At 37.9% G+C, this 144,179-nt stretch overlaps 2 protein-coding genes across 3 annotated transcripts; one reads left to right on the top strand and one right to left on the bottom strand.

Annotated features, from left to right (window-relative positions):
* The first annotated feature begins 26,177 nt into the window (after nucleotides 1-26,177).
* Nucleotides 26,178-44,899, top strand: CSRP2 (cysteine and glycine rich protein 2). Its single transcript, XM_030323284.2, has 6 exons — nucleotides 26,178-26,261; nucleotides 36,736-36,848; nucleotides 39,755-39,923; nucleotides 43,136-43,265; nucleotides 43,953-44,046; nucleotides 44,592-44,899. The coding sequence occupies exons 2-6, from the start codon at nucleotides 36,737-36,739 to the stop codon at nucleotides 44,666-44,668; spliced, it is 582 nt and encodes a 193-aa protein (XP_030179144.1). The 5' UTR covers nucleotides 26,178-26,261; nucleotide 36,736; the 3' UTR covers nucleotides 44,669-44,899.
* A 5,694-nt stretch (nucleotides 44,900-50,593) lies between these two features.
* Nucleotides 50,594-140,105, bottom strand: ZDHHC17 (zinc finger DHHC-type palmitoyltransferase 17). 2 transcript variants are annotated; one of them, XM_030323282.1, is made up of 18 exons: nucleotides 139,922-140,105; nucleotides 118,844-118,939; nucleotides 115,466-115,569; nucleotides 107,896-108,018; nucleotides 99,628-99,705; nucleotides 98,899-99,043; nucleotides 93,885-93,949; nucleotides 93,081-93,243; nucleotides 85,160-85,285; nucleotides 73,442-73,584; nucleotides 71,998-72,098; nucleotides 63,848-63,972; nucleotides 62,701-62,763; nucleotides 59,696-59,789; nucleotides 58,494-58,577; nucleotides 57,089-57,246; nucleotides 56,305-56,399; nucleotides 50,594-53,499 (listed from the first exon to the last, which is right to left on the bottom strand). In XM_030323282.1, exons 1-18 carry the CDS (start codon nucleotides 140,012-140,014, stop codon nucleotides 53,361-53,363), a joined length of 1,995 nt encoding a protein of 664 aa, XP_030179142.1. In that variant the 5' UTR covers nucleotides 140,015-140,105; the 3' UTR covers nucleotides 50,594-53,360. The 2 variants fall into 2 exon arrangements, with proteins under 2 accessions (XP_030179142.1, XP_030179143.1); XM_030323283.1 differs by lacking the exon at nucleotides 118,844-118,939 and having other exon boundaries at nucleotides 139,922-140,104.
* Nucleotides 140,106-144,179: the final 4,074 nt, after the last annotated feature.

The raw sequence follows: 144,179 nt of genomic DNA, 5'->3' as shown, positions 1-144,179 counted from the left end.
TATTAGCTGTGCAGAGTACACAAAAAATAGTATTCCAGACAATGCTATTAACTAATACAGAACTGTTCAATTTTCTGATCATTTTTATCTCAATGTCCAATAATAACTAATGATGACTAACAGTCCAATCAATAGCCAATGATCTTATCTCTAGGGTAAAAAAAAAAAAAAATTCAGGATTGCACCATTTGCTATCATTCTAGTCAAGGCTGGATCCCAAGGAGACTCACTGGAGGACACTTGTCCCCATAAATCCACCATAGTCCGTGCTTCAAAGTATCAGAGGCCGGTGTGGCTGAGTCCCAAGCACACACATTTTGTCTGAATAACACAGTGTTCCAAAATTGTTTGAGCAGACATTAAGAAATATATAGGCACTTAAAAAGACCTGATTTGGCTTCTCTTTAAAAAGAGGAAAATCTGGCAACAATGGATACTGTGTACTCCCTCTGTTCTCCCCCTCTCCATGCCTCCCATTCTCTGTAACAACACTAGTCCATTTTGTTTATTTAGATTTCCTGCCTGGCCCCATTGGGACAGTTTTCTACCACACATCACAAGACTGGTAGTGTCTTTGTTTGGATTTCCTTTATTTACATTACATTTTAAAAGGTTTTCCTGCTTCTGAGTTTTTGTCTTAAAGTCAATACAGTATGACCACCTTAGTAGTCGAAGGCTGGAAAGGTAGACACTCTCTACATATGTATAGTGGTATAAATAGAGAAGCTACAGAGAATGAAGGCATTAGAAGAATTGTGAATAGAAAAAATATATGCAAAGTTAGACGAAAGGAAATTTCATCAATATGCTCAGACACCCAAAATCTATTAAATGAATCTGTGGTTTAAAAAAACCTGAATCTCATTAAGCTTCTAACTTTGAGGAACCAAGTTTATGGCGATCCTCTTAAAATACTCATTTAAAAACTTGTGTGCTCGTTTAACTGTTACATACCATAAACCAGTCAATGCTGGGGCTGTAACAACCACAGTGAGGTTCTAGTTTGCAGATCAAGAGTTCCTAAACCTGGGGGGCACCTGGGTGGCTCAGTGAGTTAAGCGTCCGACTCTCAGTTTCGGCTCAGGTCATGATCTAGCAGCTCTGTGGGTTCATGCTCCATGTTGGGATCTGTGCTTATGGTGAGGAGCCTGCTTGGGATTCTCACTCTTCTCCCTCTCTCTCTGCCCCTACCCCCCTCATGCTGTCTCTGTCTCTCTCTAAATAAATAAATAAACTTAAAAATATTAAAAATAAATAAATAAAAGAGTTCCTAAACTTGGAATCGCCTTAGAAGCTTTAAACAAAAATATCACTGTCTAAATCCACTCCAAGAGTTTTAGGATGTAATTGGTGTGCAGTGTGGCCTATACAGAGATTTTTTTAAAGTTCCCCAGGTGCTTTAACATATGACACAACTTTAGAAGCACTGCTGTAGACATTACGTCAGCTATACTTACATATTAGGACTATTGTTGTCCTTTTTTTTTTTTTTTTTTAACATTTATTCACTTTTTGAGGGACAGAGAGAGACAGAGTGCGAGTGGGGGAGGGGCAGAGAGAGAGGGAGACAGAATCTGAAGCAGGCTCCAGGCTCCGAGCTGTCAGCACAGAGCCCAATGCGGGGCTCAAACTCACGAACCACGCAAGATGATGACCTGAGATGAAGTTGGACGCTTAACCCACTGAGCCACCCAGGCGCCCTGTAGGACTATTGTTTCTTAAAGCCAATCATACCTCTTAAGAGCAAAGTAAATCATCTGCTTTTCCCCATAGCTGGAAGGAGAGGGTCTGCAAGCAACCCTTCCAAAAGGGTGTATCAGGTCATCAAACTAAGGATTTGAGACAATAGGAGGCCACAGGGCAAATCTTATCACAAAGGAAAATGTTATCTGATCCATCAAGGGACCCTCTTCGCTGTCCTGGACTTGAACTAGTTAATTCCTGGACTGAGCCTTGATATCCTCATTTGTAAAAGGAGACAACAATCTCTCCCTTTGAAAGTTGTTCTAAAGGTGAAATAAGATGAAGTATATGAAGCAATAGTTGGTTCTTCCTAAGTGGTAGTTTTTTTTTTAATCCAGTATTCAGTGATTACAGTTTTTCCTCAAAGCCATAGTCAATATTTCTAGCTAACATTAATCTCTCCCCTTCCTTACAGCAATCCAATTTCGAATGCTTTATTTTGTACTGTTCTCTAATTGTTCGATGAATGTGGTCTTGCTGGATAGACAAAAATCATTTGCAAGAAAGGGAAATTAGACCATTTATCAGCAATGCTAAAACTTGCTCACTTCTCACACAATATCACCTATTAAGTTGAGAGACCTGACTCTCAAGTTGTTAGAAGAAACTGGCCGTGAAATTTAAAGTGAGATCTAAAAAACCAATGGGTCAGCAGTTGGGGAGGGGGTTGTGGAACAGCAGTTTCTTTTTTAAAGGTAGAATAGCCCATATTGTCTTACTTTGCCACTGCAGCTGTGACAAATTACCACTAACTTAACAACACAAACTTATCATCTTACAAGTCTGTAGTTTACGAGAGGTAATGAACTATACTGCCCCAAAATGTGCAGCTTTGGCATACTGGTTATTTTGATCTGTAGGCACTTGAAAAAGAGCAGATGCACAGAGAGGCTTTCTCTGAACTTCCCTTATCTCCCCTTCCTCCAAAAGGAGCTCAATTGTTATAAAACCCCTTCTTTGGCGTTTCATTAACCAAGGAAGCCGACTCTTATCACTGCTGAGGCCAGAGGTAGACACCACACCCAGACAGACTTTGCCTCAGACTATCTTACCTCCCATCTATTCTTCTAGACAAAAATCATTTGCAAGAAAGGGAAATTAGACCATTTATCAGCAATGTTAAAACTTGCTCGCTTCACACACAATATCACCTATTAAGTTGAGAGACCTGACACTCAAGTTGTTAGAAGAAACTGGCCGTGAATTTTAAAGTGAGATCTAAAAAACCAATGGGTCAGCAGTTGGGGAGGGGGTTGTGGAACATTCTTCTTTCACAAACGTCATTTAGGAGGTATATATCTACCCTTCCTTTCCCTATTAAGATGGTTTTTAATCCCAAGTTAACATCTAGCATATATACATAAAGTATACATGTTAATAAACTGTGTTTTTTTTTTTTTTACTTCTTGTTAATCCTTTAGTACAGAAGGGCTCATCCATGAACTCAGAAAGGTAAAGGGAATATTATTTTTCCTCCCTACAGTTAGAAATATGACGTGGATCCCACTGGGCCAAGAGCAAGGTACTGGTAGGGTACCCTGCTTTCTGGGGGCTCAAGAATAGAACCCTTTACCTTGCCTTTTCCAGCTTCTAGAGTTTGCCATCCTTCACTCCCAGCTCCCTTCTCCATCTTCAAAGCCAGCAACCAACCAGAAGCAGAGTCCTTCATGCAACCACCTCTCCAGTTCTCTTCTCCACAGTCACATCGTCCTCCAACCCTGACTCTTCTGCCTCTCTCTTCCACTTTTTTTTTTTTTTCTCTTCCACTTTTAAAGACCCTTATGACTAAAATGCAACCATCTGGGTAAGCCAGGGTACTCTCCCTATTTTAGGTTAGCCAGCTGGTAATTTATTCCACCTGTTCCCTAATTCCCCTTTGCCATGGGACATAACATATTCACAAAGACAAGCTATGGAAAGAGAAGTCTAACTGGACTGCCAATTGTGTTGCAATCAGTGATCTTTTTATCTCTCAGTTCAGTCAAAACTGTGATCCCGATTCCAGGGATGAGAATGTGGACATCTTTCAGAGTTGTTATTCTGCCTATCACATTTTAAACTCGCCCTAGAGTTTGTAAACAAGTAGGGCCTGGTACAAGACAGATTAAGATAGCCATTGACAAAGGCCTGCACTCACGGGCCATCACACCTGCTCTCTACTCCACCTGATCTATGGCAGACATTGCTAATCAACTAGGCATCATCATTACCTTTTCTGCAGGGTGTACCGGGTCATCTCCAGCACAGTCGATCAGAATTGGGTATCTGTTTTCCATCCTAAATCTGAACAATTGTAAAGGCAAAGGACTTTCTCTCAGGGCCTTTTTGGCACAAGGTGATAATCCGGTATTTTTAAATTGATGGATAAAATTAGTCCCAGCTGAGCTAAATAAAGAAATTATAACAAGACAGTAAAATAAGCCAACTAATTAATTCAAAACTTGACAGAAATCTGTGTTTCTATGATACCTTGTAGAGAATCCATACAGTAACTAAGAAAATCTGCATTTATTACTGCCCCTGCCTATACAACACAAAGCTTTCTCTTGAGACTTACTATAATGCATCCTTTTTTTTCCAAAAAGATATTTTGCTTATAAAAAGATTTGAATATATGTTTCTATTTAAGTATTTGAAAGCTTTTATTATTCAAAATAGAATGCCATGAACTTTTACAAGTACATTATACAAGTAATCCATGATCATAGTAGAGAATTTAGGAAAAACAAAGAAGAAAATCATACATAATTCTATCTGCCAGAAATAAATTTTGGTGCTCACTCTGTTCAATGCATTTACATTCATTCATCCAACATATTTTTAGGGAGCCTCTCTGCTAGGCACTATTCTAAGCTTTGAGGGTACAGCATGAAGAAAGAAAACAGACAAAATCTATGCCCTCAATGAGCTCAGTTATGCACCAAGAAAAAAACAAAAAACAACAAAACCAACAAAAAAACCCAAACCAAAATGATACTATACTTTTCATATTGTCAGGCTTTTGTAATTTTCCCAGTAGTCTTGACTACACCAAAAGATAAGATGATCAGAGATTGCTACATGACTGGCAGTCCAGTCTGACTTCTCTTTCCATAGTTTGATGCTAGGTGATCAGAAGGAAAACTTCCAGAAAACAGAGAACGCTGTGAATTCTTCTACCACAAAAGACCACATAGGGAATTGAAGAGAACCTCATTCTATTTGTTCCAGTTATTTATTGTTGCATAATGTATGCCCCTAGAACTTAGTGCCTTAAAAAAACAACATTTTATTATTATTTGACGCTCACAACTGTGAAGGTTTACTTGGCTATAGGGGGCAATTCTTTCTTGGAGTTTTTTTTCTTATGCAGTCTGACAGTTTTTCGTACTGAAGTCATCTTGAAGGTTTCTTCATTCTCATAGCCCGTGGATTCTGCTATTGGCAGGAAAGTCAGTCAAGGTTGTAGTCCGAACACAGCCTCTGCCTGTGGCCTGGGCTTCTTCACACATGCCTATTGGGATTCAAGATCAAGTGACCCAGAAGCACTAGGCAGAAGCTATCTTGCCTAGAAATCACATACAGTCACGGCCTCTGGGTGGTTCAGTCGGTTAAGCATCCAACTCTTGATTTCTGCTCAGATCATGATCTCCCAGATTCATGGGATTGAGCCCTGCATCGGGCTCTGTGCTGACAGCATGGATTCTCTTTTTTTCTCCCTCTCTCTCTCATGCCCCTCCCCTGCTCGTCCTCTCTCTTTCTTTTCTCAAAATAAATAAACATAAACATAAAAAAAAAATCAGAGTCATTTCTATCATAGTCACAGGCCCATCAGATTCAAGGGGAGGAAAGACAGATGCCACCTCTGAATAGAAGCAGTATCAACATCACATTGTAAGGGGTGGGATATACTGTGGTGACCATCTTTGGAAAATACATTCTGCCTTGTATCTCAAATCCTTACACGATTAATTTGTATGGTTAAAATCAGGGACAACAAACATCCAGAGGAACTGTAAGGTTAAGAGAACAGTTCTAGCACTATCCAAACTTTCTCAAAAAAATACATCTTGGGTCTCCTGGGTGGCTCAGTCAGTTAGGCATCCAGCTTTGGCTCAGGTCACGATCTCATGGTTTGTGAGTTCGAGCCCCACCTCAGGCTCTGTGCTGACAGTTCAGAGCCTGGAGCCTGCTTCAGATTCTATGTCTCCCTCTCTGCCCCTTCCCTGCTTGCACTCTGCGTATCTCTCTCTCTTTCTCTCTCTCTCTCTCTCTCTCAAAAATAAATAAACATTAAAAAGTATATATCTCGAAGATACATTTTAGGGGCACCTGAGTGGCTCAGTCAGTTAAGTGTCCAACTCTTGGTTTCAGCTCAAGTTGTGATCTCATGGTTCACGGGATCGAGCCCTGTGTTGGGCTCTGTGCTGACAACTCAGAGCTTGCTTGGGATTCTCTCTCCCCCTTTCTCTCTCTACCCCTCCACTGTTCACACACACTCTCTTTTTTTAAAGTTTGGGAATTTCTTTTTTTTTTCTTTTTCTTTTTAATGTTTATTTATTTATCTTTGAGAGAGAGAGAGAGAGCACAAGTGGGGGGAGTCCAGAAAGAGAGAGAGAGGGGGAGACACAGAATCGGAAGCAGGCTCCAGGCTCTGAGCTGTCAGTGCAGAGCCCTATGTTGGGCTCAAACTCACGAACTGTGAGATCATGACCTGAGCTGAATTCAGTCTCTTAACTGACTGAGCCACCCAGGCACGCCCCCCCCCAACCAAATAAATGAATAAACATTAAATATATACATATATATATATGTATTTATATACACACACATATTAACAAAAAAGAACTGATAATTGAATAACCAGCTATTCTTTTTTTTTAATGGTTATTTATTTTTGAAAGACAGAGACAGTGGGAGAGGAGGAGAGAGACAGAATCCGAAGCAGGCTCCTCATTCTGAGCTGTCAGCACAGAGCCTGACCCAGGGCTCAAACTCACAGACTGAGAGATCATGACCTGAGCCAAAGTTGGTTGCTTAACCAACTGAGCCACCCAGGTGCTCCTGAATAACCAGCTCTTCTAATTTCCCCTATATATATCACATAGATTCACATTTAAAAAAAATTTTTAAATTTATTTTTGAGACAGAGAGAGACAGAGTATGAGCAGGGTAGGGGCAGAGACAGAGAGGGAGACACAGAATCCGAAACAGGCTCCAAGCTCTGAGCTGTCGGCACAGAGCCTGATGCTGGCCTCGAACTCAGGAATGGTGAGATCATGACCTGAGCCGAAGTTGGACGCTTAACCGACTGACCCACCCAGGCACCCCCGACATAGATTCACATTTATAGTATTAGTTGATGATAAAAAAAAACTTGATCAGATTTTTTCCTCTTCAATTTGCAAACCTTGCCTTGAGAATGTGACATATAGAGAAACAATCTTTCCTATGTATGAAGCATGGGAAGAACCACTAATTTGGGCATCCAAGGCTATTAAAATTATCATATGAGCTAAGGAGTGCTTAACTGTAATAATAAGAAGCTATTAAATGATTTCCAGACATCTGTGGGATCTCTATGTACATCATTGGGAAGGTATAAACACACTGAGTCATATCAGGTTACTCTTACCAAAAACTCCAGATAAGAACTTAGAGAAACTTTAAAATAAATGCTCGCTAAAACTAATCAACATTTTATCCTTTTACTTCAACACTCAATGAGCACCTATGATATATCTGGTACAAACAAATGCTATGTACTCATAGTATACTAGCTACTAAGGATATACATTAGGACTTACATATTTAGGATATAAGTAATATTTAGATGATCGACACTATCACTTTAATAGCACACATGAAATCCTATTATAATAAACACCATTATCAAGAAAGACTACAGTGCAGATCTATAAATGTCATAGCAGAATACCCACAATGTCAGTGTGCTATTGATCTGACCACAACACTCTCTTCCTGTTGTTTGACAAATAGTTTTTCATGTCTCTCTATAAAAAAAGAGTTACTTTATAGTTTCATAATTGTTTCCTGTAGAGGAGGGAGTCAAGCTGGATAGTAGCTAAGGGCACACATTTCTTTTGTCCCAGTGTCAAAGAAGCACCTCACTTCTTCCTATGTTGTATAAATTCTCAAATCCTTGCTCCAGACTTTAACATGAAGAAGGAAACATTTCCCTGTTTCTGAGTTCAATCTTTCAGACCTGTTTTCTAACCATGAGTTCATTGACAGAAAGTTAATGTTTTGAAATTTTTTATATTCTCCAGAGCTCATTATACTGCGAGCCAACGCCCACAATTTCCAACAACATCATGCATTGGTTAATTGATAAAATCAACCTAAGAAATCTGAGATTCCTCTGCATGACAATGCTCAACTCTGTGAACTTAATGGGTCATTTCACCTGAGGAGGGGCAGGGGAAGAGGAACAAATGAGAGAAGACTGTCAGAAACTAGCAAAGGAAGTCTTGTTTTGCTCCCTATTTGCCTTTTGTTTCTCAGGCCTGGGCTTGGCTTGGGTTTGTTCTTGCTGGAGAAAAGGAATGCTTCTGCTCATTCCAGAAGCCTGTTTACCAGCACTGTCCTGACAAAAAAGATGGCCCAGGCAAAACCACATTTTTCTGGAATCACAGCCTTTCCTTCCTACCACTGAAGATGGTTTAGACAACTCATAGCATTCAAGTCTTTTTCAGAAAACTCTGCTTTCTTTGTTGAATCATATACAATACTTAAGCAGGGAGAGGAAATGATGAAAACTTTTCTTCCTGGTCTTGGAATAGACTCATTGCTTGCATGGGTCCATGAGTAGGGATTAGAATCACTTGTGGGCTTTTTAGGATCTTTACCAGATATTCATTTCTTTGTCGTTTATAAGTGACCATTTTAAATAACCTAGAAATATAGCTTATGTGACTTGAACTTCTGCCCTACCTTTTGATACTGTAACTACTATAGAGCCCTACGTCTTTTTCTCTAGATATTGCAAATTCATAAACTATATGATAATGATATGTTAACCACTACTCTAAGTCTTTTTTTTTTTTTTCAACTTTTTATTTATTTTTGGGACAGAGAGAGACAGAGCATGAATGGGGGAGGGGCAGAGAGAGAGGGAGACACAGAATCGGAAACAGGCTCCAGGCTCTGAGCCATCAGCCCAGAGCCCGACGCGGGGCTTGAACTCACAGACCGCGAGATCGTGACCTGGCCGAAGTCGGACGCCCAACCGACTGCGCCACCCAGGCGCCCCTACTCTAAGTCTTATACACAAGCTTAGGCCTTCTTAGGTCAGAGAAGCATGCATGAAGTAAAAAGATATGATCACTTTTGATAAGTAGAAGAGAAGAGAGGAAAATAGAGTAGTGATGATTACCTGATTCATTCCCAGTCTTCTAAATCTGTCATAAAAACCAAGGTTTTGGGGTACCTAGGTGGCTCAGTCGATTAAGTGTCTGACTTTTGGTTTTGACTCAGGTCATGATCTCATGGTTCCTGGGTTTGAGCCCTGCATCAGGCTCTGCACTGCCAGTGCTTGGGACTCTGTCTCCCTCTCCCTCTGTCCCTCCCCTGTTTGAACTCTCTCTCTCTCTCTCTCTCTCTCGAAATAGACAAATACATACATACATACATACATAAACATTTTAAAAAAAACAAAACAAGGAGGTGCCTGTGTGGCTCAATCGGTTAAGTATCTGACTCTTGATTTCAGCTCAGGTCATGATCTCACAGTCTGTGAATTCAAGCCCTGCATTGGGCTCTGTATTGACAGCATGGAGCCTACTTGGGATTCTCTCTCTCTCCCCCCCCTCTGCCCCTCCCCTACTCATGTGCATTCTCTCTCAAAAATAAGTGAATAAACTTAACACTAAAAAATTAAAAAATATGTAAAAAATAAAAACAAAACAAAACAAGTTTTCATTTCATAGGCATTGCATATCTGGGAAATCAAGTTACAAAGAGTTAATTGGCCTTTTCATGATGGGCACATAATCCCTTGTTGTGCTTTGGGTTTATATCTTTTTTCCTGTATTTGTTCATTCATTCTACCAACATTTGTGAAGTACCTTATAGATGCCAAGGCTCGTGCATTAGGCTGAAAGCCTAAGATAAATGAGACAAAAAAATATATATACGTTATATATATCATATTATATATACAAAAGCCCTTAGAGAGCTTAAAGTCTAGCAGGAAAACAGACAATAACCAGTCACAAAGATGCCCCTAATTATTTATCCAATGAATACTCCAGACACTGTACAAGGTGATAGGGATACAGTAGAGAACAAAAAAGACACAGACCCTGCCCTTATGAAGTACAGTCATGGAGACAGGCCTTAAACAAATGTAACACAGATATAAGTTGAATGCTGTGTAATTTAGACTTTCATCGGTTCCAAGTGGCCAAAAACTCAACTCACACTACCATAATAAAAAAAAAAAAAGTATTTATTGGTTTATGTAGTTAAAAAGCTGAGGGCTAGCTGAGGCATGGGTTGGTGTAGGAGCTAAAACAATGTTACCAGGACCTCCTGTCTCACTTCAGCCCTGTTCACCTACACTTCAGCTTCATTCCTATGTTAAAACCCAGTAGTAAAGGAAGTATTTCTCTTCCCTCAGCAAATATCCTGGGCATGGCTCTCCCTGTTCAAAGGAGAACTTATGCATACTCCCTAAATCCATCCTGGCCAGGGGAATGTGGTGCTCTGATTGGCCAGACCTAAGTCACATGCTCATCCTTGGGCTTGGAGGTGGAGCCAATTCCAGGAGAAGCCCATGAATTGAGATCCGGGAAGAGAGTTGGTGCTCAGAAGAAATTGGGGGTGCCTTACCAAAAGGAGGGGGGTGGACAATGGCAGCCAAAGAGCACTAGCCACTGTCCACTAATATGCCCCATGTGGTCTAGTCTGTCTGTGCCCTCCTATTCCTGTAGTCAAATATAGCAGCCAAAATTCCACTGAAAGCAATTTCTCTCCTTAACGGTGCCTCTCAATGATTGTCAAGGGGATTCAATTCATAGCCACAGACACACATCTTGATATTCTGTTTTCCTTCTTTCATTCTCAATCTCTCGCACACCCCACGACGTCCCAGCGCCTCTCTGCCCAGACTATTAACCAGTCTCCAACAAAACTCTTCCCAGCCCCAGTTCACATCCCTGCTGTCCTTCCCTCATTTCCTGTGCCTCGATTGGACAAGGCCCGAGCCTGGAGGGAGGCAGGAACTAAAAAGCAGCAGGTGTAATGAGAGGGAGGGAAGCAGGACACAGCTGAGGCAGAGGAGAGGCCCAGGGACTCCTCAAGCAGTGGACTGCAAAAGAGCAGACCCCACTGACCAAACAAGAGAGTTGGCTCCAAAAGCCTGCAGAGTTTCCTTGAGTCTCAGGGGAACAAAGGAAAGTCCTTTTAATAGCGTTCCTAAGCCCCAGCCTTGTGAGCAATAAATCCCTTTCAAGCCCTCCATGCCTGGATCGTTACCCTATAGCAAACTGAGTTACATAAATCTCTGTGAAGTAAGAAATGAAAAGTGCCTTCAGCAGTGTCTCTTGGCTGAACTTGTTAGACATCTTTCTGTGATATGCTTAAGTTCAGAAAGGAATCACTGCCAAGATCATTTTGCTATTATAACCACGATTAGTTCAACTTTCTAATCTTTCACGGCACAACTTTTTGAGAGAAATTTAATGCTGATGGGAGATAAAACTTGTTTATTTGCCTAAGACTTATAGGCAAAAAAAAAAAAAAAAATCTTGTTTATGTGTCCAAGTATTTACTGATATGGTGGGTTTCTAAATCCATCATCTTGCAGTTTGATTTTTATTTGGCCCATCTGTTATTCTCTCTTTTTTTTTTATATCTCTTTGCTCTCTTTTGGAATATTTTTATGATTCCATTTTCTTTCCTTTGGTGGCGTGTTGACTGTAACTATTTTATTTTGTTTTAGTGGTTGCTTTAGAGTTTATGGTGTACGTCCTTATTCTATTACTGCCAACTTTCAAGTGATAATATACCACTTCATATACAGTATAAAAACCTCACAATGGCACACTTCCTTTTCCCACCTCCAGACCTTTGTGCTCTCAGTGTCATACATTTGACATTTGATTTCCACATTATGAACCCTACAATACATTGTATATGTTGTATTTTTTTTTTCTGTTAAACATATAATTATCTATTAAGCAGATTTTTTTAAAAAGGCAGGGTGGGGGAGTGTTTTATATTTACTTATCTATGTACTGTTTCCAGTGTTCTTCATTCCTTAAGTAGCTCTAGATTTCGTTCTAATATCATTTTCATTCTGCCTGAAAATTTAAAAATTTCTGCATTCTTTTAAAAATGTGTTTTGTTTCAGTCTGTTGCTGTGATGAATTCTTTTAGCTTTTATATGCCTGAAAGAAATTTTATTTAACCTTCATTTTTGAAAGATTTTTCGATATTGTTCCACTGTCCTGTGGCTTACATTGTTTCCCGCAAGAAGTCTGCTGTAATTCTTACCTTTTTATTCACCCCTCCCCCCAACCCCCACCAGTCAGCCCCCACTCCACATATTCTGTGGCATTTTATCCTCTGACAACTTTTAAGATTGTCTCATTATCACTGATTTTAAGCAATTCAATCATAATACACCTTGGTATAGTTTTCATATTTCTTGTTCCTAGGCTTTGCTGAATTTCTTGGACTTAGACTTGTTTTCATGAAATTTGGAACATGTCTGGTCATCATTTTCTCAAATATTCTCTGTTTCTTTCAGGAACTCTAAGCACATGTATCAGGTCATGTGAAGTTGTTCCACAGTTCACTGATGCTCTACTCACTTTTTTTTCAGTCTTTTTTCCCCTGAGTTTCATTTTGGGTAGTTTTTGCTGCTGTGTCTTTAAGTAATTTATTTTTTTATTCTGTTGCATCTAATAGCAGTTTTCATCTTACACATTGTACCTTTCGTCTCTAGAAATTCAACTTAGGCCTTTTTGATATTTTCCATGTCTCCATTTAACATGCTCAAGCATTTCTCTACCTGATCATATGAATGCAGTTATAACCATTTTAATGTCCTTTTTAATGGATTTTATTGTCTGTGTCACTTTTCGATCTGTTCCTATTAATTGGTTTTTTTCCTCTTCATTGTTGATTGTATTAGATACCAGTCATTGTAAGTTTTCCTATCAATATCCTAGAGCTTTGTTCTAGGATGCAGTTATGTTATTTGGAAATAGTTTGATCCTTTCAAGACTTTTAAGTCTTATTAGCCAGGACCAGAACAGCCTTTAGTCGAGGGCCAACTTTGCCCCACTACTAAGGCAATACCCTCTGGGTATTCTACCAGTGCTCTGTGAATTAGAAGGTTCTGCCTCCAGATGGTGGGAACACAACCTATCCCCAGCCCTGTGTGAGCTGTAGGGATTATTTCCTCTGCTCCATTTGGGCAGATCTTTCCCTCAGGTAGTTTCCTCAGACTCATGTTCTGATCAGCAATCAGCCAAAGACTTGGGGGGGGGGGTGCTTTGCAGCTCTCTAGGTCTTTTTTCTATGTAGCTTTCTCTTATCTGCTATTCTGCCCTGAAAAATCTAGCCACCCAGCTCCATCTCCTTAACTCACAGAGATGGCCAGGCCTTGCCTGAAAACCCTCCCCCTGACTTCAGTCTGGAAACTCTGTCTAGGTAGTAAGCCAGAGCAGTGATAGGGATCATTTCACTTTTTTTTCCATTTCTCAAGGATGACTATCCTGAACTGCCTGATGTCCAATGTCTGAGAACCATTATTTCCTATCTTTTGTTCAGTTTTTCAGTTCTTTCAGATAAGAGGATAAAAGCAGAAGTCTTAAACGGTATTAAACTGACGTTTCTCCAACTTCAGTGGGCTATCAGAATTAACTGGAAAGCTTGTTAAGACACAGATTGCTAGACTTCCCTCAGAGTTTCTAAGTAAGTAGATGTGGGACCTGAAAATTCGCATTTCTAACAAGTTCTCAAATGATGCTGAAGCTTCTTGTCTAGAGACCACACTTTGAGAACTACTTTGTTAAGCTATTCAGCTAAGAACATATCAAGTATCAACGTATCACCTATGAATAAATAACACAGTGTAAACCACTCTGATAATCAAGGCAAAGCTTGTCAGTCATAGAAACACAATCATCAGTAAATATACTGTTGTTTGAATCCATTCGGAGGCACATATATCAAGAACTAAAACAACTGTTCATGTTCTCTTTTCTGAGAAATCCAGGAAACAAACTCCATAGAAACCACATGGACCAATCTTTCTCAAACAATATTCCTTAGGAAATTAATAATCTGTGACTTGTTATTAGGTTCTTTGTGAAAGGTTTCTATGGTCAAATAGGGTTAGGAACCTGTAATATGTTAATGTATTTTATGAATTATCCAAGAGAAATATAGAACATGAAGAGTTTCCCAAACTTATTTGACCACAAAACTGTATTATTTTGTAAAACATCCATTAGCAACTTGAACTATAATGCTCCTTGGAAGCCAGTTTCAGAAATACTGGAGCAAACTCTTGGCATTTGTAAGATTACCATTTTCAGAGTTAGCTATTTGGCAGAAGACATTCCATTGCTGTAGTAATCTGGGATTCTGCTGGGACAAGATGGAGGCTGGGGAGTGAGTCACCCAGCTAATGAATGAGCTCAGTCCATAGCCCACAGCACATACCCCAATGTGGCTTTCTAGTTTTCTGCTCTTTAGGCAGTAGCTTTCATAGTAATAACAAACTGTTTGACTTGTGAAAATGGCCCTGAGGAAAATGTCAACTGATGGTTTTGGTGATGGAAAGAAATTAGTATGAAAAGAAAAAAAGGAGGTAGAGATGGACGTGATATTAGAAAGGGGGTCTTAAGCGAGAAAATAGAAGTTTTGAGATACATTTTAAAGGTGGGCTCCTAAATTTGGCAGGGACTTGGATCTCTATGTAAATGAGCTCATTCTGTAACCTATATGGAAACCATAAAAAGTGATTCATGAACTGTTTTAATGAGAGACAAAACTTAACAAGATAAAATACTACACATGCAACTGCTGACCAAAATGTAACTCGAGAGAAAGCCAGAAACCTGGGCAGGCGTTTCTGTGAAGCCATCTGAGTTGAAGACACTTACATGGTAAATTAAGTTTGCTTCTAGAATTTAAAGAGAAGTTTCTTTCCGTATTATGACTTAAAAAAAGGGAGGTGTGGCTTTCACTGACCACATTCCAAGGAAGTGAAATGCATTTCATCCTAAGCTAAAGACCCCACAGAAGAAAATATCTGGGAAATAAATTTCATGTCTCAGGACATGCAGAAAGTTGTAGAGGAGAAAGTGCGGCTAATCACAATGATTCTTTTATAAAACCTAAACTCAATTCTCCTATTACTCTGTTCACACCATGCTTAGGCATATTCTCCCATAATTTGACCAACGTTACCCAGTATCAACTAAGGGCCAGATGGAATGATGGTTACAGAGGTTTTAAATGTAAGGAAGCAGTGCCCTGAATGCCAGGACCTCATAACAGTCAGCGGAGGTCCCTGCCTGCTCTCCCAAGGGTGGAGGCCTTGTGAACTATTGTAGACTGATCTTCTGTAAATGTGTTTCAACAGCGTCCCCTACTAAATTGTCAGCTTCATAAGGGCAGCTCTTGCTCGTCTTCATATTGTAGAATACATACCTACTGATTAAATGAATATTCCTTAGAATGAAGCTTGAAAACAATCTAGATTCAGGCACACCTCATTTCGTTGCACTTTGCATTATCGAGCTTTGTAGATATTACAGTTTTTAGAAATTGGGAGTATTGTGGCAACCCTGCTTTCAGCAATTCTATCAGCACCAATTTTCCAACAGCCTTTGCTCACTTCATGTCTCGGTGTCACATTTTGGTAATTCTCACAATATTTGAAACTTTTTCATTATTATCATATTTGTCATGGTGATCTGGGATCCGTGATTCTAACTCGCTGCAAGCTCAGACGATGGTTAGCATTTGTTAGCGATAAACAATTTTTAAATTGAGGTACGTGCAATTTTTTTAGACATAAAACCCACGAATTAAATCATGTCAAGGAGAAAAACAAGTAAAATGGAGTTAAAGCAATTGTATCAACCAGCTAAAGTATCCCAAACTTTGCCTTTCCCAGGTTTAGGCTCTAGACACTCCCTGTGTTTGGAATGGCTTTTCCCTGCCTCTGTTGACATCTGAGGCTCAGTTGAAACACTACATCCTCCCTGAAGTATCAAGACTTCTGCATCCCTCTATCAGAATTAACCTCCTAGAAGATGCTGCTATTTCTCACCCATATGCCTCTAGCTTTACCTTCAGCGCTCACGGGTGGGCTTCCCACCGCAGGGGCAGCACGTCTTTGGTTTAGAACCTCCCGCAAACCTGGAGAAGGCTGTTCTGCCCATGCTTGGCAGTCTGGAAGTGCAAAAGGAGCAACTTCCGCTGGAAATCCCCTGCTCCAAGACTGATGGAAGTTGGCTGTTTTAGTGTGCTCAGCCTGCCATAATGAAATATCATGGACTAGGTGGCTTAAGTGCAGAAATTCATTTCTCCTAGTTCTGGAGGCTGGGAAGTCCAAAATCAAGATGACAGCTGCTTTGGCTCCTGGTGAGGCTCTCTTCTTGGTTTGAGACAGTAGACTCTTGCTGTGTTCTTACATGAGGAAGAGAGGGAGAGGGCAAGCTCTCTGGTGTCTCCTCCTGTAAGGGCACTAATCCTGTTGTGACCTCATCTAAACCAAATTACCTCCCAAAGGCCCTATCTCCCACTACCATCACATTGGGGATTAAGACTTCAACCTGGTGAATAAGCACCTCATCTCCTTTGCTCCTTGGGTGTTACAACTTTGAGGTTCTGTCCATATCATTTCCTGGGTTCCTCAGGGTTTGAAGCTCCCTTTGCCCAGAGTGGTGACTGGCTTGATAATGCATTTTACGTCCATGACTTTCTCTTATCTGCCTCATTTCCCCACTCACCTTCCTTCTTATACCTTCAAAAAAAAGTCCCTGTTCTTGCATCCTTGTGTCAGGGTCTGCTCCCCATCTGGGCTCCGGTGTTCCCATGTTGTAATATGTCTCACGTTATGCTCTTTATTGCAGGGTTTTATAGATGTCTAGACTCTCGTAACTAAACCTTAAACTCTTTGAGAAGAGAAATTTTCTTTAAGTGCTGTATCCCCTAAAGCCTAACAAAGTACCTTGCATATAGCAGGTGCTTTAAAAATACTAGATTAAGTAACTACATTAATCACATCAAGGATTTTTATAAGAAAGGCACTATAGCAATCTAACACCTAAATAGTTCTGGCACTATATTTTCTCTGGCACTATATAAATCATATGATTTAAGCAAATTTTTATGAATCACATTGATTTAGAAATCTCATAAGTTGTTCCAAGTTCAAAATGGATCTTCAAGTTTAAGCAATAGATTAAATATATTTTAATATTTTCTGGTTGAAACAAAATTCAGCACTCATTGAAGGAGTTAGAGGAGATAAGATTTGAATCAAGTTTTATTTCTTAACCTAGCACTCAAAGATCCAAATAAATAGTGTATCTAGCTCTCACTTCCCTTCCCAGCCAGCTGTATTTCTGTGTGTGCAGTGATCTGTATTTCAGGTTTATCTTTGTTAAAACTTCATAATATGGCAGATCTCACTTCATAAGAAAGTTTATCATTATTTTAAAATGGGCAATCAGATACATGCTATTAGAAAAAAACCAACTCCCCCAGATAATAATGCTTTCTCAGATCCCACTTTGCTTCCCTGTCATTACTATATTGTTTATGAGTCTTCATTAAGAAACTGACTCAAGGGGTGCCTGGGTGGCTCAGTAGGTTGAGCATCTGACTTCAGCTCAGGTCATATCTCATGGTTGGTGGGTTCAAGCCCCTCATTGTGTGGAGCCTGCTTAGGATTCTCTCTTCTCCATCTCTCTTTGCCTCTCTCTGGCTTGTGCTTTCTCTCTCTCTTGAAAATAGATAAATAAACTTAAAAAAAAAAAAAAAGAAAGTGATTCAAGTATCCAGAGATTTGGTAACACTATCTGAATTGGGATAATGATATCATGACCTTCAACCTATTTCCAAGGTCTAATTCTGTGAGCCTGTATCTTGAAGACAGATTATTTATAAAACACAAAGAGGCAGTGACAGCATCTCTATTTCGTATAGAATCACAGGAACATAAACAACAAGATCATTCTTTCAAGAAATAATACAAGTAATACTCATTCATGGTAGAAATACCAGTCAGGAGAAGTGAGTAGTTATACTTTTGATCAAAGCAAAACATTACTAACATTTTAAAAATAATATGTATTTATTTTCAGAGAGAGAGAAAGAGAGAGTGTGTGTGCAAGTGGGGGCAGGGCAGAGAGAGAGGGAGAGAGAGAATCCCGAGCAGGTTCCATGCTCCAGTGCAGAGCCCCGTTCAGGGCTTGAACTCACAAACCATAAGATCACGACCTGAGCCTAAGAGTCAGATGCTTAATTGAATGAGCCACGCAGGTGCCCCAAGGTTACTAACATTTTAGCGAATACCCTTTCAACATTTTGTGTAGTATTTTAATAGACATCTGTAAGAGGCCCCCTTTTCGCACCCAACAACGTAACACAGTGGCAGACACCATAACACCCACTCATACTTCTGACATGGCTTCCTGTACCCAGAGGCTGGAAAGCTAAACATTTCCAAACTCCCTTGCAGCTTGGGTTCCACACGTAACCAAATTCTCACCGAGTCCTAACGGTTGATACATACCCCGAGTGTGTACCTGGAAAGCAAGTGAGTAACATGAGGTGCCGGCCATGGTCAGGGACAGCAGACCTTCCAGTACCTGAAGTAGAAAGCACACTCTCAGGCTCTGGCGTAATATACACTGAGAGGCAGGCCTGGGCAGCAGAGGGGTCCCCTGAAAACTGCATCAGGCTGGGGTCGGGCACTGATGCCAGTTCTATCATATCGTTCGCTTTCCTGCTTCTCCTGGAAATTCTGTTATCTGCAAATACCTGTTGCCTAACTAATGTGAACACCTTTCCATGTCAAAAAATATAGGACCATAATATCATTTCGTTGCTGCTAGTAGAATCATAGAATTTTAGAGCTAACGGGTCCATAGTGATCAGCTAGACTTAGAGGAAAATGAAGCTCTAAAAAGTTAAAGAACTCACTGCTTCCTCAGATGGATAGAGGTGGAGGGAAGGCCACATGCCTGGCTCCCACTCCGTGTAAGGAATTCATTTCATCCTTGTGTCCCAAAAAGGGGATGGGACAAACATGGCTGTGCCCCAATTAAACTTTGGTGTTTCTGAATTGCCTAGTATGCTCATCCATCATTTGGCAGGCTTTAGCCCAAACCACTCATGTCAGACTATGATGCCCTTTTATTTATTTATTATTTTTGATTGAGAGAGCATGCAGGAAAGGGGCAGAGAGGGAGAGAGAGAGAGAATTCCAAGCAGGCTCTGCATCATTAGCACACAGTCCAATGCGGGCTCCAACCTACGAACCGTGAGATCATAACCTGAGCCAGATGCTTAACCGACTGAGCAACCCAGGTGTCCCAGAGTGTATGGCTTTTTAATGCATTTCCTTCCTCTTTACATCCACCACCGTTTCTACCCCTCCCAGACGAGCACAGGCCCCATCCCCAGACCTGCCTCCCCTGGTTGAGACCAACTAGGCTTATTCCTGGAGCCACTTCTTGTCGTAGCCTTCACACCAGTCAGCCATGGCGTGGAGCATGTCCGCAGACTGCAAAGGTTTGCTCTTGCTTTGCCTGGCTGAAGACTTGCTCCCAAGGAGCTAGCAGTCCTTGGTGCTGTCAGGCAAAATTACATTTTTGCTCTTCTTGTATGACAGGGAAGAATCATTGTTGAAAGCACCATTTGGTAATGGAAAGAGAAAGAGGTTTGGATCCAGGATGGATTTGAGCCCCCGTTCTGCCACTTACTATGTGGCTGTGGGACAAGTTATTCACTTTCCATGAGCCTCACTTATCTGTAAAACGGAAAGAAAGATGATGACCTTCAAAGGCTGGTGTTTGGCCCAGAAGAAATATTCCTATTACGTTTGACATGCAAGGGACATTCGGTAAATGGTTATTGTTATTGGGGCGCAACATATGCAGTCAGCGTGAACAACAGCCAATGGTGCGTACTGTGGCTGTTCCCCATTTATGGTTTTGCAGCTGAATTCGGACAGGAGGCGAAGATCGCTCCCGGGTAGCCCAATGCCCTTTCACAGAGGACTCCAATGGTTTTGCAAGTCCATGTAAACATGCATATTTGAGCTCATACCCAGCCATTCCCAGGCCAATAGAGTTTGGTTCTGCTCAGCACCTCAAGTCTTCTGTTGATGCGAACACAGGGACAAATAAATCCAAAACCTGAGTCTTTTAACACATGGCATTATTTAAGAACTAGGAATGGGAATTAGGTATTCCCACTATCCTTTTTGGAACAGGGTAGGTCAATAATGTTTAAAATAAAATCTAAGTCAGCGTTCCTTATAAACATATACAGAATTTATAGGAGCTTTTTTTTTTAAGTATTAACCTTTTGTCTATAGCTCAACACTTTTCTTATGAGGTGAGAGATGCAGAAACATGACAGTTTTTCTTTTCTTTTACAAGAGAAGTTTCATTTTACAAATGACTTTTAATCCCATATGTGAGCATTGCACAAAAATCCTGGCAGGCATTTGCTTAAATAATCAAGTGCCTATCAATTATAGCAACTGTGCATTGTTTCCAAACCCTGTTAACCTTCCTTACATCACTTCCCCTAAAGCATTACATATGTGTATATATAAATAGACACATGTATATTTATACATGTATATGTATACACACATGTATATACATAAATGTGTGTGTATGTATACATATATGTATATATTTGAATGATGTTTTAAATGGAAATTTTTATGAGACTTTCTCTGTTCAGTGATCAAAATACACATGGAAATCTTATTTAACTACATTTGAAATAAATTATATACAAATCCTAATTTTTAAATCCTAAATTAGACTAATTTACTTAGACTTTTTCTGTACGGGGGGAGGGGAATAAAAATTCTTTGATAAGCCCTACTGCAAATTCTAAAAATTTTCCTTGAAATTTAGCGGATAAAATATACATTTATTTTTATGTAATCTGTAGCCCAAAAAAATCTGTTAAGAGTTAGGAAATTTATATTTTATTTTCCTGGAAGTGTCTGGTGCTTCTTGTGACAAGTGAGATAATAAACTATTCAATACGTCCTCCAGTATGCTCTATTCCTCACAGTACAATTTTTGGAGGGAAGAAATAAGTTTCCTAGTGATTGTGACTTTGAGAACTTATTCCCATTTCTCATCAGAATACTATCGTAAGACCGAAGTTAACATGTGTGTGAAACCTCAGAAGTGTGACCTTTCTTTTTTTTAATTTTTTTATTAAAAAAATTTTTTTTAATGTTTATTTATTTTTGAGAGCGAAAGAGAGAGAGAGACAGAGTGCGAGCAGGGGAGGGGCAGAGAGAGAGGGAGACAGAATCCGAAGCAGGCTCCAGGCTCTGAGCTGTCAGCACAGAGCCCAACATGGGGCTTGAACCCACAAACGGTGAGATCATAACCTGAGCCAAAGTCGGATGCCCAACCGACAAAGCCACTCAAGCGCCCCGAAGTGTGACCTTTCTTAGAAAATTCCATTCTGTGCATATATACACGATCATATACTTATTCAGTGTTGTCCCATAACCAAGAGGTTAAGTAGGGTAAGAACTGAAAAATGGTCATGGGTTTGGTAGCTAAGGACTTTCTGATGACCACAGTGAGTTGCTCAGGGTCTCTCACAAGGGTGCAAAGTGTCAGCACTTTCATTTCAAGGCTTAATAAGACTGTAGACTCACCTTTCGATCTCACTTATATTTTTGTTGGCAGATGGCTTCAACTTTCTGGGGCTGTTGGCCAGAGGCCTCTGTTCTTCATCATGTAGGCCCTTCAAGGCCACTCGAGTGTCTTCCTGACATGGCAGCTGGCTTCCCCAGAGCAAGTAATGAGACAGAGAGAGACAGAGACAGACATAGAAGGGCACTAGAGGGATGAATGAGAAGGCAGTCACAATCTCTTTTTTTACTTAATCTTAGAATTGTACACTTCATTCTATTTTCTGGAAGCAAGACACTAAATCTAGCACATGCTCAAGGGGAGAGGAATTAAATTCCACTTGATGAACAGAGAAATATGGACATAGAATTTGTGGACATAGTTTTAAAACACCACAAACGGAAGTCCTAGTTGCAAGTAACAGAAAATCTATCTCAAAATCGAATAAACAACAATGGGAGTTCAAAGATCCTGCAGGTAGATGAACTTCGGGAGCACTTTGTTCAGAGCTCCGGCTCCATTTCTCTAACCTCTCTGTGTTGAATTATCCCCAGGCAGGTTTCCTACCAGCAAAAATGACTGCAGCACCTCTGGGCCTCATGTATGCACACAGAACTTTCCAGAACAGGTAAACATGGCTCTGTCTCAGCATCCCCCAGAGTTCAGAGATTCACTCTGATAGGATGGGTTTAGGTCACATGACCCCACCCCATCCAAACCAGGGTTGGAAGGCCTTAAGTGACTCCAGTACCCTATCTCCGAACCAGGGCTTACGGAGGTACATCCCCAAAACCACACAGACATCAAACAGAAACCTGGGCCTCTGGGAACAAGGAATAGATGCTGGAGAGGCAATCATGAATGCCTCCTAGGAAAGTCACGGAAGTTTTGCCAGCTTTTTTGAAAACACGGAGTACATGGCATTTTTGTAATATGAAGGCAAAGAAAGCTGTAGAGACTGAGAAATTGAAGAGCAAGAGAATATAACAACTAAGAATGCTGAAAAATTGGATCAAAGGCACCAGCACAGTGGATATTCTAGGTAAGGGGTCAGAGAACCACCTCTCCTTCTGACATAGGGGACAGCAAGTGTAAATAAGGGAGAAAACATCGCCAGTTAGAGGAAGTGGGCTGACCGGATGTTGGCTCTGGTTATGAACGCGAATGAAGGAGGAGAGGTCACTAACTAAACATGAGGGAGAAAAGTGTAATTGGGCATTTATGCGGTTAGGTTAAGATGGGTGGAATAGACTGTCTTGGAGATTAAGGTTAACAATATTTTATATGCTTGTTGGGCTAGAAAAATCTGCTGTAATAAGAAAACATAAGCACAGCTAGAAAAGCCAGAAAACTTTGATAGAAAAACAAAAAACATCAATAATATTGTAACAGAAGTGATAGCACGGAAAGAAATAGTATTCATTGGAGAAAGAAAGGTGAGAAATAATGCCAGTTATGAGAAGTGGGAGTTACAAGTCAGTTTAGAAAAAAGCAACTATGGCAAACATCAAGAATAAGGAACTTTAATCTACCTTTCAAAATTTAAGCATACATGACTTGTATGACTCTTTTCTCTGCCAGAAAATGCATCACAGTCTATTAGGATTGAGTATGAGTAATTTTTAATTCCTACCACTGCTGTTAAATCTTGGCTAAGAAATACGATGGAACAGCTGCTACTTCTTCTTCTTCTTATTTTTTTATTAAGCATGTAGATTAGCAGAGTGAGAATTTATTTTTTCCTTTATTTAACATATACTAAAAAATTCCTCTTCACCATAGCCTAGCTGGCTTCTGGGAAGGAATCCTTGCCCTAAAATAAAACAAAGAGGCCCTATGTTTATATTCACACTCATCTGGTTCAGAGTTTTGTTAAGAAAAAGTAGCATGAAATAAAAATAATAAAAATATTTGAAAAATCTGAACTTGAGCACAAGGTCATGAAGAAAGGCAACCTTGGTTCAACTTGCCTCAGGCCAGTGACCTTGACAAAGAACTTTCATTGGAAATTGTTTAATGGATTCCAGAGAGTGAAGGAACTGTTACAAGTATAACGTGCATTTCTTCGGAAAAAGAAACATCCTGCTGGACACTTTTAACCTTCAATTTTGCCTTTTATAAGATTGAGGGGACCAAACCGACTAGGACCATATGGAATTAAGAAGGGCTTATTCTTCTCCACGAGGGCAAATTTCTCCCACTAGCTCTTCCCCAGACACACAATTTACTTTCTAGTAGAAGGCTCCTGATTGTATTAGAAAACACATAATACCTTCTCACTACCAAACCTTTCATTAGGCAACATAAGATGAATGCTCACCAAAACACAGTTTCTATTTCTTTCTCAAGGCAGAAAAGGACACCAAGATAGCCTTGCTCAACATAACAACCATCATTTATTGAGAATTTACCATGAGCCAGGTGCTCTGCCGGGCATTTTACATACATAATCTGATGTAATCCTCCTAACAATCCTACACACTGCGCAGTATCATCATCTTACAGATAAAGAAAAGGTGTGAAGAAATCAAGTATTAGGCCAAGCTCACAGAGCTACTAGGTGGCAGAACTCTATGTTGAAACCACATCTGTTTGATTCCAAAGCCCATACTCTCTTTTTGCACCATTCTCTCTAATATCTGAAAGACTGCCTTAACATTTACAACAAAAAAGCGTCAACAGTTTAAAGAAATGTTTAAAGGCAAATTAAATACTTTTTAAAAAATGTTGATAATTAAATACAAACACAGACTTATCTAAAATCAAATGTTATACATTATCCCCAAACTCGCTGTAAAATACACTGAGACAAATACACAAAGGAACAGATAGTGGAAATACTTTTAGGTTAGAAGTAAGCCCAACTTCAAATGATAGGATGAGGCTGTGAAATTTAGGGACCACATGAGCCTGTCAGAAAGCAAACAGGTCAGGTCCCGGAGGCATCAAGAACCCAAGAGTAGGGGAGAAAAAGCAATGGTTTGCTGAAAACCAGCACAGCAGAAAAGTTCATAGCGTTTCATTCAGTAGAAACACTTACAGAAACCTATCTATGCAAGACAAAGTAAGTATTGTAAGCAACAGGGCTACAGTGAGTGTAGAATCTCAAGGACAGGATTTTCATGTCTGCCCTAGGAGTCATGTCACTTTTACATTAGCTGATGCCATGAAAACACAGATTGACCATATTTAGAAAAGCTCACAGCAGGCAGGAATACTTCCAGACTCCGGCCACAGTATCAGGAGATGTCAGTCATCACTAGGTTTCTGCACAGTACTTGGTGGACAGAGACTATAAAGCTGCTATTATAATGAGTTTACCCTGGGTTAGCCCCAGCATATGAAATAAAACAATAGTAATATCATATATATACCAGGGTGGTGGTTCTCAACCAATGCCCTCTGCTCTTTCCCCACAGGGCATTTGGCAAAGTCAAATTGTGTTTTTGACTCTTACAAAGTGGAGGGAAGGGTGATATTGGCGTCTAGCGGGTGGAAGCGCCCTACAACGCACAGCACAGGCCCCCAGAGCAAAGAATCAGCCAGCCCCAAATGTCAGGTGTTCAGGTTGAGAAGTTCTGGACCAGAGCAAGCTCTTGCATTTGTGGTTTGAGGGATAGTTTCAGTAACAGCCTTTTTTGAGGTCCCTGTCCCAGATAACAGTTCTCAGGGATCATGGCTTCTGGCACAGAGGTCATCAGAAGGCCTAGGATGTGAAACGCACAGAGCCGACATTATTTTTCTTTTCATCTAAAACAATAAATCATCCTGCAGCTCAAGTATGAGGTCTCCTGCGTTGTCACTGGCATCTTTGGGCCCTTAGGTGCCCTGGTTTCTGGCTGGGTTTATGTTTCTTCCCCCCTGTGTGTGCAACCGTGCCCTTGTGGTGGGAAATGCAAAAAACACTTGGGGAATGAGGCGTTTTCGTAACGTCATTTATTTGGTCTAGATGAGATATTTTGCTCTTTAAGAACAGGAAGGTTGAAGATTCCCAGAGGTTGGAAATCGGACCAGAGACTATTTGTCCACTGGGGAAGTTAAGCACGTTGAGTTTACTTATAAGGATAAGGCAAGGGAGCGGGTGGTGGAAACCCCCGATCTGGCGGATTTTCTACTTGCGGCCTTGGACTGTGGCCTCCTGAAGGAGACCTGGTGCCCCCCGTGGGAAGGGTACCTCACAGGGTGGCGGGGGCTATTTCCCGACGGGACAGTCTCGCGGCCCGGTCCCTCTGTAAGGGTAAGAAAGTCTCCTTTTCCAGCTGCTAATCACTTCTGGAAACTGCCGGATCCCGTTAGGACGGAGAGGGGTAAGGGGTAAGAGGAAGGGTCCCGGGACGTGGGAAGATGCCAGGCGGGCGGGAAACAGCAGGAAGAGGCGGGATTCTGCCCTTTGTCTCGCGGCCCCCTGCCTGAAGCCGCTCGGCAAGCAGCCCCCGCGCTAGACTCCCCCGGCGGTCCAGAGCGGGTCCGGGAATCGGCCGGGTGCGGCGGGGCGGGGCGGGGCGGGGCGCGTAGGGCCACGCCCATCACGGAGTCTTTAAAAGGTGGGGGCTCTGGGTTCGCCGCTATTCGCCGACTCGCGGAGCTTTCCCAGGGATCTGGCCTTGCCGCGGGTGGTGCGTGGTCCTGCCTCCGACTCGAGTGAGTAACTGCAGTGGGGGCGCCTCCGCCCACCCCGGGGGAGGAAGGTTCCCACAGCCTCCCGGGCTCCTCGGGACGTCCTGCCGGCGCCCCCCCCCCATCTCCGATATCCCCATCTCGATCCCCACTTGCCCTCCCCTCCGCCATTCTCCTCACCCCTGCCCCCCCCCCGGTTCCCCCACCCCCCTTTCACACACACCTGCCCCGCTCCCCGTAGCCGCGGCCCTGTCCTTGGATCTCGGGCCCTTCGGGCAGATAAATAATCGTGCGTGACCTCCCTACCAGTTGCTTCACACCGGTTTCTTTGGGAGAGAGGCGGGGCCGAGAGTTTCGCGTTGCTGCTATTCCGCCTTTTGGTAGCATTGGGCCCCCTCCTCCAGCAGCCGGTTTTCTTTCCAAGAAGAGGGTGGGGTGGGTTCCGAGTCTCGGGGTCTCCTCTGCCCGGAGGAGGTCTCCTCTGCCTCGCTGCGCTGAGGGCGACCTTACCAGGGGCTGGTTGGGAGTCCTGGGAGTGAGGTGGGGGCTTCCACAGTCCGCCGAGCCCAGGATCCTTCCCCTGCTGCGGTGCAGATTTCTGGCATCCCCATTGTTTAGTGGTCTCTGCCCACTAAGCACTGAACCTTAAATGTTGAAAGAACAGCAGTGAAACATCAGGTCGAGCTTTTTCCGGAACTTTCTACGATTCAGGTATAAACGGGAAAGCAAGAATGCTTGGTTGTGAAATTCTGCAACAGGTCCTGAAATCACATCCTGAGTTCCAAAGCTCCACGTAGGCAGTCCCTGGGGGAGGGGGTTTCTAAGCCGGGAGACGCTCACCTTCCTCCCCCACTCCCAAGTCCGGACGTTTGTTGAAGGATATTTGTTTAATGGTTACCCAAAATGTGGTCCCTGTTTTATTTGCCATCAGCAGATTAAGCACATTTTCACCTTTGATATGCTTTCAATATGGATAATATTTTAATTTGGGGTAGTAATTTTTTTTTAACTCAGGCAGTAAAAATGGTGTCATTGGTTCTTTTCTAATTAACCTGTTTTAAAGCTCTACTTACGAAATGACAAAAATTCAAATAGGACAATCACAAATTTGTCTCTAATTTGACTCAGGTTTTTCAGGAAAGAGATGGGCAATGGATTAAATGAATCACTTAACTTCAAAACTCTGTACCAAACCATAAGTGATTTTATGAAGTCCACCCTGGTCTGCCCTCACTATCCTTGGTCATTGCTGTCTCAGGTTGATTGCAGCTGGTACTTGATCAATATTTCTCAATGTTCTTTCTACTCTGGTGTCTAGTTTTCTTTGCTCTTTTAGAGTGAAAATTACAAGAGACAAGATCTGCATCTCACGAGTCTTTGAGACTCACAGTACTTGCCTGCGTGCCTTGAACACAGTTGGACCAGAGCCACTATTGGTTAATTGAATGAAGAAAGGAAGGAGTAAGATTGCAATTGTGGGGGACAAATATTTAATTGAACTCAGGCAGTAGGTAATATTAGCAAATTTGACTTAAGGTTTCGATTGTAAATTTTTAACGGTTGCTCCAAATGTATTCAAATACTGATTGATACAAATACCAATGTGCTAAATACTATGATGAAAGCAATACTCATTGGAGATCTGATGAAACTGGCAATAACTTGGATTTTGGCAAAATTGCATTTTATACCAAAACAGCAAGAATGTTGGCATAGAATAGAGGGGGTGGCAATAAATGAGCTTTAGAAGCCTCAGTCCAGCCTCAACATTGCCACTAAATGGCCATGGAGATGTGGACGTCTAATTGTTCTTCTCTGCCAGAAATAAGGTAAATCAGGAGAGCTGAGGAGAGCAAACCTCCTATGGAGAAGGAGTCCTGGCCTAGTGAAAACGACAGGACTAAAGCCAGCCATGCCCCAAGTCACATGCCAGTACTAGCACCCATTGGTTTGATGACCTTGGGCATCTTTACTGTCTGGTCTTAGTTACTTCACCTAATAAAATGGATGTAACAGCACCTACAACAGGGTTGTCATAAGGCACGTTGATTGTGATCCTTGTACAAAGCCTGGCTCAGCCAGGGAGAGGTTCCTTGTAATTGGACACTATTGTAAATTTTATTGAATATATAGGGAAATGGTCATCAGTGAAAGCCTCTTCCAGGAGGGCACTGATGCAGACTTACCAGTATCTATTAGGCCTTGCCATGAGGACAGGTTTCTTCCCTTTGCTGATATTCATTGGTTTCCTCAAGGTACCATATTATTTCCTGGGCTGGTATTTGCATGGCATCCTTGGGGTTCTGTTGGGTGGGGAATCTCTAGACTCCCTTGGGGCCTTGATTACCCACAATTGTGATACTTAACTGTTTTTGTGTGGTGGACCCTTCTGGCAGTCTGGTGAAGCTTCCGAACTCCTTTTCAAAATGTTTTTAAGTGCATAAAATAAAGTACGTGGTACCAAGTTCATCAGTCCCTGCTATTTCAAGGAATCTGTGGTCCCAGTTTAAGTACCCTGACTTGGAGTTTTCTCCAACTGGATTGTGGAAGAACCCGGCACAAGTTCTGATAGTTAAAAATTTTAAGTTTTGGGGGCGCCTGGGTGGCTTAGTCAGTTAAGCGTCCAACTCTTTCAGCTCCGGTCATGATCTCAGGGTTGTGAGATCAAACCCTGAGTTGGGCTCCATGCTGAGTGTGGAGCCTGCTTATGGATCCTCTCTCTCCCTCCCTCTCTCTGCACCTCCCCCGTGCTCACATGCGTGCTTGCCCTCTCTCTCAAAATAAAGTAAAAATTAAAAATTAAAAAAAATTTAAGTTTTTGTGTAAGTCAAGGGAAGAACCAAGTCAGGGGAACAAGTACATTGTGAATCATTTGCAAAGGGTATCAGTTCTCCTTGCTCTTTTTTATTATCTCATTGTGCCAACAGTAACTACTAATTGTCCTTCACTAATGAAAAGAGGACAGATACCATATAATACATTAGGGCCAAATACCTTCCCAGTTCACTACAGGAAAGAAGGTTTCATGGTGGCTTCATAGTACTTCTAAAAGAGAAGAGTGAAGAGAGAATTCAGTCTTCACATAGTACAGGAAATGCCCAATTTGAAAAGAACCTGTGCCAGAGCCTAGAAGTCACTACTATATTTGTGTTGCTAACAGTGGTTTAGTTTTAGCAAAACATCAGTGAAACAAACTCTGTAGTTCATTTGAATTTTATTGGTGTTCATTTTTCAATTGAAATGGTAATTTTGCTTTGGTTTCACAGTTATGAGTCACTTGATCTCTATACCTCAGCTTCTCCAGCCATAAAATGGGTATAATGATAATGTCTACCTTAGCTGTTAGGAGGATTAAGTAAGTTAACATAAGTAAACTACTTAATATAAGTAGCACATCTAGTAAGCATCGGGGGGTTTAATGGTAACGTTTGTGAAATAAACACTGTGCCTGTAATACAGGCAAAGAGCTTGTATTACATGAGTATTTGTGATTATTGTTACCTTTCACGTGGCAAGCGCTATTCTAAATGCTTTCCATATACTCTTTAATCTCAGAACTAGTTTATGGTATAAATAAGCATTATCTCCATTTTTTAAAATCAGAAAACCAGCAGATCAAATAACCAACCTAAGATCACTTGGCATATAAGTAGTAGTTTTGGCATATAAATCTCGGTCTGACTCCATGTAAAAATCACACCAACATTAAATTATTTGAATAATTAAATATCTTGTGGATCGCACAGATTGTGGATTGAGATGGCAGATGCTGGGGGTCGGTGACCAAATCTATAGCCTAGTTGCATTCTAATTACAGTATGTGACTTGGCAGGTAGTACTGAAATCTGTGTCAAGGATTTTGCTGTACTCCACGTTGAAGACATGAATGGAAACAGGATATAGAATTAGTAAGCAATGGTGGCGCTGAGGTGAACACAGGACAACTTACTGGAGAGAAGGGCGGATTTCTCTGTAGCGAGGATAGACTTAGGGCAGCAGACAGGAGTGACACAGAGCTTTCTGGTCGAAAGTAGCAGTTTGGGGGTGAGCCAGGCACAGAGAGGACACTCACTAACCGGTAGCTGGAGGGTTGAAGATTGGTCAGAGAGGAAGGCGTACCTGTGCACAAGTAATTTGGTAACCAAAGGACTGATAGTTCTCAGGTGATCTGAATGGTCTCAACCCTTCAGTCAGATATGGGAGTTTGGGGAAGAGATTGTGGTTCTGGAGTTGGACAGGAGTGGGTTGAGCCGGGCTTTGGGTGTTTGGAGGTCATTGACCTCAGCAAGTCACCTAACGGCCGACCTTCTGGTAGCCATATTCAGGCCCAGCAGCGCTGCTGAAGGAAGGGGAAGCCGGCGTCTGTGCAGCGCAGGCTCTTTGCCAGGTACTTCACAAACGGTATCTCATGAAATCCTCCAACCACCTGACGAGCGTTCTCATCCGTTTCCAAGGTGCAGCTGAGGATGTCGAAGTTAAAGAACTTGGCCAAGATCACAGAGCCAGTAACAGACTTTCAGCCTTCTATCTCCACGCTCTTTCTCTTATACTAGGAACATGTTAGAGGTGGCACATGCAATGCATTTTCCGTGGCAGACGTTATTAATCACAGTCGTCTTTAATGCAGAATCTTGAACCTGGTTCCAGGAGCCCACTGTGAGTAAATCTATGAGATGAAACTGTTTTTGCCATCCCTGAGACCTTGCGGACTTCCTGAATCCCTTTCTACCTGCTTCTGTGTCATGGCTTCTACTGTATTGCCTTTTGTTCATGTCATGCTAGCACCAAAGCAGGACCTCCTGAGGAACAGGCACCCTTCCTTAGGACCAGCTATTTTAGCCTCAGTTCCTAACCCAGGATGTGGCTTACAGAGTGCGTAATTAATACATTTAGACGAAATCTCCATGCAGTAAAGCATTGTACAGTGGTTATTAGCTGCCCTTACCCTAGAAGAATTACTTGAGATACAGGAAAGGAATTCGGATTTAGCTGGATGAGGGAGGGCAGGAAGTCAGTTGCCCTGATGGGGAGAGGCAGGGGGATTAGGGGTATAATGAAGGAATGGCTATCTGAGATGTGTAGATGAGGACTGATAACAAAACATCATCTCTTGAGTATGTTGAGTATATCATTCTACACAGACTGCCTCCGATAAGCATTTCTTCAACCTATTCTCTTAACTCTGTAACAAAGGCACATTATCCTCCTTTTACATATGAGGGGAATGAGACTGTGTTGACTCCGAAAGCCATGCTTTTAATGGACTGTTAGGCCGAGCTGTCTTGAAGTCGTGGCTTTGGTAGAAGGAGCCAAATGGAACATGTAGCTCATCACTAACATGTAAAGTCTGTGCTTGGCTCAGTGGTATTCACTTAGATAAGGGAAGTAGACTAACCAGATTGTTTGGTAAGCAGAAGGAAAAATTTTTAGAATGGGCACGGAGTGGAGCTCAATTTCCAATTAACTACTACTCTCAAACTCTGGCTCTGTTAAAAAATCATTGTAATTCGGGACAGTGCTACTAATTTACATATTCTTTAACTAGCGACCCCTCTCCATGTGTCTCAAGATGAAACTGGTTTATAATGAATTCTCCCTTTCTGGAAATTGGATTCTAGCCAGATTCCAGTGTCCTAACAAAACCCTGTATGTAATAATAAAATGTCAAAGCTTCTGGAAGTATTTAGAATTCGGGTTTATAGACGGATTCATTCCAAACCTTTGCTATCAGAGCGAGTGACTGAAACTGTGAGTGGCGACATGTAGAGTCTAGATTCATGGATTCAAGACATTCAGAATCTAAAAGAAGATGGTAAATGCAGAACAGGTAGTGTGAGAATGATCTGTGTGGCCACTTTGTGGTTCTTGCCGGTTATCTGGAGAATGAGGTAACTTGACCACAAGTGACTCAGATTTAGACGACAGTAATTTTCTCCTAGGGGTAAGTCTTAATGAAATTCTGGGTGGTGTCTTTGCCTGGGGAGAAGCAGCAAAGAGAAATCGCATACAGGTGTTCAGATGTAAACCAAGCCTTTTAATCTAACACAGTGCCCCAGTATTAGAACTCTTTCAGACACTGAAAAACAAAGAGTGGACTGAGAAACCGAGAATAAGCCTGTTTGGCCTCTTTGGCGAGATATGTGTAAAGTGGGATTTCTTTTCTCCTCTCACCATTCTGTAAATTAATGCATAGGATTGGGGAGAGGCACGTAGCCCAGACTGCGGAGTGCAAATCCAGTCTGCTGTGATTAATGTCAGCTGTTGTGGAGTAGTACGGCCAAAGGCCTGTAGGGAACATGAAGCTTTAGAATTTTTTTCTGTGCAAAGCAATGCCAAGAGTGACAGAAATGGAAGATCATCACACTTCCTCCTGCCAAATTCAGGGAACGTCCACAGGGGTTCACCCCAAAAGTGTAAATTTGAACTTCATTTCTTAGTCACCATAAATGGAACTATCATTGTCTGCAGTGCGTATTAACATCCCAGAAGAAGGTTTATGAGTGACTAACCAGCTAAGTTTTTTCTCTACCCTGTTTTTTGCTCTGAGCTCTGTTCTTCTGTAGGTGCCAGCCAGTGGGTTTTCCTACTGGAGTACTCCTGGCAGGATGGACAGTTAGTTGATGCCCCTCCATTTTCAAGCAAACAGTTAACTGGACAGCTGCCAATACATTTTTTTACCCCCTTTTATCTTCACAGTATCTCCACTGGTTAGAGAGGGCTGCTTTTCCCTATTTTACAGATGAGAAAACTAAGCCCAAGGTTGCACAACCATCTTAAGTAACATCTTAAATAATAGATCTATCCAAACCAACCTTCCTCCTTCCCTCCCTTCTTTCCATTATGAAATATTTCAGACATACAAAGTAGAGAATAATATAAGGAACGCCCAACTACCCAGTATCCAACATAAAAAAATAAAGATTACTCCAGCTGAAGCTTTGTGAGGATGCTCTTTGTATTACACCATGTGCTTGGACCACAGAGAGGGTTATTCAGAAATCCTTAGGAAAGCCTTGAAACTGGATGGAAATTTTGAAAAGTTAATGACTTGGAAATTTTATGTAGAATCAAAAAATGTGACAAAGGGAAGTAGACCAGTGCTACCTTTGTCTTGATAAACATAAAATCGAATTGGGAATTGTACCATTTAAAAAAGGAAGAATTCTTTAAAACAACAGACATTATTTTGATAGGTGCCAAGCACTCTGGTACATGGTATGGGGAATACAGAAATGTGGTCCCTACCCTAGAGGGGAAAAAGCTTTTAACATAGTAAGCTGAATGTTGTAGTACTTTGATGGGTATTTCCTGAAAAGATGACACATTTGGCTGGTGTGGCCTGTGCAGTAGAAATCAGACTTGACTTACAATAAGTGAATTTAAGTAACTGTGAATTACATAAAGAAAGGAAAGACCTTCTTCCCTGTTTAAAAGTCCAAGCTGCTCTTTAATAGGGAATAACAAAGTGATGAGTTAGTTTTTGAAAAAAGTATTTTTAAATGGTATTCAGAGATAACCCAAGATGGCATTAGTCTTCATAGAAATCTGGTTCCTTATTGGTGATAGCTCCAAAGTAAACAGGTGGGAAAATATAAGCTACTAGGTTGATATTAAATAGTATAGTTTCTAATAGGATGAGAAATGCCTTGACAATAACAGAATATGTTAGAAGCCAGCTGGGCTGTTGATGCTGGGATCCAATTTTAGGTAGTAATTAATTGTAAGGTCATTACCTACAAGCCAGGGTTGGGTTTTAGGTTTCCTCCAGAATCATAAGGGTACTTCCAGCAGATGTCTGTGGCATCCATGAACATTCCAGAACTCTGGTAACTTTGGAGCCGGGGGGCAAAGTCAGTATCACTAATTGCACTTTAGACTCAAGCCAGTGCAGGCTGTTGGAGCCAAGGCTTTGTGTCTGAGGTTTTACAGTCAGGCTCAAATTTCACTGTGGATTTAAACATTGGAGCACCTGTCTCCAGGGAAGGGAATAAAAGATTTATGCAACTACTATAGGAAAGCTTGCAGATTTATCCCGTTGTTGCTAGCTGTTGATCCTCTGTGGATGCCTTCACAGTAGCCTGTTACCTTCATGGACCCTCAGAATCACCTTGGTCCTGTCTGAAGAAGGAAGTAGGCTTTTTGCAAGTTGAGACCAACAGTTTGGTGATAACTAGTCATATTAGTCAGGTCTGTGTGTTTTTCAAGGAACAGGAGCTCCATCTCAGAATGACTTTGAAAAGGCAATGTACTGGCTCATGTAATGTCTATAGGATAAGACAAGACACAGCTGAAAAGTGTCTAAACCTAGTCTCTCCATCTCTCTTCTTCTGGGCCAGCTTCATTCTTAGGTTCCTTTCTTCCAGTGGCTAGGCAGCTGCTAGCAGCTCCACCCCTACATCCACATAGCCCTGGGTTTAACTTTCACTGAACTGCCTTAGGGTCGTGTGCTCATTCCCACACCAGACACTGTGATGGTGGCAGGCGGGGGGGGGGGGGGGGGATGCAGTGACCTCATTGTCATGACCGAGTCACACGCCCAGCCCCGGAGTTGAGGGTACGGTCAACACCCTCTAAACAAGTACTTCTCAAACTATCTGGTAAAGGACCATTTTTGTTTAATTTCCAAGCACAGATTCTCTGCTTCTATGCTATTCAGTAAGGTGAGTCCACTGATCATGCTCTTGATTGTTGTGGCATAAAATTGTATAAAGTTTCTGAACTCTCACTTGCATTTCATCTTGAATTGGTACCAGATGTGGTGGACCATCACAAGGAGACTACATTTTAATAAGTACTTCCTAACCCACATGGACTAAGAAAGAGATGGTTACTTGCCTGGAGAACATCTGGGGGAAAGTGTTACAAGAGGGTCAAGAGAATGCTGTATCCCAGAAATGTGCCCAACACAGTGATTGATTCTGTAAAACTTGCTTTTAGGAAGACCTCATCTCAGTGTCAAGGAAGTCACTGGGTTCTGGATCGTTTAATGCTGTAGGCTGGGCAGGAGGATGGGAATTGACAGCCTTCCTTTTTATTTTAAGGATTGAAGATTCTTCCATCTATTTGCTTAGGAGCCCTCCTTTTCCCTTATGTAGCTAGCCAAGTCTGAGTTAGCAAGGGGGTCTCCACTTTCTCATCCAGCTATTTCCTAGAGAGGTGTGCATCTCATCTAAGGAGACTGAACAACCAAGGGCTACAAATACCACTCAGAGAAGAGAAGTGTGAGAATGAGGCTGGAGGAGAAAGAAATTCTCACTGTGTTTTTAGACACCACTTGGGGCAGGGCAGGGCACCATCCTTGAAGGACAACTTTCTGTACTGCTAAGGCACCTGAGTACGTTGGCCATTCAGAAGTAGGCATTTGATACCATGGCCAGGTAGGCCAGTTCATTGAGAAGAGAGGTTAGAACATGTTGGCCCCACATCACAGCAGGATTTAAGCTTGGAGCACTACCCCAGAGTCAGGCCAACTGCAGACATGCTCGAAAGACAATTCACTTCGCCGGGAAGGGAACTTGGTGGTATATTCTCTATGGACTGACAGGCCTATCGAAGAGGGGAAAAACTACTACCGGCTGGGCTAGAGGAGCTGGGGGTTAGTGAAGCACAGAAACCTAAATCGTAGCAATCCCGATGGATGTTTGTTGTGGTTACAGCCGGGGCTCCATGCACACAGTTCTTCCAGTCATAGACACAACTATTTACACCGTCATCTTGCATAACTTCAGCAGACACAGATAAGACTAGTTCTCGCGAGGCAATACAACACTCTGTTCATCCCTCGAAAGTGGCAGAGCTCTTGTAGATTGTGTTAAGAATTCGGCGTTGTTAGGGGCGCCTGGGTGGCTCAGTCGGTTGAACGTCTGACTTCACCTCAGGTCATGATCTCGCAGTCTGTGAGTTCGAGCCCCGCGTCGGGCTCTGTGCTGACAGCTCAGAGCCTGGAGCCTGCTTCGGATTCTGTGTCTCCCTCTCTCTCTGCCCCTCCCCTGCTCATGCTCTGTCTCTCTGTCAAAAATAAACATTAAAAAAAAAAAAAATTGGCGGTGTTACAACGAAGTGAACACATGATAAAGACCTCCACCCGGGTGCATGTTCTTCAGCTGAGTTTTCAGAACCCATCCTTAAGGTGGGGGTGTCAGGGGCGGACAGTGTTTGCCTTTCCACTCCCACACTTCTTTCTCAACCCTCATCATGCTTCTGGTGGCATAGTTTTGTTTTGTGCCTGGCGACCTGTACTGTTTTACTGAATGCAGGTCCTCTGTCCTGTAGGGAAAAAAAACTTGCGCGTGACAAGTCAGAGTTTGCTAAGGAAAGAGCTGCAATTTGGAAGATGAGACGAGGCGATTTTGGAGGAACGCAGGGCTTTAAAGACGTGGTTAGAGCAGTTCTTAGACAAAATCTGCAGCTGGCCCTGGGGTTTAAACAGCCCTCCCAGGAGCTTGGCAGGCATCTCGTCTCGTGTGGGGACATTCTAATGAGTCCTTTATTCCTGCAGAATGCCCGTGTGGGGAGGTGGAAACAAGTGCGGGGCGTGTGGGAGGACCGTGTACCACGCAGAAGAGGTGCAGTGTGATGGGAGAAGCTTCCACCGCTGCTGCTTTCTGTGCAGTAAGTATCTTCCAGGGCTCGATCTTCGACAATGAATGGGTTGTAATGAATGTAAAAGCTTCAGTTTACCTATTTAAGGAAAAACATTGTGGTTTTGTTAACAAATATTTTTTTTTAATGTTTACTTATTTATTTTGAGAGACAGCATGAGTGGGGCCAGGGGGTGGTGCTGAGAGAGAGAAGGAGAGAATCCCAAGCAGTCTCCATGCTGTCGGCGGGGCTCGATCCAATGCAGTGTGAGATCATGACCTGAGCTGAAATCAAGAGTTGGATGCTCAACCGACTGAGTCACCCAGGCGCCCCACAGAGATGATTTTAGAAGCTTAGGTGGTTTCTGCCTATCTGTCCTGGACATCGTGAATGCTCAGCCTAGCAGCCAGGATGGCAGGGTTGACCTGTGGCATGTGGCCGTACTATGTCCCCGCGGCTTTTAGCCTCCACTGGGCCTTTACTGTACTGTACTTGTCCTCACGTCCATTCCCCTGCTTCACTGAGAGCTCAGTGCTGTTTATAGTCTGGCACTTGGCACAGTTTCTGGTGTGTTGTAAGGGCTGGGCTCTCATTTCTGAATGAACGGTTTGCTCCTCCTCATCCACCCCAGCTTTCTCTTTGGCAGGGGCCTTTCTCTTTGAAACCTATTTGCTTGTTTCTTGGCATACTACTGGTTGAAATCAAATGTCTAGAAGCTACACTTCCATCTTCTCTGGTCATGAAAATTCAGTTATTTCTGGGTTATTGATATCCTAATGGAGGGAAAGGAGCTTAGGATGTGAAAATGCCATCAAGGCAAGTTGAGAATTATTACTGTTTAAAGATGGAAGATTATCAGTGTCTGATATAGACAAGAAAAAGGACATAAAACACACATCTGTGCTTGAAAGACTGTACATAGTGGACAGTAAGACAAACAGAACCGGACACAGGGCCCCTCCCCCTGCAGACTGTAGTGATAACTAAGTGTTCAGTTTCAAGCAGGAGAGAAGCCACTTCGGAAAGCTCTTTGTTAATCATCATCTTCTGATTCAAATGACAAATTTTCTTTGATGAAGGATTTGTTACATGAGGACCCCCCCGTACATGCAGATACTTGCTGTATCTATAGTACCATATAGTGACAATTATTGCTAGAAACTGCGTATATTAAATATGTTGGGTTACGTTAAGAAATAATCTCCAGAAAAACCTCTCTCAAATTTTAGTTGCCCTTTTCTCTCTAGGCACCAGCATTCAACATGTTGGGACCTTTTTATGGTGTAACTGCTTTGCAGGCAACGAGAAACAGCAGAAAGTCGCAGTTAAAGAATAAAAATCTAACATATGTTTACTGTGTATGCCCCCATAATAGCTACCATTTCTGGGAACTGGTTTCACCATTTCTTCTCTTAGAAGTTACCTTTTTTTTTTTTTTTTTAAGGAATCTGTTTTCCAGCAGGTTTGAAACCAAGAGTACATGAACAAAAGGGGAAATACAGATACTTTAGACATTGTTCTTAGTTGCATGAAACATTAGTTTCATCTAGGTTAAGCCAGGATAGTCTCTCCACCATAATAAACTTACTGTTTCCCCAATGTCAACTTCTTTACTGGCAATTTTACTGTTACTTCCTAGTATCTGTCTCTGCTGACTAAGGTCTTTTAAGGATATAATTCAGAACAGTTTGCAAACTTAGAATTTTACTGTAGAGAACAGAGAATGAGGACGAAGGGAAGGATGGTCATACAGTAAAATTTTCATAAAATTGCTTTAATAACTCTGTGGTCTTTGAAACAGTTTTTGTATTTTGATTTTTTCTATTAAGGGTGTTTATTCTCCTATAATGTGTGGTTTTAGGTTACCTGTGTCTTTCAGCAAACACATTTCAGTTCTTGAGCCTCAACAGCAAGGTTCCAGAGCAGATGACGTCATTCTGTTCCAGCAGAGAAAGTGTTAGTCTAATAGAAGCTTCCTAATTGTAACTGTTTTACACCAGCCAGTCGCCGTTCCCTGATGTCCTTCTTTTCTTCCTCCTTTTATTTCCCTTCCCCCACCCTTTTAAGTAGGAGGGAGGAAAAATCCCCCTTTCTACTAACTTCGGATTTCCAGCTGCCCAGTAAGTTCCCTCACAGTTTTGTGTGTGTGTGTTTTCCAAGCTTAACTGAAGTTTTAGAAAGTGAAATAATGTCTGGGTAAAACATGATGACATTTGGCAGTTTTATGAAGTGGGATCCGTGGAAATGTCTTGTGGCGAGAAAACCATCAAGAAAGAATGCATTCTCCTTTGGGACAGAAGGGAAACACAAATGCAGACTTGAAACCACTTTGCGATTTTCAGACCTACTCATCACTGCTGGAGAAGCCGGTGGCGAGATGAAAGAATAATAGGTTATCCCTTCCGGACTCATGAGGAAAACTGGAATTCTGGAGTTAAAGCCGTTTTTATGCCAGGGGGTGCTCTTCAGGGGAGGGCTACAGAGCCAGCCCCCACAGGGCACTCAGCCACTCTTTTGCTCTTTGTTAGGTTGTGCTTTGGCACCACTAGGGTGAAGAGGTGGAAGACTGTGCTGAGGGTTGGAGCGTTAGTTTTGTTCCTTTTGTTCATGTAATTCTAGCCGTGTAATTCTCTGAAACCCCTCCGTCCTGCCAGAGAGGCCAAGCCTATTGAAAAGTCTGAGGCTTCAGGATGTTAAAATTCTGATACATTTCTGAAACAACACCCTTCCTATCCATGGAGAAAGGCAAATCGTCCTCAGCTGTAGCCGACCCAGTCCAGATGCTGTCCCATGGCTTTTGGGAAACCACAGGGGAAATAGGAACGTGAGAGAGCCTGTGCCTTTCCCATTTGTAGACCATGTGTCAGGGCCACCACTGCTCTTAGGGAAATGGCATCTCTGGCATGTTTCTAAAGGTCTCACTCGTTCCTCCTCAGTGGTTTGCAGGAAGAATTTAGATAGCACCACAGTGGCAATTCACGATGAAGAGATCTACTGCAAATCCTGCTATGGAAAGAAGTATGGGCCCAAAGGCTATGGTTATGGCCAGGGCGCTGGCACGCTCAACATGGACCGGGGTGAGAGGCTGGGCATCAAGCCAGAGAGGTGAGTTAGGACCACGTTTCTTACCTTCAGAACGGAGTTATAACAATTAATGTTGCTTGGTGAAATAGCAGTCTGGGACAGATTTTAGCTTAAAATAAGCAAACAGAAGGACTCTTGGTTTTCATGTATCAACTAGTGACTATTCTTTAAGCTTGAAATGGACAGTTTGGGACCTCACAGAATTCTTATTGATTATTCCAGTGATTTCTAGTCTTGATTTTGGGCCATGCTCCAGTGTATCAAGGACTCATGTTCTCAAAAGCACATGGTTTACATTTACTTCCATTTCACAGTGTTTTGGAGACCAGATGTCATGAAATCAAGTGATGTCTGAATCATGAGACACATTTCTCATGTGCAGTTAAGCAAGGAAAAATTCTCAGTCACTCCTTCCATGTAAGAATATTTCACCAAGAAATTACTTTTCTTGAACTTACAAAGTCTTACTTCAAATTGAAATTGTTTTTGATTCGCTGAGACATTAGTATTAAAACTTAAAGGTTCCAGTGCCAAAATAGCAAGGTACTAAGTCTGCTAAACTTCATTTAGTATTTTATGTTCAGGCTACATAATTTCTTCATTTGGAATTTCCTCTTAATTCCTGTTTTTGACCGATTAATTCTCTCATTTGAACTTCACATTTTTCACATCCGTTTTATATCAAAGAGGCCAAAATTGGTGTGATACTCCAATAAAGTGGTCTTTTCTTGGACAAGACCGTTTATCATGCCCCATGAGCTGGACACCCTGCAATATTAACACGTCACCTCACATAATCCTCACGACAGCCCTACAGGGTAGGGTTTCCCATCTTACTCAACAAATGTAGACAATGAAATATTAAGCTATTTCCTAAAGTCGCATTGCTAGCTAATTGCAGCAATTAATGTAACTCCTAGCGTAACTCCAAAGCTTAGCACGGTGCATTATGGTATGCCTGAAATAATACTTGAGTGCCTGCTGTTTGCTGAACATTTATGTTCATTTTACATAATCCTTACAGTAACTCTGGGGGTTTAGATACCTTGTCCCTATTTTATAGACGGGACATTAAGGCTCAGGTCACACAAGTAAGTGACACAGCCCGGATTTGACGCATGCCCATTTGGCTCCCAAACCTGTGCTTTTTCCACTGCACTGAGGCCCACCTGTCTGTTCTTTGGGTTTTTTCCACAGAGTTTCCGAGCCATGGTGCCTTGCCAACCAGCTGTACAAGGGCTGGCTCGTCCGTTGTTACGCGCCATCACTCGTAGTAGCCCAGCTTACCTTGGTCTTTGTTGAAGTTCATTGTGCTTGTTCTGCTCTCCTTTTCCAGCTTGTTAAAATCCTTTCTCGTTTTCTAAGATTTTCTTTCAAATCTTTCAAAACACACATATCTATATACCTCCCTCCACACCACCCCCCCTCAAACCAAGTTCATCCATAACCCAAAAGTTAAGTCCGTGATTGCGGCTACAGTTTTAAAGTCACAAAGGGCAGTGGGCCCACTTCTTTACCTCCTGCTGCTCCATCTTCTCCAATAGCTGGTCAGCCCTCTGTGCTGGCCTGTTGATCTGTGCCCTTGCCTCTTCTCCTTTTCAGCCTGGCCACCTACTAGGGCCAGATGTAGAGACTTCCTTTTCCAGAAGCCTCTCTGCTCTTAATGACTGACCTCTGGGAGCACCTGTGGTCTGGAGCACCCTTGTGGGATGTGGTAACGATATAACATATGGGGACCACATTATCTTCACAGGAGTCTCCCGGAGAGGCAGCACTGTGTGGGCAGAACATTTCACTGAGGCAGAACTGTCAGTTCAGACTCACCAATTTTCTAATTCTGTAGCTCTTCACGTTATTTACTGTCGGAGCCCCTATTTCTTCATTTCTCGTGAGGTTAACAACTATACACACCCCACGATGTCATTAGCAGGGAGGTGGGAGATAATCTACATTAAGTTCTTGTTAACATAATATATTGGACATTTTTTGGGGGGAAACTCCTAACTCCAAATGTTGGATATCATTGTGAATAGCTATCAAAAATCACTCTCCCAAAGGAAGTACATACAGTAGGTTGTACAGTTTTTTAAAAATATTCATACATTAGGGGCAACTGGAAACACCAATGCTCGCATCAGTACTGTGAATTGGTATTTGTTGTTTAGAATAAAATTTCCAGCGGCCATAGCAAACATGACTCCAGGAATGCTATATGTTTGCCACCTCATGTGAAAGTACAGAAAACAGATGACTAAAACATGGATACACTGGAGGTGAAGAAATGGAAGATACCGGGGAGGAGTTTGAATCCTTTGTTTTATGAAAAGGCAGTATTTCTAAAGTAACATTTTATTTTCTGTAAGTATGTAACTTAAACTAGAGTCAGGAAAGAAAACTTTTTCCAACAGGAAAAATGGGACACTTGTACCATTTGCTGAGCTAACTGCTGTTGCCCTCTTATCTGCTTGACTGACTTACAAGGTTTGAGAGGGGCCTTTAAATCTTCTCAGAGCCCAGAATGGTGTTCTGCACTGTATGTACATCTACATATTGAAGGGGAATTAAAGAAAGCGAGAAGTTACCCAGTGACTTGAAAATAAGTGACAAAAATTACAATATCCACAGAAAAAGCAAACATCATACAGTAATAGGCAAACCTTCTACAGTATTTTTCCATGAAGCTAAGTAGTTTATTCACACTTTTCCCCACTTAGCGTATATTAGGAAATTAATCTGTAAGTAATGCTTAACGTTCTTAATTCTACTTGAGTCCACTGACCTATCTGCAGAAACTTTTAACTGCTTAGGCTAACAGTGATTTTTCAGACTCTGGTAAAGTAAAAAACTCCCTGTGATTCCAGTGGTAATATGAACAATGATATGAATATGGGGTAAAAATATGTCCAGTGTATATTTTTATAAAGCATAGCATAATTGTTTCATAGAGGCCAGCACTGGGGATTCAAGGAATTCTGTTTAGACTCACAGAGACAGGTTTTTAAGTTTGGGGCTTCGTCTGTTTATGGCAGTAATGAGCCCATAAATAGGTTAAAGTACCAGCCGGCCAGCACCTGAGACACAGTTCTTCTTTCCCCTGGATGTAGTTCAGTGAGGGCCTCTGGCCATGAGACAAGACAGCAGTTAAGTCCCAGAGTTCGGTTGTGCCTGTCTTGTGGGCTTATTAATTAGAATGGGCCCTTCGGTAAATCCTAGTTTTTCCCCCTTTCTTCAAGTGTTCAACCTCATAGGCCTACAACAAATCCAAACACTTCTAAATTTGCTCAGAAGTATGGAGGTGCTGAGAAGTGTTCCCGATGTGGGGATTCCGTGTATGCTGCTGAGAAGATAATCGGAGCTGGAAAGGTAAAGTGCTGTCTTGAGTTAGCAGCAGTGAATGACTCCTCTCTCCTCCCTTTCTCCCCCGTCCCCCTCACATCCCCTTCAGGCGTGCTGTCTTATATAAATACATTAATGCCCTGGATTCAGATTTTTCTTAGATTTCCATCTGAATCATTGACTTGTTGAAGCGATGCCCTTACTTGACAGATCACATCTATGTTTGAAAGAAACTTGTTTTCATAAGGGGCGCTCCTCAAGGATGTTAAAGGACGACTGTTAAGTCTGCACTCTGCAGGTTATTCCATGTAGTGGGAAACCAGAGTTGGGACTCCTGATGCTAATCTGAGGTGTACTTCTGAGCAAATTACTTAACCACTTCACCTCTTCCAGCTGCAATGCTCTCAGCCATAAAAGAGGCAGTCTTTAAAGGAGCGCATTGTGCTTGCGGTGAGGTCTGAGACGGCTCTTGGGGAGATGGCCCTTGGCTGGTACAGCCCGTGTCTTCTGTAAATGAAGTTTGAACCCAGCCCTGGTGTAGGTGGCCAACACCCTGTGTAGACACAGGGAGGTCCAGTTCCAGGCTTTTTGTTGGAGTTGAAGCACAACAGTCAGGAGTACGCGTTGGGTTGACGTTTGCGAGCCACTTGCCGAAGTGTCTACACTGTACTGCAAGAAACCACCCTCTCAGACTTACTCAGTTGTCTCTTCCAGCCCTGGCACAAAAACTGTTTCCGGTGTGCCAAGTGTGGGAAGAGTCTTGAATCAACAACTCTGACTGAGAAAGAAGGCGAAATCTATTGTAAAGGTAAAATTAATTTCCGTTATTGCTGTGCATCTGAATATCCCACCCTGGTTAAGGAAATTTCACCAGCATACAAGAAAAAGAAAGTACTGTGACAGTGGGGAGAGGAACCGGGAAGGAAAGCAAGGGATTGCCACTCGCTATTTGAAAATAAAGGATCTAGAGATGCTCACAGATAACAGATAACTTGAGACAATAAAGTTGACTGTCATTTAAAATTACCCCGACAAATAAGATAAAAACCTCATTGAAACACTGTATGTTTCCAGCAAAGCATATGAATGTATGAAGGTAACAACAGACAAACACGTAACTTGCCCGGCCCGATTTGTATGCTTGTAACTCCAGTGGGTCGGAATGTTTGGACTCACCTTTGCAACTCTCAGATACTTGCTATGTGGCTCATTTTATATCTTAAATAAGTTGAACTCTTTTTGGGCATGGCAAACCATTTTTTTTTTTTTAAACTTACAGGGGTTTGTCATTTTGTGGGTCTTAATGCTAGCAAAGCTTAAAGGACCTTCTGCTAATTCTCTTTCCTTTTTTAGGATGCTACGCAAAGAACTTTGGGCCCAAGGGATTTGGCTATGGTCAAGGAGCAGGAGCCCTTGTTCATGCTCAGTAAAGGCGTGACCCTGAGCTGACATCAAACATGGAAAGTCTCTACATGGCCTAGGCACAGATAATCTAACACTAAACTACTGTGAAATCCTGCCGGCACTTACGTACTGTCTGTTGCCCCGTACACGGATAGGCTGGCTGACTAGTGGGAAGAGAGCACTGTATCCCTTTGCTTTTTATTCCTCGGCATTTTCAAGAAGTGTTTCTTTTACATTTTAAATAAAACTTCAGCTGGATTCAGGTGCTCAGTGTCATTCACATTTTGGAGGAGCTGCTGTGATTTCAGTTGGCAGAAAATCACTTGGGTCCCTACCTGTACTTTAGTGGTTAGAGTCCACCCCGTTATGCAGCTGACCGACTAGGCTAATGTTTGCATCACAGCTGTTGGAGAAGATCTCTTTTAACCTGGTCAGGGTTGCTTGGCAACCGATTCCAGCTCTTGAGAGATGGTCGGGCAGCATCCCCCACCCACCTGTCCGCCCCACTCTAGCTGGTGGTTATTCTCCTTAGACAACCTGCATTAGAATCACCAAGGAGTATTAAAAAGCAGATTCCCAGGCCCTACAGAAGCAGACTCTAGAGGTAGGCCATAGAAGCCATTCTAATAAGCTCCTCAGAAAGGCACAAGGACCTAGGGTGGTGGGCACAGTTAAACAAAACACTGAAATATTTAATTCATCTAAGTCTAAAGATCATTACAAACAGCTACCTACAGACAACTACAGAACCTGAGGCTTGGTGTGACATTTTTTAGACTCCACTCTGACCTGATACATGGTAACTTACTAAATCCTGGAAACTGAAGTGATTTCCTCAAACATTTCAATCCTGCGTAAGTTACAAAGAATGTTGCAGTGTCCTGACACATTCAGCTGGCTCACGTAGAAAAGGAGGCACCAGACTATACACAATATTTTCACTATTTCCCCAGAAAATTTTATCAAAGACTCAATCTAACCTTTAATTTCAAGGGTAAGGTGTGAGATTGGTAAAATAAACCAGCATGACCAATGAACATATCTTCATCTTGTCCAAAGCCTATTTTAACATACTGTATTGCTTATTTTGAAAAGCTACAGCGGTTGTGCTGTGTATGGCATCAAAAACATAAGCAGAAACTTAGTGGGAAGAAATCAACTGAGGATGTACTAGGTGAAAGAATTCATGCTTATTTATATCATAGCCTTGAGCACCTCACGTGGTCTTAGAAGACAAGTTCCACTGTGGGAGAGGGGAAGGCCTCTTTGTTAAGCAGGCTGGGGAAGCTAAACCATAAATGAAGATAGGCTGAATTGAAGAACAGTTATGGAATAACTTCTAAATCTGTATGTAGTAGTTTTAGAACTTGCCCACAGATTCTTTGACATTCCCAACAAAACACGGAGACTAATTCCCCTCCCTCTGAATAAAGGCCAACCTAGTGACTCATTTTTAGCACAATATGATGGACAAGGCGAGGTCAGAAAAGGCAATGGTTTTTGCCTGCCTCTTTCCCTTTGGAAGTTTAATCTTGGAACTCAGCTGCCATGTTCTGAGGAAGTCCAAACCACATGGAGGTATTACAGCCATAGCCTCCACTGAGAGATCTCGACCATCAGCCAGTATTAACTGACATGAGTGAGCCTTCAGATTATTCCAGTCCCCGGTTTTTGAACATCCCAGCCCACACCAAGTGGAACAAGGTGAGCTATTCCTGTTGAGTCCTGAGCAAACTAGAGATCTGTGAACAAAAACACCATTTTAAGCCACTAAATTTTTGAGAGGTTGGTTAGGTAGCTACAGGTAACCCAAATGTAAATATTAAACCATTCCCCACACAGAACCAACATTTCCCATACCTACTAAGGTTCCCAAATTATATTGGAGATATTAGTAGATATCTGAAAGGAAATTACTCTAAACAAAGCTGCCAGGTGCCTACTAATTTGAGGTTTCTACCCAATAAACAACCTACTCAAAATTATTCTTAAATTGGGAGCCATAACAAACAGCTCCCCCCAAAATGTAAAATTAGCTACCAGTGGTTCTAGGAGTGGAAGAAGAAATTTGGCTTTGTTTAGGCTCTGTTCTGGGAGGAATCACTTTCATCATTTGGAATAAGTCAACAGGGTAGCCCAAAAGTAATCCAAATGTGTTATTAAAGTGCTGAATGGTAAATAAATACTTTTATTTTTAAAGTGACCCAACTGGGATGTTTTCAGTCCCTTGTGGTGGTTTGGTATATTTGAGGAGGGCTGGGAACTCTAGTTCCCAAAAATCTTCAGGATCAGTTAAGTTTAGCAAGTGTTGCTGCTACCAATCTGTATCAATACACACACAGCTGTAGATTCACAGGACACACTAGCGTAATGAAGGCCTTGAGAGCATGTGGTTGAGAAGTCTGTTTTAACTCGAGAGCCTTTAGTTGCACATGAAACCATTAACATTTTCTTTTAATTTTTTTTTTTTTCCTTTCAACATTTTTATTTATTTTTGGGACAGAGAGAGACAGAGCATGAATTGGGGAGGGGCAGAGAGAGAGGGAGACACAGAATCGGAAACAGGCTCCAGGCTCTGAGCCATCAGCCCAGAGCCCGACGCGGGGCTCGAACTCACGGACCGCGAGATCGTGACCTGGCTGAAGTCGGACGCTTAACCGACTGCGCCACCCAGGCGCCCCTGAAACCATTAACATTAAAAGAAGCACTGGGAATCTGGTCCACTGGTTCTCAAACTTTTTTTTTTTTTTTTTTTTTTTTTTTTTTTAAATCTCAGGACCCCTTTACATTCTTAAATTGTTGAGGAACCCAAGGAGCTATTGTTTATGATCAATTACATCTACCAATATTTTCTGTATCAGAAATTAAAACAAAATTTTTAAAAATGTGTTAACTCAGACTTCCACTTAAAGCAAAATGAAAATAACAGGCCAGATTTACCCTCTCACTTGAAACACCAAAACCACAAATTACATCGGAAAAAAAAAAAAAAAAGTTTTCAGGCCTTGGACAACAGGCAACAAAGAACAGTGATGGGGAAATGAGATCAGTCTTAGGCTTAGCAGTCTCACTAGTTTTGAGAGTTTCCAAGCTACAGCTGTAGTGCAAGGAGGGAAAACACAGGTGGGGTTGGGAGGCACCCCAAGTTGAGACTGAGTGGAGTCCAGAAGGGCCAACGCAGCTAGATTTCAAAGGACCTGAGAGAGCCGTACAGAAAAATAACTCCACAGACATGAAGAGGACAACCCACCCCCCACCTTGCAAGTCTTCAGCCGTGTGCTGATAGCGCCTGTGAGGTAACTGTCCAAGACCAGAGAAAAAAAGCAACTGAAAGACTTAGAACAAAGTCTGGTGCTCACATGGAGCTGGGAATAGTTCCTGTTCATTGCCACCAGTGACACGGGGAAACACAATTCTTGGGGCTTTCGATGGAGTACATTGCTCTTGCTCATCTCAACAATGGGGAATAATTAATCCTAAATTGAACATTGCTCGGTCCTGCCTAACCAATCTTGCTAACAACAAAATCTGAAATAACTGAAGCTTCCAAATAACTGCATCCCAGAACAAAGCTCTGCAATTTTTGTAGGAATACAAAAATATCCAGTACTCAATTCATAGTGTCTGGCACCAAATCAAAAATTACTAGTCATCTTAAATAAAAATTTGAAAAGAAAAAAAAAATTACTAGTCATGCCAAGAAGTAGGAAAATACAACCTGTAACAATGAGGAAAAATCAAAACCAACCCAACCTGACATAGATGTGAAAATGAGCAGGTAAGGATATTAAAAGTTAATTATGGGGCACCTGGTTGGCTCAGTTGGTTGAGGGTGACTCTTGACTTTGGCTCAGATCATGATCTCACAGTTTGTGACACTGAGCCCCATGCTGGGCTCTATGCTGAGAGCAGAGCCTACTTGGGATTCTCTCTCCCTCTCTCTCTGTTCCTCCCCTGCTTACTCACTCTCACTTTTAAAAATATAAAAAAAAAATAAAAAGTTAATTATAAGTGTACTCCATCCATATCTTCAAAACAGCAGAGACAGAAGATATAAAAAATGGTCTAAATCAAACACTGTAGGTGAAAACTATGTCAGAGATGAAAAATCCCCTAAATGCCTAAATAGTATTGACAATAGACTAAACTAGACAGAAAAAGATTTAAGTGAACTTAAAGACCTGAAGACAATCCAAACTAAATACTGGGGAAAAAGAGAATTTAAAAAGTGAACTGACTGGGTCACCTGGGTGGCTCAGAGTTAAGTGTCCAACTCTTGATTTCAGCTCAGGTCATGATCTCAGATCATGATCTCAGCGTTGGGCTCCGCACTGGGCACGGAGTCTAAGATTCTCTCTCCCTCCCCTTCTGCCCTTCCCCGTGCTCTCTCAAAAATAAAAAATGAACTGATCGTGAGCTGTAGGACAATCTCAAGTTGCCTAATCAATGTGTACCTATAGTTTCCTGAGGGTGGGGGAGGGAAAAGGAAAAATATTTGAAGACATAATAACTGAAAATTTTCAAATTTGATGAAAACTGTAAACCTACAGATGCAAGCCAGCAGCAATGAGGCTTTCTGATGCTTTGAATGGAAACAGTCCCTCTTTTGGAGTACTAGAAACACTGCTATTAAAACGTATATATTTTTTTTTTTAATTTTTTTTTTAACGTTTATTTATTTTTGCGACAGAGAGAGACAGAGCATGAACGGGGGAGGGGCAGAGAGAGAGGGAGACACAGAATCGTAAACAGGCTCCAGGCTCTGAGCCATCAGCCCAGAGCCCGACGCGGGGCTCGAACTCACGGACCGCGAGATCGTGACCTGGCTGAAGTCGGACGCTTAACCGACTGCGCCACCCAGGCGCCCCTAAAACGTATTGTTCAATCGAAGTAAATGTCTGATGACAGATGTTCAGGTAAAATTTATCCAAGCAAAAAATTCATACTCCAAAGGCAAAAAGTTTTCTAAAAGGCACATCTGGTTTCCTGGAGTTTGTGACTTAGCTGACCCCGATAAAGGAACATTCTGAATATCCCACTTGGAATTACAGACTTTCCATTTTGTAAAGTCACACAAAGATATTTAATAAGTAACTCTTAATACCAACAACTTTATGAAACTGAAGATTTACTTTTTGACAAGAAGCTAAGATTTCTTGTCCTGATAGATACCACTTGTTTCCAGTTATCTCTATAAACTCTTAGAATCTGGTATCCTTATCTTGGTACAACCTACCAATCTTGGGAAGGGCTGGGAGATCCATGTAAGTCAACAATGAAGGGGAGAAATATACCCGGAATGAAAATTGATGGCTTGTTGCAGAATTTGCTTTATTTTTATACTTGTTCAAAATATTGTTCCTTGAGCTCTACACAGCTCTGGAAGCATTACTTTAAACATCATAAAATAATTATGAAATGAGTATTAATTATTCCAGTCTGAAAATACTTAATACCACTGGGTTCTCAACCCATAAACAATCATGTGGACATGCACATGCAGGAAAAGGCACCTTCACAATTTCTCCTTTTTAAATTCCCCAAAAAAGAAGTTATGATGCATAGCTTTTCAAGTGACTGAGATCAATGTTTGGTAGGTTTCCTTTTCCAAAATTTTACCACAGTGTCTCTAGATAATACTTAGATTTAAAACTTGGAGATTCATACAGTCCTTGAGGATCCTAATTACTCTATGGAATCCAAAATTCTTAAAGAAAAGTTTCTTTTTACTTAAAAAGTATTAATTACATACATATACATAGACATGGGATTAGAGTTTTTTAAAATACTACCACCACCTTTTACTTTTGCTAATTTCTAGTCCTCCCACTTGAATCCTAGTGGTTCCAGATACAAATATACATAATAATCTTTTCAATATAATAGGTTACCACTACCCAGTGTCTCGTCAATTTCTTGAAGTGAACTGAACGAAATAACAAACAAACACATGCTTAAGAGTCAATATTTATTCTGATTAATATTTTACAAAATTTTAACAGATTTAATTTATGTAAGGAGAGCTAATTTATTAAACACTTTACAGGTTTTTCTTTCCACAGAGTAACACGGTAAGTAGCAAAATAATACTTGGCACAGTTATAAATAAAGAAAATATAAAATAAAAATATCCATAGCTTAAGTATAATGATACTGCTTTATGCCTATTAATATTTCAAATAAATTCCTGGGAACAAAAATGTGAAGGAAAAAAACTCCAAAGAAGTAATTCATGTTCCGGGCTGAGAAGTAAGTTCCTATTTGCTATAAGTATCCAATTAAGCTGATATGAACTATTCCCCAAAGGGTCTCCTTCATACACAACTTTAGAACTGGGTTAAGCTGGTTCCACACACATGACTTATAAAGTAAGTAAACGGACGGTACAGTACACTGCTGCATAGCTGGCTCCTGGCTATCTGACCACCTGACCATCTCTAAACTATAGATCTTACCGGCACTGCGAGATGGTTAGTACGAAAGCATTAACATTGCTAGTATTTTCCACGTACTTCTGTATCTAGAGTATCTTTTCTATTGAACTGAAAGACATCTCTTTTGCACTGAAAAGAATATTGTACCACAAAGAAAGAACATGGTAACAACACTCTTATCCAAACTCTTGAGAATACCACCATTATATTCGACTGTTAATAAAAATGTATCCAATAAAAATTGCAACCGAGTCTTCACGTGAAGTGGCTCAAAATACAAAAAATTAAAACAAATTCTAGCCTTTTATAAATAACTTTGAATTTAAAAATTATCTAAAATTTCCCCCAATTAGTAGTCAAAACTAGCAGAGACATTTGTAAAGTTAACCAATTTTTTACATTCTATGACAAAATGGCACAATGCTATTGCCACCCCACACCCATCTTTTCCCTTTTCAAAAATAAAGTACGTATGCCAATTTTCTAATATTAAAACACTCAAATACACTAAAGGTAATCTTTCTGATGTGTGACTTATGGTCAAAGAAACTACTATATAAAAATGGTACTTGGAAATACTGAACATCAACTATATACATTTTCACTGCTCCTCTTACTAAGGCAAGGGGCGGGTATACCACTAGATTGCTTTAATACCTGTAATCTGCATTTTACAGAGAATACTAATTTTACCAAGCTTCAGACATGCAGTGGAACTTGCAGGGTATAATGCCTATTAACAGCAATATTGAACATCACTAGAAGCTCATTAGGTTATCTCCCTTTTCTTTTTGGTTGGATAAAATGAAATGAGCAGCTTTGAATACACTAACACATACAGACACAAAGAGAAAACTATTTGATAAATTATTTATATACAGATACACAATCTTTACACTGGTCTAGGATCTGTCATCAGTCTGACCACCCTTTCCCCACCCTCCCCCAAGCCCATTCCCTCTCACAGGTTTCCCACAGGTTGCTCGAACCACAGTTTGCTACAGCACTTAAGAGGACTAAACCAAGTCTCACTCTGTAAACAATATTTATGGAAGCAGTGACTAATAGTTCACCGTGAGAGTATGGAAATGCTGCAACAAAAATTGATCAGTGCATCACATTTAACAAAGAAGATCTTTCTGAAATGGTTTCAGACAGCATTAACAAACCTCAAAACATTCAATATTGGGGAAATTGAAATAATCTTGAGGATTAAATTCTTTCTGATAGGTCATTTTTTAAAAACCAGAATATACCATTAGCTTTTCTTTTATTCACATGTGCTATATGTACAGAGATCATGCTCCATTTTTAGCTAAACTCCATTATTTTGTTTACAATTTATTTCGCAGCTCAGAATTCTAGAAGTATATCCATTTATCTCTATTACTGAGAATTTTGCATGAACTTATTTGTTCTGCTTTGAAATTACCTCAACTCTTAAAAATTGGACTGTTTGCACATCAAATTAAATTCTAATTTATGCTTTACTGGATAGTATGTGCTAGTATTCTATGAGGTGTATCATGCACTTAGTAGGGCTTTTAAGTTTGAACAAAATAACATGACTTACTATACTCATGCAAGTGCTTTATTAATCAGACCATAAAACCTCAGAGCAAGGTTACTACAAATTATTTCACTGAACTAGAAATATATCAGCATTGCAACAGCTGATGGCAATAAAATAGTGTTAGCACATATTCTTGTGAACATTATTTTCTCGTGCCCTTGAAGACACATTACAGTAGATCCCTAATAAAACCACATGATTTTGATCACAGTATTTACATGTACATTCTAAAATGTACATAATACTAGTCTGAATCAATTTGAGACCATTCTCCTGGAATTAAATGCAATAGTCATAGTAGAGTGCATCATAAAATTTAGCCATAAAACATAAATTTAGTTTTAGCTAGAATTGAACATTTCTGATCAGTATACCATGTCTATCAACAGAATAAGTTCAGAATAAGTTCACTCTTTCTTTGTGAAAAATGTTATGAGAACAAAACCAAAAAGTTGAGTATGTTGTGAATTCCCACATTACGAACCATTAAAATTCCTTTTTATGATCTTTATTCTTCCCAGAAGTGGCAGTGTGCTCTGTCCATGTTTACTTTTGTTAATAAAGTGTTGAAAAAAAGACTGTAAAATCCACTGTTAGCCCTACGTATAGCATGCTATTGTTCAAAAATGTGGATTCGAGTGTGAGAGAGACACGGACAGACACAATTTTCAGGCACCACTCAGCAATATGCTTCATAGGATAAAGATGTTGCTACACGAGCTGGTACCCAGATCCTGATATTTGGTCATATTCTATTGTATACTGCCTGGTCCAGTCCACGATAACAGGACGAAAGAGGCCACAGCATCGAAATTCAAAGAAGTCTATAATGTTCCTTACACATCCATGGCTAAAATATCCCCCCAACAAAAAGAAAAAGAAAAAGCCTATTAGTACAATAATTTGATATATGAGTTTAATTTAATTTTGGTGTTAAATATATATTTTTCTAAACTTAAAAACTCAGGTTACTTTCCAGAAAGAACCTGTTTGTTTATAACTCTACCAAATATATATGCATTAATGTTTCTTCATAGTTCTGCCAACACTGATTTTTCTTCTCTCTTTTGTTAATTTAATGGGTTACACAATTATATTTTAAAGTTATTCAAATCTGCATTTCTTTCATTCCTGTGTCCTATGTAATTTTTTTTTTATAAAACTCTTCCTTGATGGGCAGCTCTTTGGCAAGGAGACAAACTCTATCCAAAATTGAGAAAGTAAAAGGCAAAATGATTACAAACAGCATGAATCTGGCAATGTACCTAAAAGTAACAATTTAAGAAAAGAAATGTCAAGGGTAAGTTCAGGGAATTTTAGGACTTGAAGAATACCTCTGGAAAAGCAGTCACAGTTTTCCATTTTAGATAATAATCGTCCCTATGGGAGAATTCTCAAAACTACCCAACTCCCTTATTTTTGCTTTCATTTAACGGTTTGTATGCTTTCCAGAAGCATGCAATAATTAATAGCATCACAAAAAACTGAAGGCCAAGTAGCTTGAGTAAAAATCAAAAGTTTTAAATACTTCATATAATTAGGAAACTACTACTTTTCAGCATCAAACTAAATGTAAAATTAAATATATACATATATATTTGAACTATATATTGAACTATTTGAGCTATATATCTGAACTACTGAACAGCATAGTCTCTTCAATAAATGATGTTGGGAAAACTGGACAGCTACACACAAAAGAATGAAACAGGTCCATTATATTATGCCGCACACAAAAATTAATTCAAACTGGATTAAAGGCTTAAATGCAAGATATGAAACCACAGAATTGCTAGAAGAAAACATAGGTGGTCAGCTCCTTGACATGGATCTTGGCAATGAATTTTTTAATATAAACCAAAGCAAAGTAAACAAGTGAGACTACATCAAAGTAGAAAGCTTCTGTACAAGAAAAGAAACCCTCGACAAAATGAGAAGGCAACCTACTGAATGGGAAAAAGTATGTGCAGATCATATACAATAAGGGATTAATATCCAAAATATATAAAAAACTCCTACAACTCAAGAGCAAAGAGAACTCATACAACTCAAAAGAAAAAAACAATTCAATTAGAAAACGGGCAGAAGATCTGAACAGACATTTTTCCAAAAACACAGAGATGACGAACAGATACATGAAAAGATGCTCACTAATCTTCAAAGAAATGCAAATCAAAATCACAATGAGATAGCACTTCACATCTGCTAGGATGGCTAGTATCAAAAAGACAAGAACTAACAAGTTTGGTGAGTATGTGGAGAATAGGGATGTCTTATGCACTATTGGTGGGAAGGTTAAATTGTTGCAGCTACTAGGAAAACAGTAGAGTCCTCAAAAAAACTAAAGCTAGAACTACCATATGATCCAGCAATTCCAATTCTGAGTATTTGGGGAAAAAAAAACCAAAACACCTCAAAAAACAAAAAACAAGAAACTAACAAAAAAAACCCCACTAATTTGAAAAGATATATGTACCCTCAAGTTCACTGCAGCATTATTTACAACAGTCATGACATAGAAACAACGTAAGTGTTCACTGATGGATGAATGAAGAAAATGTGGTATGTGTATGTACATACAACACACACGCACGCGTGCAATATTATTCAGCCATAAAAAATAAGGAAATCTTGCCATTTGTGACAACATGAATGGACTTTGAGGGCTTCAGACTAAGTGAAATTAATTAGAAAGATAAAGACAAAAACCATATAATCTCACTTATATATGGAATCTAAACAAACAATACCAAGCTCACAAGGAATAGACTGGTGATTCTCAGAGGGCTGCAGGTGTGGTGTGGGCAAAATAAGTGAGAGGAGTCAAAAGGTACACACTTAGTTATAAAATTAATAAGTCATGGGGATATAATGCACAGCATTGTGACTACAGTTAGTAGTTCTATGTTCCATATTTGAAAGTTGCCAAGACACATCTTAAAAAGTTCTTATCACAAGAAAAAAAATTCTGTAACTATGTATGGTGACAAATGTTAGCTAGACTTACGGTGTTGGTCATTTTTCAAGATACACAAATATCATTATGTTGTACATTTGAAATGTTATATATTACACCTCAATTAAAAAAAGGAAATATAAAATAAAACTATGTCTATGGAAATTTTTCTGTCATTCAAAGGACAAATAAAATAATTCACACTGAAAAGCAGCTGCCCTAGAGTCTAGAAAATTTCCCTATATACAAATTTCAATTGATTATATTTTAAAAATCATATTTCAATTCTCTGGATACATTCATTTATCAGTGAAAACTTGTAAAAACTTATGGCAATGTTAAAGCTGAATGTTAATGTATAAAGATTTCTGTTTACACCAAATGTTAGTAGATCAATAGAGTTAGAATTGTGCAAATAAGAAAAAAAATGTTACAAATTCACATGCAGTTAATGTGATGAATTCTAAAGTTATGGTAAACTAACCAATGCTATATCTGGCAGAAATCTTAGAATTCAGTAGGATTTCTAAGGTATTTTACATATTGCTAACCAAAAGAAAAATTCCCTGTTTCATATCCTATTGACATACCTAAAAAAAATATTTCTCTTTGATGTATTCACTAGATATTTGCTAAGTTTGCTTAGTAAGGAATTTTATATGCCAAAATAAAATATTAAATTTATAAACATGTACGTACTTGAATGGGCTTTCAATAGATGTTGTTGTGACTTTAAAGTGCTTATATCTTCTGGCATTCATTCTTTCATTTGTAGTGATACCTAAACATGATATCTAGGACGTAAGAGAAAGCAAACCATTAACTCCCTCTGATGGAAAATAAGTTTTAATGTAAAAGAAGTTAATTCTCAAGGGGGAAAAAGTGGTGAAATTTGTTTCTGTTTTTCCATTAGGAGATTATCAAGCTTGTTTACATGGTATCACTTTGACTCTGGTGAAAAGTAGCCAGTTAAACAGGAAAAATGTTTAAAGCACAGGTTATTTGGCATTGGGCTTGGGGAGAGATGGACACTATGTACACAGACCACCTCTCCATGAGCCCCTTTAAAAAAGAGCTTTCAAAAAAATCCTTAATTTAAAAAAAGACTCTTGAATAAATACTGATATTTGTAGGTAATAAAACATTATGAATAAACACAAAACTAATGGCATCATCGATCTGAACTCACACCTATATCCAAATGGATATAGCTGAATCAGGAACAACAGAAATACATTTTGTCACAAGTAGTATTGAAAATTCATAATATAAAAAAATTCATACTATAAGGAGAGGAGGAGGGAGAGTGGGAGCTAGAAAGGAAAAGTAAAGAGTAAAGGAAGAGGAAGGAAACTAAGTGGAAAATTTTAATCCTTGAAAAGCTGGATTGGTTGGAAACAGAATGCATTATTATCTTTCAACAAGGAATGGAGTTTTAAGAGTTGTCAGCACACTAAAGAAGCAGCCATGTACTTGCACATACCTGGTACATCTGACACATGAGTAATACAGCCACCCACATGAAATGAAAAACACTGTTCAGAAACATCCAAAACATCCAAGGTGAACATGTAGCAATTTGAGTAATATATGTCCAAAATCCATCCTTGGTGTAAGTGGTCTCACAGTGGAGTCCCCAGTCTAAAATGAGAACAGAAGTTTCACATTTACTCAGTAATCATCCAACCACCTCACGAAGACAACTGCAAGAGGCACCACTTAGAAAACATGATCCAAAAGTCTAGATTTAACCAATAACTTTCGATACAAATTGTTTATACTTTTATACTTCTAAATAATCCCTTTCTACATCAGTGAAAAAATCAGAGCAAAGATAGAAATGGACAAAGCAGCAATCTTAAAAAACAAAAAAACTACTGTACTTAAATAGTATAGTTTTTATTTGATTGGCATTGCCTACATATAATGATTAACATCTTTATACAGAGATAAGGTGACATGCATATAAGTAAAAAAATTTTTTTGGGGGGGAACATATAATAAATACAATGAGATCACCTCCGTGAGAGGGGCTTTTTCCAAAACAAAAGTCTCCTCCTTTGAGAGCTGCTGCCATAAAAACTACTGCTGCTTTAGGCCGTATTCTCTCTCTAGTGTGTTGGGCCAAAAGTTAGGTCAAGATCTTTTATCAAATATTTCTCTCCATTAATCTCTATTTGAGGAAGTAGCCTCCTTTTTCATCAGGGCAATAACAGACATTATTCTTAATATCTGTGGGAGAAGAGGACTAGGAAATCATCCTTCCAAGTCCTATTTTTAAGCCAGGCTATAATATATATTATGGTAAGTACCACCAAGCCCTGAAGCATAGCAACTAACATCTTCATTTAAACCCTTCTCAAACCATGTTCTCAATGTAAAAAACAAAACAAAACAAAAACATCATTTCCTCTATACCCATATGATCAAGTGAATGGCAATTTATTCTTAAAAGAGTAACTTTTAATATTCTCCAGTAGGCAATAATTACACCTTACTTTTCAAAATATTTCAAGTTCTGTGTGAAGTTCACTGTACTTTCCCAACTGTCTGGTAAGGAAGAGCAACTAGCACAGTCACAAAATCTGTAAGCTACTAGAGTAAGGCAAGCACGTGATGTGAAAAATGTTGATGTATTTTACCCAGAAGCTTTGCAAAGCCTATTAGGCTAACATGTTTTTCAGAATTAACTATAATTCTGTTGCTTATGCTATATGTTGAGTATGTTTATAGTTCTATATCTGTTTTTTCCTTATGCTTCAGTGCAGTAAGGTGTCCAAAGCCGTTAATTTTTAGTTAAAAGACTTATCACCATTATATTTTGCTAACATGGTAATACGCAAAAGTATACAATTGTCTTAAGAAGGTAAAAAGCTAATTGTACTCACAAGAAATACAACCATAAATCATCCAGCAGATCATAAAAAGCAAGAAGAATAGGTAGCCCATAAAGTATCTATGGTTGCCTGCACCTAAAGAACAACACAGAAGCAATTTTTTTCAGCTAAGAAAAAACAACTAGAAATACACCTTTTGGGGATGGGGATAGACAAATGCCATGAAAGGTGTGATACAATTTGGACAATAAACACATACATTACCTGCTTGATTAAATGCTCCTCAGGAAAATAAATGTTTTTTTTTTTTTTTTAATTTTTTTTTTCAACGTTTATCTATTTTTGGGACAGAGAGAGACAGAGCATGAATGGGGGAGGGGCAGAGAGAGAGGGAGACACAGAATCGGAAACAGGCTCCAGGCTCTGAGCCATCAGCCCAGAGCCCGACGCGGGGCTCGAACTCACGGACCGCGAGATCGTGACCTGGCTGAAGTCGGACGCTTAACCGACTGCGCCACCCAGGCGCCCCGGAAAATAAATGTTTTAATAAAAGTCTTAAAATAAGAATGCTTGTAACTACACGCAAAGATATAAGGACTGCAATGACATTCATTCTGAAGTCAAGAGTCCCAATGAGCCAAATGAATCTCAATTCTGAGTTTTAATGTATTTTGTTTTGTGAGGTTTAAAATAACTCTATTTTATCTTTATTTGTATAAACCTTATAATCCAACTTTTTAAAGGCTTCTTCTCAACGGTTATGCAATCTCTGTAATGTTTCCCTGCTGTCACCTCATAAAATCCTTAGGGTTATCTCTCAGACCACTTAGTTCACCTCCTTGGACCACACCATTCTTGAGTACTGAGGTATACAGAATTCCATCGGTCATCCCTCTCTGCTTCTGTACACAACATCCTTCCAGATATTTTTGTTGCCTTACTTTCTTCAGCTTAACTAAAACACAATACTATTCTGCCTCCTTATCGATTTCACTATTACCCAATAAAGAAAACAGGAAAGAGGCGGCACCAGAAAGAACTGATAGAGAAATATCAATCATTCCTAGACACTGGTTTTATAACTTTGTCACAGCTGAGTTGCTGTTTTATCAACCAGAAGATAACTGGGAGGAATGGGGCTGTAGTAAGGTGTAGGAATGAAGTTTCTAACATCTAATTTAATACTGTAATTCATTAGTTACCTAGAATAACTTAAATGAACAACATACCTAGAAATCATTAATAAAACTTACCTACACAGTTACCCACCCAAGGGCAATGATGATCGAATTTTGCTATACAGCGGTTGCATACACCACAGTGTTTGGACCTCACTGGTTTCCGTATCTGTTAACAAGCATGTTAAAAGATTATGAAAGGCATTATACCGAAGAAAGGAAAGCTGAACATTTATTTTCTCAAAATACAATTAAGAAGAAAACAAAACTCTACTTCCAAAGGAACAAAATAAAACAAAAACCACTATTGTTTTCTTCAATGGAATTTCAACTGCAACAACAAAGAAAAGACAGGATAGGGCTAGTGTGGAATATAAACTCCTAAGAATGGGGCAGAACCATAACTTTACAAAAGTAATTAAGAATCACAGACCTATTTGCTATTGTAATGAATGGTACTATATTTAATTCACATCCCTCACATTTCTGATTAAAAAAAATCACTCTCCAGGCTTCCAAATGAAAATTTATTGTGATTAATGGTCATGATACTGGTTCTTGTTTAATAAAAGGAAATTGTTCCTTAGTAAAAGGAAGGTCAAGTTCGAAGTGAATAAAAGAACCTCTTAAAATTCAAAGTCATTAGGGGTGCCTGGGTGGCTCAGTCAGTTGGGTGTCGGACTTCAGCTCAGGTCATGATCTCATGATCCATGAGTTCGAGCCCCGCATCCGGCTCTGTGCTGACAGCTCAGAGCCTGGAGCCTGCTTCCAATTCTGTGTCCCTCTTTCTCTGCCCCTCTCCCACTCATGCTCTGTTTCTTTCTCTCAAAAATAAATAAATGTTTAAAATTTTTTTAAAAATAAAATTCAAAGTCATTAATAAAATGTCTTCCCAAAGTTAACAAATCTAGCAAAAAGCAGTAAGTGTACATATCTTTCTCTTTCAGTGGCTCCTGAGATCTCGGAGATTAAGGTACAGCATCTTTTCTGCTGAACTGCATGACCCATCTGAGAAAGTACACCATGCTTAACAAGTTTAGGTAGTCCCTATTACTTGCAAAAACATAAAATACATTATTCAGCTCTTGACAAGTAATAAAAAAATTCATGTTTATGATGCCATACTATTTTAAGTATTGCGAAAAGTTTCTCTATATTACTCTGAATCAGTCAAGTGACTAAAAGAACTCATTAGTGACCTCCGTAGGGCTACCCAGACCTAATGCTGGATACGTGACAAGAGCTAGTTATCAACCCATGCCAGAAACAAAATCTATAATATCCTTTACTGGTGTTTCAAAAAAACCACTGCCATTTCTCTACTAGTTTGCAATAGGTTAGACACCATTCTGAGGTACTAGGAAAAAAGCATAGGTGGACTATGTGGTCCTTACATGTACTAAAGTGATCTGTGAACCCTTAAAAAAAAGTGCCACTTATTCTTTACCACAGATATGAAATTAAAGCTATTTAGGAGAAAGAAGAAGGATGTATTAAACAAACTCTACCCCCACCTCCAACCCTCAGCTACATTTCCCCTTTGGGCAATACTTGTCAATGAATTCTGAACAAACACTGACACAAGGTTCCTAAACATGATAGGCTCCTCAGTTCACTTACAGAGTAATTAATTCATTTTTAGGAAATTCTGATTTATATATGTCTTCTTAGGGACTTGTCTATTCATCAAAGTGAAGGACACCGATATTATGACAGCTACCTCTGTCAGTTTGAATTATCTATCCAGAAGTACACAGCTTACAATAACACAACATATAACAAAACATTTATACTATGATAATAAAAATAGTCTTGTTCTTGCCATCAGATATTTATTTAACAATGAAATATACTGAGTGACTCTATAAAGAATCTGTTTGCCATATGGCAAACATATCAGTCAATTCATTCTTGGCTTTGTAGAACAAAATAGTATTTCCAAAGAACAGCGGAATATAAAAATGTTCTGAACATTAAGGTGCCAATTCTGTAAATTAACCATTGTAAAGCATAGGAACAAAAACCTTTTTATAAAAAGAATGATTGAAAGTGCAAGAGAATCTAGTCAGCACCCTAAAGTTGTTACCAAAAGTAAAGCAGTATACATTCTGAATACTGAAAATCATAACTGTTTGGTCAAAGAATGTTAGGTGAAACAACTTAAAGGATCTGTAGAGTTACAGCTCCATTCAAAGACCCACTCCATAATCCTGAATTATGTCAATTCTCTTGTTATTATTCACATGTTAAGACATTAGTTCAGTTGTAATGTATATCTTAAAAGTATAAAAGAGCATTTAATTTCAGGTATGATTTAGGGATTATTTCTATTTTTACAAAGGAAAACATGGTTTAACCACTGTGGCAGTCTATAGATTTTTCACAAGAACTAATCATAAATATTAAGAAAATAATTAAAACACAAAACAGTATTATGCTATAGAAATCTGGGATGTCTATGAAAATAAACAATGTCAGTATTACTATACCTGATTCCATAAATAAATACTATTTAGTTTCATTTATATCTTTCTTTATGACCTGGTTTAAGATGACAACTTTTAATATCAATGACAAAACAGTGCTCAAAGCTGCAAAAACACTCTACTACAAAGAGAGAACTACTGAAACGGAACCATTTTATAGGCCTTGTTGTCTTAAAAGTTATCTAACGGATTTTCCCACTGTGACCTTTAAATAGAATAAATTTTTTCTTAAAAATACCTGGGAAAACAATATTAGAGAATCATAGTAAACCTTGTTAGTACTTTATTGCTTAGTTTCTTTGTTGAGTTACATATTAAGAAAGAAAAAGAGATTAAGGATGAATATGAATGAATGGCACCTCGAATCAGAAGTATAGTCCAGGTCTACCACCAGGGTGAATAAGCAGATTGGGAGGAGACATCTTTTTACCATCTTTCTTCTTGTACTACGGTCTAAAAGGCACTTGTTGGGGAATGTGGAGGGCCTGAAATGTGCTCAGCAGAAGAAACTGTTCTCCTTGTTCCCCACCCCTTCTATGCTATGCCACTGCCATGGGAAGAGAAAGGAAAGAATAAAGAAAAAAAAAATACTACCAAACAGGTACTGCAGAATATACTGAGGTCCAGACTTCCTGTCTCTGCAAGTTCAACTATTGTCTGTGAATTAAAAAATATATATATTTTATTCAAACTGAACAATGTTCACCAACTATAGTGCCATCAGTATGAATCACTAAACATGATGTTCATTTTTAATTAACCAATGTTTTCAGTTCAAAATAATAAAATCTTTCATTCATTTACTTCTGCTATTTCATTGTAATGTGAACACAGGAATTTCATTTCTTGGATATATGAAAACAACTCTAAACTTAGGGGGATACTCCTCTGAGAATACAACTAAGTTACCTACCCTAAGAACAGGACTATATAGGCTGTGATGACTAAGACATGAAAATAAACTTAAGTTCAATAAAGAACTGAAATCTTCAGAACTGGATTATGACTAAGAAAACCTAGCAATCAATTAGCAGTAATGTCTAAAGAAAACTAAATATAAGGGTAGCAACCTCTCTGCAGCCTAGAGAAGGGGGGATTAGTCCCTAGGAACTTGCTAGTGCTCTAGTCTTTCATAGACAGAAATAATTCATTAGGATTTGTTTTGTTTTCAGAGACTGGATAAAATAGCCCTTAAGATAATTTAACTGCCTCCAGTCTAATTTTCTTATGTGACACCTTCAGACTGTCAATTTGGTTTCCTAAGTACCTAAGCTTTAGGTGAGAGGTGCTGTGGATTAGATATACATATAGATATACACACACACACATATATACATGCATATATAATGTGTGTGTGTGGTGTATAAAAATATTATTAAAACAAAATATGTGCACTATCAACCACTTTTTTGGTCTTCCAGTTACACATTTAACAAACATTTACTGAATTCATTATTATTTGCTGAGGGTTTACAGAGATGTTTAAAATATTGTACTCATCCCTCAAAGCAATCACAATTCTTATAAAGGACAGAAACATGAAATTTAAAAATGTCATGGAAGTGTAAGGACAGGCATTCAGGAGTACCGAGGGTGAGCAATAATTACGCACAATCTCAGTTTGGTTTGAAACTTCTTTTTTATGTTCTAAAAGACAGTTTCTTTCTTTGTACTCTAATAACTGGTATAAATACTGATAATTTCACAAACACATGTGACTAGTTAGATTCTATCTTGCTACCTTTTTCTTTTGTTCTTCTGTAGCTTTAATAATCCCTGGATCTGATTTCCAAGATTTTCCAAAATTGTAGAAAAGTGCAACACTATTGGCAAGGAATGGAAGATGGATAAATAAAAAATTGAGATGTGACTAAAGTTAAGGAATCTAAAGCAATGATAAATGAATTACTATTATAGGTAAACTTATAATCTGTAAAATTTTACCATACATGCTCACATGCACGCACACACACACAAAACACCTACCAATAAAAAAAAATACAAGCTGATTTATCTATTATTACATCAAAATAAATATACTTTTAAGTTATGTTCATAACTGAATGGAAAAAGTAAAAATGTGATTTCTTTATAAACTTTAAGTCATGTAGGATTGGCTTATCTGACCCTTTAAAAAAGTCAGTGATGCATTAAAAATTCAGTGAATCATTATTTTTAAATGACCATTACTCCTTTTGATCAAAAATGAAGGGAATTCTCATCTTCAAAGTTATATTAATATATTGCTTTATCTCTTTGCATTAAAATCTTTATATATCTACTACTTAAGATATCACACCCATGCATTTAAAAGGCTGCTTTTAAATTCTTTCCATTGCTTTTTTGAACACAAATTGACCTTAATTTTAGAAAACTATTTAGAAACTTTCTTAAAACAGAAGTTTCCACGTTCACATTTTTCTACCTAATGAAAATGTAAGAAATGTACTAACCTTTATAAATATAAATGAGGAATCAAAAACTATTTTAAATAACACTAAGAAAAATAATGTTGCTAGAGCAACAATTTTCTGAGACACAAATATCTGAAATACTCAAATACCATTTTCAAGATTTTATGTTGGCACAAGTATCAACAACTAAGAATCTCGAGAATAAAGCTGGGTAAATGTATATGCAAAGAATACGAAGTCTGGTACTATTCAGGAGCAGGACCTTTATTCACTATAACAATTTCAAAAGGTGCTAAATGTAACTAAATAGCTCAGCTTCTTACAGCCTGGACTAAATTTGTGAGGGGGCTAAACAGCAGCTCAATAAATGTCTACAGTTTTGAAAGGGATATTCAAGAATTAAATATCAGATGAACTTAAACAATTTCTTTGCTTGGTCTTTAAAAGTGTGGAGATTAGATATCTTCAAATGGTAGTTTGAACTTAGCTTTAATAATAGGTCACACCAGTTAATTTTTAAACTTAAAAACAAAAATTTACAAACTCTCCACAAATGGCCTGGTTGTTCTTTGTAAAGGATAAAAACAACTTTTTTTTTTTCCTGATTAAAAGAAAAAAAAAAAAACACACTAAAAAGTATAAAGGCAAAAATACCTCCACAATCCAGAGATAATTCCTTTTATATTCGGTATTCTGCATTTTTAATCAAAATTGAGACCATGGTGTTTTATGAACACTAGTAAAACAAATAACACTTATTAATTGACTATCTGCCATTTAATCTGCATGAAAACTATGATATATACTACAGTTATCCCCACGTTAACAGGTGACAAACCTGAGGCAGAGGTTAACTAAACAGTCCAAAGCTGCAGAGTAAATTAGAGGTGGAGGAAATATTAAAATCTGGGCTCTTTTTACCTGTGCTATTCTGCTTCTCCAAAGCACTCAGCAGAATATCCTAGGCCCTTAAATATTATGGAGACAATATCTTTGGGTATGAACATATTTAAGGCTTGATGTATATTCTTTATACTGTCAGATTATTTCCAGAAAGATATACCAATTTATAATCCCGCTAACAATACATATTGCTTGACTACCACATTTTCATCAAAGAAAAAAGTTGTCAATTTTAGAAGTAAAAGAAGCTCTATTTGACTTAACTTGTACTTTTGCTTTTACATTTAGTCTTCTAATTAAAAAAAGAAGTACGTGTCATCAATATTTTCATTTAAATGTTTATGGAATACTGTTTTACATTTAACTCTTTAATCCACTTGGATGTTACTTTGATGCCTGCTGTGAACTGCAGCTCTGATTTACCATAATACCCAACAAAATAAAATAAAAACAGCAAATCAAATTAATCAACTATCTACAAAATACCAGAGACAGCTTCAAAAAGGGGAAATGCCACACTATACCATAAAGTTCAACCTGAGGTCAAGAAAACACAACAACTCTGGTGAGGCAAGCTGTTTGGGGTTGTTCTTAATTTGTATTAAGTGGTATGGAACATGTGGATAAGAATAAAAAGGCAGAATTCCCATTAGTCCCACCCTGGCCCTCTGCTATGGACTGAATCATGTCCCCCCCCCCCACTCCCCCTACCCCCCAAGTTCATATGAAGCCCTAGTCTCTAATGCAACTGTTTCTGGAAATAGGGTCTCTAGGAGGTAATTAAACAAGTTACTAAGGGTGCGACCCTAATCTAATAGGACTGAAGCTATGTAAGATTTAAAAGGAAGAAAGAAACCTCACTCTCTCCCCCTGCTCTATGGGACATAGGGAGGAGGTGCCTACCTGTAAGACAGGAAGAGAATCCTCACCTGAATATAATCATGCTGGCATCCTGATACAGAAGTGTGAGGAAATTAATTTCTGTTGTTTAAGCTAGCCAGTCTATGTTACTTTGTAATGGCAAAGATCTAAACATCAAAAGAATTCACTTTTCTTTAAATTATTCTATAGCTTAAATAGAATTTCAATCAAAATTGCATTAGGCTTTTCACAGAACTTAAACAGCTAATCCTAAAAAATTTAATCAGAAGCACAAAGGGCCAAAAAACTAAAACATTCCTGAGAAACAAAAACGCTGGGAAACTTGGCCTAACAGATATCATGATTTAAGAAAAAAGCTTTAGTGGGGAGGTGGTGGGAGGGGGTGAAACAGGAGAAGGGGATCAAGAATACACTTACAATGGTGAGCACTGAGTAATGTATAGAATTGCTTAATCACGATTATTGTACACCTAAAACCGATATAACTGCGTGTATTGGAAGGAAGAAAGGGAAGAGAGGGAAGGAGGGAAGGGGGAATGAAGGAAGAAAAGGAGAGAAAGAGAGGAAAAAGGAAGGAAGGAAGGAAGGAAGGAAGGAAGGAAGGAAGGAAGGAAGGAAGGAAGGAAGGAAGGAAGGAAAGATATAGTAGTAAGATAATACAGTACTGGCACAAGAGATCAATAAACTGAACAGAGTAGAGAAAAACTGATAAATATCAAGGTTGATACTGCAACTGAGTGAGGAAAGGGTATGTTGGAGCAATGAGTTCCCGAATAAGCAGAAAGGAAGACACACACACGCTCCCCTCACATCATTCATTATACAGAGTAGTCAAATACATATGAATTAAGAAATAAATTAGAGATTATCTTTAATAACTTCAGAGACACCTGCATGCGCACGCGTGCGCGCGCACACACACACACACACACACACAAATGATATACAAGAATATTTATAGTAATATTGTCAGAATTCACCATTGGTGGTGATTGGATACCTGAAGACAGGCATTAAAAAGCTTAGAGAATATTACAAGTAAACTAGAAAAGATACACACAAAAAAACTAAAGAAGTCCTCTAACAGTAAACTACAGGAAAAAATGCTTAAGAGAAAAATGCATAGGAGAGGATGGTGAAAACAAGAATTCTTCAATGTCTTCATTTTTATATATGTAGTCATCCCAGTTCCAGAAGAGCTTCGTATCTATCTTCAGTTTATGCTTAAAATCTGACTGAAAACTAATTTATTTTTAGACATAAAATTTCTAATAACCTATCATCAATATTTCACAAGTGGTGCCAACACAATAAACAACTGATTGTACTGGCTATGACTGAATTTCGGAGTTGTCTGATTTTAAGAGAAAAATGGTCAATGAACAACATTTTCAAATAAAAGGACAAGAAACAAAATAAAATCAGTCATGAATCTAACACAGAGATAACAACTGTTAACATTACATGTACTCACTTTTCAACTCTTATCCTTTACACATTTTAAAATTAGAATCACTCTGTAAATATAATTTAATATATTTTTTCACTTATTACATCTTAAGTATAAGCCCACATCAAGTCTTAGAAAAGCATTGTTAATGGCGATTTTATCCCATACTACACATAGCTAATTGATAAAAACTATTTCCCATTCAGGATGGATACTCAGCTTGTTTCCATTTTTTTTTCCTATTAGTACTATGATAAACAGCTTTGTAAATACATTTTTGATCTTGTCTCTTATGATTTACTTATGAATGTTTAAGGGTTTTTTGTTTGTTTGGAGAGAGAGAGAGAGAGAGACAGACAGAGAGAGGGAGAGAGGGAGGGAAGGAGGGAAGGAGGGAGGGAGGGAGGGAGGGAGGGGGAGAGAGAGAGAGAAAGAGAGAGAGAGAGAGAGCATGAGCATGCACATGAAGCGGGGGGGGGGGGCGGGCCGGAGGAGGGGGACTGAGGGGGTGGAGAGAGAGAGAGAATCTCAAGCATGCTCCAAGCCTAGCACAGAGCCTGACAAGGGCCTCGATCTCAGGACCATGAGATCATAAACTGGGCCGAAATCAAGAGCTGAACACTCAACTGAGCCACCCAGGTACCCCAGTTAAGGATATGTTTAAAGCTCTTTCTACATGTTGCTTTCCAGCAAGGTTTAAAAACTTAAAATTATGTTCACATTTGAAGATACACTGTTATCACATCAAAAAGGTGGGTGCTATACTAGACTCTTGATAACCTATCCATATGACTTTGAGCAAGACATACAACTTCTCTGAACCTCAAGGGTTCCTTCCATCAACTGGAAAACAGGATTAGGATTTGTGTGGTTTTTCTAATCTCAAAGAATTGCTCTGAGAACCAGGTCACATAATAGATCTGAAAGAACTATAAACCAAAAAGCGCTGAATAAATATAAGGTACATAGGAGATGATAATTACTATTTTTTTAATGTTTATTTTTGAGAGACAGAGTGTGAGTGGGGGAGGGGCAGAGAGAAAGGGAGACACAGAATCTGAAGCAGGATCCAGGCTCTGAGCTGTCAGCATAGAGACCGACATGGGGCTCGAACTCACGATCCGTGAGATCATGATCTGAGCTGAAGTGTGATGCTTAATCGACTGAGCCACCCAGGCGACCCTGAGATGATAATTATTTAATGAATAATAGAAAACACTAAGAACTCACTTGTAAGAATAGTTTATATCAATATAAAATTCATTATCACCACAATAACACTTAAGTTGGGTATGAGAAACTAAAGTTTATACAGTTGATCCTCATGCCTACTTCCTATAAAATTTATTTGTAACCCTAAAATCAATATTCACGGTACTTTTTAGTCATCATGGGTATGTGCAAAGTAGCAAAAAATATGTATCTCCCTATGCACGTAATGCCAGCTGAGTTGAAAGGTCTATTCTGTGCCACACTTTTGCCTTTTTGTGTTTTTTGTTGGTGATTTTACTGTTTAAAATGGCCTCCTAGTGAAGTGCTGAGGTGTTATCTCACGTTCCTAAACACATGAGGGCTGTGATGTGCCTTACAGAGAAAATATCAGATATAAGCTTTGTTCAGGCATGGGTTATACTGCGGCTGGCTGTGAGTCCGATGTTAATCAATCAACGATAAGTCTTAAATTTGGTACTGAAACAGAACACATAAAACCAAGGTTATGTACTGACTGATGGACAAAAATGTGACCAGAGCCTGACATTTTCTTCTTCTCCAGGAGCAATAGGTTTAGTATTTGCTAATTCAGTGTTTGCAGCAACTTTATAGAACATAATTACCACAAATAATAAAAATTGACTGTAATTCTTATTTTCCACAACTAGTCTAATCAGTTTTAATTACATACGCAGTCATGAGTTGCATGAGGAAAGTGGTACAAGCAACAACAGAGAGGCTGAGGTCAAAAAGAGAGGCAGTCCCTGATAACAGCTGCTATTTTAACTCTATATCTTAATCATTATTTTATATCATGAACCTCATGACTCTTTCCTGTCTAACACCCCTTGTGCTTCCATTATAAATTATTCTGGGTTCTTTCTGTTTTCTTCCTATAGGTTTCTTGAGTTCCTATCTCTGGTCTCAGAAGTTTAATACTTAAAAACAAAAAAATATAGCTCTAATATCATATAAGGTCTAGAGATATGGTTCTTTTATAACATAGATAAGTACAAAACAATTTTTTATAATCAGAATTTAAAGTTATTTGTGATTTCATTCTACATTCCATGAGTAGCATATACACATATACAAACATCTGAATAAAAGAAACCATAAATGCACAGTTAAAACTGATGTAGACAGACACAATGATCCAAAAAGTCATGCAGAAGATAATAACACATACTTATTTACATTTGTTACATGTCAGGTATCCTAAGCTTTATTACATTCATGCTCAAGACTTCTGTGAGACAGTACTATGATCATCACTCCTGTGCAGACAAGTATGAAACTTGGTATTTTCATACTATAATTTTTATTTGAAAAATATATGCAATTTGTTCAGTGCATCTAAAAAATGAACTATATGCCAATCTGTTCTAAAGACACAATTATTCAAATAGAACAAGTTAAATAGATTTGATTGTGCTGACCTTCCTCTCAAAATCTACCTCTCACATTCTCAACTCCCTAGCTTAGAAACTTGCATAGCTATTTATTGTCTCCAAAAAAGGAACAAAAAACTCAAATCAGACTACATAAAACTCTCTGGCATGAAGTTTTCAATATTTATAATTTACTAATTTTCCAGCTTTTCTCCATTTATATGCACAACAGATTAAGAGAACAGCAACAGTCTAAAATTATTCTGAAATGTCAATCTGACTTTTTTCGGGATGTAAAATTTACTGTCCAATTTAGGAAACAAAGTTAGAAAGTATGTCTGGAATACTAAAGTCATTTCAGAGGTCAGTGCTTTTTATAAATTTAAAATAGATGAGGTAATGAAAATAAGAAGATCTATTTTACTTATACTAAATGTTTCAATAACATAATTCTAATGGTTAATAAATCCTTAAATAATGTTTATGTCAAAGTTTAGTACAATGCAGAATGAGCTAGTGAAAACTGTCACATGGCAACATTTCAAAAGATACTTATGCTAAAAAAATATTTAAAAAGCACTCCACTTTCTGAAAGTAATCATATAACGCTGTAAAAACGTAAGACTGTGCCTCAGTCTCAAAATAAGCATTTTTTTTCAGTATTTTGTTTTTGTTTAAAACACAGACAACAAAAAGAACACAATGTTATAACATGCACGACTGTGAAGTGAAACTAGATAGTAATTAAAATCGTTCAGAATAGCTATAAGTCACCAAAAACTGCATGTTACTTAAAATCTACTTTATATATTTTTATAGTAATGTTTTAAAAAATGATTTTAGTAGACATTTGTGAAACATGTGCCTTTATTTTAATAAAACAGACTGTCTTACTGATTGAGCTTTTTCTATGTAAAAATATCAAAAGGTGACCCTGTCCTTATTTCTTTGATACACACACATGCACACACACATTTACAATTTCAGATTATATTACTTTTGTAAAAGTATACTACATTGAAATAATTAGCAAATATTTGAAGATAACAGCACTGCATGCTTTTTCATAAAGCAAAAGGAAATTAACTGTTATCCTCCACAACAAAATAAAAAGTTGTGATATTAAGAAAATATTTAGAGTACATAGTCTGGTACTAAAACACGAAAATCACAGTTTAGTAAAAAGGTTTTGAATAGGTGTTATAGAAGCAGACAAGTATGTGTTTCTATCCCAGCCTTACCAGAGACTAGCTGTGTAGCCTTGGGCAAGGATAACAGCTTAACCTATTTAAGCCTAAATTTTCTCATGTATAAAATGGAGATAACAATATTAACATATAGAACGTGTACTAAACGAGTACAAAGTATTTAAGAAAATACCCTTTAAACACTCAAATACTAAATAGTAGCTACTATTATTATTTCTGATATTGTTATTAAAAGCGGCTGTCAAAAGCAATCTATTAAATATGAAACATTTAAGAGCAATATTTACATTGGTTCACACGTTATTTTTCTAGAAATATTGTTCTACTGCAACAAATCATGGATAGTTCAGTCCCAAATGTTAAATTATTATAAAACAATTGTTTAAATAACAACATTTGCTTTAGATAAGACCTTTATAACCAAAGGATATCATTCCAAAACCAGAAGAACCATGTTACATACATCCAAAATTTGGTTGCCAAATATATTCCAAGAGGCAATGCACTATGCATTGAATGATCAAAAAAGGATCTGCAAAACACAAGTTTTATAAAATTTGAGCTCTAGATTTCCTTGTAAAAAGGAATTATTTATTTAAATGAAAATTACACATGGTCCACATAGTAAACTCTGGTTTAACCAAAATCCAGACATCCAGAATGCTTAAATACCAAGACCATTTTTCATGGTAATCAATAATAAATGAGTTTACAGCTGAATGAGTGAGCAAGATTCTGAGGATCCTAATTTACCAACAGAATTATATTCTATTCTAGATATTTTTCAGCCTCAGAATTTCAGTCTACTTCTATTCTCTTAAGTCAATAATTCACTTCAGTATAGTTAGTAACTCTATCATTTAGCATATTATTCATCAAAGACGTATTATAATTTTGACAAATGAGTACAAAGCAATCCTCAAGTTTTTCTGTTTCATTATTTCTCCTTACCTACACACTCCTATTAAGCTTTTAGTACAGCTTTTCAAACAGAATGAACTGGCCAATTTAATGGATTTGAAGGTCATTATTTACAGAATTTAGAATTTGGGAAAAGTATTAATGAATTTTATTAAACATAGGCAGGATCAACTATCCATGTAGGCTATGTGTGAAGTCTTCCTATTTATAGGACCCCTTGGAGCCCCCAGAAACACTAAAACGAGATTAATTACCTAGAATTAAGCCTATTCCTGAGAGTTAACATACTCTATGTGAATTATTTTCAGAACTCTTTTTTTCTTTTTTGTTGGAAATTCAGGTGAAAACAAAGTACTAAAGGAATGGAGATTAGGTAGGAAGTTCTAGATCATAGACAACTGCCTAGGTTTGCTGAATAGGCAATTTTAGAAAATGAGATCTAAGGAGAAAAAAAAGGGAAAGATCACAATGTTTTAAAGAAAAAAGAGGGAGGAGAAAATAAAAAGGCTGAGCGTACTTCATATGCTCAGACTGTACCTTACTACTAAAATCAAACCTCCTTCTTGCATATTGCTTATGACCAAAGAAAATATAACTCCTATGAAAAGGTAAGCTAAAGCTATAATTACCTAGAAATAAGCAATATGTATATTAGTTAGAGGTCAACGAACTCAATCTACTTCTACTGAAATGTTTTTAAATTGTATCTTAGACTTAAAAATTATATGTTAGAGTTTGTCATTGAATATACCTCTAGAATTTCAACATTTCAACATTAAAAATTTAAAAGATTTCAGATATAAATCTGCCAAAATTCTTTAACACTAAATTAAGATGAAATATATTACATAAAGGTAGTATTCTAAACATACAAAACATTAATTTTACAAAGCAGCGTCCAAATTATATCTTTTCATGTACAGATAAAAACATAGCTAAAAACAACACACTTACTTTGAAAGAAATTGTACTGTAGCCCAAACGCCACCATACATTAGCCCTTTAATGAGCCAAGAATCAATATTTAGGTCTGCTATAAACCCAACCAGCCAAATAACTAGGAAAGGAGTTCCTAGCATTACTTTCTGCCGAAATTCCTGCACAGAAAACAAAACAAAACAAAACAAAACAATTAGTCAGAAAGTTTGCATGTTTCAGGTTATCTGAATGTGAATCACTGTTATCTTCATGGAAACATGCATAAGAAAGTGAAATTCATTCATTCAAATATGTTTACTATGCGCAGGCACTATTCAAGATGCTAGTCTCAGTCTTCTATAGACAATTTAAAAGCAGTTAAAATTGTGGAAAATGAGAGTATAAATTATAGGAGTGGGTCTAGATATCAGATAATAGAAGACAGCAGTATTTGCTGCTTGCCAATACGTGGATAAACTAGAAAACAGTTCTTGATGACACCACCCCATTAACAGGCCACTGATAACTAGAGATAAGACCAACTAGAATAACTTGATGTTCTAAGAGCTACAGCAGATAAAGAATCCTGCCGATGCTTAGCCTGAAGAAGATACTTTCAATGACCTAAAAATGAAAAACCTTAAAATGAAATAGAAAACAAAATCAGTCTACAGAGTCCCAGAGTCCATAGAAGGAAGAGTATGTGCCCCTGAACACAGATCAAAGCAGAGCACTTAATACTTTGGAGGTAGTTCCATTTCATTTTTGTACTAGTCTAATTGCTACAAAGTCCCTACTTCTAAGTATAAAACCTATTTCCTTGTAACACATATCACAGTTGATAGGCAGCTATCAAGTCTCTGGAGTAACCTTAAGTGACGAAACAATTTAAGATATTCCAGCTGTGATTTAATAAAGGTCAAAGTACAAACATTACTTTCCTCACTACTTACCTTTTTGAAAGCTAAGATATTACATTTTTTGTAGCACCCTGTTTATACTGTTGGCCTCTAATGAAATAAATACTTTTTCATATAAATAAATGGCCATATCTTTCCCAATTTAGCCACTGTAATTCATTTTCTAAATAGTGTGTGCAATTTTAGCTTGAATAACAAACTTAACTTCAGAGTTTTAATTTTATGCTGTAGTAAAATAACCCTTCTGATTTGTTATTTCATCTCTAACACAGATGGATTTTATATCAGGACATTAGAGAAGGGGTGCCTGGGTGGCTTAGTCGGTTGAGCGTCTGACTCTTGATACCGGCTCAGGTCACGATCCCAAGGTCGTGGGATCTAGCCCTGTGTCAGACTCCATGCTGCATGTGGAGCCTGCTTAAGATTCTCTCTCTCCTTCTATCCCCTTCCCCATTCACACTTTCACTCTCTCTCAAAAAAAAAAAAAAAAAAAAAAAAAAGACATTAGGGAATATTTATAACTAGGGAGGACAGGGTGTATGGTTAAGTGTGGGTGGGTGTTGGTGGCAGAGAAAGTAGATGTGTTATTTAAAGAAGTATTTTCTAAAATTATCTGTAACTTGCCTTGATTTAAGGTACTCATTCTCCCTCAGCAATAGCTACATTTTTTTCATTAAAAATAAAGATACAATTTACATACAGTAAAATTCACCCTCTCTTGGGTACTCTGAAGTTAGATTAATATACACAGTTATGTCAGCATGAAAATTAAGACACAGAACAGTTCTATCAAGTCCTGAAATACCTATGGCCCCCAGACCCAGCCCCTAACAAACACTAATCTGATTTCTACCCCTATAGTTTTTCCTTTGCAGGAATGTTGTATACATGGAATCATACTGATGCACTCTTTTAAGTCTGGCTTCCTTCACTTCAACAATTCATTTGACACTCCCCCATGTTGTTGTGTGTATCAGCAGTTTGTTCCTTATTAATGCTGAGTAGTATTCCATTATAGGATGTATTACAGTTTACTTATCCATCTCCAGCTCAAGGATAAATGTTGTTTCCAAATTTGAGGACTGTGAATAAAGCCATTATAAACATTTAAATACAGATTTCTGCATGAATGTAAATTCATTTCACTTGGATAAATATCCATGTGTGGGGTTTCCAGAATTGTCTTTTTCTTTTCCAAAATGTTACTTACCATGTTATTTATGATACTGTAAAGATATTTAAAAAAAAAAAAAAGATGTAATGGTGATGTGCTGCTTTTGTAGATATGAAAAATCTATTTTCTCTTGAATTTTATTATGGAAACTTTCAAATATATAGTAAGTTTGAAAGAATTTTATGGTGAATACCTGTGTATCTACCCTCTACAGTCTGTAATTCAGTAAGCTATTTTTGTATTAAACTTAATTTTGAAACAACTATAGGTTCACATGCAGTTGTAATAAATAATACAGAGCCCAAGTACCCTTTACCCAGGTTCTCCCAAAGACTAACATTTTGCAAAATATAGTACAATATTTTGTACAATATCATAATCATGATGTTGACATTGATGCAGTTAAGATGCAGAATATTTCCATCACTACAAGGACTGCTCACGTTGTCCTTTTAGAGCAACTTCCCTCCTACTCTACCTTCACCTGTATATTAACCTCTGGCAACCACTAATCTATTCTACATTTTTATAATTTTGTCATTTCAAGAATTTTATATAATTGGAATGATATAGTATGTAACCTTATGGGATTGGCTTTTTTATTCAACATAATTGTCTAGACATTGATCCATGTTATTGCATATATCCTTAGTTCACTTCTTTTTATTATTAAAGAACATTCCATGGTATGAATGTATCACAGTTTAACCATTCATCCACTGAAGGACTCTGGGGTTGTTTCCAGTTTGGGGCTATTATGAATAGAACTGCGATAAACATTTATGTACAGGATTTTGTGTACATAACGGTACAGCTTCTGGGTTGTATGGTAAATGCATATTAAGTTTTTAAAAAAGAAACTCTCAAACTGTTCTCCAGAGTACTGTATTGTTTTACATTCCCACCAGCAATGTAGGAATCATGTGGAGTAATCTCTCTGTACCCTCACCAGCATTTGGTGTTGCTGCAACTTCTTTAGTTATTCTGATAGGTATATGATAGTAAGTCATTGTGGTTTTAATTTGCATTTCCCTAATGACTAATGATACTGAACATCTTTTCATGTGTTTATCTGCCATTTTTATATCTTCTTTGGTGAAATATCTTTTTGCCTTTAATCCACTTTCTACTTGGATTGATTTCTTCATTGTTGTGAAAATTCTTTATAGATTCTGCAAACTAGTCCTTTGTTGGATATATGGCTAGCAAATATTTTCTCCTAGTCTGTAGTCTGTCTTTTCATCCTAATTAACAGGGTCTTTCATAGGACAAAAGCTTTTCATTTTAATTAAGTCTAACTGATCAATTTTTACTTTCATGGATCATACTTCTCATGTGAAGTCTAACTCCTTGCATAGCCCTAAAGTTTTATAGTTTTGCATTTTACATTTAAGTCTGTGAACCATTTTGAGTTAACTTTTTTTTTGAAAAAAAAATTTTTTTAATCTTTGTTTTTGAGAGAGACAGAGCATGAGCAGGGGAGGGGCAGAGAAAAAGGGAGACACAGAATCTGAAGCAGGCTCCAGGCTCTGAGCTGTCAACACAGAGCCCAACGTGGGGCTCGAACTCATGGACCGTGAGATCATGACCTGAACCGAAGGCGGACGCTTAACTGACTGAGCCACCCAGGAGCCCCTTGAGTTAACTTTTTTATACGATGTGAAGTCTGAGTAGAGGTTTATTTTATTTTTTTGTTTATACAGGTCCAAATGCTCTAGCATCATTTGTTGGAAAGGTTTTATTTTCTCCACTGAATTGTTTTTGCACTTCTATCAAGTCGATGGGCATATATATCTCTGTGGTTCTATTTCTGGGATCTCTATTCTCTTTCACTGATCTAGGAATTTGTTCCTCTAAGCATACCACACAGTCCTGATTACTATAGATATATAGCAGGTCTTAAAATTGCACGGAATGATTCTTTTTGTTCAAAATTGTCTTAGCTATCCTAGATCTATTGCCTTTCTGTATAGAATAATCTTGGCCATACAGAAAAAAAAATCTTGCTGGAATTTTTTAATTACTTGAAATTTGTATAACAATTTGGGCACAACTGACATATTTACTATTTAAAAATTTACATATTTTTTTTTAAATAGGTTTCCCATCTAGCACAAAGCGCAACACAAGGCTTGAACTCATGACCCCTGAGATCAAGACCTGAGCTGAGGTCAAGAGTCAGACACTTAACCAACTCAGCTACCCAGACACCCCCCATTTTAAGAACACAGTATATCTCTCCATTTATTTAGATCACCTTTGATTTCTTTCATTGGCATTTAAAAAAACTTTCAGTATATAGTTATTTTACGTGTGTGGTTAGATTTACACTTAAGTACCCAATTGTTTTGTGCAATTCTAAGTAATACTGTATTAATGTTGGTGTCTGCATGTTTATTACAGTATATAGAATAAAATAGGGGGCACGTGGATGGCTCAGTTGGTTAAGCATCCGACTTCAGCTCAGGTCATGATCTCAGTCCATGAGTTCGAGCCCCGCGTTGGGCTCTGTGCTGATAGCTCAGAGCCTAGAGCCTGCTTCGGATTCTGTGTCCCCCTCTCTCTGACCCTCCCTCGTTTATGCTCTGTCTTTCTCTCTCAAAAACAAATAAACATTAAAAAAGTTTTTAGAAATAAAATAGATTATATCCTGTGACTCACTAAATTCATTTATTAGTTCTAGGGGTTTACTTTACAGATTCCTTGGGATTTTCTATACTAACAGTCATGTCAACCACAAATAGGGCAATTTTTTTTTTCCTTTTTCCGAACTATATGCCTTTTAATTTCCTTTTCTTGCTTTATTTCACTAGCTAGAATTTCCAGCCCTAAGTTGAATAAAAACAGTAAGAGGGATATCCTTGCCTTGTCCTTGATCTTACTGGGAAATCAGTCTTTCACAATTAAGCATGATATTAGCTGAAGGTTTTAGAAATGTCCTTTATGAAGTTCAGGAAATTTTCCTCTATTTGTAGTTCTCTTGAGAGTGTTACCATAAACAGACATTGACTTTATCAAATGCTTTTTCTGCATGGATATAATTATGAGATTTTTCTTCTTTGTTAATATGGTATACTACACTGAATAATTTTGAATATTAAATGAGCCTTGCAGGGACACCTGGGTGCTTCAGTCAGTTAAGTGTCCAACTTTAGCTTAAATCATGATCTCGCGGTCCATGAGTTCAAGCCCCACGTTGGGCTCTGTGCTGACTGCTCAGAGCCTGGAGCCTGCTTTGGATTCTGTGTCTCCCTCCCTCTCTGCCCCTTCCCTGCTCTCACTCTGTCTCTCTCTCTCTCTCAAAAATAAATAAACATTGAAAAAATTGTTTTAAATAAATAAATGAGCCTTGCATTCCTATAATACACCCAATTTGGTCATGGTACATAAGTCCTCTTATGTAATGATGACTTCTATTTGTCAACATTTTATTAAAAATTTTTGAGTATACTGTTAAACCCTGAATAATGGAGGGGTTAGGGGTACCAAACCCCATGCAATAAAAAATCTGCATATAACATCTGACTCCCCCAAAACTTAACAACAGCCTTTTATTTTGACCAGAAGTCTTACCAAGTAACATAAACAGTTGGCTGAACATATTTTGTATGTTATATGTATTATATATACACTGTATTCTTACAGTAAAGTAGGGAAAAGGAAGTATCACTAAGAAAATCATTAGGGAAGAGAAAATACATTACAGTACTATATCAAAAAAAAAAAAATCTAAGTGGACCTACACAGTTAAACCCATGTTGTTCAAGGGTCAACTGTATATTCATCAGGGATATTGGCTTATAGTTTTTTGTTTTGTTTTTTTTTGTAGTGCCATTGTGTGATTTTGATATCAGGGTAACATATATCATTTCCATTCTGCCTATATAAACAACTTGCCAATATTGTTACATGTGAAGTGAGTTTCTTATAGACAGTACATAGTTGGGTCATGTTTTATAATACAGAAAGCCAATATGTGTCTTTTACTTGGTATATTAGAATATTTTAATGTAATGAGATTACTGATATGCTAGAGTTTGTCTATAATTTCATTTTTTGTTTTCTACTTCTTCTCTATGGTTTCTCTGTTTTCTTTTTCCTGCCTTCTTGTGGGTTACTGGAAAGCTTTTTAGAATTCTATTTTGATTCATCTATAGTGTTTTTCAGTTTATCTCTTTGTATAGCTTTTTTAGTAGTTACTCTAAGTATTATATAAACATAACTTATCCTAGTATATACTGGTGTCATCATTTTACCAGTTCAAGAGAAGTGTGGAAACTTTACTTGCCTTTATGCCTCTCTACCCACCCCTGATTACATTATAAATTGTCTCACATTGGGGCGCCTGGGTGGCTCAGTCGGTGAAGCGGCCGACTTCGGCTCAGGTCATGATCTCACGGTCCGTGAGTTCGAGCCCTGCGTCGGGCTCTGTGCTGACAGCTCGGAGTCTGGAGCCTGTTTCGGATTCTGTGTCTCCCTCTCTCTGACCCTCCCCCGTTCATGCTCTGTCTCTCTCTGTCTCAAAAATAAATAAACGTTAAAAATAACTAACTAACTAAATAAATAAATTGTCTCACATATGTTCTTTACCCACATTTAGAGACACATCAAGCAGTATTATAATTTTTGCTCCATCATCAAACACAATTTAGAAGGTATAAGATGAGAAGTCCATGGTATTTACCCACAATTTGGCTTATCATGATCTTATGTTGCAAGATCTTTTATCATTTCCTTTTTTTTTTTTCTAATTTTTTTTTCATTTCCTTTCTGTTCAAAGAACTTCTCTTAGCCATTCTTCCTGAAAGATATTTTTACTGGATACTGGATTCTGGGTTGACAGTTCTTTCCATTCAGCACATGAAAAATGTGTGCCAGTTTCTTCTGGCCTCTATGGTTTCTGATAAGAATTCCAGGGTCGTCTGAACTGTTTCACCTCTGCTGGTAAGGGGATTTCAAGAATTTTATTTTTTGGTCTTTTGTTTCCAGAATTTTGACTATGATGTGTTCAGGCAGGATTTCTTTGAGTTTATTCTGTTTAGGGTATGTTCCAGTTCTTATTCTGTAGGTCTGTCTTTTGACAAATTTGGAGGTTTTATGGGCCATCATATCTTTTGAGTACTTTTTTAGTTCCACCCTCCTGCTCTTCTTCTTCTGGGACACCAAACATATCAATATCAGATACTCTGTTATAACCACAGGTTCCTTAGGCTCTGTTCATTTTTTTCAATTTATTCCCTTTTGTCATTCAGAATGTGTAATTTTTATTGTTCTATCTTCAAGGTCACAGATTCTTTCCTCTGTCCCCTCTATTCTGCTGTTGAGCCCATTCACTGAGTTTTGTACATTTGGTTATTGCAATTTTCAGTTTTAAAATTTCCATTTGGTTCTTCTGTATATTCTATTTCTATATTTCTATTTCTTTGCTGAGACTATTTTTCCTTTGTTTCAAGCATGTTCATAATTATTCACTGAAGTCTTTTTTAATGGCTGTTTTAAAATATTGTGTCAGATAATTCTAACATCTCTGTCATCATGTTGTTGGTACCTACTTGATTCTCTTTTTATCAGTTTCAGATCTTCTTGGTTATTGGTATGATGAATGATTTTCCTTTGAAACCTGGACATTTTGGATTTTGGGTATTATCAGACACTGGATCTTATTAAACCTTTTCTTTTAGATGGATTCCTCTGATGCAGCATGGCAGAAGGAGGGAGTGATGCACCTTCCCAATACTGCCAGGTGATGTGAATGAAGCTCAGATCTCAACTTGGACTCCACTGACACCCGAGAAGGGGGGGGGGGGCTCCTAATTACTGTTGGGCAAAGGTGGAACTTCCAACTCTCACTATACCTCTACTTATACCTCCCTGGCTGGGAGGGTTAGAAGTGCCTCATTATTGTTTCCTCTGTGGTCTTCCCTGATAGAGCAGGGGATGGGACCTCATTAACGACCAGTGGGGATGAAAGTGCCAAATCTTTATTTAGCCTTCTCTGACACCATCCCAGGAGATAAGATGGGACACCTCATTACAGCCTGGTAAGGGTGGAAGTCTGATGGCCTTTGCTGGTATGATTTGGGATGGAGCCACAGTTTTTTTGCAATATTTAGCTGTGGCAGAAATTTATTTTCTAAAAATCTCTATCTTGTTAAGCTGCCTCTTTTGTGGTTCTTTGGCTAAACAGGAGGATTTTGCTAGAGACTTTGTCTGTATTCATTTGTGATTCTAGGTTGTTGGCTTTGTCAGCTCCACTTTTGGGATATTGAGGAAAAAAAAAATGAAACAAAATAAAACAAAACACAGGAAACTAACCACTATGTCATTCTTCAGGTCCTGAGCTCCCTAACCACTCTGCCTTTTTCTCTCCATCTCCCAGAATCTTCCTACATTTAAATATTTTGTACATAATGTCCAGGTTTTGCAGTTATACTTAGTGGGGAGGTATGAGAAAAGAATATCTACTCTATCTTCCCAGATTTATTTTCATATATATCAATAAACAATATTAAAGAGGACAATATGTGAGATTACCATTGTTAACAAAAGGGATCATGGGTTTTTAAGTGTTGAGAAATAATAGAGATTTCCCTCTAACTTATTGTTAAGCATTTATTTAGCCATAAATCTGCCTAACTAAAACTTTCTAACCTTAAAAATCCAAGAACTCTTGGGGTACCTGGGTGGCTCAGTTGGTTAAATGGCCAACTTTGGCTCAGGTCATGATCTCACAGTCTGTGGGTTCAAGCCCTATGTCAGGCTCTGTGCTGACAGCTCAGAACCTGGAGCTGCTTTGGATTCTATGTCTCCCTCTCTCTCTCTCTCTCTGCCCCTTCCCCACTCATGCACGCACGCGCTCTTTCTCTCTCTCAAAAAAAATAAACATTTAAAAATATATAAAAAATCCAACAACTTTTAAAACAGTTTTCTGAAATCAAGGTTTTCTCTGCATCTATCTAATCTACTAGCAGTGTCCAAAAATATTTTTCCCCCTTTGGGATGACTTATTTTTAGAAAAATACTACTGGATCCTACATGCCACTGTTTCTTGTTTAAATACAGAACATACTGTACAGAACAGCAAATCAAGTCATGTTTATGACTTAAATATTTCTGATAGGAGGAAAAGACAACAATCTACATAATTACAAATACTTCGTTTCACAAAGCCCTCAACCATCATATATTTTTATTGAGTAATCTTTTTTAAAAATGTAGTGTATTTACAAATACTAATGCAAAAAAAAAACCAACAAAAACAAAAACAGGAATATTCAATTTCTGAACTGATCCCAGTAATATACAAACATTAATAAAACTGTGCTAAACTGTTCTCTCTTTTTTGAAAGAAATTAGGGGCGCCTGGGTGGCTGAGAAGGTTAAGTGTCTCACTTCAGCTCAGGTTATGATCTTGCGATCGGTGGGTTCAAGCCCTGCATCATGCTCTGTGCTGACATCTCAGAGCCTGGAGCCTGCTTCCAGATTCTGTGTCTCCCCTCTCTCTGCCCCTTCCCCGCTTGCACTCTGTCTCTCTCTCTCTTAAAAATAAATAAACATTGAAAAAAATTTACACAAAAATAAACTCAAAATGGATGAAAAACCTAAATGTAAGACAGGAAGCCATCAAAATCCTTGAGGAGAAAGCAGGCAAAAATCTCTCTGACGTTGGCCACAGTAACTTCTTACTCAACATATCTCCAGAAGCAAGGGAAACAAAAGCAAAAAGGAACTATTGGGAAGGACCTCATCAAAATAAAAAGCTTCTGCACTGGGAAGGAAACAATCAGCAAAACTAAAAGGCAACCGACAGAATGGGAGCAGATATATGCAAACAACATATCAGATAAAGGGTTAGTATCTAAAATCTACAAAAAACTTTTCAAACTCAACACCCCAAACAAATAACCAGTGAAGAAATGGGCAAAAGACATGAATAGACACTTCTCCAAAGAAGACATCCAGATGGCCAACTGACACACGAAAAAATGCTCAACATCACTCATCATCAGGGAAATACAAATCAAAACTACAATGAGATACCACCTCACACTTGTCAGAATGGCTAACATTAACAACTCAGGCAACGACAGATGTTGGTGAGGATGCAGAGAAAGAGGATCTCTTTTGCATCGCTGGTGGGAATGCAAACTGGTGCAGCCACTCTGGAAAACAGGATGGAGGTTCCTCAAAAAATTAAAAATAGAACTACTCTACAACCCAGCAATTGCACTACTGAGGTATTTATCTAAAGGATACAGGTGTGCTGTTTCGAAGGAGCACATGCACCCCAACGTTTATAACAGCTCTATCAACAATAGCCAAAGTATGGAAAGAGCCCAAATGTCCATCAATGGATGAATGGATAAAGATGTGGTATGTGTGTATGTATATGTGTATGTGTATGTATGTATATATATATATATATATATATATATATATATATATACGCACACATACACACACACACACACACACACACAAATGGAGTATTACTTGGCAATCAAAAGAGAAGGAAATTTTGCCATTTACAACTACATGGATGGAACTAGAGGGTATTATGCTAAGCAAAATTAGAGAAAAACATATATATGACGTCACTCATATGAGGACTTTAAGATACAAAATAGATGAACATAAGGGAAGGGAAGCAAAAATAATATAAAAACGGGGGGGGGGGAACAAAACATATAAGAGACTCTTAAATATAGAGAAAAAACAAAGAGTTGCTGGAGGGGTTATGGGAGGGGGTATGGGCTATATGGGTAAGGAGCATTAAGGAATCTACTCCTGAAATCATTGTTGCACTATATGCTAACTTGGATGTAAATTAAAAAAATAAATTAAAAATAAATAAATAAGTAAATACATCTTTTTAATAAAATTAAAAAATAAAAGAAATCACATCCAAACACATAAACTTGGCATCTAGTTCATTATTGCTATAATAAGTAACTATATATTAATAAACATCTAGAATTTACAAAGTCATTTTCATCTGACAATGTATTTTTTAAAAATCCTTTATAATATTTACACTAAACAAATGAAAGCATAAAGATTATGGGACTTTCCAAAGTAATATAAGACTCTTTTGTTACAAGCTTAGTTATTATGAGACATCAGCCTTTGTTTGCTATGTTGAGAAAAACTGCTCTAAATCCTAGAGGACAGAGCAAAATCAAAGAAAATAAAAAAATAACCATTCTCTATATCATATCTAGTAGTAAAATGAAAGAGGTAATACAACATGCAAAAGTTGCTCATTATTCTCAACTGTGGGGTTGAAAAAAGGCAAGTTTATAAACTATAAATCTAACTCTTCCCATGTCTAAGTAATGGACCAATGAATTTTCAATGCATTAAGGAAGTCTGAACTATAAATAAATGAGGCATGCTTTTACATTTCCCTTTGTCCAAAACTTGTCATTCTGTTGTGATAACACATAGATCAACATTAACTTTAAGTAAATAGTATTACCACCAGAACAGCCTAAAATAAAATGGTACTCAAGGCTTAATGCTATTCACCTTTGATGATTGACAAATTAGCCACACTGGTCAATGGCAAAATTGAAAACTATAAATGCTCAGGTAAGAAGGCATGCCTATGAATTTTACTTAAAAAGATTATATACTGAAAAACTTCAGTCATGAATTTACCTTATCAGCTTTGAGCTTTCTAAGGAAGGACGGATTGTCATATCCTTTTGCCTGTCTCGCCTCTTGCAAATGGTTGATCATCCACACGTTCTTTCTCTGCTTTGCCAAATCAAGTGCTGATTCACCCTGATAAGTAGAAGAAATTCATATTTAAAAAACTTTTAAAGCACTCCCATAAAAATAAACTGACTGAACAATTAGTTCACTAACACTGTTTTGACATCAGGCAAAGTCAAATACTAAAAGAATCTAAATCATTACATATTACTTATGCTCTCCCATTCAAGGTACAATCAGTAAGAGTATTTACTCATCTTATTCTATAAATTCTATTTTTGCTTGCATTTTGGCTTATATTAAAGTACATCAAAAAGTAGGTATTTCAGCACCTGCTGGATCAGAGGCTATCAAGTTTATCGGTTATTTCATATCTTTGTTTTATTAGTAATACTTATTACTACAAAACATCCTACTAGAATACTGAATTGCCAGAAACCTCTCAGTTTAATTTCAATAATGACAAAGGTCTGAAGAGAATAGGGAAGAAGAAGAAAAGTCAACTTCTATTTCTCCTACTGTTGTACTATCATCTTAAATTCATTCACACATCCAGAAATTTCCAAAGAGAATGAGAACAGTAACAAAAAATAGTGAAACTCAAGTTATGGACCTGTAGCTTCTAATCTCAAGAAGAAGAATGCCAAAGAGTAGAAGTGAATGAAACTAGTATGTTTTAAAGGAAGAAAGAAGATATAAGCGCCCCCAATTCTAGATCTATGCTTCTTTTTGCCCTTGTTAATTTCAAATCTTCTTTCTCATTAGTGAGACACCTACATTTCTATTCTTTTTAATATTCTACACTATTTATCTACTTTAAATATAAAAGTAAAGTGAAAAATTGTGTCTGACAAAATTTTAAGAATGTATAGATGAATATTCAAAATTACTTAAAAAAGGAAAATACTGAAATTTTATTGTGAAAAACTAGATAAAAACAAAAGAATAAGGAGCCTTGGAGAGCTTTACTTATGAGGGATGATTATTTATCAAGTATAAAGTACACTCTATGAAACAAAAAAACACTAAAAAATAAAAAGCAAACAACAAAACAAACACAGCACTACCACCAGTAGCAACAACTGTAACAATACAACAATAACAACAAAATGCCCAACCAATCCTTTAATAACAGATCAATAGTATTTAATAAGGCACGGGCTTAAGCTAGGTGAGTCTTCCACAAATAGGAATATTTACTGTAAAATACCTCCTTACCTATTCAAAACTTCTATCACCTAAGTTGTAAGAACCAGCTAATTAATCCAAACTATAAAGATTACCTGAATAAAAGCAATCCCTTGGGTAACAATTCCCAGAGAATATCCTGCTGTTGCCTCGGTCCAGCTGAGCATCCCTTCCACTAGAGGGCCATGTGACACCTAAGGATTGCCTAGATAAAAAGATGGAGGGAGCTTTAAGAAATCTTTCAACTATTCCTCTAGTCTTCTGACTGCTTTTGTATAGTTTTTATTCAGCTGGTAAAATAAACAAGCAATTAATTTAAAGAATGATACTAAAACCAGGGTTCTAAGTCAAGTCTATATTTGATTACTCCATGTGTCAGCCCAAACAGTAAATGATAATAACAAGAGCAATAACAACAAGAGTCATGGAGTGTTTATAGACTATGTAACTGGTAATAAAAGAAGTATTTCAAAGGTTTTGGTGAGATAAACACTATGGAAGGTGGAGAGGAGAAAATCACTTTTTGCCTGAGGTTGAATTTCATTGTTAAAACTAGGAAAATTCTTGTTTGGAGACCATCTAGGGCAGTTACTTAAGAGGTAATAAAAACTATTTTTAGAAAAAAGTATCTTATCTCATGTCAAGAAACCATATAAGATTTTTTCCATATATTAACAAAGCTCAGTAATCTTATAGCCCACACAAGGTAAAAATTATGCTATTTGATAATTTTAGAAAGAAAAATGATAAATGCTTGGGCAGCACTTGGAGGTTAATTGTCCTCCCAAAACTCAATTCATCTAAATTTATCTGTATAACCAAAACATGTGGGAGAGGGTAAAATATTATTTTTTAAAAATTCACAAATGAGATGCTGTAATAAAAAGGGATTACTGCATAGGTCACTTTAAAAAAATCCTTAGTATCCCAAATCATTTTTCCCTTCCTTATTGTTATCATTTAACAAGACTGGATTTATTCCATGTAACTATTACGTGGGGTCACGGTTCTTAAATTCTTTTGAGTCATATTTCATGAAAGCCATTGACCTTCTCCCCAAAAAGCACTGATGCAAGTAATTTTTTGGTAACGATTTCAGGGGTTCATGGGCTCACCCTCTAACCAAAATTCACTAGTAAGTCCCAGATTAAGAATTTCTAATCTAGAGTATATGACCATTCCTGATCCTTCTAAGGATCAAAATAGTCATTTTAAAGTTACCTTATTTTGAAAAAAAAAAATCATTTATTTACATATTAAAAGAATTGAATTTTTTATTCAAATAACTAATTTATAAGGGTAAATAATATAAAGACAGATTTCTAAGAAACTTTAATTTTAATTAGAAAAGCTATTTTAGAAGAAAAAGGATCAATATTTTTATAACTATAACACAAAGTATAATTTTTCATATTCTTTGAAAAGTACAACTTTTATTAGCTATTACAGCCAGATTTGCAGACTATATCTTTTTTGTTATAATTCATGATTATCAATTAGTCTCTTTCTTAGCTCTCGAAATGAAAACTGGAAAAATATACAGGTATAAATCAACTTTGTCAAATTCCTGGACAAAGAATCTACGTTGTTTTCAATTAATTAATTTTTCCCCTGTTGACATTCATATCAACTTAAGTTTACTTAATTAGCTTGCTATTCCACATAGCTAAAAGGCACCACACCTCAAATTATATTCTTACCACCCTCACCCCAAGAAAGTCTTCCTCCTTCAGTCTTCACAACCTCAATATATCACAAGACATTCAGTTATTCAAACCAAAATCTAAGTCATCAATATTTCTTTTCACCCTCATATCTAATCTACTCTAAACTATCATTTTCATTTCTACTCTAAACTATCATTTCCAAATCCATTCATTGCTCTCCATCGCTATTCCTACAATTGTACGCTAAACAAACATCACCTGCCTGGTTTATTACAATAGTCTAACTGATCTTTACCCATCCCCTCCATTTTTTTTAATTCTTCAATGCATTCTCCATCAGCAACCAAAGTAGTCTTTTAAAAATATTTAAAACACAAAGATTATAAAGCCAGCCTATGTAAATCCTCCCAAACTGCTTCTCATGACTGAGAACACAAAGCACCTTATCATGGCCTTGCACTATCTGGCACCTGCCTTCCTTAGTGACTGCACTCCCGTGCTCACTGCACTCAGTCCAGGCTGTCATTTGCTGCACCTCTAACAGGGCAAGCTTACTCCTGACCTTGGGACTTGCACTTGCAGGCTCATCTACGTGCGAAGTTTCTTCCTCACATGTCTTTGCATAATTGATCCCTTTATCAGACAAGTCTGAAAGCAATGTCATCTCCTCAGAGGTATTCACAAGTCATTCTCACCTCATGTGGCCCCTTCATCCCTCATCACTGTACCACATTTGCCTATGAGGATGCATATGCATGTGTTTTTACTTATTGTCTATTTTCTTAATACAATGTAAATTCTGAGAGAATACAGACTTCATCTATCTTAAACGCCTGGACTCCCAAGCACTGATATTTGTTAAATGAATGAATGAGTGAATGAATGAATGAATGGTTTCCATTAGAAGGTGGTGACTAGACTTCAGCATATGGAATCTGGAATGCCAGATTCCAGCAGAAAAAGCATCTGATACTTCATCTTTTTAATTCCACAAAAAGTGCATTTTAAAACAAAAATCTACTTTTCCACCAGTGTGGATAAAAAGATTAGTTTTCCTCTGAAAGTGTAAGTGTTCCCTGAGCAACTGAAGCAACTCCTTAAACTTTATTTCATTTAAAAATAATGTCACTCCAAATAAGTCAGAGAAAGATAAATACTGTATGATCTCACTTATATCTGTAATCTAAAAAATAAAACAAAACGAAACCAAGTTAACTGATACAGAGAACAGACCAGTGGTTCCCAGAAGCAGGGGTTGGGGGTGGGTGAAATAGGTGAAGGGAGCTGAAAGTTAACAATAACTTCCAGTTTTAAAATAAGTCCTGAGGATGTAATGTACAGCATGGCGACTACAGTTAATGCTCCTGTATTGTAGGGGTGTCTGGGTGGCTCAGTTGGTTAAGCGTCTGACTTCAGCTCAGGTCATGATCTCACAGCTCGTGAGTTCGAGCTCTGCCTCAGGCTCTGCGCTGACAGCTGAGAGCCTGGAACCTGCTTCAGATTCTGTGTCTCTTTCTCTCTCTCTTCCCCTCCTCCACTCATGCTCTGTCTCTCTCTGTCTCAAAAATAAATACTACTGTATTGTATATCTGAAAGTTGCTAAGACTGCAAATCTTCAGAGTTCCAATCACAAGAGAAAACAAAGTTTTGTGACAGATGCTGATTGGACCTGTTGTGGTCATCTCATGACAGGTTCAGGTTACACTGTACACCTGAAACTAGTAAAATGCTGCATGCCAACTATACCTTAATTTAGAAAAATTTTAAATAATAATAACAATGATAATGATGATGATGATGATGATGTAACTCCAGAAGCTATCAGGGAACTACATTTCAAACTAACTTCTTTTTGTCAATAGCCAATCCTGCTTATACATGTCAGATAAAATTAAAACATTAATAAAAATAAAAAAAACAAACATGAATTTAAATAAAAGTTCTACAGGCACGATAATTATTTTACACTGTAGACGCTGGACTGCACTAGTTAAGAAAGCTACATTCAAGCTTTATCCTATCTTGGTACCAAATAATTCGCATGCCTGAACCTACAAACCATTAAAATTATAAGGTTCAAATTATTTACATCATTTCAAATATCTCTCTTACCATTACCTTTCTGTTGAAATTCATTACAGATTATTTCTTTTACTAAGTCTAATAAAAGTTTATGCAATGGTTGAGGTGCCTGGGTGGCTTAGTCAGTTAATTGTCTGACTCTTGATTTGGCTCAGGTTACAATCTCATAGTCACAAGATCAAGTCCTGCATGGGGCTCCACGCTGGCAGTGTGGAGCCTGCTTGGAATTCATTCTGTCTGTCTGTCTGTCTTTCTGCCCCTCCCATGCTTGTGCATGCTCTCTTTAAAAAAAAAAAAAAAAAAAAAAGCTTATGGGGCACCTGGGTGGCTCAGTCGGTTAAGCATCTGATTTCAGCTCAGGTCATGATCTCATGGCTTGTGAGTTCAATCAAGTGAGCTTGAGCCCCGCTTCAGGTGAGCTCAAGCCCTGCTTCAGGCTCCACACTCTCCCTCTCTCTCTGCCCCTTGTGGGATTCTCTCTCTCTCTCTCTGTCCCTCGCTCACTTACACTTGCTCTCTCAAAAATATACATACATACGTACATACATAAATAATCTCATCTTTATGCAATGGTTAATGCAAAGTGCAAGGGCTCACTATTTATTTGAAAAGACATTAAATTTACAATCTACACTTCAAAGACTTAAAGATCATGATCCAAGTGAAGTTATCCAAAAGTCTATATGTATAAAAAATATACTCTTAAATGGTCTAAAAATACATACTACTAGTTTCAAATTCCAGAACTGTTCAGTCATGTTATCACAATTTTTAGTATTATTGTAATTTCAACAGGCTCTTGGTAGAGTCTCTGGAGACTCAGTATTTGACACAGTAAAATTGGTTCTATCTTTTTAATAATGTAACATGTAATATTTTGAAATATATTCCTGGGGCATGATCACTTTAAGAATGGCTGTCCAGGAGGCGGGCACCTGCCTGGGTGTCTCAGTCGGTTAAGCATCTGAGTTTTGATTTTGGCTCAGGTCATAATCTCGCAGTTCGTGAGCCCCACATCAGGCTCTGCACTGACAGCACGGAGCCTGGCTTGGGATTCTCTCGCCTTTCTTCTCCTTCTGCCCCTCCCCTGTGCCTCTCTCTCTCAAAATAAATAAACATTAAAAAAGAAAGAAAGAAAGAATGGCTGTCCAGTACCAAACAGAAGAGAAACAATGCTCTAAAGCAATACAGATATAAACATAAGGTAAACTCACTAATTTTTTCATATGGGGATATTAGTCAGCCTTAGTCAAACTCTTCCTTTCCTGTCCTTTAGACCTTGAGGTTAGCCCAATTTACTAATCATAGTGTTAAAAACGTTTCTGAGCTTCCTATTTAAGAACATTTGGGGGACACCTGGGTAGCTCAGTAGGTTAAGTGTTGACTCTTGGTTTCAGCTCAGGTCTGATATCATGGTTTGTGAGATCAAGCCCCATTTTGGGCTCTGTGCTCACAGCACAGAGACTGCTTGAGATTCTCTCTCATCTCTTTCTCTCTGCCCCTATCCCACTGGTGCTCTCTCTCTTTTACAAAATAAATAAGTAAACTTTTTTTTAAAAATTAAATTAAAAAAAAACATTTCAAAAAGCAAACTTTTCTCTCTATAATTTCAGAAGTGGCAGGGAGGTATAATAGCAGAGTGTCAGAAAAACTAGCTTAGAGGTAAAGCTCAAGACTACATAAATCTTCAGTCTGTCAAAAAATATTTAGAGTGCCCATCATGTGTCAGGCCCTATAATATGCTGACTTTCCTCTTTCAATATTTTATTGTCAGATATTCAGCCATTCTGATCACTTTGGGGAAAGACAGAAAGACCTGAAATTTAAAAAAGAAAGAAAGAAACTTTTTCTCAATTTCTTATAGTTTCCAACAAGATATTTGATATCTACTTTTAACTAAGTACTTTTAATTAAACTCATTTTTAAAAATTGGTTAAAATTTTAAGTAAATTAGGCTCCATACAGCTAGTCTAAGCTATATTATTTTAGCAGTTTAACCTCAGAGTAATTGAATACAGAAAGAACTATTCACTGGAACATAATTAGATGCCCTGATCCAGCAGGAGATAACCTACTTTTTGATTGCCATTTCAGAATATTGTGTGGCTCAAATGTCTTTCAAATTTAATTAGCACATATCCCTTAGAAATTTAAGAGATCTGACTCCAAAAGTATTATGGTTTATAGTCAAAATTAAAGAACACTTGTCAAAGGGCACAAAATTATTTATGAATTCACATTATTGAAAGATGATGTTTCAAAGTTTAAAGTCATTTCACAGAAAGAATGGTGCCAAACAACATGGTGGATCCTGAAGCTTTAAAAATAAAAATGGTTAACCAAAATTTAAGACTACCAACAGAACTGTCTTTCAACTACTCATGAAATGTCTGCAAATTTCTAAATGTTCAGAATGCAAATTTTAATTAATTGTGCTTTGCTCTTAGATACTCTTGTATACTTTTCCTGGATCAGGCCAAACATCCGCGGGAGAGGTATTTACATTTAATAAATCTGTAAAGGTCCTGATCTTTAAAACAAGACAATTACAAGGCAAAGAATCACTGAAAGTTATTATGCATAATGTGGTTTAACTACAAACATGTGATTCTTTGTACTGGTCTTCTTAAAGAAACCAGAAAATTATTCCCTTCACCTATGAAGATATGGGTTATGTAATTTAATTTTCAAAAGAAAGAATTCACTAATGAAAAGGCCATCAAAATCTGACAATTACTTCAATACTACAAGACAAAAGTAAATAAATCAATCTTTCAAAACAAATTCTTGCATGGAAGCAAAGGGTGTGAGCTTAAATAAGACGTTTCTTCCATCTTTGACAGTCTGTGAAAAAATCTAGTTTTTTATTGAGGAACTGAGATCTTAACAACATTTCACATAACATAATCAATACAGGGTATTTTTACCTTGATATTCTGGGCATCAACATTAGCCCCAGCTTCCAGAAGAAGACTAATGACTGTGGTATTCCCTGCTAGTACTGCCCAATGCAGAGCAGTGTTTTTGTGATACTTGTCACCAAGGTTAACTGAAACATTGAATGTTAAAAGCAATCTAGTTGGATCCACACTGAAAAGGAAAAAAAAAAAAAAACAACAACAACAACCCTAATTTCAATTATAGAAATCATTACAGATACTACACTGATCGTGGTTGCATTTGCATCCCATTTTGGAACACTTCCATTCTAACCTATACTCAACCTTATAATCAGTAATGAGACAATATTCTAATCTGAAGGATTAAATATGTGCAACACCTATACAAAGTTCCAAGAGAAGGCATATGTGGTCCTGACATTTTCTGTTTTTCATTAGGGATTGAGGTCTTAATACCTATATAATTAAACAATTAAATTTTTTAATTAAAATCTGGATTGTTCCAAAAATATTTTCAGGCTACTTACTAATTAATATATCAAACCTGTCGATATACAAATAATGTGAAAAAAATCATTTTTAAAAATAAGATAACATCTTTCATTCTTAAAAACTGCTAAAAGAGGAATAGATTAAGAATACCGTAACTACCAAGGTGAAGGTAAGCACAAAGATTCAAACATTCAAAAAAGTAATTGTCATACACTATGTACTCATAATAAGAATTTTAAATATTAGCAAATAGAACATTAACTGCCTTTTCCCATCATTTATTTTACATTTTATTATGCTGACAATGATCTGAATAAATATTTTATGATGGTTACATACCTATGTGTTCTATAAGCTGCCCACATTAAAGGTGTCATTCCATTCTGATCCATCATATCTACATCCTAATAAATAAAAAGAAAAAAGTAAGACAGTAAAAATTTCTAAGTTCCTACAAAACTTACTTGAAAAATCTAATTTGCATGTCACAGGAAAAGCCAATATAACACTCTTCAATCAAGGGTCATTTATGAAACTTTTTCTAACTTTAAAATAAAACCACATATTGTTACTAAATATTTTAATTAATGGGCATATATTTAATTGACAAAACATTAAATATGTATTTAATTATCATATATTTATAGATTTCCCTTTTCAGATGCTATAATCAGCCTTTCAATGTTTTGCATTTAAAAATCCTGACCTACTCTTCATCTTTCATCCACAAATAAGAAGTTAAATGATTTAAGTGTCCAAAAAACTTATTTATACAAATTCGTGATAAGAAGGAATAACAAAACTCTGTTTACTTCTAGCCATTTCAAAACAGAGAATAAAAAGACCTATCTTTTCAATAAACTCAAAAAAAGTCCGCTTTCTTTTTATTTTATTGGTATGCACGTACATTTTTAGAGTCAAATAACTTTGCAAAGTTTGTGGTGATAAAGCTGTTCTCTGCCTTTCTCTCCACTATTTTCACCTCTTTTAGCTCATTGCTTTGGTATTTACCCTCCACATCTGAAAGTAAGATGCATGAATTACTACTTTTTCATTTTTCAGTTTTAGGCATTATCTTCTGAGACTCTTCGGTATGCAAAATGAGAATTTTTTACTCTTCCTGCCCCATAACAAATATGCACCTTTCTATTCTTTCAAGAGATCTACTGTATTTTTGGTTCTATAAATATTTGATATTTACATTATTACAAATGTATATGAATACTATTCCCAGCAAAATAGTGATTATTTTATTTCTCCTACCCAACTTTTTGCTTTCCTAATGGTACTTCCCCCCCACTTTTGCTTAGTTTTTTGACAAATTAGAATTAAAACTACCATTTCTTTAACCAAAACTCTTCCCTAGTTACCTAAATCTCCTTTCAAGACATCCTGATGTATCAGGGATTCTATCAGTTTCACTTCTCTAAAATTATCTCTCCTAACTCCAACCTGGACTAATTATCCTCTATGCCTGAGGTATTTGTCCCATTAGCTAAACAGAAGTTCTTTGAGGATTAAAATTGTTATAAAATTCATCTTTGTATTCTCAGTGCCCAGTAGAGTGAAACCATTTGTGAAGTGATCAAAAACCATTTGTGAAGTGAAAAGACATGTTTATCTACCTATTTGTTTGGGAAAGGCATAGGCTTTTAGACAGACATGGTTTTGAATTCTTAGCTCTACCACTTACTAGCTAGAAGACTGGCAAAATCACTTTAATTCTCTGAGCTTCAGCTTCCTCATTTAAAAACGTGAATATATAATGGCTTCCTAAGAACCCTGTGATGATTAAATGGAACAATGTGTGTAAAGCACCTATAGCCTAGAATATAACAGGCTATGTGTTATACATATAACACCTATGTGTGTAAAGCACTCTATAGCCTAGAATATAACAGACATTCAACAGATACTAAGTTTCCTCTTCTTCCCTTCCCCATCGCCCAATTCTGGATTATATAAAAGTGGCAGCTGTAATCCAAGTTGTGTTATCTAGTATACCAGTCATGCAGAGAGGACAGAGTCATAGTCGAGTATACTGCAAAACACTTTAAAACTCTATGCAGCAATTCTCTTGAGCCACTGATACCGAGGGAATATGCCTCAAATGTGAACATTTTCAAGGGTATGGAGGCAGAAAAAATGTTGAGGAAACAGTACATTAGACAAACTAGACGCATCCTTGGATATCATCAGTTTTGTCCCTCGTAGTAAATACTGTAATCAAATGGCATGCCTTATCCATTATAAATCCATTTCTGGATTCATGTTAAATGTGGGTGGGAATGTCCTATGTAACCTCATTCGATACTTCCAATATACACATCAATTTTTTTTTCAATTAAAATCTTTACGAAAATCTTCTCAGAAATGACAAGTTTCCTTGTTTCTTATATGAGTCAAGCACTGTAACTTATTTTACTTCTTTCACTGTCCTAATTTCAAGATAGCTCAACTAAATTTGATGTCCAAGTAAGACAGACATGTAAATTCTTTAGTTTCTTCTTCCTTCTTAGTTGTCTTTTCCTATCCTTTTAAAGTGACAGTATTAAAAAATATAAGTGAAATTAAAAATGTAAAATAATGCCACATCTCTAGAGTACTAAAAGAAAAATGAAATTCAACCTTTTCTTTCTTTGGCTCAGGATTTAAAACTTGGTACTTCTTTTCCAAGTTCAGCCTGGACGTATGGGTATTCTCTATTAGGAAGAATTAACAAGCCCAGATCAAAAGCTTATGGGGATTCCATGATCAACAGGGCTCCATAACTTAGCATTTTCCCTTTTCTCCTGAAAATCATCCAAAAGAATTGGTAGTGAACACTAAATATATTTTAACAATAGAGCTAAAATGAAACAAACGTGAGGAACAGAATGACAAACTAAATGGAAATGTTATATGCCCTAAGAATGTAAAACTGATACAATGAACAAAAAAATGGAGAAAAAAATGAAGACAAAAATGGAAAAAGAAGGTTGGAAAGAAAGTGTGAAGAGTGCCTAATCTGTAATAGCTATGAGTCAAAGGATATTAATTATAGTTAAAAAAATCTAGTAATGGAAATGTACTTATATCTACCAGAAAGAAGTTAACACTAAGAAAAACAGTATTATAGACTAAAGTCAGTGAAAGGGAAGAAAAAGAAAAAATGAAAATATAGTAATTTTATTATTACTTATAATTGGGAACTAATCAGAACTAATAAAATTTGAGCAAACATCTGACTGAAATAAAACAGAGAACTGTGTGACTATCTGAGGGAAGGATTTACCAAGCAGAAGGTAAGATCAATCACAAAGGCCCTAAAGCAGCAGCGTAGCAGAGCTGCTCAAGGAACAGGAGGAAGACTGGTGTGTCAAAGCAGAGTGAGTGAGGGGAAATGACAAAAGATGGGCTGGAGAATCCATGGTTCTGTAGGCCAAAGAAGGACTTTGGACCCCAAAGTATGATGTAATGAACACTACAGAAGTTTACTTTTATAATTAGTGTATAGATGGAAAAAAATTCTGGAAAAATATACTAAACAATTAAAAGAAAGTGATCTCAGTTTGGGATGCGGGTAAGGGAAGACATGGGGTTTCATTTTCTAAGTCATACTCTGCTCTTATGTTTGAATATTTTACAGTAAGTGTGTTACTTTTGTAGCAAAAAAATTACTCATGAAAAAGAAAACAAACTGCCATTTGTTATCATCACGCATTTATTATATACAAAAGGTACTGTAACAGGTAGAAATCCCTGCCCCAAGAATTTTATAGCCAATATCCTATGCCAAAATTAAAAAGATTATTAAAACATCCAAAACCCAAAATCAATATGCTAACAAAAAGACTAAAAAAAATTTATACCACTTTTCTTACCCAGTTAAAAAAACAAAAGGAAAAAAAGCGAATATAAATTTATACCTGCAAAATAAAAAGCCACTAACAACACTATCATGGGTTACAGCACCATTTGTTGCTCCAAACCCCAGCCTAGAAGGAACTCTGGGAGAACAAAAGTAATCTCCTGTGGCAGCTGGTATCCAAAGATGGCCCCCAATAAACTTCACCTGCTGGTATTCACATCCACGTGTCCCCCCAATGAACATGGACTGGCCCTGTTACTTGCATTAACCGACAGAATGGAGCACAAATGTTGCTGTGTCAGTTCAAGACTTAAGACTTAAAAGAGGCAGAGCTGCTTCTGTTCTTTTGGGAGCTCCCAACACACAAGAAGTCTAGTTGCCCTGCTACAAAGACTACGTGGAGGGTGCTATGGAGAGAGAATTCTGAGACTGCATGGAGAAAAAGAGAGATGACTAGTCATCTCAGCATTCCACCTGGACCCAGCCTTTTAGCCATTCCTATTAAGATACAAGGTATGTGAATGAGCCATCCTCCATCTCAGTTAAGCCCCCAGACGACTGTAGCCCCAGCCATTATCACAAGGCAAAGAACGACCAAGCCAAGACCAGTCAACCCAAGGAATAGCTGATATTGTTCTAAAGCTGTCAGAACCGCTTTTGTGGGTAGTCTGTCAATACCATAACAGAAACCCTTCCCCTACTAGCAAGTAGCCGGTCTACGCCTCTTTCCTTAAGCTATAAGCACAACACACAAGGGTCAGTGTTTGGCACTGCCAACAACAAATATCTTAAAAGAATTCATAAGATAAATGCTATTCAAATTGCCAATCTGCATAAAAATTTTAATCTAAAATAAATGTTAATAGCATTGAAGTAAAATCATTTGTCTTACTCTTATGATGAGATCCTTAGCTATAAAACTAATATTTAAGTATGACCAGAGAAAACACATGAAACAAAAACTGAGAAACATTAATTTTAATGAAATACATTTATCACAAAAACATGGTATATATAAACTGGTACCTATTTAATGCGATTATAGTCAGTACACACTCAAAAAGTCAGGAAGAACCCCTTAAACATGAGAAGTTTTCTGACATGTATGAAGCAGCATTATTTTACACAGCAGAAACCAAGAAACTGATCCTAAACAATTTATCCCCTTCTCCAAGAGGTACCTAATAGAGAAAACAACCAGTAAAATATGTTCAAAAAAGTTTAAATGAATTCAGAGGATATATTCAAAAGATGTAATTAAGGGAAAAAATAGATACTTAAATTTTCTTACTTTCCAGGATTCATCTCTATCATTCTCAGAAATAAAAAATGCAATTTAATAGATCATTATCTGGTTCTTGATTATCTTTCTTATTTTCAACTTAACTACATTTACTACCTCAATATGAAACTATTTATTCACTGTCATCCATCAGAGAGTACTATTCAAAATAAACCATGAAGAACATCTGATTAAAATCCACACCACTGTAATTTTTTTACCTGTCCTTTTGCTATGAGATAAGCAACAATTGAGGTATGTCCAAACTGAGCAGCCAGATGAATACAGCTACATCCTTCTCCATCAATTAGTGAAGGATCTGCACCATATTTCATTAGTTGCACAACCATAGATAGATGGCCTTGTCTAAAACATAAAAGAATAAACACTTAAATATATAAAGTTATTTCAAACAGGATCTCCGGGAAGATCTTTTTTTAAATAGGGTAATGGTGGAAAAGATTATACAAATGTTTAAAAAGTTTTTTAAAATAGGCATATGTCAAGACATACTTAGGATTTTAAGGTTTTTAAGTCTCAACTGAAATAAGTCTTTTAAATTTTAGAGATACTTATAACTTCTTTAAATATGTAATAAATAGTTACTATATTCTATTAATCCTATTCAAATATTACCTTAATTATCTCAGAAACTGGGCAACTTCTTTAATTGTAAATATACAGAGGCTGCATAATATTACATTTACAAACTCAGTCTTAACCTAACTGGATTAACATCAGCATGGTGAATTCCCTAAAGATATTCTGGGACAATAAACTGCTGCCAATGCACGTAACACTATACAGCAATACGTTAGTACACTGTTGGTATTAACTATTACTTTAAGTTCTCCCATTCATTTTAGCATATCATTAAAAAAAGAAAATTGTTTAGTTATAGACTAAAAAAGAAACCAAAGGAAAAAAATAATCCAGAAGCAAATTTAAACCTTGTGGCCCAGTGCAATGGAGTTGAATTTAGGTCTCCTCCAAGTTGATCCACAATAGCACCTTTCGAAATATAGTATCTATAAGACAAAATTTTAAATAATTTAGACAACTTGCATTTTCAATTTTATGAAATTATGTAAAAAATAAAGAAAAAAATGTTTTCCATTTTTTCCATTGTAGATCTCATGCTAGTTTATGTCTCTATGATAAACAATCTTTTGTGAACTTTAAAAAATATACTTAGTAGAATTTATATCAAACACATCACTCTCTTTTGTTCTAGAAGCAAAAGGAAAATAATTTTTTCAAAGTTACAAAAAAGAACAGCAATACCAAATAACAATTCTATAAAAAAAGAAGGTGGTGAGAGAACCATTAAGACTTGGATCAAAGAGCAACAGCACAGAAAAGTTGTAGAACAGGCCACTTAGTCTACCATTGGTAGAGGCTCAGCTTTTAGAGCTTTACTTTCCTCACAAAATTACTGTAGATTAAATCAAACAATTTACGTGCAAGAATTTTATAAATTGTAAGTATAACATAGAGGTTCTTTAGAATGCCTTGTTATGCCTTTAAAGGTATGTTGCTTTAAAAAAAAAAAAGCAACCTCACTGCTTAATATATTAACATTATAACATCTTGATATCTTCTGAAATGAACAGGACTTAGCTGCTTATCATAATGCTTACTTTGAACTGATCAATATAATGAATCTTGAATATAAGTGATTTCACACCTCTGATGTCAAATACTTGATGTGTGTATATTACTGAGATTCTTAAACTGTTCTAAGTGATTACTGCTTTAGATCACTAACACATTCACTTTTAATGTACACAGTTTTAAACATTTAATATACTCATGTGTTTGATTCAGAAATTTATTGCTTTATGTATTTGTTAAACTGGTGTTTTTAAAACATTACACAATAAAGGGCCCAACTCTACCGTATCTTCTTAAATAGTTTAAGTAACTTAACAAAATATTTCCAGACTAAAATATTTCCAGTCCAAAATATCAGACATTAGTCTGAATACAAACATTTAACTATTCCTAAACTGTTTCTTAAGTTTAAACTATATAATAGCTGAAAATGATTTTCTGAGCCCAAAGAGAAATATAGCTTGGCCAAAGAACAACTTTGATAAGAGCTGGGATGTTTTTTAAGGCAATTTTATATTATGTTCTCTATAGTCAATATATTTGTTCATGAGAGTTATTTTTACTCACATTTCAAATCCTTGCTAGGGCTATGGCAATGAGTGATTTCCAGACTGGTTCTAAAGTACAACTTTTTTTTTTCTGTATGCTACAGAAGAATAACTTTTATTGCCTTTTCATTGTAAACTACTGGAAAAGAAGTACCAAATTTTTATAACATGTTATTCTTTATAGCTATTAGACCCTAGTTCAAAACTACAAAATTCTGAGAAGATCATTTAATTCTTACTTTTAAACTTAAGCCTCCTGTATACTACAAGAAGGTTACCAAGGAATGTTCCTGCAGGTATTAACTAATGATCCCTAGGTTTTGAGATAGGACCATCAATGAACAAGAGATATTAACAAGTATTTGAAAGATGAAAAGTAAAGAGCTAAAACTCAAATGTCTCCAGAGGGAACACCAATGAGAAGCAATCCAGAGTTTATAAAACCCTGGAAAGGCTAAGGGATTAAAGGTAACTGTTACCTCTGTAGAATGTAAAGAAGCTAGACTATAAACAAAAACACTGGCTGTAAGTTAATAAAAGTTACTGAAAAAATTGTTTTGTAACTTACATTCTTGCCAAAAGTTAAGTATTTAGCACCACAAACAGACATTTTAGTGACATGGATGGAAACAAGCAGCTGACAGTGCTAGGTAAGTACTTCTTTGTGCACTGTAATGTTGAATTTCAAAATGTGACTCCTCAAAATTTCAAAATTACTGTAATACCTCAAACTCTTAAAAGTTCAGATTCATTCTTACATCTCTAAATTTCATTGTATGATGATGACTTCTGGCTTCAGCCTCAGGCTCATACTGATTTTAACACTCAACCACTCAGCATTTGCTGAAAAGTACATTCAGAGCACCTTCATCAGAGAAATTTGAGACTCACGGATTAAATCAGGAACCATATGAGACACTATACTGAAAACATAGCAATTCAATGAAAGTTTACATGCTAAACAACAACTACAACCCCAAACCCCTTTCCTTGCTCAGTTCAGCTGGCAGACAGAGATAGATACTCAGCTCCTCCTACAAAGAGATTAGAAGATTCTTCTCTAAGAGACACTGAACAATGCCAGAGAAAAACTTCTAGAAGTAGACATTTGAGAGGTTCCTGTTGTGATCTAAGTTCTACAATTTCCAATCAGCTTTGTTATGTCTCTCCTAAATATGATTAGATAATTGAGGAAAGTTGCAAATATGGAAGGAGACCAAATAAATAGAAGAAGCCTAAAATAAACAGATAACATAAAGCAAAACTTAAAAAACAAAAAATTACAATTAACATCCTCCAAAAATAAGAGAAGATGATATACTCATGATATGAAGAACAAAATATTCTTTTAAAAGGGGAGGAGGAGACAGAGATCAAAAAAAAAAAAAAAAAAACACTTGCAAATTGAAAATGCAATTGGTAAAATTACAAATTCAAAGAAAGGATTAGAAGATAAATTATATAAATTAAGAAAATCTCCCCAAAGTACAATGGCTATACTGGGAGATAAAAAGTATTTGGGATAAATGGTAAAAAGAAATCAATCTGGTTGGTTCCATTATCTGACAATAAAAGTTCCTGGGGGGCAGGGGGGGGGGGACAGAGAAAATGAAAGGCACTCTTGAGGGCACCATGCAAGAATACCTCCCTAAACCAAAAAGGCAAGTTTCCAGATTAAAAGTGGCCACTTAATGGCCATAAATTAGATATAAAGTAAGTAAATGCGTAAATAAATAAATAAATAAAATGCACAATAATGTGAATTTTCACAAAGCCAAGGATAAAGAAAAAAAAGTACATGTTCCCAGGGAAGAAGAATAAGCCACACATACAATGTATTCTCAAAAAGTTGTGAACCCTATATTTTTTAATAAAGCCCCATGTTCTTTAATAAAGCTTTGACTTGAACTCAAGTATTACTTGACTATTTATAATAATCAAGTATTATTTACAAGTATTATTATTACTCTTAACGAAGAATCTTAAGGTAACAAGAGACTGTTGAACACAAGAGCTTGAGCTAATCCTTTCTATTTTATTACATTAGGGTAAAGCTGAGAAATAAAGACTTTCGCTTGAAAACATTGGAACTATAGACAATCCAGGCTAAGGTGAAGGTCTCCTCCTTTCCACATTATACTTATTTTATTTCTTATTATCATGAAAGTGTCCTGACTACTTTGTAGTTAAATACATGCTAATGAAACATAACTGTTCAGAGAGACATTTCTCCATGGGTCTCTCATGTTTCCATATACCTTGCTAGGTATAAACGAAGAATACAAGGCCCTGACCACTTCTACATAGGTCATTTCTCAGAGTTGTGTTTGTATCCAGCAACCTTGAGAGATGAGGTAATGTCTCCCTCTGGAACAAAGAGCAAGCCTGCTCTTATTATAAAAGCAATGAATTCCCCAAGATGCAATACAAACCCACTATGTGTGCTGTATACATCTGAACAACCGCAAGCCACTCCCATAAGACCTATGTGTACAAGGACCCTAGGCAAATATGATGCTCATGCTATTTGTTGTGGTAGGAATAGGCTGTAGTTTTTAAGTGGGGGTATAATTCCAGATCAGTAGTAAAAAGTAATTTTGAGGCTATAAATACCAGTTGTTATCGAAAACTGCCTTTACTCACCATGTTTGTTTTAGGAAAGTAACTTGCTAGATTATGCACTATAAAAAATTAAGTTTACCCATCTGAAGATATAATACGCACAGATACTAATTATTAACCCACTCTACAACTACTGACTACTCTATAACCTCACTATTCCACAAGTGGCTTGGAACACTTGTAAGGCAGGCAGCATCAAGACTTTTTGTCTATATTTCTCACTTCAGACTTTATTTTTACACGTAAGACAACTGTGAATTTTTTGACCAACAGAATCTCAATTGTAACATATGAATTAAGAAAATGATGAAGTAATGCTTCAAAATTCTAAGAAATCTGTAAGTCCATGCTCAGCCGAACAACCAATAAGGTGTAAGGACAGAAATAATTGTAACTTCAAATCATTTACCTCCCAAGTGCTGTCTCTCTCAGAAAGCTATCAGAAATTGTGCTCTACAAAAATCAGGGAGCAACCCAAAAGAGACAAAAAACAGGAGATCCAGGAAACTGAAACCAACATTGGAGCAAAAGGATTTCCCAGAATAATGGCAAAGCAAAGTCTTAAGATAATGGCTGTATGTTAGTTCTAAAGAGCAAATAATCTGGGTTGGAGCAAAAAAGTGGAGAATTCCAGGAATGATTTCCTCTCCCTCCCAACTCCAAAAATGGAACAGATAAATTAGGTGATGCTGTTGGCAGATAGAGGGGTTTTATGGTTGTAATAGTATGGGATACGGGAAGGATTACTTACAATATAGAGAAAATTAAACAAGTGAAGAAAATAAAATGAAGTAACTGCTGCTTCAGACAAAAATCAAAATTCTGCAAGGAAAGAACAAATAATCATAGAACACTTCTGAGCTTAGCAGTGAGAATTTACATTCTCACAACTTACACTATGCACAGTGACTTAACTAATACTAAAATAGAGGATGGAAGAATGATTAGTGGTGAGGAGCTCTAGGACATCTAGTTATCTTAAAATAGAAAGTCAAAATATATAATAATTGATAAATCAAGAAATAACAGCATAAAAGTGGGCAATATTTATTAAAATTCAAAATCTGAGGCACCTGGTGTCTCAGTCAGTTAAGCGTCTGACCCTTTATTTCAGCTCAGGTCATGATCTCAGGGTCATGAGATCAACCCCCGTGTCAGCCTTTGCACTGACAGTGCACAGCCTACTTGGGATTCTCTCTCTCTCTCTTTCTTTCTCTCTCTCGTTCTCTGCTCCTCCCCTGCATGCAGTCTCTCCCTGTCTATCTCAAATAAATAAACATAAAAAAAAAATCAAAATTCTTCTTTTTTTTCTCCTATAAATATTACAGATATATATAAAAATAAACAAAATGATATATGACCAAGATTAGCAATCAGAACACTGGCTGTAATGGTAGAAACATCAAAATCAATCCAACCATCCATCAACAGGAAAACCATGAAATACATTAAATCCATATAAATGAACACTGTACAGCCATTTAAAAAGAATGATGCAGCTCTATTTGTACTGACAATGAGAAATCTTGAAGACATATATATTAAATGAAAAAGCAGAAAAAGTACTGTCGTTTTTGTAAAGAAAATAGATTTCTAGATAAAAGTAGCAACATAAATATATAAAATAAAGCGTATATACTGAAAGAAACAGCTCAAGTACAGAAAATAGTTATTTCTGGGCTATAGGACCCAGGTGGTGGGGAGTGACTGCTATTTCCTACTGTAAGACTTTAAGTACTATTTGAGTTTTCAAATTGTTTATACACTACTTTGACTTAAATAACATTAACCAAAAAAACAAACAGAGGTTTAGAAGGCTAGATAATTTGAATCAACCCTCCCATTAAACTAAAAAAGTTCAATGAAATATAAGAAACATTTCCTAAAGAGTAAAACCTAACAAGATTAAGAGCATTAACCAGGCCAAAAGTCAGGAGACGTTAAAATTCGAAGTTAGAAAACTACTTGGGCACCATCTGCCCTGGAGACAATTTGCTGATGCAGAAGAGCTGGCCAAGAAGCAAGCTAAGCAGACAAAACCAAAACAAAACAAGGGCTGGGACCCCAAAAAGCTGCACTGTAGCAGTAATTATGAACCAGAAATAAACCTGGCTCTAGCCTGTGTTTAGCCACGTGGGTGATCCAGAAAATCTAAAGCCTTGAAATTAAATTAAAGGTGTGCCTAGCAGAAACAAATGGAAACCTCATTTTAGGCCTCAAATTATTCAACAAATAATTTTTCAAACACATTGTGTGGTACATATTTAAAGACAATCAGCACATGAAGAAACAACATTAACAGATACAGACCCACAGAAACTACAAATGCTATCTTCTCACAGATTATAAAATAATTTACGATGTTCAAGAATACAAGATTGAAAATTTCAGCCACAAATGATTTCAGTAATACAGGCTTAAAAAATAAAATGACGAAAATGCTAGAACTGAAAAATAAAATTAAGAACACACTGAATAGATTTAACAGCAAATTACACACAGAGAATAAATGAACTGGAAGGTAAGTAAGAAGTTTCCAGAATGAAGCACACCGGAGGACAGTACACACAGAAAAGAGGGTAAAAGACACAGAGCATACAATGAAAAGGTCACACATATGTTTAACTGGAGTTCCAGAAGGAGAGCAAAAAAAGAATGGGATGGAAGCAATATTTGAAGATATAATAGCTGGGATTTTTCTAGAACTGATGAAAACGTCAATCTGAAGTATCAAGAATTCATTGCAATTTCATTCAGGGTAAATAAAAAGAAATCCACACTTAGTTAGATCATCATGAAACTGCAGAATACCAGAAACAAAGAGAAAAAACTTAAAAGCAGCCAAGGGAAGAAAAGGGGAAAAAAAAAAAAAAAAAGCCCACAAAAGCACAATAGTTAGCCTGATTTCTCAATAGTAACAGAAGCCAGAAAATAGTGGAATGATATTTTCAATGAGTAAAACACAAAAATAAAACAAAAACTGCCAACCTAGATTTCTATACATATGGAAAATTTCCTTCAAAAATAAAGATGCAATAAAAACATTTTGTGGCCAACAAAAACAGAATTAGATATCAGGAGACCCATATCGAAGGCAGAGGGAAGATGAGATATACAAGAATACAAAAGGAACAAATAAAATAGAGATATGCTGTCTGGAAGAAAGTGATTCAAGTTCAATGCTTTCGTTATTACTTGCTTATCCTTTCTTTCATACTCAAAATGGAAAATTCTTTTACCTGGCATTAATATCCTATTTGTCTCTGGACTCTGTGTGCTGTACATAACTGCACATCTGCAACTGGTTTACTTCAGATTCATATCTTTATCTAAAGAACTTATGTCCAAATTGTCAGAGACTACTAAACTAGATTCACTAAAAAGACTTTCTAGGGGCGCCTGGGTGGCGCAGTCGGTTAAGCGTCCGACTTCAGCCAGGTCACGATCTCGCGGTCTGTGAGTTCGAGCCCCGCGTTGGGCTCTGGGCTGATGGCTCGGAGCCTGGAGCCTGTTTCCGATTCTGTGTCTCCCTCTCTCTCTGCCCCTCCCCCGTTCATGCTCTGTCTCTCTCTGTCCCAAAAATAAATAAACGTTGAAAAAAAAAAAAAAAAAAAAATTAAAAAAAAAAAAAAGACTTTCTATTAACCTCTTGCTTATCTAACTGCCTCTTATTAAAACTAAAAAAGCAGATTAGCAGTAAGTAATAAAAATCATTTATACTTAGTAAATATTCATTATTTATGCTGGCATGAATAGTTAGATTATTATTAACTACTATCTGTGTGACTGCTCCCTTTTCTTTTGTAGCTTTTTCCCAAAGAATTCACATTTAGAACGTGAGCTGCAAGTTAGATTGTTGATTTCCTGATTCCAACTTATTAGCTGCATGTCATTAGTAACCTATTTAACCTATTTATATGCTCCAGTTTCCACATCAAGACAACAGTGAAAGTTGTTAGTTTTCACATAGGGTTATTTCAAGAATTAAGATTAAAGGAAATATACATGGAAAAACACTCAGCACAGCACCTTGTACAAATAAGTGTTTGATGTATGTTAAAAACTATTTTTTTTCAGGAAAAAAAGGTACATAGAATCTACATTTTAAAAACAAGGGGGGGGGGGTGCCTGGGTGGCTCAGTTGATTAAACATCCGACTCTTGATTTCGGCTCAGGTCATGATCTCACAATTCAGGAGTTCGAGCCCTGTGCCGGGCTCCATGCTGACATCAGAGGAGCCTGCTTGGGATTCTCTCTCTGTCCCTCTCTCTCATTGCCCCTCCCACGCTTGCACTCACACTCTCTCTCTCTCTCAAAATAAATAAGCATTAAAAAAATAAAAAGTAAAAGCAATGAATTTTAGAAATTACTAATTTTTATAATTTAGAATAATTTTATAATAAATAATTACTTTAAAATACAAAAAATACATACTTGACTAAATCTATTCTGTTATTGATGGCAGCCCAATGGAGGAGTGTAACATTTTCTTTGTCTGGTTGCCGTACATCATAACCTGCTTCCACCAATTCTCGGCAGCGTTCATATATTCCATATCTTGAAAAGAAAAAAATATAAGATTGTTATTACTATTTCGCAACAAATGTAAAGCTGAAAGTAACATTTCCAGAAGAAAATAATGCTCTATTATGATACCTGAAAATTAAAATGGATTTCTCAATGTAAAATGTTACTTTAAAAATATCAATATTCCAACAGTTTTTCCTAATCCAGTTAGCAACATTTTCAGTTTTAAATGTCTTATCTATAAGAATGCAACATCTCATCAATTGGAAGAGAAAAGGATACCAGAAATAAAATGTCTAGTGATTGCTTGTTTTTATCAATATCACCTCTTAGTCTATAAAACACTTAAGGATGCTTATAAAAATACAGACAATTATATTAAAAAATACAGGGGCGCCTGGGTGGCTCAGTCGGTTAAGCGTCTGACTTCGGCTCAGGTCATGATCTCACAGTCCGTGAGTTTGAGCCCCGCGTCGGGCTCTGTGCTGACCGGTCGGAGCCTGGAGCCTGCTTCGGATTCTGGGTCTCCCTCTCTCTCTGACCCTCCCCTGTTCATGCTCTGTCTCTCTCTGTCTCAAAAATAAATAAATGTTAAAAAAATTTTTTTTAAATAAAAAAATATTAAATCACAAAAAAGCAGTAACAAAAAGCATCAATGATTTAAAAGAACAAAAAGAAGAAAGGATATTTCACAAGCCTCAGGATTCTTTGTTTACAAATTTAGCTCTGATATTCCTTAGGGCAAATAAAAGAGGACAGAGGACATGTGGGGACAGGAAGTAGGGTGGGTAGGGAAAGAGTCCTGTTAGTTCAAGCCACTGAGACATAAGACAAAGTACACTGGGAGAGATCTAGGAAAGATGTTTTTATTTGATAAAGAAGATAGGCACTTGCAGAGAGCCTGATCCTACCCCACCTTTCAGCTTTTGAATACTGTTTGGCTACATAGTTTTTAAACTTTTTATTATGGAAAATTTTAAGCATAAGCATAAGCAAAAATGGAGAGCACAGTACAATAAACTACCAAGAATCCACCATGGAGCCTCAAGAACCACCAGCTTTATTCTAAACAAAATATCACGTCCTTGGAAATATGAGACACAAAAACAAATTTAAACGAGCTTTGACTATAGTTGTATTTCTTAGAGCGGTCTCCAAAATGGGGAAGGCACACCACAGGGTGAGGTTGGGGGAGGGGTAGCGCAATAATGGGGCACTAGAAACAAACACTAAAATGTCTAACTATATTAATGCCATAGGTAATTAATCAAGCTTCACTAATATTTAACAGAGCCTTCACATTGCTGCCCTCACTGGCTCTGTACCGTATATGTACATGCCACACACACGTGCACAATGTAATCAACCAAAGGGAAGAGCAAGAGTTTCACAATTCAGAGATGATAGTGGTATCTTAAGCTCTTTGTTCTTTTTCAGAAAACTGCCTACAAGTGCTTAGTTAAGTAAACTAGACACATTACCTTGAAGAGCAGAATCTACCTCACATTTTAAATGAGATAAGTGACCACGAAAATCTTTGTTTTTCTAGTGTATGTATGTATGTAAGTAATTGCTACACCCAATGTGGGGCTCAAACTCATGACTCGGAGATCATGAGTCGCACATTTCTCCAACTGAGCCAACCAGATGACCCGAAAATCTTCTTAACCATACAAAGAAGTGAACTGCATTTTCCCTCTAACAAAAAAGAAAAGTATTTCAAATGTACTGGCTTGGGGGTGGGGGGGCGCTGAGAGGGGTAGTGACAGCAAATGAATGCACAGTATACTATCAACCATATATGCTTAAAATGGATAAAGATATTTAGTTTGTTCCTCTTCAAGGCAAAAGGGTATTTTAGACACAGTGAGAAAATAACTACTTCTACTTTAGAAGAAAACTTGCTATAAAGAGAACAGTTTTTAAAAACTGTATAGTTGAAAATGTTTGCATCATTACATAATATAGTTTCTGAAAGATCTAAATATATCACCTATGAAAACTTCCTCATGTGGATATGCTAAAATTTTTGACACAATTCTCTAACATATACGTATAAACCCATTTATTGTCATTGTAAAAATGCCAGAACCTGGATAGGTTGCAAGAACTGTCATTAAAAATGGGTATTTCAGGTTAAAAGTCAGTAAAATATTTGCTTAGTGAATAATACTGAAAAAGTAATTACTGTGACTTAGTCAATGTAGCATAGACTATAATTCTTCCATCAGGAAATTATGTATCTTTGTGAGGTTATCTTTTTTCAGAAAAAAAAAATTCATTAAAACAAAGTATCCAAGTAAAATATATTTAGGATCAGATTCCAATATCATTATAATATGAAATGTTAAATCATCTAAAATAATGAGAAAGCACATTTAATTACACTGCTCTCACTATAAATAACACTTATGACAAATATATACACCAATTTCCCCCATATTAATCTACAAATTCAATGAAATTCTAATTAAAATCCCAAATAAATATCTCATGAATTTCTCAAGTAGAACCTAAATTTCATTTGTGGGGGTGCCTGGGTGGCTCAGTCAGTTAAAGTGTCTAACTTCAGCTCAGGTCATGATCTCGCGGTCCGTAAATTCAGGCCCCACATTGGGCTCTGTGCTGGATAGCTCAGAGTTTAAAGCCTGCTTCAGATTGTGTCTCCCCCTCTCTCTGCCCCTTCCCCACTTGCACGCTATGTCTGTTTGCTTGTCTCTCTCTCTCAAAAATAAACATTAAAATAAATAAAATAAATAAAATTCATTTGTGAGAGTAAAAGGCCAAAATAGCTAGGTCAATTGTGAAGACTAAGAAATGATTAAAACAATATATATTATACAAGATGAAACGGACCAGACTGATGTCAGCATCAGGGTAGTATAAGATATCCATCATTTTGTCCCCCTTCCAACAATAATTTGGCATCTACTCATGGACAAAAGTGCCTCTGCGGCAGTTATGGGATCCAGTACCACACTAAAAGGGAGATGAGAAGTCTCATCCATCCATGTGCTGGGTAATAGGCATACAGACCTCAGTGCCCCAGCCACGGATCCTGCAGTGGCCCATGACCTGGTTACAGTCCTTCTTGGCAATGGTCTGGGAACCCTGGACAACACTGTCTTAGACAACCTCCTACAGATGAGAGAGCCTTGTGGAAATCCAGGTTTCCAGAGGAGAACTTCTACCACATTGTTGCAGAAAAAAAACTGAAGTTTGTACACACTGGAGAGGAGTACTGAATGGTGAGCTGCATGTCTGGGAGGTGTGAAGGGGCTAGCACAGCAGCAAAATAGGACTTTGAAGGGCACTAAGGGGACACATATTCCACTAACTTCTTGTGGACTCCCATCAAAATACATACAGAACTTTTACAAATCAATTACAAAAGACATAAGAACTCAAAATGGGTAAAAGATTTAACATGTGTTTGCACAGGAAGAAATCCAAACGGCTAATAAACATAGGAAATATATTCAACACTATTTGTTATCAGAGAAAGGCCAATCAAAACAGAAAACCAGGGCACCTAGGTGGCTCAGTCAGTTGAGCGTCTGACTTCGGCTCAGGTCATGATCTCACAGCTCGTGAGTTTGAGCCCTGTCAGGCTCTGTGCTGACAGCTCGGAGCCTGCTTCGGATTCTGTGCCTCCCTCTCTCTCTGCCCCAACCCACTGGCATTCTGCCTCTCTCTCTCTCTCTCAAAAATAAATAAACATTAAAAAAAATTTTTCTTTAAATAAAAACAAAAAAAAAACCCAGAAAACCATTTCACAACCATTAAACTGACAACAATTATTCGTGTGACAAAACTAGGATTTGGCAAGAAGTAGTCAAAGAAGAACGCATTTGCTGCAGGTTAAAGTACAAATTGGCACAGCCACTTTGGAAATCAATTTGGCAATAGTTGGTAAGGTTGAAGGAACATACTGAAGAAGCCAGAAATTCCACTTGATTTTTCTACCCTAGAACTCTTATTTATGTATTCAGGAAAACAGGAAGAAGGATATTCATTGATGCAATGTTTGTAATACTAACAAAGTACTGTAGAAGCAGTTGTAAGTATCCTTCAGTAAGTAGAATGATAGAATAAGACAAAGCAGTTAAACAATAAATTAGGTCCTTGGGGCACCTGGGTGGCTCAGTTGGTTAAGCGGCCATCTCTTGATTTCAGCTCAGGTCATGATCTCTTGGCCAGGAGATCGAGACCCAGACCAGGTTCTGCACTCAGCACAGAGCCTTGCTTAAGATTCCCTCTCTCCCTCTGTCCCTCTCTTGCTCTCTCTCTCTCTCAAAAAACAACAAAACAAAATAAATTAGGTCTTTATCAATACTGATAAATCGCTAAAGGTATATAGCTTTTTTAATTAAAAAAAAAGCTGCAAAATGATATGTAAAATAGAATACAATTAGGGGCACCTGGGTGGCTCAGTCGGTTAAGCAACTGACTCTTGGTTTTGGCTCAGGTCATGATCTCACGGTTCGTGGGTTTGAGCCCTCCATCAGCCTCTGTGCCAACAGCATGGAGCCTGTTTGGGTTTCTCTCTCTCCCTCTCTCTCTGCCCCTCCCCTCCCAAAATATATAAATAAGCTTAAAAAAAAAAAAGAATAGCATACAATTTATATAAATTTTAGGTATATATTACAATAGCATATTTTTTATAGATGTTTGTAGAAATAAATGTACAAGAATGTTCGTGAGAATAATTCACAGCACTTTCAAGAGAGGTTCCCTTGAGAAGGAAGAGAGTAGTACACTGAGCAACCTGTAGCAATTACAGCAAAATGTTAGTAGCATCTGATTAATCTGACAGTTATATTCTTCTCTACACTTTACACTGTAGGATTGAAATGTTTCACAATTTAAACGTTTTTAAAGATAGAAATTACAGACAGATACTTTTCAAGAAATTGAATAGTTAGAAGAGTATGTAAGGGATAAAAAAGGGTGGTTGTTTTCTTCTTAAGATCAAAGATACTGGAGTATATTTGCTGATGGAAATGATACATTTGGGTGAGACAGATTAATCACGAATGAGAGAAAGGAGATATCAAAAGAAGGAGTCTCAAAAGGAAAGATGAATGTAAAACAGTGTAATCGGTTTGCTAAATACAGGGGGCACAATGTGCTTTGATATTTGACTATATATAACACTCAAGAAGGCAGAGTGACATCAGTGAACTAAGGACCTTTGAAAGTTTGTCTCTCCACAAAAAAAAAAAACGAAAAAAATGGCAAAACTGTCAAAATTAACGCTTTCAGAACTATGGAAATTAACAAAAGGCTTTCAACAATCCAAAGAGCATTCAGTCAAAAAAACAGCTGAATTTCGGTAAGAACAGAGAATTTTGTGGTATTTTAACACAGAGTCCCAGACTCCCAGAGTCCCTGAGTCCCAGTCCCAGACTCTCTGCTCCCCAGCAGCCTTGAAAAATGTTTGTATTCCTGGTACCAACATCACCAGCTAGACTCCAAGACCTGACCTTTATTGCTTGAACTCACCAACCTTCATCCCACATTTTTCCTTAAGCTCTTCTTTCCAGCTTATCTCTTAACTCAGAAATGGAAACCAAAACCACCCCTCAAGCAATAGCAACTGCCCAGACAGGACCTCCAGCCAGTCCAGACCATCCAGACCAGTTTGAGCATAACCTCTGAATCGCACCTGCACAGACTGTGACATAACCTCTAGAGTGACTGACAACTACCTTTACTCATTATAAGACCAAAATCTCCGCCCAAGGAGGAGCACATGACTCTTTTTTTTTTTTTTAACGTTTATTTATTTTTGAGAGAGAGACAGAGACAGAGTGGGGAAGGGGCAGAGAGAGAGGGAGACACAGAATCCAAAGCAGGCTCCAGGCTCTGAGCTGTCAGCACAGAGCCCTAGGTGGGGCTCGAACTCACGAGCCGTGAGATCATGACGTGAGCCGAAGTTGGATGCCCAACCAAGCCACCAAGGCACCCCAAGCACATGCCTCTTTTACATAACATACAATGTGTATACAGGCAGGTTTCCTTTTCCTTAAGGTGTGTGTGCAACCGTATGCCCATCTCTACATATGATGACAAGGATCTCCTTTTTAAATATTCATCTTAACACTAAATAAAAGGAATCCATCCACCCTTGCTCAGGGAGTCACAGCTTTGCAAGTTATTTCCCATGATCTCATTTGCTGCAAATAAAGTTTAACTAATGTGACAGCTCCACCTGGTGTATCTGTGACTCACCAAGGAGCAAACTCACACTGGTTCCCTTACACTAGTACCAGAGTAAGCAGAACGGGGATGGAGTTCTTGCAAAGCCTTCTTCCAAAAGAGAGGTCATTGTTTGACCTGTTTGGTGGTTCCCTAGAAGAGTCCACTTGAAAGGCTTATCTACTGAACCTAACTTAAACTGATTAAAAGCTTCTGTCTGGGGACTGCCAATGTTTTAACATCACAGTTGCTTGAGAAGATGTGTAACAGCTGGGGCAAACAGACAAATCTGAGGAAAGAAACAAAGGCTGAGGAATGAGATATCCATAGGGGCTTTGAAAAGCTCAGACATATTCCTGGGAATCTAGAAAGCCATGCACAAGCATAAGGTTATGTGCATATATTCAACAGAAACCTAAGAAAACCCTAAGCTCTCACATCAGATTGACTTTGAGGTTCCAGGCAAGCAAACAATGAAGGCTAAGGCATTGGAAAACTGCCTGGAAGAGTACTGAGTGTCCAAACCATACAGAAAGTCCCTCAACAAAGACCAGGATTTACTGGTTCTAGGGATTTAAGAAGTTTCTGGGGCACCTGGGTGGCTCAGTCGGTTGAGCAGCCAACTCTCAGTTTTGACTCAGGTCATGATCTCACAATTTTGTGAGTTTGAGCCCCACATGGGACTCTGTGCTAACAGTGAGGAGCCTACTTGGGACTCTCTCTCTCTCTCCTGCTCTCTCTCTCTCTGCACCTCCCCCATTCACACTGTCTCTGACTCTCAAAATAAATACATAAAGGTGAAAGAAAAAAAGAAAAAAAAGAAAAAAAGTTTCTGTCCAATCATTTACTTACCACTAACTGAGCTGACACTTCAGTGGCCACACATGACAAAGAGAGTTTACAGAATTAATTTAGAAATGGCACAAATAACAACAACAAACCCCAGGAGAATCTGATATTAGAACTGTGACCTCATATAATTTTAACAGTCTAGTTTTCAACAAAAAAAAATTAAAAGACATGCAAAGGAACAAGAAAGTATAATCCACTGAGGGGAATAGAAAGCAATTAACAGAAACTGTCACTGAGGAATCCCAGACATTGGACTGACTAGACAAAATCTTTAAATCAGCCATGGTAAATCTGTACAAAGAGCTAAAGTATGAGAACAATATCTCACCAAATAGAGAATTATCAATAAGGAGAAATACATGTGCTCATATTTTACTTAAAATATAGGTATCAAAGAAGAAAACAACTATAACAAAAAACTTACTGTGTAGCCTTCACTATGTCCCATGTGCTGTAATCATCAATATGAGTTTTCCGTCCAAGAGATTCACCATATCCATGGTTATAATGGCTTTGGGATTTGATTTCCTGTTAAAGAGTAAATTACACAAAGGCAAAAGTTCAGAAAAGAGATACAGAGAACATTTCAATATTTTACTACCAGTTTTGCACTGTTTGAAGAAGGTTCATTATTGAAATGGTTGTTACCTTATTCTGAAATATGTCCTCTTCAGAGAAAAAGCATGTTCAAATAGATCTACCCCTGCACATACTCTCAAAACACAAAAGCTGCCAGACTAGAGATGAGTGACAAATTTGTAACTGAAATTCATCTTTAGCTCCACAGAACTCTGAACTTCAACTCTCATTCTCTCAGACCAATTTGTCTTTTATTCCAGCAAAACCTCTACCTTGAGCATTCTATTTTTTATTTCTGAATTTGGTTGAGTATAGTGAACATGCAATATTACAGTACCTTCAGGTGTACAACATAGTGATTCAACAAGTTTGTACATATCTAACACTCTAAAACCCTCATCACATGCCACAGGACACCTGGGTGGCTCAGTCAGTTAAGTGTCCAACTTGTGATTTCCGCTCAGGTCATGATTTCACTGTTCCATGAATTCAAGCCCCGCATCAGGCTCTGTGCAGAGCCTGCTTGAGATTCTCCCTCTTTCTCCGCCCCTTCCCTGCTCACACTTTCTCACTCTCAAAATAAATAAACTTAAAAAAAAAATTTAGGGGTGGCTGGGTGGCACAGTCTGTGGCTCAGTCAGTTGAGCATCTGACTTTAGCTCAGGTCATGATCTTGCAATTTGTGCATTCGAGCCCCCGATGGGGTTCTGTGCTGACAGTTCAGAGCCTGGAGCCTGCTTTGGATTCTGTGTCTCCCTCTCTCTCTCTGCCCCTCCCCCACTTGTGCTCCCGTGCGCGCGCTCTCTCTCCCTCTCTCAAAAACAAACATTTAAATTTTTTTAATTTTCAAACTTTCATCACATGCCAAATAAACTCTAAGGTGGTAAAGAAACAAACCAACAGAGATTACTCTTCTATTATTTTCAGATACTATCTTTTCTTACACTCCTTCATGCTGAGGGCTTGTTAAGCATCTATGTTGAGATGAGTAAGGAACAATGGGGCAGCTCTGATAAAATGTAAATCTACTTAAATAGTTCTAAAAAGGTCAACACTCCTAATTTTAAACAGTTTTACAGAATATTACATCCCATTCAAAGCTAGTATGTTGTAATTTTGTATTTAACAAAACTTGTTATGCACAGTCAGCTTCCTCAATATAACACAGCACCAAGATACAATTATGTTTATTTTATATGACAACAAAACACAGAGCATGTTTGGCCTGCTGTACATAAAGCACTATACAATGTACTGCAACCTCAGGCCAGAACATGGTAAGGGCAGTGCAAAGTTTAAGAGGGTGCCAAAAAATTCAGTCACCAAGAATAAAAGTGCCCAAGTGTCCACTGATAGATGAATAAAGATGTGGTATATATGTACAGTGGAATATTAGCCATAAAAAAGAATGAAATCTTCCCATTTGCAGCAACATGGATGGAGAGAGGGTATAATGCTAAGTGAAATAAGTCAGAGAAAGATAAATATCATGTGATTTCACTCATATGTAGTATTTAAGAAACAAAGAAAGAGACAAACCAAAAAACAGACTCTTAAGAACAAACTGATGGTTACAGAGGGGAGGTGGGTGAGGGGATGGGTGAAATGGGTCAAGGGGATTAAGAATACAATTATCATGAGCACTGAGAAATGCAGTAATTCCATTAGCAACAGCTTGGTGTAATAGAAAAAGTCCTTAACTGAGAGGCTACTGAATCCAAAGTCTGCCATTTTCTTATCTAGGCTACACCCAGTGAGGCAATTCACTACTGTAGGATTCAGGTCCCTTATTTGTAAAAAGAGAAGGATGAATACTCACTCTCCCTCTCCAGCTCTCCTACCTGAGCGCTTTCTCTCTCTCACTCTCTCTCAAAACAAAACAAACAAACAACAACAACAAACTTAAAAAAAAAAGAGAAGGATGAATAAAATGAGGTCAGAGTTTCTCTGAGGTGCCTCAAGGACCAACAACAAGGTGTTAAAGAGCTTCATTACTCTCAATTCTTTAAACACAGCATTTTGTTATCTGCCCTGCCTTTTAGATACTGAGGTTTTATATAAGATTTCTTTAATTGAAAAAACATTAGCAGCTTTTTTAAAAAAAGTTTAAAAACTACTAGATTACAAGTCCTCCAGGATCCCTTCTAAGGCTAACACAGTGATTTTCTGTATTGGAGTAAAGAAATTATGCCATATGAAGATCCTTAAAGTACCTAGTTCGCAGCCAAAGGTTTTTACAACCCTGGTGTTGTTGAAGAGAACTGGAATGAGAAAGCACCTCCCCAATCTAATGCTGACATAGTAGACAAGAATGAGAGGAGCTGGGAGAGCTCAGCTGCTGCACACTGCTGCAAAAAGAAATCAACATGACAGAACTGAAACTCACACAGCAGGTACAGGCAAATGCTGGCTTGTGTATCAAGATGATAGATGCCACAATACACGTTTATTCACATGTCCAGATGGAATATAACCAACTAACTAGTTACCAACTGTCTGTGTGCAATCTAGTTAACTTTTTTTAAATGCCAGACTTATTAAACCTTTAGGTTACATTCATTTTTTTTTTTATTTTTTTTTTCAACGTTTATTTATTTTTGGGACAGAGAGAGACAGAGCATGAACGGGGGAGGGGCAGAGAGAGAGGGAGACACAGAATCGGAAACAGGCTCCAGGCTCTGAGCCATCAGCCCAGAGCCTGACGCGGGGCTCGAACTCACGGACCGCGAGATCGTGACCTGGCTGAAGTCGGACGCTTAACCGACTGCGCCACCCAGGCGCCCCTAGGTTACATTCATTTTTAAAAGCGGCAGTGGGAGGGGGGACATCTGTGGGGGACATGAGGGTATGTGAGATCGAGCCCCACGCCTGGCTCCATGCTGAAAGTGTGGAGCCTGCTTGGGATTCTCTCACCTCCTCTCTCTCTGCCCCTTCCCTGTTCATGTGCACATGCACACTCTCTCAAAATAATCTTTTTTTCTTAAAAAAAAAAAACTTAAAAAAAAATTAGCAGTCTCCAACATAAAGGCTAATATGCTTGATATAAAGATGCTAAAAAATACAGCCAAGGATATAGTTTCCTTAATGGCAGATGATACTGAAATGTGTCTGAAAATAATAGGGCCACACAGAGAATTCAGGGCAGCATGAATGAAGGCCTCCCAGGTCAGCCACACTCCCCATAAAAACATACATATACCAATGTGAAAGAATGATCGTTCACCTGGTGAGAGAAGGATGCATCTTCCTGTTCTTGGGGAGTGTGTGCACTCCCTGGACTCTTCTGACTGTTCTGGACTCTCTGGCCATATACCAAGCTCTGAGAAAAGCATGAATAACATCACATTTGACAAAATAGGCAAAGGATATGAAGAGAATTCAAAAGGGGTAAAATACAATTGCTGGAGAGAGAGAAAGGGAGCAAGAGAGATGAAAAGATGCCATAATTCCAACCCCCCCCCCAAAAGAGGGAGAAATCAATTTAACAGCATTCTAGGGCGTCTATGTTAACTACAAGGCACATGTTACCTGCCTATCTTTGGTGCACAGCCCACATACACAGTGAATTAGCAAGCCAGCAGGGATTAAGTATATGCCTGTGAATTGCACTGTGTAAATGTCTGCTGTCAGGTATCATTCTAATAGGATAGACTCTGAATCAAGAAGTGAAATGTACTTAATTATATAATATTGAGTTGCTCACATTTAATCCCATTAAATGTAGAGAGATAAAATTAGAGCACTATAAAGGGTTTCTGACAAGAACAAATAAAAGGAAAAAAGGTCCACGCACACTTGACTTACTTTTAAGTTCCAGCTAAAATTGACAAGCCAAACGTGAGAACTTCTTAAAACCTGAGGTAGTGATGAATTAAATTCTATGGATACCATAAGGATTTTTTAAAAAGGAGTATCAATTATATATAACAAAAAGACAGCACAAGAACAAAACAAATATAACCAAGGGAATAATGAATAAGGAAAACCAGTAAACATTACAAGATTATAAAATGATTTTTAAATGTATTTAGGTAATAGTGCCAGCAGATGGCACTACACTCAAGACAATTCTTCCTAACTTTTTTTGCTGCACTCTTAACAGATTAGACAAAAATGATTTGATTATACAATGGAAAGATTTCGAATCAAATTTTTTCAGTAAGCAACAGGTCCCATTTATTACATATTCTACTGTGGTCCTGGATCCCTGGCTAACACTACATGATAGTTGATTCTCTCTCTTTCTTCTTTTTTTTTTTTTTTTTTTACAATTGTTGCTTCTAATAAAGAATCCAATTTGACCCACAGGTTCTCTCATACTGTAGTATTACCACCATCACCTCAATCCAACTATCAAATTAATCTTGCTTGCTTCCAACAAACTTTAGAGTGGGAAAATGTTCATCACCTAGCTTCTTTAAAAACTGGTTTTCAGGGGCAGCGAGGTGGCTCAGTCAAAGCGTCCAACTTCAGCTCAAGGTCATGATCTCACAGATTGTGGGTTCGAGCCCCTCATTGGGCTCAGGCTCTGTGCCGACAGCTCAGAGCCTGGAGCCTGCTTTGGATTCTGTGTCTCCCTCTCTCTCTGCCCTTTTCCCCCTCATGCTCTCTCTCTCTCAATAATAAAACTAAATAAATAAATAAACAACTGGTTTTCACTTTATTTCCCTCTGGAATCCATATGTATACAAATATTTGTAACTATATACATATGTATATGGCATACTGTTTTTTTCTATCCACAGGCATTTGATGAATAGATGCCTTCATGTGTATTTTTCTCCCTTTCCTACCTTCTTAGGAATAAGCTTTATTTTTAGGATTTTTATTCAGAATAGTTTCAGATTTACAAATAATGCAAAGTTCTCATATTCTACACACCCAGTTTCCTCTAATATGAATACCTAGCATTAGTATGCCATATTTGCTACAATTAATGAACCAATATTAATATATTATTATTATTATTATTATTAACTGAAGTCTATATTTTAGTCAGATTTCCTTAGTTTTTACATAATATCCTTTTTCTCTTCCAGGATCCATCTAAGATATCACATTACATTTAAGTTGTCATGGCTCCCTAGGCTTCTCTTGGCTTTAATAATTTCTCAGACTTTCCTTGTTTTTGATGATCTTGACAGTTTTGAGTAGTCAGGTATTTTACAGAATGATCCTCGACTGGGATTTGTCTGGATTTTTTTTCATTGTCAGACTAGAGTTATGTGTTTTTAGGAGAAAATGTTTTCTAATTTAACCTAATTTTTAAATTTTCTTTCAATACTACTATACAATCCTTATTTGTCCAAATACTTTTATGTAGTCTGTAATTATAGTACTCATATTTTATATTCTTCCATTTTACATTTCTTCATACCATTACAGGTAGTTTTTATAAGTAATGCTTTTTACCACTACAAAATACTTAAACTGATATACTGAAACATTTCCTAGTCACTTGAACATTCAGGTTAATCTTACATTTCCTAACTAAACTCAGATGCTTTTTCTTAGGCATTCCCTTCTTAGTCCTCCCCTAACATTCTCTTGACCATTGGACTGTAAACTATAACAAGTCAAATTTCATATTTCACTAGAGATTCTCAATTTTATCTTCCAACTACAGGATTCGGACCAGCATTCTTTTAATATATCTCCTAGTTGGCCTGAAAATCTTATGGAAGTCACCTCTCCTTCCTGCCTTTCACACCCACAGCCAACTCTTCTCACCAGTAGTCCAAGCTCAAGTGCTGGTCACACTTCCAATTTGGCTCCAGAAAACTACAGGGCAAACACAAAATGTCCTATCTGTGGCAAATTCTGAGGAAGTACCTTTTAAGCACTGTAAGCTGTTTTGTTTGTTTTTTAAATGTGTCAGTCAAGTGCACGTGTACATTAGGTTTCAAATTTAATTACCAAATTGCAAATATCATGGCAAAGAAACACTGAAAAGCCTAAAAGAAGAAATTCACAAATCACATCTTCAATTGCGAACAAAGGCACTCAGGTACCTAGCTCAGTAGTTAACAATCAGGAAGTTCTGAGCAAAATCACAGATTACACGTACAATTTATTTTTTAATTTTATTTTTTTAATTTACATCCAAATAATTTAGCATATAGTGCAACAATGATTTCAGGAGTAGATTCCTTAATGTCCCGTACCCATTTAGCCCATCCCTCCTCTCACAACCCCTCCAGTAACCCTGTTTGTTCTCCATATTTAAGAGTCTTTTATGGTTTGTCCCCCTCCCTGTTTTTATATTATTTTTGCTTCCTTCCCTTATGTTCATCTGTTCTGTGTCTTAAAGTCCTCATATGAGTGAAGTCATATATTTTTCCTTCTCTGACTCACTAATGTTGCTTAGCATAATACCCTCTAGTTCCATCCATGTAGTTGCAAATGGCAAGATTTCACTCTTTTTGATTGCCGAGTAATACTCCATTGTATATATATACATCTTCTTTATCCATTCATCCATTGATGGATATTTGGGCTCTTTACATACATTGGCTACTGTTGATGTGTTGAATAAGAAGGTGCTGTGGCCAAGATCAAAGAGGTTTTTGCCTGCTTTCTCCTCGAGGATTTTGATGGCTTCCTGTCTTACACTTAGGTCTTTCATCCATTTTGAGTTTATTTTTGTGTATGGTGTAAGAAAGTGGTCCAGGTTCATTCTTCTGCAGGTCGCTGTCCAGTTTTCCCAGCACCACTTGCTGAAGAGACTGTCTTTATTCCATTGGATATTCTTTCCTGCTTTGTCAAAGATTAGTTGGCCATACGTTTGTGGGTTCATTTCTGGGTTCTCTATTCTGTTACATTGATCTGAGTGTCTGTTTTCGTGCCAATCAGATGTACAATTTTAAAAGATCATCTAATCATTTTTTTTTCCTCCTCACCACCTCCACAATACATTTTTCCTCCTTCCTGTATGATTTACTAAAAGGCATTTCCAACTACCAAAATGTTCATATTAAATCTCATTCAATCTTGATTTAGTCTCCCAAAATTTCAGGTGTAATTATTTTTTTTAATGTTTATTTATTTTTGAGAGAGAGAGAGACAGACAGAATGTGAGCAGGAGAGGGGCAGAGAGAAAGGGAGACATAGAATCTGAAGCAGGCTCCAGGCTCTGAGCTGTCAGCACAGAGCCTGATGCAGGGTTCAAACCCACAAACTGTAAGATCATGACCTGAGCCAAAGTCAGACGCTTAACCAACTGAGCCACCTAGGTGCACTTCAGGTGTAATTAATTAGCTACCAAGTCTTACTATTTTTCTCCAAACAAATTCATCAGTTCTTTTCTGTTATTGCCTCTATAATACCTTCTCAAATAGTCTGTCTACCTTGCTGTTCCAATCACTCCCCTGCTTAAAATCTATAATCATGTATATAGGTTAAAACGGTAACATTTCAGTAATCATGCAAAATTGCATGAATTGGCTCCAACTTCTTCCAGCTTTGGTATCCACCATTTCCTTCCAAGCATCCTACATGTTTTTGTTTGTTTAAATGTTTATTTATTTTTGAGAGAGAGAGCAGAGCAGGGGAGGGGCAGAGACAGGGAGACACAGGATCCCAAGCGGGCTCTGAGCTGACAGCAGAGAGCCTGTGAGATCATGACCTGAGCAGAAGTCTGACAACCAACTGAGCCACCCAGGCGCCCCAACATCCTGTATGTTTAACAGCGATTGCAAGGTTTTGTATATTGAAAACCTCAGTGTCCTTTTGCTCATGTTAGCTATTCCACTTAGAAGGCACACCCCATCTCAGGTCTGGCAAACTTTTACAAATCCTTCAATTCACAATTCAAATGTCATTACAACATTCCTTGTTTCCCTCAGGCAGAGTTAGTGATCCCGTTTTCTGTGTTCTGCAAACAATAATTACAGTACTGTGTGATGGTGTGTTAGTTTCCCATTGCAGGTGTAATAGGTTACCACAAACTTAGTGGCTTAAACCAACACAAATATATGATCTTATAGTTCTGGAGATCAGAAGTCCAAAATCAAACATCAGTATCACAGGTGTCAACAGAGCCATGCTCCCTGAAGAGGTACTAAGGTAGAAGCCATTCTTTGCCTCTTCCAGCTCTGGTGGCTTCTGGCACTCCCTGGGTTGTAGCGATATCAGTCCAATTTCAGGCCAGCATCTCCGAATCTCTCCAGTCTGCTTCATATAGCCTTCTGCATGTGTGTGTGTTCAAATCTCCTTCTGCCTCCCTTTTATAAGGATACATGTGATTATAATCAGAGTCTGCCTGGATATCTAAGATAACTTCCCCATCTCAAGACCCTTTATTTAATTATCCCTAGAGGCTCTTTTCCCTTCATAAAGTAACAGAGGTTCCAGGGATTAAGACTTGATATCTTTGGGGGGCCATCATTCTGCTTACCATAGGACAGAGGCAAGTTCATATTATATAAACTGGTGCTATCTGTAGTTTTCTCTTGGCTATCAAATACCCTCAATCATTGGTGATAATGTGGCTCTCTCCTGTGGAGCATTTTGAGATTTCTGAAATTCACCCCATGAGGACAAACAGTAACTCTTAACCAAACTTTGGTCAGAGTCCTCTGAGCCCTCTTCTCAACTAGGCCTCGCCCTTATTCCCCATAACTTTACTAGGACTGCACAGTTTAGCTTTCAGAAAGAATTCTGTTAAGTTAGTTTAGCAAGAATCCCCCTACCCTTGATGTCTCCTTTTAGTATTCCCATCCACTGAGCCCCTCATTCTGTTATAAATCCCCAGTTGTCCCTGCTGTATTCAGAACTGAGCCCAGTTCTATACTGAGGGGCTTCTTTCCTCCCTATTGTAATAGTTCCTGAATGAAATTCATTTTTCCCATTCTAACTATTGTCCAGCTCTGGTTTTCTCTGACAGAACCTCCCTCTGTAACATTTTCTGGTATAAAATAGGCATTCTCTAGCTCATTTCTAAAACTCCTCCTCAGCTCTTATGCTAGTGGTATAACCCTGGGGTTGCTTATGCCAAGCAGAAAACTTTCTTTTGGTAAGTTTATTTCATGATGGCTCTAGCCTATCTAGCCTCTAAAGTGTTTGCCTGGTCCAAAGGAAATACTCTTAACATCACTGCACACACAGAGGAAGCCCTCTCTCTGGCTCTTCCACTGCAAGGCTATTTTATGTATCCCTTACCTTTATACTTCACCAGGAAAGCAGCAGCAGCCCCCCATCTCTGGGCCTTCAAAAACTCCAGGGGACTCAAATCACACTTTTCCATGAATTCTTTAACAAGACAGCATCCCAAGAGAAGCCTAACTATTTTTTGCAACCCAGCAGACATCCAGCTATAGACACATTTTCCCTCCTGAAAAGTGCCCATCTTTCAAAGAAATTGTTTGCAACCCACAAAGGACAATAAAAACACTACATCACTCCATTTTGCCTTGATAACTCTTCAAAGAGCCCTTCTTCCCAGTAAAGTCTCTATTTTGTATAAGCTGGAGGTAATAGAGTTCCAGGACAAATCATGGCCACTTCCCATCAAGTTCAGCATCTCTGTTTACACTACAGGGATCTTTTGTCAGCTACTGTCCTCAGCTTTGAGCTCCAGGAAACATGCTTAGATGACAAGAAGAGTTTCACTTAATATCTTATTATATACAAATACATCATAAAGTATTTGTCCTTTCATACCTAGTACTTTTCACTTAACATCACGTTTCTTAGATTTTTCTGTGCTGATAGATGTTGTTCTAGTTTATTCAATGCAACTGCTACATGGAACTTGATTAGATGAATAAATACCATACATTTCCCTGAGACTTTTTGCCATTATAAACCATGAACAATCTTACACAGAGCTTACCAGTAAAAGTTTCTCTGTGGTAAACACCTAGTAGTAGAACTTCTGGATAAAAGGACTTTGAGTATCTTCAACTTCATTAAATTGCTTTCTAAGGTGGTAGTACCAGTTTATACTCTCACTAGCAATGCAGTTTTCCTTTCACTATACTTGGATTTACCAAACTTAATTTTTAGGAAATCCGATGGGTACCAAACTTATACCTTGTTTTGATCTGCATTTTCCTGAATCAAAGTGAAGAAAGTTTATCCAGGAGAAATCAACTGTATCAATGGAAATTAAAAGTCAAGAAGGATAAGGGCCTCATGCTGACCAGTGGATTTAGCAACATAGATGCTGCTTTACTTTGACAAGGTAGGGCATATGCCAGGCTGGACTGATTAAAGATAAGATGGGAAGGAAAGGAACTGGGAACAGCAAATATAAGCAACTTTTCTGAGGAGTTTTGCTATAAATAAGAGCAAAGAAATAGGGCAGAAGACAGAAGGTAAGTGGGATAAAAAGAAAATATGGTTTGGTTTGGGGATTTTTTTAGGATGGGAGAAATTATCACTAGTACATATAATCTGATAAAGCTAAAAACTGATGAAGTAGGAGTATGAGAACTGCTGGAGAGATGCCATAAGTCAGCCTGAGAGGATAGAAATCAGTGTAACTAAACATATACAGTACTTTTATGCTGAAAACCACAAAACACTGATGAAAGAAATCAAAGATCCAAATAAACAGACATACCATATTCATGGATTGGAAGACTTAACATGGTAAAGATGCCAATTCTCCCCACATTGATACATGGGTTTAACGCAATTCCTATCAAAATCCTAGCAAAAATTTTTGTAGATGTAGACAAGGTTATTCTAAAATTTATATAGGAAGGCAAAATAGCTAAAATAATTCTGAAAAAAGATTAACAAAGTAAGAAAGCAGTGACTCAATTTCAAGACCTATTATATAGCTGCAGTAATCAAGATGGTATAGTGTTGGCTGAGGGATAGATATATAGATCAATAAAGCTGAACACAGAACCCAGAAATAAACACACACAAATATGTTCAACTGATTTCTGACAACAATGTAAAAGTAATTCAGTGGAAGAAAGGTAAGCTTTTCAACAACGGGTATTGAAGCAGCTGGACCTTTACAGGCAAAAAAAAACAAAAAAACAAACAAACAAAAAAAACCGAAAAAACAAAAACCCTCAACCTAATTGTCACACTTTATGCAAAAAAACCCTCAAAACTGATCCTGAACTTCAATATTTCAACGACACTATAAACTGTAAACAAGAAAAAGAAAGTCTTTGAGATCTATGGCTAGGCAAGGAGAATCTTAGACTTGACAGAAAAAAATACAGCCCATAAAAGTAAAAATGTATAAACTGGGTCTCATCAAAATTTGAACTTATCCTCTAATAAAGACCCTGTTGAGGTTGAAAAGACAAGCTATTGACTGGGAGGAAATATCTGCAAACTAAGACAAAGAACTAGTGTCTAATATACATACTAAAAACTCTCAAAACTCACCAGTAAAATAAAGAATCAATTGAAAAAAAAACTGGCACAAGACATTGTTATGGGCTGAACTGTGTCACCCCAAAATCAATTTGTTGAAGCCTAGCTGCCAGTACCTCAGAATGTTACTGTATTTGGAGCAGGCCCTTTAAAGAAGGAATTAAGTTTAAATGAGGTCATGAGGGTGGACCCTAATCCAATCTAACTGGTGTCCTTAAAGGAAGAGGATATCTGGACACAGACACCAGGGGCACTGTGAGCACAGAGGAAAAACCATGTGAGGACACAGCAAGAGAGCAGCCATCTATAAGCTAAAGAGTGGGACCTCAGAAAAAACCAAACCTACTAATACCTTGATGTTGGACTTCCAGTCTCAAGAACTATGAGAAAATAAATTTCCATTATTTAAGCTACCTTGTGTGTGGTGTTTGTATGCCCTAGCAAACAAAGAGGATATAAAGATTTCACCCAAGAGGATATAAAGTCATATTTCACCCAAGAGGATATAAAGATGGCAAATAAGCACATGTAAACATAGTTGGCATCATTTGCCATTAGGGAAATGCAAATTAACACCACAATGACTTATAATCATATACGTATTAAAATGGGCTACAATCATTAAGTGTCAACACCAAATGCTGGTGAGGATACAGAGATCAGATCACTCACACACTGCTGGTTGTGTACAGTCACTATGGAAACCAGCTTGACAGTTTCCTAAAAACACTGACATAAAACTACCATATAACCCAGTAATTGCACTTCCAGGCATTTATCCCAGAGAAATGACAACTTATGTTTACAACTTATGAAATGCACACAAATGGTTAAAGTAGCTTCATTTATAATAACCAAAAGCTGTAAACAACCCAGATATCTTTCAATAGGTAAATGATTACACAAACTGTAGTATATCCATATACTACCCAGTAATAACAAGGAACAAACTGATGATGTCCGCTACAACCAGATCAATCTCCAGAGTATTATGCTGATTGAAAAAAGCCACGCCCATGAGGTTACAAACAATTATGATTCCATTTAAATAACATTCTTAAAATTACAAAAACTACAGAAATGGATACTAGATTAGCATGATATACAAAGGCAATACAAAGGATCTTTCTGGTGATGCAAATGTTCTATATCTTCAGTGATTCAATATCAATCTCCCAGTTGTGATATTACTCTATAATTCTACAAGGTGTTGCCATTGGGAGAACCTGGGTAATGGGTACACAAGATCTCTGTGCACTTTTTCTTACAACTGCATGTGAATCTAAATGATCTCAAAATAAAAAGTTAAGTTAAAGAAAAATTATCAACTTAAAAATTTTTAATTTATGCAATTTATCATAAATAAAATATACCTCAACAAAAATGGCTCTGCAGTAAAAAAAAAATATTTTTAAAAAACATACACATGATTAAAAAATCATCCAGGGGCACCCAGGTGGCTCAGTCGGTTAACTGTTTGACTCTTGATTTCAGCTCAGGTCACAGTTCATGGGTTCAAACCCCGCATCAGGCTCTGCACTGACAGTGTAGAGCCTGCTCAGGATTCTCTTTCTCTCCCTGTCTTTCTGCCCCTCCCTTGCTCACTCTCTCTCTCTCTCTCTCTCAAAATAAATAAATAAACTTTTAAAAAATTTTAAAGAAAGAAGATTTTCAGGGCACCTGGGTGGCTCAGTCAGTTTAGCCTCCGACTCTGGCTCAGGTCACAATCTCGCAGTTTGTGGGTTTGAGCCCCTGTCCAGCTCTATCCTGACAACTCAGAGCCTGGAGCCTGCTTCGGATGCTATGTCTCCCTCTCCGTCTGCCCCTCTTCCACTCATGCTTGTCTCTCTCTCTCTCTCTCTCTCTCTCTCTCTCTCTCTCAAAAATAAATATAAAAAAATTTTTTTAATTGAAAATGATTCTCTCTCCCTCGCTTTTTGCCCCTACCCCACTTGTGCACCCGTCTCTCTCAAAAAAACAAAAAGCAAACAAACAAAAAACCCATCCAGACCAGTGTTGTGCAATAGAGCTTTCTGCAATTATGGACGTATGCTACATTTCTGTGCTATCTCAAACAGTAGCTGCTAGCCACACATAGCTAATAAACACTTGGAACCTGACTAATGTGACTGAAAAGCTGAACTTTTTATTATATTCATTCTAATTAGTTTAAATTTAAATTGCCACATGTCATTGGTGGTAGCTACCACATTAACAAGGCAGGTCTAGGAGAAACCAAGATGACAGAACAGCATGGAAGTTTTTTTTTGTGTATCACATCCATGAAATACAGCCAGATCAACACTAAACCATCCTGCACACCTAGAAAACTGATTTGAGGATTAACATAATAATCTGCACAACCTGAACCACAGAACTCAGCAGGCTGTGTCTGTGTTTATTAATATACACTTTAACTTATCTGTTTATAGTCAAATAATATTATAAAACTGCATTAAATATAAGAACTTTAAAAAAAAAAAGGCAGGTCTAGATATTACAAAGAATGGTAAAAATAATTATATGCTAAGATGGAACTATGTCCTAAATGTATTAAGAAAAAATGCATCAGTTATATACTTTACCTTCTACTATACACCTTCTGTACTCCTTAAATTTTTAACAATAATCATGTGCCATGTTTCTTAAAAGCCAAAAACCCATACTGGAATTTAAATTTCTGATACCTTGAAAATTCACATGTATTATTCAACAATATAGAATAAATCAGATGTTAGGATGATAGTTCAGTTTAAGTTTTTATTTGGTCTGCTATCTTATAGTGCTAGATTCTAGTTTGTCAATTTTTTTTTCCCCCAAGTGTGACTTTTTTTGGATTTGGTTACATTCAACTATCCACAGAAAAAAAGAAGACAAATAAGGAAAAAACAAGTTTAGAAAATGGAAGCTTATGAAATCAACTTAATTAACTTCTTACACAAAGAGTTGAAAGATCTTGGATATTCGTAATGAGTGTTCAATCAGAAAGGAAAATTCCCTTAGAAAGAATGTCTACAGTTTATTCATGACCATAGTCACAGAATTGCAAATGGAGAGTAGTGAATATTTATAATTACAGTGAAGGGTGATAACACAAATGATAGTGTGACTCTTCAAAAAGTTTTACACCGGAGGTGCCTAGACTCAAGCCAGCACTTGTCCTCTCATCAGCTACTACCACAGATTTAATGCTAAGAAACTTATCTCCAACCCCTCCAAAGCCTTCCCTGATCCATACCTAGGGTTATTTCATTTCCTTTCAAGGGATTTTATTAATGAAAACATATTTTCCCTTATGAGTTTAGACTAAGCAGAAGAAAGAAAAAAAATCAATTGAATTAACAAAAATTTTGAAGCAGTGTTTTTACAAAAATCTAGTTTTAGGATTTCAAGTCAATTATTCAAAAAAGTAGCCTTACCGCAACTGCCAAAACGGGAGTCCTCCCCTAACTTCTTTAATAACAAAAGCTGATAGTAACTCTGATAGTTTTTCTATTATATAATCAAAACTAATTTGTGTTTTGGCCTATTAAATTATATGGCAGAGTATATACAAGGATTATGAATTTGGAGTCAGAGTTTAGATTCTAATATAAACTCTGCCAACTGCTAATGATGTGAACTTGAATAAATTACCTCACCTCTCTGACTCTGCTTCCTAATCTATAAACAGTTCAATAATACCTACTTTTCAGAACTGTGAAAAGTAAATGAGCAGTACACAGAAATAACCAAAATGTCCTTCAGTAGGTGAATAAACAAACTATGGTATATCCAGAAAATGAAACAGTATTCCGCATTAAAAAAGAAATGAGTTGTCAAGTCATGAAAAAACATGGAAGAAACTAAAATGCTATTACTAAGTAAAGAAGCCAGCCTGAAAAGGCTACATACTGCATGATTCTAACTACGTGGCTTTACAGTAACAGCAAAACTATGAAAACAGTAAAAATATCAGTGATTGCCAGTTAGCAGGAAGGGAGGGATGAACAGGTGGAGCACAGAGGATTTTTAGGGCAGTGCAACTATTCCATATACTACTGTAATAGTGGATGCATTATACATTTGTCAAAACCCATAGAATTTACGCCAAAAGTGAACCCTATGGTAAACTATGGCCTTTCAGTGATGATGATGTATCAATGTAGGCTCATAAAATGTAACAAATGTAACTCTGATGCAGGATATTGATGGGGAGGGTGGTACAGGTGTGTGGGCAGCCAGTATATGGGAAATCTCTGTACTTCCTGCTCAATTTTGCCGTGAACTCAAAACTAGTCTAAAAAATAAAGTCTATTAAAAAAAACTTTTAAGAATTTTTGAAAAGTAAATGAGGGCATCTGTAATCCCTGGGCATTGCTAACCAGTGCCTTGGCAAATAATAATATTCAATCAACTCTATGACTGTATTATCACTATCACACTGTGCTGCACTTTTAAATTTTTTTTTCAACATTTATTTATTTTTGGGACAGAGAGAGACAGAGCATGAACGGGGGAGGGGCAGAGAGAGAGGGAGACACAGAATCGGAAACAGGCTCCAGGCTCTGGGCCATCAGCCCAGAGCCCGACGCGGGGCTCGAACTCACGGACCACGAGATCGTGACCTGGCTGAAGTCGGACACTTAACCGACTGCGCCACCCAGGCGCCCCTGTGCTGCACTTTTAAAAAGGAGCAACTAAATTCAAACAGTAAGCCTAGATTCAAATTCAGTACTGCCACTTACCAGCAAGTTACTTACCCTCTCTCTGCCTCTATTTCCTCATTTATAAAATAGGTATGAAAAAATGTACGAATTAAATGAATGAATATATATGCAGAACTGTTTCAGGATAGTGACTAGTTCATGGTTATAATTTGATAAATGTTAGCAATTACCATTACTGTGATCTATCAAACCAAAGAGATAACATGAATAGCAATAAGTACAATGCCTCATATATTAAATGTCAAGTTACCTTCCTTCCTCCTCCTGGAGTAAAAGTTTTCCCATATATCAAGTATGTATCACTGAACGGGGTACAAAATATGAGAGTTTATAAGATAAGAATCATCTCTGGAGCTTTTTCAAAATATGCATACCACAAACCCACATGCTAAATTGGAAACTGTGAGAGGTGTGCATGGAAATAAGTGTATTCTAACAAAATTCTCAGTAACATTCTAATACACACACACACACACACACACACACACACACACACACACTCATATTCTTACTTCACCTAACCCATCTCCCACACAAACCCAGTTGTGATAAAGTTACTGAATACCAGTGATTAATGGGATTCAATGCACTGAAATCTATATTTTAATATAAGTTTCTTGGAGTACCTATGTATTGCCCAGATAAGGGACAAATATAGCCCTGGCAAATTTACCCCACAGGTCAAATCTGGCCCATCACCTGATTTTATATATAAAGTTTTATTGGAACACAGCACATCCAATCATTTCCATATTGTCTTTGGCTGCTCTCATATGACCACCACAGAACTGAGTAGTTGCCAAAGAGACTCATATGGCCCACAAACTTGAAAACATTTACTATCTGGAAACTTTACAGAAAGTTTCCCAACCCCTGGTCTAGGTTATTTGTTATTCAGTAACCCAACTAGAACATTTGGCATTAAGAATGAGTTCAATGTTATTACAACATCTCTTAAAGCATAACAACAACAACAACAACAACAACAACAACAACAAAACTGGATGGCTGGAAACAAAGCAAACAAAAAGTTCTTTAAATTAAGAGTATAGAGGACAGAAATAATTTCACATGCTAGCATTCCTTAAGGAAACTGTTCTTCCCCCAAATCCAACCAAGAGATCTTAGCAAATAACAGGCCCTATCTCATGGCTGTAAGAATGGAAAAAAACCTAAATCAGGAAAACCCAATTCCAATGTGGAAAAGGGAAAACATGCAGTCCCCCTCTAATGGTTAGCTGATATTTGAGACATATGGCAAAAAAAAAAAAAAAAAAAAGTCCACATCCATATCGCCACTACAGAGAAGCAGCTGTCCTACATTAGGAGAAAATAGAGCTGAAAGGCAGAGATGAGGATAGAGGAAAAACAGTCTTGTTGACATTCTTGGCTCAGATTCCAGGGATCCTTGAGTCTCTTGCTATCCTAAGTTAGAATTATAGGAATCAGTAACTTCCTTTTTGCCCAAGTTGGTTTTAAAAGGATTGAAGACATGGGGCTCCTGGAAGGCTCAGTCAGTTAAGCTTCTAACATCAGCCAGGTCATGATCTCATGATTTATGAGTTCAAGCCCCATGTCGGGCTCTGTGCTGACAGCTCCGAGCCTAGAGCCTACTTCAGATTCTGTGTCTCCCTCTCTCTCTCTCTACCCCTCCCCCACTCACACTTGGTGTCTCTCTCTCTCTCTCAAAAAATGAATAAACATTTTTAAAAAGAATTTTTAAAGGGTTGGAGACATTTGCAACTCAAGGATTCTTACACAACAAATAACTTCTCTTTTCAGTGAAGGACTTACTTATTTGTTTATCAATCATAAGAACAGGGATAGGTTCGTTCATCCCTCATTAAATCCTTCATAAATTAACAAATGTTGGTAATCCAAAAAGTCATTTTTAAAAATTCACAATGGTAAGGGTGCCTGCGTGGCTCAGTTGGTTGAGCGTCCAACTTTGGCTCAGGTCATGACCTCACAGCTCTTGAGTTTGAGCCCCACGTCGGGCTCTGTGCTGACAGCTCAGAGCCTGGAGCCTGCTTCGGATTCTGTGTGTGTCTCTCTCTCTGCCCCTAACCCACTGACATTCTGTCTCTGTCTCTCTCAAAACTAAATAAATGTTAAAAAAAATTTTTTTTTTTTTTAATTCACAAGGGTACAGTACAGTAAATTCTCAATCAGTGGTTACTATTTTTTCACTTGATTTTTCCTAGTATTAAATAACCAATTGAAAAACACAAGCTATTTAGGGTCACCCAGGTGGCTCAGTCAGTTAAGTGTCCGACTCTTTCAGTTCAGGTCATAATCTCACGGGCTCATGAATTGAAGCCCCATGTCACGCTCTGCACTTACAGCACTGAGCCTACTTGGGATTCTCTCTCTCCCTCTCTCCCACTCGTGTGTGCACACAGGCTCTCTCTCGCTCTCTCAAAATAAAATAAGCATTAAAAAAAGATACAAGCTATCTAACATATATACAAAAAAAAACCCTTCAGATACATTTAACCCCCTCATCTCCATCTCCTCAATAATCATTGATAATCACAAAGACAAGCTTAAGACACTATAATATTGCAATTTATCTGAGATTCTATCATATTTAGTATGTATCAACCCTAGAAAATGGAATAATATGGCAAATTTTCACCGATTAAAACAGAAGACAAAAATATTCTGTTTATCCCTCTATAATTCAGGAAATTAAGTTCTTTGCAATATTTCCTTCACAGAAAGCTAAATTTCACTGTACTTTCAAATTAGTTGCCTGTAGCTCTATTCTAAGGATATTTTAATAGAAAATATTATCCTACAATTAGAAAATTATTACATTGGGTGAGAATTTTACTTTCATTTTCTATAAATACAATATTGCCTTGAATCAATTCTTCTAATTCCAAAGTTTAAAGTATTTGATATTTGGGGCGCCTAGGTGGCTCAGTCAGTTAAGCATCCGGCTTCAGCTCAGGTCATGATGTTGCTGTTCCCGAGTTTGAGCCCCGCGTCGGGCTCTGTGCTGACAGCTCGGAGCCTGGAGCCTGCTTTGGATTCTGTGTCTCCCTCTCTCTCTCTGCCTCTCCCCCTCAAAAATAAACATTAAAAAAAAAAATTTAAGTATTTGATATTTTATTCTTAAATTACCTATCGGTGACAGAATCTAATTACAAATAATATTAGAGTTAGATGATGCTGTGAAAGAGAATTTCATGTAACCTTGTATTGAAATAATGTTTTTTGGACTGTGTGATTGTAGGAGGTTCCATTAAAAAAGTACACTATATCAAGATGCCTTAACTAACTAATCCTAATTACCCTAACATAACCTTAGGATACTTTCTAGAGGAAAAGAGGTTTGCCATGGGTTTTTAACTTTTAACAAAATTTTAACATGCTCACTTTCATCTAGTGTGAGGGATCTGGAGGCCTACAGTTAATCTTTTGTTATTCTGCAATGCCTTATTTTATATTCCCCATTACTCTGTGGACTATCAAAGCATCAAGATCATACTTAGATGCTCAACAAACACTCCTCATATCAAAGCACACATTTAAAAATAAATAAATAATATAAAAAAGGCTTAAAATAGAGTCCTCTGCCTCTCCTCTCCTCAATCCCCAATTTTAATTTTCTTACCTACTTAGTTGCCTCCATACCCAATAATAATGTATACTACTGTTGCTTGAGAATTACTAATTTCTTACCACAACATTAACAGCTAACATGTATCGTGTTATTAAGCACCAGACTCAGAAGTTTACATATATTATCTCATTTAACTTTCACAACAACTTCATGAGGTAGGTGCTATTATACTCTCATTTAAATCTGGAAAATTAGGACACAATTCAATAACTTGCCCAGGGTCACATAGCTAGTAAGTGGCAACACTAGAATTTAAACTCAAGCAGCCATACACTAGTACTCACACTTTTAACCTCTATCTTATATCTATCCACTCCACAGTCCGTTCTTAAATATTTTTAGAATGATTCTCTCAAACTAAATAAAAATAATGAGCAAAATAAAACAAAGAAGTCAAAACTGTAAAATGGCATTTCTCACAGCTTAATTTCTCACAGCTAAATTATAGGTCAGTAGTTTGCAACTTTGGCTTTGCCACAATCTATGAGGTCACCAATCAGTTGCATTTGTATTTTATATACATTGATTCAGTGATTACTATGCTTGAGGTACAGTGTTCTTAAATCTAAATTACAACTACATGACCTATAGCGTTCCTCCCGAATAAAAAAAGGCATCAGATTCTAAAGACGGCCAGAAAGACATACTTTAAAGGGAAAGCGTGTGCCGGTAACCCAACAGAAGAAGAAAAGCAATTTTCAAAGAAATTTTCTATCTACTTTCTGAAAGCAAATGAATTAATTTACTTATGTGTACACATGTATCTCTAACTACATGATAGGGCAAAAAAATAGTAACGGAAAAAGGCAAAATCACTTTCACTAAAGAAAACTTCAAAAAAGAGATTTTTTTTTTTTTAAATCTGAAGGCAGGAGACGTAGTAATATTTTGCCTTAAAATTGTAAACAAAAAAATGAGACATGAATATGGACAAAATTAATGTAAAGCAAAAAAAAAACCATATATATACCATTTAAAAAAGAGAAACTAAAGAAAAGGCAGTGACAGAAGTTCTTAAATTGAGAAAAAAAGAAAACAAGAGATGAAAGCCCTAGATAATCTAGGCAATCCAGTTCAAAGCTCTGAGTCAGATCTTGCTGAAACAGAGAGTCCCTATAATAATACTCTGGCAAAGGGGGGTATTGTGGCCTCATTCTATGAAAGAGTTAGGAAGGCTTACTGAGGATATACTAGCGGGTGAAACGGAAGAGTGATGATAGCAAGTCAGCTGGATTGTAGACCAACATATGGTCTCTATGTCCCTGCTAAAGTCTTTCTTCTAACCATTCTAGATGACAGAAATCTGACACTGCTTGCAGGCTACACTACTCAATTCAGCACTTATTTGCCTTCTGTTAAGTGTTTCACACTTAACAGCGTATATATTCCCAATTAGATCACTAACTCTGGAGAGCAGGAGCTATCCTATTTATTTTATTTTCACCCATATAACCTAGCACAGTGCTATGCACGTAGTAGATGGTCAAACCTACTGATTCTGAAAACTCACAACATACAATCACAACATTAGAGTTTAAAGAAATCTTAAGAGATCATCTAGTCTAACTCTTTCATCTTCAAAGCAAAAAAACTAAGAGTAGTTAAAGGTACAACAGCCTAAAGTCAAGAGTTAGGATTAGCACCCTAATCCCATGACAATCAGTTCATCTTTTCCCAAATAACCTCTAATTTCTTCCATTATGATAAAATGAATAATCACCTATTTCATCAGAAAACAAAGTAATAGCACCAGTATTCGCTACATGCCAGGACTTTCAGAAGGTTAGATTTGTTTGGCAGCCTCAGTCTGGGATGACTGCTTTATAAACATTATATAAACACTTAAAAACATTATTATACTACTTAATACTCACAATAAATACTCTAAGAGATACTGACCCAATTTTACAAATGTAAATGAACCACGATAATAGCAAGTGGCAAAACCCAAATTCTGCTTATCACCAGTGGCTCTTAACCCTATCCTGTCTCTCACTGAATTTAACACAAAAATCCCAAAGTCTTAAGAGTCCAGCACAGTACCTGACCCAAACAAAATAAACAAATGTTTAAAAGACTGACTAAATGAATGGATCACTTAATTAAAAAGGTTCTCTCACAGGAAATATCTCTAAAAAGGTTTCACTGTTTATCTAATTATGTAATCCCTTGAGAATGGTTTTAAGAGTGCACAGTTTGCATACTAACAGAAGGTTTATGAAATGGCTTATTTCTTTATCCTACAAATAATAATTCGTCTGTTCAACAAATATTAAGTGAGAAACTATTTTTGTGACACAGTGTTAAATTAAGATAAAAAGTAAAATAAAACTTGTCCCTACAAGATTCTATTCCATAAATTAAAGTCCACACAAGTCTCTAAACCATTTAACAAAACCAAAATGTGTAACATCTCCCTCCTTCTTCTGGTAGAGGAAAAAGAAGTAACATTAACTGAGCACCTACAATGTGCCAATTCTTAATCCTCAACACCTACAGCTTCACCTAATTCCTTACAGCTAAGTGAACTAGCCCACATCTCCATTTCTGATGAACAAATTGGGACCTAAAGAGATTAAGTGCTTGTCTCAGGTCCCTCGGCTAATTACTACAAATACGGATTGGAACCTAAGTCTGTCTGACCAAAGGTCTATGTTCTCTTCTAAAAGAAGTTAAAAGCATTTTTATTTGCTTACCAAGGCAGAGAATGGGTTTCTTTCCAAAAGAAGGTGAAAACACTGCTTATTTTAACAAAAAAAGAATACATCGTCTCAATCCTCACAATAGCCTATCAGTTATTATTCCAAACCAGTATTATAAACGATGAAGCTAGAACTCAGAAGTAGCTTGCCCGAGCACATACTGCAAGGAAGCAGAACTTTACCAGGTATGCACGCAACACTAACCACAGGAAAAATGCAGAAAGACCTTAGCTCTTGTAATTCTAAGCTTAAGACTCATAACATCTAATCAGACTTTGTGTTTGCTAGGTGAAAAGGAATGGTAGATATCGATATCAACTTCCACTTTCAATCGATTTTCTAATAGCATTCTATTACATGGCACCCGGAAGACTGGTCTGTAAATTTCAAGCCTACAGGCCATTTCATTATACCAAGCAATCTCTCTCTGGATTGTTACCAAAGTACCAAACAATGTACTATTTTACAAAGCAAAGGTTTACCAAGAGAACAGTATGTTAAAATACATAAAATCAATATTTAAGTATTTGAAACTTTCACAGGAATAGACGAATAATAAATATTCCTTAGCACTATTTTCAATGCATCATCTGAAAACTACTTTGTTTCTTGGTAGATTTTTCAGGCCTAAGCTCCAATGACAGTTCTAAAAACCTTACTACCTTGGTCACAAAAATATTTAGTTTTACTGGACAGCTCTGTTTCTCAGAAATCCAGAGAAGCCTTTTCTATGGACAGTGGCTCAGGCATATTCCTAAGGAACGGTCCCATCTGTTTGTGGTAAAGCAAAGTGATGAGTAAGAGGGTGATTGAGTATTAATACAGAACATGTTTAAGTGTGTATATTTATTTACATTTTACTAAATAATAAAAGCATGCAATATAGCCCAAAGTTCAGAAACAAGTAGAATCATTCTACTGTAAAGTAACCAGATAGACACTTCCATGTTGGTTCCCCTCACTACAACACAAAGGTTGTCTTCATCCCTTAACCTCATAAAAACTACAGTTCTTCAGTAAGCTTTGCCGCTACCTGACCCACACCTAACTGTGAATCATTGAAAACTGGAATGCATCACGAATTGCTTCCAGGACTGAACTAGCACTAGCTCAGCTATAAACTAAGAAGTAAACAAGTACAGAATATGACAGATCCTGGAGCGGGACACTGTTTACTTACATGGGAAGATACTCCTGTTGTGATGGGAAACGTGTTGCACTGTCTTCCCCTGGCTCCAAAAAACAAACAAAACCAAAAAAAAACAAAACAAAACAACCCATATTTTGACAAGCTAGTGTAAGCGTGGCTCTATTCCCAAAAGTTTTGACCTCTCTCGTTAATCGCATAAGGACAAACGCTCATATAAGGACATCCGACACAAGGCGCCCGAGGTGCTGCCTATGGCATAACCTGGAAGGACATCACTTTATACAGAAACTGTGTTCTTACCCTGCACTACCCACAGTGATGAGCTAAATGGGAGGAAGAGCTACCACCATTCACCACAGCGAAGCAAAGGAGAAGAAATCAAAACCAGACGCGCTCTGTCCTCGCCCCCGAGAAGCTTGGAGCGGGACTAGGGGCGTAAGCTGCGGTTCCAAGCCAGCACTAGGCCCCCGTCACCTGTGCACCCGCGAGCAGCGTGGCGACAGAGCAGAACCATCAACATCTCCACCTCTGTCCTCTAGGCACAGCCAGGGACTGCGTCCCAGAGCCCGCCCCGACCAGGCCCGCCCCGCTATCTCCACCCCGTTATCCGCTCGCAGCCGCGCTCGGGCCTGGATTTGCCTCCCCGCCCTCCCCAACTTCGGCACGTTCCACTACCCCCACACGGTTAGGCCATAGCCCTCCGCAAGTTCGGGGGAGAACGGTCGGGGCCCGAAGGGCGAGGAATGCGCTCGGCGCGGTTCCTCACCTCTGGATGGAGAAGGGGCACACAGCCCGCTTCGGTATCGTACTCATCCGGGCCGTCCGCCATCTTGGTGTTAAATCCCTCCTCCCGCTGCATGCCGGGAGAAAGCGTTTCACCCTCGCGGGGCTCGGGCGAGGCGGAGGGCACGCGCGAGGGCGAGCTCGAGCCCCGCCGGAGGCGATGCGGCCGCCGCCTCCTCCTTCTCCTTCCCCTCCCCCGTTACCGCCCCCTCTGCCCCCACTCCCCTCTGAGGGCGGGGGTCCCAGCGCGCGTGCGCGCGAGCCGGTCCGGCCCCGAGCGGGAGCGCGCTCTGCTGCACTGCGCCGGACCAGACGGGCGGAAGGCTCTGGGCGTGGGCAGCACAGCCCGGGGGCGGGCGGGCCCCCGGCACGAGGCAGATGTGCGCCACAGTCCGCTCGAGGGAGGCTGCCAAGGGGGGACTGAGTCAATAACGCGGGAAACCTGGAGGCGGCGCGGGAGCAAGACACAGCTCCGGCGCCGCGCAGCGGAGAACTGGGGGCTTGGGCAGCCGAGGCGGCCCACGCCCAAGAGCACCCTGTCCAGAGACCCCCGGGACTCCTTCCCAGAGACCCGGGGTGGAACCATCACCCGGCTCCAGGTACAAGGTTTTGGGCTGTCAGGCTTGAATCCAAATGTGCATCGTTCCCGAAGAAGACAGACGCACCCCTTTCCTCTACATTCAAAAAGGTCATTCGGCAATTTGTGCCTCCGGGGTCGTCCGGAAAAACACGGGTGAAGCTTGGGGCTTCCTCTTCCAGAAGCCTTTTTTAAATGATCCAGCCCGTCCTCATTGAGCTAACAGTAACTACATAAAAAATTTACACCCTCAAAGCCCAACAGCCCCCATCTGCTACCTTTTAATGTAACCCAGGAATTCAGAACCGAAGTCACTTAAACTGAAATCGCCGAAATTTGAACCGGATAAAATGACTAAAGCCATTTTTAAACATATTAGAGGACTGTATGATGGGGATAGGGGAAATTCCTTCCTAGAAATGTGCTTATGGAACCATTAGAGAAAGCATGTATCTTTGTTTGTAGCTATTAAAAAGTATAAACCTTAACTGCTGAGATGAAAATTTAGCAAAAATCATAAAACATGATCCTGATACTAACTTGCTTCCTGTTAAAGCCAAATCAGCCAAAGAACCACCGGGAAGAAGACTGCCATCTGATTAACATCAGATTTATTTGTAAATCAGGAGTAAGGGCACTCCAGAGGAAGCGTGGAAACCAGGAAATTGGAGGATGAAGTGTCTTTTGTAAGTTTTAGGTTCCCGCCAAAGGGAGTCAGGAGGGTCTGGGGAGAGCGGGAATCAGTTCTGGATTGGACGCTATTTGTGAGGTGGGATTTGGAAAAGTGGGGATTAACCAGGGATTGGATGCTGTCATGAGGAGAGGGCTGTTCACTAATTGGGTGCACCCAGTAATAAATAAAATAAAAATAGCTAATAATAGCTATTAAATAGCTAAGATAGCCTGGGCATCATTGGTAAAAGAGCAGTATGAGAGGTGGACAGAGCATTTTACAGCTGCTGAATGGCTGTGGGAAGAACAACGTTCTCTGTTAATTTTGCAGCTGGCTTGTGTGTCCTCCAGGCACTGCCTGCTGCTTTTTCTCATTTCAGTCTGAGCTGATTTTTATTCTTTTTGGTCCTAACCCAAACCAAGATTTTTAGTTTGATCATTTTACCCAGCATGCCTAACTAGACAGAATTAGGGTTCTCCCTTTGGACCTCCAAACTGCTTTTAGATGCATTTTAACATGGACAGAAGTAATTTTTACTTCAGCAGTTCAGTTTTCATCTTGCTCCTCCTTTTCCTGGATTTACTGGAAATAGAAGATAGGAGTAAAAAGAAATCGTGAAAAAGTTGGAAGATGGAATAAAGAAGATGTTGAATTGGGGAGAGTGACATAGAGACAAGGCATAGATAACAGGAAAGAATGTGTCATGGGTGCCCAGCTATGTGGAATGTTGGGGCATATGAGTTTTAAAAAAAATGAAGATATTTGGCCTTGCTAGTGATCTTAGGCTCACAGAGGTCCTAAATGGAAAGATCAATGGCCAAATTCAGCCAGCAAAAATGTTTCATTTGGTCCACGTGGTAGTTTTCCAAATGTCTTTTAAGTAGATCCCAAAATTCAGTAAAGCAGGAAATTTACTTTAAAATCTAGATTTCAGGGTGCCTGGGTGGTTCAGTTGGTTAAGTGTCCAACTCTGGATTTTGGCACAGGTCATGATCTCATGGTTTTGTGAGATCAAGCCCCGCATGGGGCTCCGTGCTGCCAGCGTGGAACCTGCTTGAGATTGTTTCTCTCCTCTCTCTCTGCTTTTTCCCTGCTCGTGCTCTCTCTCTCTCCAAGTAAGTAAATTAAAACTTAAAATAAAATCTAGATCTCTAATTTATCTGGAAAACATGAGAGATCTGGGCCTCTTTGTTTGGTCTCTCCTGGACTAATGGCTCTCCTGCCTCACTCATTTTCATTGCCTGGCTGCTGTAGACACTTTTATTTGTGACTTCTGGGAATTCTACAACTTTTTTTTTTTTAATGTTTTATTTATTTTTGTGAGAGAGAGTGCAAGCAGGGGAGGGGCAGAGAGAGAGTGGGGGACAGAGGATCCAAGGCAGGCTCTGTGCTGACAGCAACGAGTCAGATGTGGGGCTTAAATTCACAAACGGTGAGATCATGACCTGAGCCAAAGTCGGATGCTCAACCAACTGAGCCACCCAGGTGCCCCACGGGAATTCTACAACTTAAACATAGACAGAATACTAAAAGTGGGTGAAAAGAAGTTGAAACTATACAACCAGACTCCATGTTTGCCTTGCTCATTGCTGTATGACTGAGAACAATAGTTACTGAAGTAAAAAAGAAATCAGGATTAAGAGCAGCCATTCTTAGGAAAATATATTGAATATGCTTGGGTGAGGTTCAATATGGACCAAAACGAACCCTATAGATAAAATCAGAGTCCATCGTCGTAATTGCAGAGTTCTTATCTACATGCAGTTTTGAGACAATATATTCAGGGTGCTATTAAGGACAGCCAAGAAATTGCAGAGTTCTTATCTACATGCAGTTTTGAGACAATATATTCAGGGTGCTATTAAGGACAGCCAAGAAAGTAGACATGTCAATGGATAAATTGGCAAAGGATAGCGTAGGATTATGGAGGAATGCAGAATAATTGCTGGAAGAATAAAATACAAAGAGAAAATGGACCTTGTTAGAGAAGAACTGTGAAATGGATTTAGAAGCAGAGAAGAATGGGGAATAATTACACAGATGTGGCTTCATAGGTAATTTCAGAGACTACTGGAGCTAAAGTCGTAATTAGAGATCATCCAGTTCTAGTCTAACTCCAGAATTTCACAAATAGGAAAATTTAAGAAACCTGCTTAAAGTAACAAAACTAGGGAGTAGCAGAACTACATCTAAAAAACCTCCTGACTCTTCCCCATCTACTGTTCTTGGTTCTACCCCACATTTTTTCTGTTGTAATTATCCTCAGTGAGTTATTATTTGTTCCATTTAATACTGTATTAAACATTTGTTCAGTGAAATGCTATAATTAGTAACCACAACAAAGAGATAACTTAAGATAACCATACAGATTATGTGACTTAGCTAAATGAGGTTCAGTAGTTCTAGTCCTTTGAATTCTAGTGAGATCATTGATTGTCAGATTTTCCTATAAGCCATTTCATAAATTTCTATATCTCACTAGAATTGTGGACTCTAGAACCAAATAAGATACCACCTACTTAAAACTGGGATGGGATGGGGTGCCTGGGGGGCTCAGTGGTTAAGCATCTGACTTCGGCACAGGTCATGATCTCATGGTTCCTGAGTTTGAGCAGCTGTCAGCACAGAGCCTGCTTTGGATCTTGTGTTCTCCCCCTCCCTGTCCTCCAAAGGAGCACACACCCTCTCACTCTCAAAAATAAATAAAACATTAAAAAAAAAAACAACTAGGATGGGGCGAGATATTGCTTTTTAACACAGAAAAGAAGCACATATAGCAATACTCTATAATCTTATTTTAAATGAAATGAGACTAATATTTTTGCACTCATTCTGCATGAATCATTGATGTAGATAAAATGAAGCTGGGGAATTAAAGGAAATATGTAGAATTTGACATATGCAATAGTCAACTTCTAAGCCAACAATTCTCATCTTCTGGTGTTCACACTTTTGGTTAGTGCCCTCCCACACTAAATAGGGCTGATGTGC

This window comes from Lynx canadensis, chromosome B4, assembly GCF_007474595.2.
Source record: "Lynx canadensis isolate LIC74 chromosome B4, mLynCan4.pri.v2, whole genome shotgun sequence".
In the NCBI taxonomy this organism is placed as follows: Eukaryota; Metazoa; Chordata; class Mammalia; order Carnivora; family Felidae; genus Lynx; species Lynx canadensis.
Note: the sequence above shows the minus strand (reverse complement) of the source record. Positions and strands in the feature narration are given on the sequence as shown.

Coding starts and splice junctions, on each gene's coding strand:
- CSRP2 (XM_030323284.2), top strand. CDS start 36,737: ATGCCCGTGTGGGGAGGTGGAAACAAGTGCGGGGCGTGTGGGAGGACC. Junction 39,924..43,135: donor CTGGGCATCAAGCCAGAGAG/GTGAGTTAGGAC, acceptor CCTTTCTTCAAG/TGTTCAACCTCATAGGCCTA. Junction 44,047..44,591: donor AGGCGAAATCTATTGTAAAG/GTAAAATTAATT, acceptor TTCCTTTTTTAG/GATGCTACGCAAAGAACTTT.
- ZDHHC17 (XM_030323282.1), bottom strand. CDS start 140,014: ATGCAGCGGGAGGAGGGATTTAACACCAAGATGGCGGACGGCCCGGAT. Junction 108,019..115,465: donor GACATAGTGAAGGCTACACA/GTAAGTTTTTTG, acceptor TTTCTTTTCAAG/ATATGGAATATATGAACGCT. Junction 63,973..71,997: donor GTTCTTCTGGTTTTGGAATG/ATATCCTTTGGT, acceptor AACTTTAGTCAC/ATCTCAATTTTTTATTTATC.